Source organism: Lates calcarifer, linkage group LG15, assembly GCF_001640805.2.
Source record: "Lates calcarifer isolate ASB-BC8 linkage group LG15, TLL_Latcal_v3, whole genome shotgun sequence".
In the NCBI taxonomy this organism is placed as follows: Eukaryota; Metazoa; Chordata; class Actinopteri; family Centropomidae; genus Lates; species Lates calcarifer.
Genome location: NC_066847.1, coordinates 18,119,014 through 18,229,298, shown reverse-complemented (window position 1 = coordinate 18,229,298; position 110,285 = coordinate 18,119,014). Strand labels below are relative to the sequence as shown.

At 41.2% G+C, this 110,285-nt stretch overlaps 8 protein-coding genes and 1 long non-coding RNA gene across 12 annotated transcripts; 7 read left to right on the top strand and 2 right to left on the bottom strand.

The window, feature by feature from the left end:
- Nucleotides 1–25,009: 25,009 nt before the first annotated feature.
- On the top strand, nucleotides 25,010–29,294 carry calhm6 (calcium homeostasis modulator family member 6). Its single transcript, XM_018665769.2, has 2 exons — nucleotides 25,010–25,645; nucleotides 26,669–29,294. The coding sequence occupies exons 1-2, from the start codon at nucleotides 25,100–25,102 to the stop codon at nucleotides 27,101–27,103; spliced, it is 981 nt and encodes a 326-aa protein (XP_018521285.1). The 5' UTR covers nucleotides 25,010–25,099; the 3' UTR covers nucleotides 27,104–29,294.
- A 62-nt stretch (nucleotides 29,295–29,356) lies between these two features.
- On the top strand, nucleotides 29,357–33,820 carry LOC108876321 (calcium homeostasis modulator protein 5). The gene is made up of 2 exons (XM_018665770.2): nucleotides 29,357–30,325; nucleotides 31,537–33,820. The coding sequence occupies exons 1-2, from the start codon at nucleotides 29,783–29,785 to the stop codon at nucleotides 31,924–31,926; spliced, it is 933 nt and encodes a 310-aa protein (XP_018521286.1). The 5' UTR covers nucleotides 29,357–29,782; the 3' UTR covers nucleotides 31,927–33,820.
- Nucleotides 33,821–35,424: 1,604 nt separating this feature from the next.
- rwdd1 (RWD domain containing 1) lies at nucleotides 35,425–39,406 on the top strand. Its single transcript, XM_018665755.2, has 7 exons — nucleotides 35,425–35,601; nucleotides 36,161–36,226; nucleotides 36,396–36,526; nucleotides 37,824–37,967; nucleotides 38,415–38,547; nucleotides 38,642–38,704; nucleotides 39,077–39,406. The coding sequence occupies exons 1-7, from the start codon at nucleotides 35,529–35,531 to the stop codon at nucleotides 39,187–39,189; spliced, it is 723 nt and encodes a 240-aa protein (XP_018521271.1). The 5' UTR covers nucleotides 35,425–35,528; the 3' UTR covers nucleotides 39,190–39,406.
- Nucleotides 39,407–40,214: 808 nt separating this feature from the next.
- On the bottom strand, nucleotides 40,215–47,863 carry LOC108876311 (amine sulfotransferase). Its single transcript, XM_018665754.2, has 7 exons — nucleotides 47,544–47,863; nucleotides 47,059–47,220; nucleotides 46,753–46,970; nucleotides 45,956–46,082; nucleotides 45,766–45,860; nucleotides 45,437–45,617; nucleotides 40,215–41,995 (listed from the first exon to the last, which is right to left on the bottom strand). Exons 1-7 carry the CDS (start codon nucleotides 47,845–47,847, stop codon nucleotides 41,871–41,873), a joined length of 1,212 nt encoding a protein of 403 aa, XP_018521270.1. The 5' UTR covers nucleotides 47,848–47,863; the 3' UTR covers nucleotides 40,215–41,870.
- Nucleotides 42,002–48,760, top strand: LOC127143345 (uncharacterized). Its single transcript, XR_007814673.1, has 2 exons — nucleotides 42,002–44,013; nucleotides 48,081–48,760. It is a non-coding gene; the product is annotated as an uncharacterized LOC127143345 (long non-coding RNA).
- A 469-nt stretch (nucleotides 48,761–49,229) lies between these two features.
- On the bottom strand, nucleotides 49,230–65,312 carry zufsp (zinc finger containing ubiquitin peptidase 1). Of its 2 annotated transcripts, XM_018665723.2 has the most exons (13): nucleotides 65,166–65,312; nucleotides 63,078–63,603; nucleotides 62,901–63,002; nucleotides 62,586–62,645; nucleotides 61,279–61,389; nucleotides 61,035–61,144; nucleotides 59,562–59,730; nucleotides 55,394–55,582; nucleotides 54,461–54,626; nucleotides 51,661–51,821; nucleotides 50,109–50,153; nucleotides 49,643–49,863; nucleotides 49,230–49,421 (listed from the first exon to the last, which is right to left on the bottom strand). In XM_018665723.2, exons 2-13 carry the CDS (start codon nucleotides 63,592–63,594, stop codon nucleotides 49,374–49,376), a joined length of 1,899 nt encoding a protein of 632 aa, XP_018521239.1. In that variant the 5' UTR covers nucleotides 63,595–63,603; nucleotides 65,166–65,312; the 3' UTR covers nucleotides 49,230–49,373. The 2 variants fall into 2 exon arrangements, with proteins under 2 accessions (XP_018521239.1, XP_018521240.1); XM_018665724.2 differs by lacking the exon at nucleotides 50,109–50,153 and having other exon boundaries at nucleotides 65,166–65,306.
- A 552-nt stretch (nucleotides 65,313–65,864) lies between these two features.
- kpna5 (karyopherin alpha 5 (importin alpha 6)) lies at nucleotides 65,865–78,618 on the top strand. Of its 2 annotated transcripts, none has more exons than XM_018665725.2 (14): nucleotides 65,865–66,024; nucleotides 67,473–67,606; nucleotides 69,170–69,271; nucleotides 69,414–69,513; nucleotides 71,585–71,679; nucleotides 72,010–72,141; nucleotides 73,212–73,300; nucleotides 73,388–73,487; nucleotides 73,654–73,817; nucleotides 75,014–75,092; nucleotides 75,217–75,342; nucleotides 75,427–75,554; nucleotides 75,910–76,088; nucleotides 76,533–78,618. In XM_018665725.2, exons 2-14 carry the CDS (start codon nucleotides 67,478–67,480, stop codon nucleotides 76,718–76,720), a joined length of 1,611 nt encoding a protein of 536 aa, XP_018521241.1. In that variant the 5' UTR covers nucleotides 65,865–66,024; nucleotides 67,473–67,477; the 3' UTR covers nucleotides 76,721–78,618. The 2 variants fall into 2 exon arrangements, with proteins under 2 accessions (XP_018521241.1, XP_018521242.1); XM_018665726.2 differs by having other exon boundaries at nucleotides 65,887–65,970.
- Nucleotides 78,619–83,214: 4,596 nt separating this feature from the next.
- popdc3 (popeye domain containing 3) lies at nucleotides 83,215–86,715 on the top strand. Its single transcript, XM_018665613.2, has 3 exons — nucleotides 83,215–83,887; nucleotides 85,057–85,165; nucleotides 85,437–86,715. Exons 1-3 carry the CDS (start codon nucleotides 83,382–83,384, stop codon nucleotides 85,716–85,718), a joined length of 897 nt encoding a protein of 298 aa, XP_018521129.1. The 5' UTR covers nucleotides 83,215–83,381; the 3' UTR covers nucleotides 85,719–86,715.
- Nucleotides 86,716–86,914: 199 nt separating this feature from the next.
- Nucleotides 86,915–101,115, top strand: bves (blood vessel epicardial substance). Of its 2 annotated transcripts, XM_018665763.2 has the most exons (9): nucleotides 86,915–87,071; nucleotides 89,331–89,574; nucleotides 91,599–91,723; nucleotides 92,163–92,350; nucleotides 93,394–93,502; nucleotides 95,145–95,312; nucleotides 95,475–95,616; nucleotides 96,782–96,955; nucleotides 97,348–101,115. In XM_018665763.2, the coding sequence occupies exons 2-8, from the start codon at nucleotides 89,355–89,357 to the stop codon at nucleotides 96,907–96,909; spliced, it is 1,080 nt and encodes a 359-aa protein (XP_018521279.1). In that variant the 5' UTR covers nucleotides 86,915–87,071; nucleotides 89,331–89,354; the 3' UTR covers nucleotides 96,910–96,955; nucleotides 97,348–101,115. The 2 variants fall into 2 exon arrangements, with proteins under 2 accessions (XP_018521279.1, XP_018521278.1); XM_018665762.2 differs by having other exon boundaries at nucleotides 96,782–101,115.
- Nucleotides 101,116–110,285: the final 9,170 nt, after the last annotated feature.

The following is a 110,285-nucleotide window of genomic DNA, read 5'->3' as shown; positions in this document are numbered from 1 at the left end:
CCGAGAGTTCATGAAAATTAGAATTGGACCAATATTCATATTAAAGTGGCTGAAATCTCATCTTCTCCTCTCCTTTTGCTGGAGACAGCATTTGTTAATTGTGAGCTTTATCAGCGACAGAAAGAAGTAAAACGCAGATGTTGACTGACTGGCCTCAGACAGCATTTGCTGTCTATTTTGTTTGCTCATGAAATGAAAGTTGATAAACATTAGGAATTGAGCAGCGATACGTGTATTTTCGGGCTTTTTCACACACTGGCCTGAAATGCAGCCTCTAAAGAAGGTCTCTCCTTTCACTTGAGACAGCAGTCGTTAATTGTGATCTTAATGAGAGAGCAGAAGCGGATACACGAAGACTTTCAGATACTATACTCACTGTGAGTCCGCAGAAGGGAAAAGATTCCCCTCGGCGGCTCACAGTTTCCATACATCCGACTGTACATGAACATGAGAATTTGACCAATATTCATATAAAGGTGTTTGAGATTTTACTTTCTCCTCTCCTTTCACTAGACGGGCTTTTTACACACTGGTCTGAAGTGCAGCCTCTAAAAAAAGGTCTCTCCGTTCACATGAGATAGCAGTCGTTAATTGTGATCTTAATGAGAGAGCAGAAGCGGATACACGAAGACTTTCAGATACTATACTCACTGTGAGTCCGCAGAAGGGAAAAGATCCCCTCGGTGGCTCACAGTTTCCATACATCCCGACTGTATATGAACATTAGAATTTCACCAATATTCATATTAAAGTGGTTGAAATCCCATCTTCTCTCTCCTTTCACTGGAGACAGCATTTGATAATTCTGAGCTTAATGAGCGAGCAGAAGCCGAGACAAGAAGACTTGCAGACGCGGGACTCGCTCTGAGTCCACAGAAGGTAATTAGATCCCCTCGGCGGCTCACAGTGTCCATACATCCCGACTGTACATGAACATTAGAATTTCACCAATATTCATATAAAGGTGTTTGACATTTTACTTTCTCCTCTCCTTTCACTAGACAGTAGTTTTTCAATCTGAGCTTAGTGAGCGAGCAGAAGCCGAGAAAGGAGGACTTTCATACGCGGGAATCACTGTGAGCAGAAGCCGAGACAGGAGGACTTTCATACGCGGGAATCACTGTGAGTCCACAGACGGGGAAAATATTTCCCCTCGGTCACAGACTGTTTCCATACATTCCGAGAGTTCATGAAAATTAGAATTGGACCAATATTCATATTAAGTGGCTGAAATCTCATCTTCTCCTCTCCTTTTGCTGGAGACAGCATTTGTTAATTGTGAGCTTTATCAGCGACAGAAAGAAGTAAAACGGAGATGTTGACTGACTGGCCTCAGACAGCATTTGCTGTCTATTTTGTTTGCTCATGAAATGAAAGTTGATAAACATTAGGAATTGAGCAGCGATACGTGTATTTTCGGGCTTTTTCACACACTGGCCTGAAATGCAGCCTCTAAAGAAGGTCTCTCCTTTCACTTGAGACAGCAGTCGTTAATTGTGATCTTAATGAGAGAGCAGAAGCGGATACACGAAGACTTTCAGATACTATACTCACTGTGAGTCCGCAGAAGAGAAAAGATCCCCCTCGGCGGCTCACAGTTTCCATACATCCCGACTGTACATGAACATTAGAATTTGACCAATATTCATATAAAGGTGTTTGACATTTTACTTTCTCCTCTCCTTTCACTAGACGGGCTTTTTACACACTGGTCTGAAGTGCAGCCTCTAAAAAAAGGTCTCTCCGTTCACATGAGATAGCAGTCGTTAATTGTGATCTTAATGAGAGAGCAGAAGCGGATACACGAAGACTTTCAGATACTATACTCACTGTGAGTCCGCAGAAGGGGAAAAGATCCCCCTCGGCTGCTCACAGTTTCCAATACATCCCGACTGTATATGAACACTAGAATTTCACCCAATATTCATATTAAAGTGGTTGAAATCCCATCTTCTCCTCTCCTTTCACTGGAGACAGCATTTGATAATTCTGAGCTTAATGAGCGAGCAGAAGCGAGACAAGAAGACTTGCAAGACGCGAGACTCGCTCTGAGTCCACAGAAGGTAATTAGATCCCCCTCGCGGCTCACAGTGTCCATACATCCCGACTGTACATGAACATTAGAATTTGACCAATATTCATATAAAGGTGTTTGACATTTTACTTTATCCTCTCCTTTCACTAGACAGTAGTTTTTCAAATCTGAGCTTAGTGAGCGGAGCAGAAGCCGAGAAAGGAGGACTTTCATACGCGGGGGAATCACTGTGAGCCAGAAGCCGAGACAGGAGGACTTTCATAAGCGGGAATCACTGTGAGCAGAAGCCGAGACAGGAGGACTTTCATACGAGGGAATGACTGTGAGTCTACAGACGGGAAAATGTTTCCCCTCGGTCACGGACTGTTTCCATACATTCCGACAGTTCATGAAAATTAGAATTGGACCAATATTCATATTAAAGTGGGCTGAAATCTCATCTTCTCCTCTCCTTTTGCTGGAGACAGCATTTGTTAATTCTGAGCTCAATGAGCGAGCAGAAGCCGAGAAAGGAAGACTTGGAGACGCGAGACTCACTGTGAATGCACAGAAGGGAATAAGACCCCCTCGACGGCTCACAATTTCCATACATCCCGAATGTACATGAACATGAGAATTTGAACAATATTCATATAAAGGTGTTTGAGATTTTACTTTCTCCTGTCCTTTCACTAGACAGCAGTTTTCATTCGGCGCTTAGTGAGCGAGCAGAGGCCGAGACAGGAGGACTTTCAGAACCGGGACTCACTGTGAGCAGAAGCCGAGACAGGAGGACTTTCAGACGCGGGACTCACTGTGAGCAGAAGCCGAGACAGGAGGACTTTCAGACGCGGGACTCACTGTGAGCAGAAGCCGAGACAGGAGGACTTTCAGAACCGGGACTCACGGTGAGCAGAAGCCGAGACAGGAGGACTTTCAGATACTATACTCACTGTGAGTCCGCAGAAGGGAAAAGATTCCCCTCGGCGGCTCACAGTTTCCATACATCCCGACTGTACATGAACATGAGAATTTGACCAATATTCATATAAAGGTGTTTGAGATTTTACTTTCTCCTCTCCTTTCACTAGACGGGCTTTTCACACACTGGTCTGAAGTGCAGCCTCTAAAAAAGGTCTCTCCGTTCACATGAGATAGCAGTCGTTAATTGTGATCTTAATGAGAGAGCAGAAGCGGATACACGAAGACTTTCAGATACTATACTCACTGTGAGTCCGCAGAAGGGAAAAGATCCCCCTCGGTGGCTCACAGTTTCCATACATCCCGACTGTATATGAACATTAGAATTTCACCAATATTCATATTAAAGTGGTTGAAATCCCATCTTCTCCTCTCCTTTCACTGGAGACAGCATTTGATAATTCTGAGCTCAATGAGCGAGCAGAAGCCGAGAAAGGAAGACTTGGAGACGCGAGACTCACTGTGAATGCACAGAAGGGAATAAGACCCCCCTCGACGGCTCACAATTTCCATACATCCCGAATGTACATGAACATGAGAATTTGAACAATATTCATATAAAGGTGTTTGAGATTTTACTTTCTCCTGTCCTTTCACTAGACAGCAGTTTTTCATTCGGCGCTTAGTGAGCGAGCAGAGGCCGAGACAGGAGGACTTTCAGAACCGGGACTCACTGTGAGCAGAAGCCGAGACAGGAGGACTTTCAGACGCGGGACTCACTGTGAGTCTACAGACGGGAAAATGTTTCCCCTCGGTCACGGACTGTTTCCATACATTCCGACAGTTCATGAAAATTAGAAATGGACCAATATTCATATTAAAGTGGCTGAAATCTCATCTTCTCCTCTCCTTTTGCTGGAGACAGCATTTGTTAATTGTGAGCTTTATCAGCGACAGAAAGAAGTAAAACGCAGATGTTGACTGACTGGCCTCAGAACACATTTGCTGTCTATTTTGTTTGCCCATGAAATGAAAGTTGATAAACATTAGGAATTGAGCAGAGATACGTGTATTTTCGGGCTTTTTCACACACTGGCCTGAAATGCAGCCTCTAAAGAAGGTCTCTCCTTTCACTTGAGACAGCAGTCGTTAATTGTGATCTTAATGAGAGAGCAGAAGCGGATACACGAAGACTTTCAGATACTATACTCACTGTGAGTCCGCAGAAGGGAAAAGATCCCCCTCGGCGGCTCACAGTTTCCATACATCCCGACTGTACATGACGATGAGAATTTGACCAATATTCATATAAACTTGGTTGAGATTTTACTTTATCCTCTCGTTTCTCTAGATAGCAGTTTTTCATTCTGAGCTTAGTGAGCGAGCAGAGACCGAGACAGGAGGACTTTCAGAACCGGGACTCACGGTGAGCAGAAGCCGAGACAGGAGGACTTTCAGACGCGGGACTCACTGTGAGCAGAAGCCGAGACAGGAGGACTTTCAGACGCGGGACTCACTGTGAGTCTACAGACGGGAAAATGTTTCCCCTCGGTCACGGACTGTTTCCATACATTCCGACAGTTCATGAAAATTAGAAATGGACCAATATTCATATTAAAGTGGCTGAAATCTCATCTTCTCCTCTCCTTTTGCTGGAGACAGCATTTGTTAATTGTGAGCTTTATCAGCGACAGAAAGAAGTAAAACGCAGATGTTGACTGACTGGCCTCAGAACACATTTGCTGTCTATTTTGTTTGCCCATGAAATGAAAGTTGATAAACATTAGGAATTGAGCAGAGATACGTGTATTTTCGGGCTTTTTCACACACTGGCCTGAAATGCAGCCTCTAAAGAAGGTCTCTCCTTTCACTTGAGACAGCAGTCGTTAATTGTGATCTTAATGAGAGAGCAGAAGCGGATACACGAAGACTTTCAGATACTATACTCACTGTGAGTCCGCAGAAGGGAAAAGATCCCCCTCGGCGGCTCACAGTTTCCATACATCCCGACTGTACATGACGATGAGAATTTGACCAATATTCATATAAACTTGGTTGAGATGTTACTTTATCCTCTCGTTTCTCTAGATAGCAGTTTTTCATTCTGAGCTTAGTGAGCGAGCAGAGACCGAGACAGGAGGACTTTCAGAACCGGGACTCACGGTGAGCAGAAGCCGAGACAGCAGGACTTTCTCTCCTTTCACATGAGACAGCAGTCGTTAATTGTGATCTTAATGAGAGAGCAGAAGCGGATACACGAAGACTTTCAGATACTATACTCACTGTGAGTCCGCAGAAGAGAAAAGATCCCCCTCGGCGGCTCACAGTTTCCATACATCCCGACTGTACATGAACATTAGAATTTGACCAATATTCATATAAAGGTGTTTGACATTTTACTTTCTCCTCTCCTTTCACTAGACAGTAGTTTTTCATTCTGAGTTTAGTAAGCGAGCAGAAGCCGAGACAGGAGGACTTTCATACGCGGGAATCACTGTGAGCAGAAGCCGAGACAGGAGGACTTTCATACGCGGGAATCACTGTGAGCAGAAGCCGAGACAGGAGGACTTTCATACGCGGGAATCACTGTGAGTCCACAGACGGGAAAATATTTCCCCTCGGTCACAGACTGTTTCCATACATTCCGAGAGTTCATGAAAATTAGAATTGGACCAATATTCATATTAAAGTGGCTGAAATCTCATCTTCTCCTCTCCTTTTGCTGGAGACAGCATTTGTTAATTGTGAGCTTTATCAGCGACAGAAAGAAGTAAAACGCAGATGTTGACTGACTGGCCTCAGACAGCATTTGCTGTCTATTTTGTTTGCTCATGAAATGAAAGTTGATAAACATTAGGAATTGAGCAGCGATACGTGTATTTTCGGGCTTTTTCACACACTGGCCTGAAATGCAGCCTCTAAAGAAGGTCTCTCCTTTCACTTGAGACAGCAGTCGTTAATTGTGATCTTAATGAGAGAGCAGAAGCGGATACACGAAGACTTTCAGATACTATACTCACTGTGAGTCCGCAGAAGGGAAAAGATTCCCCTCGGCGGCTCACAGTTTCCATACATCCCGACTGTACATGAACATGAGAATTTGACCAATATTCATATAAAGGTGTTTGAGATTTTACTTTCTCCTCTCCTTTCACTAGACGGGCTTTTTACACACTGGTCTGAAGTGCAGCCTCTAAAAAAGGTCTCTCCGTTCACATGAGATAGCAGTCGTTAATTGTGATCTTAATGAGAGAGCAGAAGCGGATACACGAAGATTTTCAGATACTATACTCACTGTGAGTCCGCAGAAGGGAAAAGATCCCCCTCGGTGGCTCACAGTTTCCATACATCCCGACTGTATATGAACACTAGAATTTCACCAATATTCATATTAAAGTGGTTGAAATCCCATCTTCTCCTCTCCTTTCACTGGAGACAGCATTTGATAATTCTGAGCTTAATGAGCGAGCAGAAGCCGAGACAAGAAGACTTGCAGACGCGGGACTCGCTCTGAGTCCACAGAAGGTAATTAGATCCCCCTCGGCGGCTCACAGTGTCCATACATCCCGACTGTACATGAACATTAGAATTTGACCAATATTCATATAAAGGTGTTTGACATTTTACTTTATCCTCTCCTTTCACTAGACAGTAGTTTTTCAATCTGAGCTTAGTGAGCGAGCAGAAGCCGAGAAAGGAGGACTTTCATACGCGGGAATCACTGTGAGCAGAAGCCGAGACAGGAGGACTTTCATAAGCGGGAATCACTGTGAGCAGAAGCCGAGACAGGAGGACTTTCATACGAGGGAATGACTGTGAGTCTACAGACGGGAAAATGTTTCCCCTCGGTCACGGACTGTTTCCATACATTCCGACAGTTCATGAAAATTAGAATTGGACCAATATTCATATTAAAGTGGCTGAAATCTCATCTTCTCCTCTCCTTTTGCTGGAAACAGCATTTGTTAATTCTGAGCTCAATGAGCGAGCAGAAGCCGAGAAAGGAAGACTTGGAGACGCGAGACTCACTGTGAATGCACAGAAGGGAATAAGACCCCCCTCGACGGCTCACAATTTCCATACATCCCGAATGTACATGAACATGAGAATTTGAACAATATTCATATAAAGGTGTTTGAGATTTTACTTTCTCCTGTCCTTTCACTAGACAGCAGTTTTTCATTCGGCGCTTAGTGAGCGAGCAGAGGCCGAGACAGGAGGACTTTCAGAACCGGGACTCACTGTGAGCAGAAGCCGAGACAGGAGGACTTTCAGACGCGGGACTCACTGTGAGCAGAAGCCGAGACAGGAGGACTTTCAGACGCGGGACTCACTGTGAGTCTACAGACGGGAAAATGTTTCCCCTCGGTCACGGACTGTTTCCATACATTCCGACAGTTCATGAAAATTAGAAATGGACCAATATTCATATTAAAGTGGCTGAAATCTCATCTTCTCCTCTCCTTTTGCTGGAGACAGCATTTGTTAATTGTGAGCTTTATCAGCGACAGAAAGAAGTAAAACGCAGATGTTGACTGACTGGCCTCAGAACACATTTGCTGTCTATTTTGTTTGCCCATGAAATGAAAGTTGATAAACATTAGGAATTGAGCAGAGATACGTGTATTTTCGGGCTTTTTCACACACTGGCCTGAAATGCAGCCTCTAAAGAAGGTCTCTCCTTTCACTTGAGACAGCAGTCGTTAATTGTGATCTTAATGAGAGAGCAGAAGCGGATACACGAAGACTTTCAGATACTATACTCACTGTGAGTCCGCAGAAGGGAAAAGATCCCCCTCGGCGGCTCACAGTTTCCATACATCCCGACTGTACATGAACATGAGAATTTGACCAATATTCATATAAACTTGGTTGAGATTTTACTTTATCCTCTCGTTTCTCTAGATAGCAGTTTTTCATTCTGAGCTTAGTGAGCGAGCAGAGACCGAGACAGGAGGACTTTCAGAACCGGGACTCACGGTGAGCAGAAGCCGAGACAGCAGGACTTTCAGACGCGGGACTCACTGTGAGCAGAAGGCGAGACAGCAGGACTTTCTCTCCTTTCACATGAGACAGCAGTCGTTAATTGTGATCTTAATGAGAGAGCAGAAGCGGATACACGAAGACTTTCAGATACTATACTCACTGTGAGTCCGCAGAAGGGAAAAGATCCCCCTCGGCGGCTTACAGTTTCCATACATCCCGACTGTACATGAACATTAGAATTTGACCAATATTCATATAAAGGTGTTTGACATTTTACTTTCTCCTCTCCTTTCACTAGACAGTAGTTTTTCATTCTGAGTTTAGTAAGCGAGCAGAAGCCGAGACAGGAGGACTTTCATACGCGGGAATCACTGTGAGCAGAAGCCGAGACAGGAGGACTTTCATACGCGGAATCACTGTGAGCAGAAGCCGAGACAGGAGGACTTTCATACGCGGGAATCACTGTGAGTCCACAGACGGGAAAATATTTCCCCTCGGTCACAGACTGTTTCCATACATTCCGACAGTTCATGAAAATTAGAATTGGACCAATATTCATATTAAAGTGGCTGAAATCTCATCTTCTCCTCTCCTTTTGCTGGAGACAGCATTTGTTAATTGTGAGCTTTATCAGCGACAGAAAGAAGTAAAACGCAGATGTTGACTGACTGGCCTCAGACAGCATTTGCTGTCTATTTTGTTTGCTCATGAAATGAAAGTTGATAAACATTAGGAATTGAGCAGAGATACGTGTATTTTCGGGCTTTTCACACACTGGCCTGAAATGCAGCCTCTAAAGAAGGTCTCTCCTTTCACTTGAGACAGCAGTCGTTAATTGTGATCTTAATGAGAGAGCAGAAGCGGATACACGAAGACTTTCAGATACTATACTCACTGTGAGTCCGCAGAAGGGAAAAGATTCCCCTCGGCGGCTCACAGTTTCCATACATCCCGACTGTACATGAACATGAGAATTTGACCAATATTCATATAAAGGTGTTTGAGATTTTACTTTCTCCTCTCCTTTCACTAGACGGGCTTTTTCACACACTGGTCTGAAGTGCAGCCTCTAAAAAAGGTCTCTCCGTTCACATGAGATAGCAGTCGTTAATTGTGATCTTAATGAGAGAGCAGAAGCGGATACACGAAGACTTTCAGATACTATACTCACTGTGAGTCCGCAGAAGGGAAAAGATCCCCCTCGGTGGCTCACAGTTTCCATACATCCCGACTGTATATGAACATTAGAATTTCACCAATATTCATATTAAAGTGGTTGAAATCCCATCTTCTCCTCTCCTTTCACTGGAGACAGCATTTGATAATTCTGAGCTTAATGAGCGAGCAGAAGCCGAGACAAGAAGACTTGCAGACGCGGGACTCGCTCTGAGTCCACAGAAGGTAATTAGATCCCCCTCGGCGGCTCACAGTGTCCATACATCCCGACTGTACATGAACATTAGAATTTCACCAATATTCATATAAAGGTGTTTGACATTTTACTTTCTCCTCTCCTTTCACTAGACAGTAGTTTTTCAATCTGAGCTTAGTGAGCGAGCAGAAGCCGAGAAAGGAGGACTTTCATAAGCGGGAATCACTGTGAGCAGAAGCCGAGACAGGAGGACTTTCAGACGCGGGACTCACTGTGAGCAGAAGCCGAGACAGGAGGACTTTCATACGCGGGACTCACTGTGAGCAGAAGCCGAGACAGGAGGACTTTCATACCAGGGAATCACTGTGAGTCTACAGACGGGAAAATGTTTCCCCTCGGTCACGGACTGTTTCCATACATTCCGAGAGTTCATGAAAATTAGAATTGGACCAATATTCATATTAAAGTGGCTGAAATCTCATCTTCTCCTCTCCTTTTGCTGGAGACAGCATTTGGTAATTGTGAGCTTTATCAGCGACAGAAAGAAGTAAAACGCAGATGTTGACTGACTGGCCTCAGAACACATTTGCTGTCTATTTTGTTTGCCCATGAAATGAAAGTTGATAAACATTAGGAATTGAGCAGAGATACGTGTATTTTCGGGCTTTTTCACACACTGGCCTGAAATGCAGCCTCTAAAGAAGGTCTCTCCTTTCACTTGAGACAGCAGTCGTTAATTGTGATCTTAATGAGAGAGCAGAAGCGGATACACGAAGACTTTCAGATACTATACTCACTGTGAGTCCGCAGAAGGGAAAAGATCCCCCTCGGCGGCTCACAGTTTCCATACATCCCGACTGTACATGACGATGAGAATTTGACCAATATTCATATAAACTTGGTTGAGATGTTACTTTATCCTCTCGTTTCTCTAGATAGCAGTTTTTCATTCTGAGCTTAGTGAGCGAGCAGAGACCGAGACAGGAGGACTTTCAGAACCGGGACTCACGGTGAGCAGAAGCCGAGACAGGAGGACTTTCATACGAGGGAATGACTGTGAGTCTACAGACGGGAAAATGTTTCCCCTCGGTCACGGACTGTTTCCATACATTCCGACAGTTCATGAAAATTAGAATTGGACCAATATTCCTATTAAAGTGGCTGAAATCTCATCTTCTCCTCTCCTTTTGCTGGAGACAGCATTTGTTAATTCTGAGCTCAATGAGCGAGCAGAAGCCGAGAAAAGAAGACTTGGAGACGCGAGACTCACTGTGAATGCAGAGAAGGGAATAAGACCCCCCTCGACGGCTCACAATTTCCATACACCCCGAATGTACATGAACATGAGAATTTGACCAATATTCATATAAAGGTGTTTGAGATTTTACTTTCTCCTGTCCTTTCACTAGACAGCAGTTTTTCATTCGGCGCTTAGTGAGCGAGTAGAGGCCGAGACAGGAGGACTTTCAGAACCGGGACTCACTGTGAGCAGAAGCCGAGACAGGAGGACTTTCAGACGCGGGACTCACTGTAAGCAGAAGCCGAGACAGGAGGACTTTCTCTCCTTTCACATATGAGACAGCAGTCGTTAATTGTGATCTTAATGAAAGAGCAGAAGCGGATACACGAAGACTTTCAGATACTATACTCACTGTGAGTCCGCAGAAGGGAAGAGATCCCCCTCGGCGGCTCTCAGTTTCCATACATCCCGACTGTACATGAACATTAGAATGTAACCAATATTCACATTAAAGTGGTTGAAATCCCATCTTCTCCTCTCCGTTCACTGGAGACAGCATTTGATAATACTGAGCTTAATGAGCGAGCAGAAGCCGAGACAAGAAGACTTGCAGACGCGGGACTCGCTCTGAGTCCACAGAAGGTAATTAGATCCCCCTCGGCTGCTCACAGTGTCCATACATCCCGACTGTACATGAACATGAGAATTTGACCAATATTCATATAAAGGTGTTTGAGATTTTACTTTCTCCTCTCCTTTCACTAGACGGGCTTTTCACACACTGGTCTGAAGTGCAGCCTCTAAAAAAGGTCTCTCCATTCACATGAGATAGCAGTCGTTAATTGTGATCTTAATGAGAGAGCCGAAGCGGATACACGAAGACTTTCAGATACTATACTCACTGTGAGTCCGCAGAAGGGAAAAGATCCCCCTCGGTGGCTCACAGTTTCCATACATCCCGACTGTATATGAACATTAGAATTTCACCAATATTCATATTAAAGTGGTTGAAATCCCATCTTCTCCTCTCCTTTCACTGGAGACAGCATTTGAGAATTCTGAGCTTAATGAGCGAGCAGAAGCCGAGACAAGAAGACTTGCAGACGCGGGACTCGCTCTGAGTCCACAGAAGGTAATTAGATCCCCCTCGGCGGCTCACAGTGTCCATACATCCCGACTGTACATGAACATTAGAATTTCACCAATATTCATATAAAGGTGTTTGACATTTTACTTTCTCCTCTCCTTTCACTAGACAGTAGTTTTTCAATCTGAGCTTAGTGAGCGAGCAGAAGCCGAGAAAGGAGGACTTTCATACGCGGGAATCACTGTGAGCAGAAGCCGAGACAGGAGGACTTTCATAAGCGGGAATCACTGTGAGCAGAAGCCGAGACAGGAGGACTTTCATACGAGGGAATGACTGTGAGTCTACAGACGGGAAAATGTTTCCCCTCGGTCACCTACTGTTTCCATACATTCCGACAGTTCATGAAAATTAGAATTGGACCAATATTCCTATTAAAGTGGCTGAAATCTCATCTTCTCCTCTCCTTTTGCTGGAGACAGCATTTGTTAATTCTGAGCTCAATGAGCGAGCAGAAGCCGAGAAAAGAAGACTTGGAGACGCGAGACTCACTGTGAATGCAGAGAAGGGAATAAGACCCCCCTCGACGGCTCACAATTTCCATACACCCCGAATGTACATGAACATGAGAATTTGACCAATATTCATATAAAGGTGTTTGAGATTTTACTTTCTCCTGTCCTTTCACTAGACAGCAGTTTTTCATTCGGCGCTTAGTGAGCGAGCAGAGGCCGAGACAGGAGGACTTTCAGAACCGGGACTCACTGTGAGCAGAAGCCGAGACAGGAGGACTTTCAGACGCGGGACTCACTGTGAGCAGAAGCCGAGACAGGAGGACTTTCAGACGCGGGACTCACTGTGAGCAGAAGCCGAGACAGGAGGACTTTCAGAACCGGGACTCACGGTGAGCAGAAGCCGAGACAGGAGGACTTTCAGATACTATACTCACTGTGAGTCCGCAGAAGGGAAAAGATTCCCCTCGGCGGCTCACAGTTTCCATACATCCCGACTGTACATGAACATGAGAATTTGACCAATATTCATATAAAGGTGTTTGAGATTTTACTTTCTCCTCTCCTTTCACTAGACGGGCTTTTCACACACTGGTCTGAAGTGCAGCCTCTAAAAAAGGTCTCTCCGTTCACATGAGATAGCAGTCGTTAATTGTGATCTTAATGAGAGAGCAGAAGCGGATACACGAAGACTTTCAGATACTATACTCACTGTGAGTCCGCAGAAGGGAAAAGATCCCCCTCGGTGGCTCACAGTTTCCATACATCCCGACTGTATATGAACATTAGAATTTCACCAATATTCATATTAAAGTGGTTGAAATCCCATCTTCTCCTCTCCTTTCACTGGAGACAGCATTTGATAATTCTGAGCTTAATGAGCGAGCAGAAGCCGAGACAAGAAGACTTGCAGACGCGGGACTCGCTCTGAGTCCACAGAAGGTAATTAGATCCCCCTCGGCGGCTCACAGTGTCCATACATCCCGACTGTACATGAACATTAGAATTTCACCAATATTCATATAAAGGTGTTTGACATTTTACTTTCTCCTCTCCTTTCACTAGACAGTAGTTTTTCAATCTGAGCTTAGTAAGCGAGCAGAAGCCGAGAAAGGAGGACTTTCATACGCGGGAATCACTGTGAGCAGAAGCCGAGACAGGAGGACTTTCATACGCGGGAATCACTGTGAGTCTACAGACGGGAAAATGTTTCCCCTCGGTCACGGACTGTTTCCATACATTCCGACAGTTCATGAAAATTAGAATTGGACCAATATTCATATTAAAGTGGCTGAAATCTCATCTTCTCCTCTCCTTTTGCTGGAGACAGCATTTGTTAATTGTGAGCTTTATCAGCGACAGAAAGAAGTAAAACGCAGATGTTGACTGACTGGCCTCAGAACACATTTGCTGTCTATTTTGTTTGCCCATGAAATGAAAGTTGATAAACATTAGGAATTGAGCAGAGATACGTGTATTTTCGGGCTTTTTCACACACTGGCCTGAAATGCAGCCTCTAAAGAAGGTCTCTCCTTTCACTTGAGACAGCAGTCGTTAATTGTGATCTTAATGAGAGAGCAGAAGCCGAGACAAGAAGACTTGCAGACCCGAGACTGACTGTGAATTCACAGAAGGGAATAAGACCCCCCTCGACGGCTCACAGTTTCCATACATCCCGAATGTACATTAACATGAGAATTTGAGAATTATTCATATAAACTTGGTTGAGATTTTACTTTATCCTCTCGTTTCTCTAGATGGCAGTTTTTCATTCTGAGCTTAGTGAGCGAGCAGAGGCCGAGACAGGAGAACTTTCAGCAGCGGGACTCACTGTGAGCAGAAGCCGAGATAGGAGGACTTTCAGACGCGGGACTCACTGTGAGCAGAAGCCGAGACAGCAGGACTTTCTTTCCTTTCACATATGAGACAGCAGTTGTTAATTGTGAGCTTAATGAGAGAGCAGAAGCGGATACACGAAGACTTTCAGATACTATACTCACTGTGAGTCCGCAGAAGGGAAAAGATCCCCCTCGGCGGCTCACAGTTTCCATACATCCCGACTGAACATGAACATTAGAATTTTACCAATATTCATATAAAGGTGTTTGACATTTTACTTTATCCTCTCCTTTCACTAGACAGTAGTTTTTCATTCTGAGTTTAGTAAGCGAGCAGAAGCCGAGACAGGAGGACTTTCATACGCGGGAATCACTGTGAGCAGAAGCCGAGACAGGAGGACTTTCATACCGGGAATCACTGTGAGCAGAAGCCGAGACAGGAGGACTTTCATACGCGGGAATCACTGTGAGTCCACAATGGGAAAATATTTCCCCTCGGTCACAGACTGTTTCCATACATTCCGACAGTTCATGAAAATTAGAATTGGACCAATATTCATATTAAAGTGGTTGAAATCCCATCTTCTCCTCTCCTTTCACTGGAGACAGCATTTGATAATTCTGAGCTCAATGAGCGAGCAGAAGCCGAGACAAGAAGACTTGCAGACCCGAGACTGACTGTGAATTCACAGAAGGGAATAAGACCCCCCTCGACGGCTCACAGTTTCCATACATCCCGAATGTACATGAACATGAGAATTTGAGAATTATTCATATAAACTTGGTTGAGATTTTACTTTATCCTCTCGTTTCTCTAGATGGCAGTTTTTCATTCTGAGCTTAGTGAGCGAGCAGAGGCCGAGACAGGAGAACTTTCAGCAGCGGGACTCACTGTGAGCAGAAGCCGAGATAGGAGGACTTTCAGACGCGGGACTCACTGTGAGCAGAAGCCGAGACAGCAGGACTTTCTTTCCTTTCACATATGAGACAGCAGTTGTTAATTGTGAGCTTAATGAGAGAGCAGAAGCGGATACACGAAGACTTTCAGATACTATACTCACTGTGAGTCCGCAGAAGGGAAAAGATCCCCCTTCGGCGGCTCACAGTTTCCATACATCCCGACTGAACATGAACATTAGAATTTTACCAATATTCATATAAAGGTGTTTGACATTTTACTTTATCCTCTCCTTTCACTAGACAGTAGTTTTTCATTCTGAGTTTAGTAAGCGAGCAGAAGCCGAGACAGGAGGACTTTCATACGCGGGAATCACTGTGAGCAGAAGCCGAGACAGGAGGACTTTCATACGCGGGAATCACTGTGAGTCCACAATGGGAAAATATTTCCCCTCGGTCACAGACTGTTTCCATACATTCCGACAGTTCATGAAAATTAGAATTGGACCAATATTCATATTAAAGTGGCTGAAATCTCATCTTCTCCTCTCCTTTTGCTGGAGACAGCATTTGTTAATTCTGAGCTCAATGAGCGAGCAGAAGCCGAGAAAGGAAGACTTGGAGACGCGAGACTCACTGTGAATGCACAGAAGGGAATAAGACCCCCCTCGACGGCTCACAATTTCCATACATCCCGAATGTACATGAACATGAGAATTTGACCAATATTCATATAAAGGTGTTTGAGATTTTACTTTCTCCTGTCCTTTCACTAGACAGCAGTTTTTCATTCGGCGCTTAGTGAGCGAGCAGAGGCCGAGACAGGAGGACTTTCAGAACCGGGACTCACTGTGAGCAGAAGCCGAGACAGGAGGACTTTCAGACGCGGGACTCACTGTGAGCAGAAGCCGAGACAGGAGGACTTTCAGACGCGGGACTCACTGTGAGTCTACAGACGGGAAAATGTTTCCCCTCGGTCACGGACTGTTTCCATACATTCCGACAGTTCATGAAAATTAGAAATGGACCAATATTCATATTAAAGTGGCTGAAATCTCATCTTCTCCTCTCCTTTTGCTGGAGACAGCATTTGGTAATTGTGAGCTTTATCAGCGACAGAAAGAAGTAAAACGCAGATGTTGACTGACTGGCCTCAGAACACATTTGCTGTCTATTTTGTTTGCCCATGAAATGAAAGTTGATAAACATTAGGAATTGAGCAGAGATACGTGTATTTTCGGGCTTTTTCACACACTGGCCTGAAATGCAGCCTCTAAAGAAGGTCTCTCCTTTCACTTGAGACAGCAGTCGTTAATTGTGATCTTAATGAGAGAGCAGAAGCGGATACACGAAGACTTTCAGATACTATACTCACTGTGAGTCCGCAGAAGGGAAAAGATCCCCCTCGGCGGCTCACAGTTTCCATACATCCCGACTGTACATGACGATGAGAATTTGACCAATATTCATATAAACTTGGTTGAGATTTTACTTTATCCTCTCGTTTCTCTAGATAGCAGTTTTTCATTCTGAGCTTAGTGAGCGAGCAGAGACCGAGACAGGAGGACTTTCAGAACCGGGACTCACGGTGAGCAGAAGCCGAGACAGCAGGACTTTCTCTCCTTTCACATGAGACAGCAGTCGTTAATTGTGATCTTAATGAGAGAGCAGAAGCGGATACACGAAGACTTTCAGATACTATACTCACTGTGAGTCCGCAGAAGAGAAAAGATCCCCCTCGGCGGCTCACAGTTTCCATACATCCCGACTGTACATGAACATTAGAATTTCACCAATATTCATATAAAGGTGTTTGACATTTTACTTTCTCCTCTCCTTTCACTAGACAGTAGTTTTTCATTCTGAGTTTAGTAAGCGAGCAGAAGCCGAGACAGGAGGACTTTCATACGCGGGAATCACTGTGAGCAGAAGCCGAGACAGGAGGACTTTCATACCGGGAATCACTGTGAGCAGAAGCCGAGACAGGAGGACTTTCATACGCGGGAATCACTGTGAGTCCACAATGGGAAAATATTTCCCCTCGGTCACAGACTGTTTCCATACATTCCGACAGTTCATGAAAATTAGAATTGGACCAATATTCATATTAAAGTGGCTGAAATCTCATCTTCTCCTCTCCTTTTGCTGGAGACAGCATTTGTTAATTCTGAGCTCAATGAGCGAGCAGAAGCCGAGAAAGGAAGACTTGGAGACGCGAGACTCACTGTGAATGCACAGAAGGGAATAAGACCCCCCTCGACGGCTCACAATTTCCATACATCCCGAATGTACATGAACATGAGAATTTGACCAATATTCATATAAAGGTGTTTGAGATTTTACTTTCTCCTGTCCTTTCACTAGACAGCAGTTTTTCATTCGGCGCTTAGTGATCGAGCAGAGGCCGAGACAGGAGGACTTTCAGAACCGGGACTCACTGTGAGCAGAAGCCGAGACAGGAGGACTTTCAGACGCGGGACTCACTGTGAGCAGAAGCCGAGACAGGAGGACTTTCATACGCGGGAATCACTGTGAGTCCACAGACGGGAAAATATTTCCCCTCGGTCACAGACTGTTTCCATACATTCCGAGAGTTCATGAAAATTAGAATTGGACCAATATTCATATTAAAGTGGCTGAAATCTCATCTTCTCCTCTCCTTTTGCTGGAGACAGCATCTGTTAATTGTGAGCTTTATCAGCGACAGAAAGAAGTAAAACGGAGATGTTGACTGACTGGCCTCAGACAGCATTTGCTGTCTATTTTGTTTGCTCATGAAATGAAAGTTGATAAACATTAGGAATTGAGCAGCGATACGTGTATTTTCGGGCTTTTTCACACACTGGCCTGAAATGCAGCCTCTAAAGAAGGTCTCTCCTTTCACTTGAGACAGCAGTCGTTAATTGTGATCTTAATGAGAGAGCAGAAGCGGATACACGAAGACTTTCAGATACTATACTCACTGTGAGTCCGCAGAAGGGAAAAGATTCCCCTCGGCGGCTCACAGTTTCCATACATCCCGACTGTACATGAACATGAGAATTTGACCAATATTCATATAAAGGTGTTTGAGATTTTACTTTCTCCTCTCCTTTCACTAGACGGGCTTTTCACACACTGGTCTGAAGTGCAGCCTCTAAAAAAGGTCTCTCCGTTCACATGAGATAGCAGTCGTTAATTGTGATCTTAATGAGAGAGCAGAAGCGGATACACGAAGACTTTCAGATACTATACTCACTGTGAGTCCGCAGAAGGGAAAAGATCCCCCTCGGTGGCTCACAGTTTCCATACATCCCGACTGTATATGAACATTAGAATTTCACCAATATTCATATTAAAGTGGTTGAAATCCCATCTTCTCCTCTCCTTTCACTGGAGACAGCATTTGATAATTCTGAGCTTAATGAGCGAGCAGAAGCCGAGACAAGAAGACTTGCAGACGCGGGACTCGCTCTGAGTCCACAGAAGGTAATTAGATCCCCCTCGGCGGCTCACAGTGTCCATACATCCCGACTGTACATGAACATTAGAATTTCACCAATATTCATATAAAGGTGTTTGACATTTTACTTTCTCCTCTCCTTTCACTAGACAGTAGTTTTTCAATCTGAGCTTAGTGAGCGAGCAGAAGCCGAGAAAGGAGGACTTTCATACGCGGGAATCACTGTGAGCAGAAGCCGAGACAGGAGGACTTTCATAAGCGGGAATCACTGTGAGCAGAAGCCGAGACAGGAGGACTTTCATACGCGGGAATCACTGTGAGTCCACAATGGGAAAATATTTCCCCTCGGTCACCTACTGTTTCCATACATTCCGACAGTTCATGAAAATTAGAATTGGACCAATATTCATATTAAAGTGGCTGAAATCTCATCTTCTCCTCTCCTTTTGCTGGAGACAGCATTTGTTAATTCTGAGCTCAATGAGCGAGCAGAAGCCGAGAAAAGAAGACTTGGAGACGCGAGACTCACTGTGAATGCAGAGAAGGGAATAAGACCCCCCTCGACGGCTCACAATTTCCATACACCCCGAATGTACATGAACATGAGAATTTGACCAATATTCATATAAAGGTGTTTGAGATTTTACTTTCTCCTGTCCTTTCACTAGACAGCAGTTTTTCATTCGGCGCTTAGTGAGCGAGCAGAGGCCGAGACAGGAGGACTTTCAGAACCGGGACTCACTGTGAGCAGAAGCCGAGACAGGAGGACTTTCAGACGCGGGACTCACTGTGAGCAGAAGCCGAGACAGGAGGACTTTCTCTCCTTTCACATATGAGACAGCAGTCGTTAATTGTGATCTTAATGAAAGAGCAGAAGCGGATACACGAAGACTTTCAGATACTATACTCACTGTGAGTCCGCAGAAGGGAAGAGATCCCCCTCGGCGGCTCTCAGTTTCCATACATCCCGACTGTACATGAACATTAGAATTTAACCAATATTCACATTAAAGTGGTTGAAATCCCATCTTCTCCTCTCCGTTCACTGGAGACAGCATTTGATAATACTGAGCTTAATGAGCGAGCAGAAGCCGAGACAAGAAGACTTGCAGACGCGGGACTCGCTCTGAGTCCACAGAAGGTAATTAGATCCCCCTCGGCTGCTCACAGTGTCCATACATCCCGACTGTACATGAACATGAGAATTTGACCAATATTCATATAAACTTGGTTGAGATTTTACTTTATCCTCTCGTTTCTCTAGATAGCAGTTTTTCATTCTGAGCTTAGTGAGCGAGCAGAGACCGAGACAGGAGAACTTTCAGAACCGGGACTCACTGTGAGCAGAAGCCGAGACAGGAGGACTTTCAGAACCGGGACTCACGGTGAGCAGAAGCCGAGACAGGAGGACTTTCACTCCTTTCACATATGAGACAGCAGTCGTTAATTGTGATCTTAATGAGAGAGCAGAAGCGGATACACGACTTTCCAGGACTTTCAGCAGCGGGACTCACTGTGAGCAGAAGCCGAGACAGGAAGACTTTCAGACGCGGGAATCACTGTGAGTCCACAGACGGGAAAATATTTCCCCTCGGTCACAGACTGTTTCCATACATTCCGACAGTTCATGAAAATTAGAATTGGACCAATATTCATAATAAATTGGCTGAAATCTCATCTTCTCCTCTCCGTTCACTGGAGACAGCATTTGATAATTCTGAGCTCAATGAGCGAGCAGAAGCCGAGACAAGAAGACTTGCAGACCCGAGACTGACTGTGAATTCACAGAAGGGAATAAGACCCCCCTCGACGGCTCACAGTTTCCATACATCCCGAATGTACATGAACATGAGAATTTGAGAATTATTCATATAAACTTGGTTGAGATTTTACTTTATCCTCTCGTTTCTCTAGATGGCAGTTTTTCATTCTGAGCTTAGTGAGCGAGCAGAGGCCGAGACAGGAGAACTTTCAGCAGCGGGACTCACTGTGAGCAGAAGCCGAGACAGGAGGACTTTCAGACGCGGGACTCACTGTGAGCAGAAGCCGAGACAGCAGGACTTTCTTTCCTTTCACATATGAGACAGCAGTTGTTAATTGTGAGCTTAATGAGAGAGCAGAAGCGGATACACGAAGACTTTCAGATACTATACTCACTGTGAGTCCGCAGAAGGGAAAAGATCCCCCTCGGCGGCTCACAGTTTCCATACATCCCGACTGAACATGAACATTAGAATTTTACCAATATTCATATAAAGGTGTTTGACATTTTACTTTATCCTCTCCTTTCACTAGACAGTAGTTTTTCATTCTGAGTTTAGTAAGCGAGCAGAAGCCGAGACAGGAGGACTTTCATACCCGGGAATCACTGTGAGCAGAAGCCGAGACAGGAGGACTTTCATACGCGGGAATCACTGTGAGTCCACAATGGGAAAATATTTCCCCTCGGTCACAGACTGTTTCCATACATTCCGACAGTTCATGAAAATTAGAATTGGACCAATATTCATATTAAAGTGGCTGAAATCTCATCTTCTCCTCTCCTTTTGCTGGAGACAGCATTTGTTAATTCTGAGCTCAATGAGCGAGCAGAAGCCGAGAAAGGAAGACTTGGAGACGCGAGACTCACTGTGAATGCACAGAAGGGAATAAGACCCCCCTCGACGGCTCACAATTTCCATACATCCCGAATGTACATGAACATGAGAATTTGACCAATATTCATATAAAGGTGTTTGAGATTTTACTTTCTCCTGTCCTTTCACTAGACAGCAGTTTTTCATTCGGCGCTTAGTGAGCGAGCAGAGGCCGAGACAGGAGGACTTTCAGAACCGGGACTCACTGTGAGCAGAAGCCGAGACAGGAGGACTTTCAGACGCGGGACTCACTGTGAGCAGAAGCCGAGACAGGAGGACTTTCAGACGCGGGACTCACTGTGAGTCTACAGACGGGAAAATGTTTCCCCTCGGTCACGGACTGTTTCCATACATTCCGACAGTTCATGAAAATTAGAAATGGACCAATATTCATATTAAAGTGGCTGAAATCTCATCTTCTCCTCTCCTTTTGCTGGAGACAGCATTTGGTAATTGTGAGCTTTATCAGCGACAGAAAGAAGTAAAACGGAGATGTTGACTGACTGGCCTCAGAACACATTTGCTGTCTATTTTGTTTGCCCATGAAATGAAAGTTGATAAACATTAGGAATTGAGCAGCGATACGTGTATTTTCGGGCTTTTTCACACACTAGCCTGAAATGCAGCCTCTAAAGAAGGTCTCTCCTTCACCTGAGACAGCAGTCGTTAATTGTGAACTTAATGAGAGAGCAGAAGCGGATACACGAAGACTTTCAGATACTATACTCACTGTGAGTCCACAGAACGGTCAGCGGCCGAGCGGGATCTTTTTCCCGTCTGTGGACTCAGAGCGAGTCCCGCGTCTGCAAGTCTTCTTGTCTCGGCCTCTGCTCGCTCACTAAGCTCAGAATGAAAAACTGCTATCTAGAGAAACGAGAGGATAAAGTAAAATCTCAACCAAGTTTATATGAATATTGGTCAAATTCTCATGGTCATGTACAGTCGGGATGTATGGAAACTGTTAGCCGTCGAGGGGGGTCTTATTCCCTTCTGCGGACTCACAGTGAGTATAGTATCTGAAAGTCTTCGTGTATCCGCTTCTGCTCTCTCATTAAGATCACAATTAACGACTGCTGTCTCATGTGAAAGGAGAGAAAGTCCTGCTGTCTCGCCTTCTGCTCACAGTGAGTCCCGGTTCTGAAAGTCCTCCTGTCTCGGCTTCTGCTCACAGTGAGTCCCGGTTCTGAAAGTTCTCCTGTCTCGGTCTCTGCTCGCTCACTAAGCTCAGAATGAAAAACTACTGTCTAGAGAAACGAGAGGAGAAAGTAAAATCTCAACCAAGTTTATATGAATATTGTTCAAATTCTCATGTTCATGTACAGTCGGGATGTATGGACACTGTGAGCCGCCGAGGGGGATCTAATTACCTTCTGTGGACTCAGAGCGAGTCCCGCGTCTGCAAGTCTTCTTGTCTCGGCTTCTGCTCGCTCATTAAGCTCAGAATTATCAAATGCTGTCTCCAGTGAAAGGAGAGGAGAAGATGGGATTTCAACCACTTTAATATGAATATTGGTGAAATTCTAATGTTCATATACAGTCGGGATGTATGGAAACTGTGAGCCACCGAGGGGGATCTTTTCCCTTCTGCGGACTCACAGTGAGTATAGTATCTGAAAGTCCTCCTGTCTCGGCTTCTGCTCACCGTGAGTCCCGGTTCTGAAAGTCCTCCTGTCTCGGCTTCTGCTCACAGTGAGTCCCGCGTCTGAAAGTCCTCCTGTCTCGGCTTCTGCTCACAGTGAGTCCCGCGTCTGAAAGTCCTCCTGTCTCGGCTTCTGCTCACAGTGAGTCCCGGTTCTGAAAGTCCTCCTGTCTCGGCCTCTGCTCGCTCACTAAGCGCCGAATGAAAAACTGCTGTCTAGTGAAAGGACAGGAGAAAGTAAAATCTCAAACACCTTTATATGAATATTGGTCAAATTCTCATGTTCATGTACATTCGGGATGTATGGACACTGTGAGCCGCCGAGGGGGATCTAATTACCTTCTGTGGACTCAGAGCGAGTCCCGCGTCTCCAAGTCTTCTTTTCTCGGCTTCTGCTCGCTCATTGAGCTCAAAATTAACAAATGCTGTCTCCAGCAAAAGGAGAGGAGAAGATGAGATTTCAGCCACTTTAATATGAATATTGGTCCAATTTTAAATTTTCATGAACTGTCGGAATGTATGGAAACAGTCTGTGACCGAGGGGAAATATTTTCCCGTCTGTGGACTCACAGTGATTCCCGCGTATGAAAGTCCTCCTGTCTCGGCTTCTGCTCACAGTGATTCCCGCGTATGAAAGTCCTCCTGTCTCGGCTTCTGCTCGCTTACTAAACTCAGAATGAAAAACTACTGTCTAGTGAAAGGAGAGGAGAAAGTAAAATGTCAAACACCTTTATATGAATATTGGTGAAATTCTAATGTTCATGTACAGTCGGGATGTATGGACACTGTGAGCCGCCGAGGGGGATCTTTTCTCTTCTGCGGACTCACAGTGAGTATAGTATCTGAAAGTCTTCGTGTATCCGCTTCTGCTCTCTCATTAAGATCACAATTAACGACTGCTGTCTCATGTGAAAGGAGAGAAAGTCCTGCTGTCTCGCCTTCTGCTCACAGTGAGTCCCGCGTCTGAAAGTCCTGCTGTCTCGGCTTCTGCTCACAGTGAGTCCCGGTTCTGAAAGTCCTCCTGTCTCGGTCTCTGCTCGCTCACTAAGCTCAGAATGAAAAACTGCTATCTAGAGAAACGAGAGGATAAAGTAACATCTCAACCAAGTTTATATGAATATTGGTCAAATTCTCATCGTCATGTACAGTCGGGATGTATGGAAACTGTGAGCCGCCGAGGGGGATCTTTTCCCTTCTGCGGACTCACAGTGAGTATAGCATCTGAAAGTCTTCGTGTATCCGCTTCTGCTCTCTCATTAAGTTCACAATTAACGACTGCTGTCTCAAGTGAAGGAGAGACCTTCTTTAGAGGCTGCATTTCAGACCAGTGTGTGAAAAAGCCCGAAAATACACGTATCGCTGCTCAATTCCTAATGTTTATCAACTTTCATTTCATGAGCAAACAAAATAGACAGCAAATGCTGTCTGAGGCCAGTCAGTCAACATCTGCGTTTTACTTCTTTCTGTCGCTGATAAAGCTCACAATTAACAAATGCTGTCTCCAGCAAAAGGAGAGGAGAAGATGAGATTTCAGCCACTTTAATATTAATATTTGTTAAATTCGAATGGTCATGAATAATCTGGGTGTGTGGAACCGGTCAGCGGCCGAGGGGGGGTCTTTTTCCCGTCTGTGGACTCACAGTGATTCCCGCGTATGAAAGTACTCCTGTCTCGGCTTCTTCTCGCTCACTAAGCTCAGAATTAAAACTGCTGTCTAGTGAAAGAAGAGGAGAAAGTCAAATCTCAACCACGTTTACATGAATATTGGTCAAATTCTAATGTTCATGTACAGTCGGGATGTATGGAAACTGTGAGCCGCCGAGGGGGGTCTTATTCCCTTCTTTGGACTCTCAGTGAGTCCCGCGTCTGCAAGTCTTCTTGTCTCGGCTTCTGCTCGCTCATTAAGCTCAGAATTATCAAATGTTGTCTCCAGTGAACGGAGAGGACAAGATGAGATTTCAGCCACTTTAATATTGTTTGTTAAATTATTATGTTTATTAGCAATCCGGAGACATTGAAAAAACATTATTTTTTGATATAGCCTAATGATTGTCTTTCTGATGAGGTTTCCTTTCCATGTTTCGACAGTAACACTTTAATCTCTAGTCCATCACACATCGTGTCTGTCAGTGTTTCACTGTGAAGAGCAAAATGTAAATCCACATGCACACCTTACCCACTGTGATTTCCTGTAAAAATATTTTTCATGGAACCTTTTAAAAAATCTAACCTATCTTTGTGTCTGTCCAAATATAACTCTTGACATGAGTGAAATGTGTTCCTCTGTTGTGACTCACAGTCTCTTGCCTGTTCTTTTGCACAGCCTGGGCTGTGCACTAGATGTAACCGTACACCCATAAATACACCATAGTGACCGAGTTACTGACAACTGTGGGTGCTGCGGGTGGTTTAGAGAGGGAGGGTGAGAGACTGAGTGTTGACGACATACCCATGTTAGAAGGTGGAAGTGAAAGTGTAGCCTCTGAGAAACAGTCACTTTTTCATACAGCTGTCAGAGATGGACAAGTTTAAGACAATTCTGAACATTGCCAACAAACAGACCAACCTTGGTTTCGGGCTGGTGGCTCTGCTGACAGCAGGAGGGGAGCAGATCTTCTCCTCAGCTGTGTTCAAGTGTCCCTGCAATGATCTGAACTTCCTGTATGGTATGGTGTTCCTGTTGGTGCCTGCTCTGGCTCTACTGCTGCTGGGTTACATCCTGTGTAAGAGGACGTGGAAGCTATTAACGGGTCTGTGCCAGCACAGGGCCAAGCTGTGCCGCTGGAGAAGGCTGACTGCTGTCGGGATGGTCCTTTTCCAGATCAGCACCACAGCACTGGTGGCACCCTCCAGCTGGATTGCTGTGGCTCTGCTCAACGGGAACTACTACGAGTGTTTGATGACCGGGACCAATATGAGCTTTTACAACAGGAAGCTGTGTGGAGATAAGAGGTCTCTGGCTCAGTGTGAGAAGGAGCTGAGCAGGTTCCCCTGTGGCAGAGATATCAGTGTACCGCAGGCTGACAGAGAGGACGTCCTGCTCACCCTCAGAGCTCAGTCTCAGGTCAGTGCTGACGTCCTCCTGCTCTGCCTCCTCTCATGAAACAACAAGGGCAACTTTCTTTTATGTGATTTAAGTTAACAAAGCAGCTGGTTGAGAATGCTTCAGCCATCATCTCAGCAGAATGATAAGCTTGCTGTGGGTATAATGATGAGAATATTATAGACTACTGTAATATCTGTCAGACACCTGTGTAGACATACATCACAGCTTCAGTGTGAAGAGGCTTCATAGGACAGCATTAGGTGAATGTCCACTCTACCTACCTGGATCAAAGGAAAAAACGTCCTTCCTTGTCTGTGTTGGAGCCAGTGGTTAAATGACAGAGAAGACAAATGTTACAGAATGACAGCACCAATATAAAATTCAGAAGTATGGACAGCATCATCTGTGTAATATCATCCATGAGTTTTTAACATTTGATTATACAGTATAAATCATGTAGTGATTCCACCCAACTACACCTGGAGCAGTAAGTACATTCTGACTGGACATACATTATATGTGAACATGACCACAGAATTTGTATGAGAAATGTGAGACCATGTGAACTTGAGCTAGATGTAAAGTTGCTCTCAACAAAACCATCACAAGTCACAAGAAAAATCTACACTACAACATTATGATGATGTTCAGTGTTGTTTCCTGTGTGCAACTTTCAGTTTACAGATTCATTCATTTTATTTTTTATGACATATGTTTTTAAAAGGTTTCTGAAACTGTAACAATATATTCAACATCTGGCCCCTTTGTGTAAAGGTCACGTTTCAAACATTTATTGTAGTCAGAGAAATTCACCACACTTTGCAGAGACACCTGGCACTGACATGTCCAGTTTTCTGTTACCTCTTGTTCTCAGATGAAGCCATGAAATATGCATAAAACACTGTTCTCTTTATATTTAATCTATTACCTGTTTCATTTTTCTCTCATTTAACCTTTTACTGTGCCAAATATCTGTGTTTGTGATTTAAATCACCAGTACCTGAATTACAAATCCATACTGTATGTTTATGGTGACTACAGATTCTGGGCTGGCTGCTTATCGCCTTTGTCATGTTGTCCAACCTGCTGGTGACTTGTCTGGCCCGGTGCACCTCCCCAATCAGCTACCTGCAGCTCAAGTTCTGGAGGGCATATGCTCAGGAGGAGAGCTGCCAGATTGACTCATACACCACTAAACACGCCAAACAGCTCGCTGAGAGGAACCTTAATAGTTTCTTCAACCAGACACCACTTGAACCCATCAAAACCCCTTCCAACAATGACTGGGAGAAAATCTCCTCCCTCTACAAGTTCAGCACCAAAGACCAGTACTACAGCACCTTGCATCAGTTTGTGGAGAACTGCCATGACACTGATAACAGGATGATGAGGATGGCTTCAGTCAAATCAAGTGAATCTGTTGATGACAACCCTGCTGTTCTTCATTTTGTAGATGAGGGCAGGATGCCACTGTGAGGAGGGTTTTCAGCATCAAAGGACTGTGTCAGGTTTAGACCAGTCTGCTGATATATGGATTATACTGATATTGTCTATGGAGGTCTGTCTCTAAGGAGCTCTGCATCTGTACATGTAAAAAAGAAACACAGTGAAAATAATATTAATTCTACTTTATAATTTGATGAATATCAATTTAATAAATAATCTTTGCTAATATCTGTAGTGTTCAAGAGAGAGAGGAACAGGACACTGACTAAACAGAGAACAGGATTTAATATACTTAGATTTAGACGGACTTTATTGATCCCTTTGGGATGACTCCCTCTGGGAAATTACGTTTCCAGCAGCAAATACAGACAGAACACATCACACAGGGCAGTACAACAACAGTTTGCGAACGAAAGACAGGGCAGCTGCAGGACAGTTAGCAAACGACACAGAATATAAATAGAATAGCAAAAGAATATAAATAGAATAGAATTAAGGGTGAACGGACTCTGTATAGCATTGACATAAATAAATATAAATCTATATAATAAGTGATTCACTGGCAGTGGAGCTTAACAAATCCTGCTACTTTAGCAGCTTGGAACTGGATCCAAGATTAACTGACTAAAGAACCCATTCCCATTTCTGACAAATAAAACTACAGTGTAACGCACTGGTGACATCACATAGCATCTTATCATTGGATTTACAACAGCTGTTGCCCACAGCACACACCAGAGGAAGTAGTGAAGGTATAGAAGCTAGGATGTGTTGGTTTGGAGAGTGAGCATATTAAAACTGCTGCCTCTCCAAACAGCTGTGTGTCAGAGCTAAGAAACAGGATACTGATGTGTCCCCAAGAACTGACACACAATGACCTATGTCAAGATGTCAGCTCACCTTAAACACAATAGATATGGGTGTTTAGACCCACATGACATGTTGCCATGTGCCATTAAAACCCTACAGCCATGCTGACAGCTCTGTGAAGCTGTACCTTTGTTCGGTTTGCTGCTAATTATAACATGTTAGATGGCGAAGATCATATCTGCTAGAAAATCTGCATGTTAACATTGTCATTGTGAGGATGTTAGCATGCTGGCACTCCTGAACCTAAGTCTTTTACAGTTTGCTTTTCATTCACACATTTACACACACTAACACACTGATGGCAGCGAGCTCACCATCTGGAGCAGCCCTTTGGTGCTACATGAAAAACTGAAGAGGTCATCAAAGTTATTATAGTTCATTCTGAGGGGAAGATGAATATCTGAACCAGGTTCTCAGCAATCCATCTGACTGTCATCAAGATATTTTACACAAAACTAGAATTACCAGCCTCATTGTGGCACTAGATGAAAACCCAGAGTATCATCAAAGTCACTGGGAAGCATGAAGGTAGGTCCCCATAACTTTTGATATATTGAGATGTGAGATATTTAAGTGTGGACCAAATATAGCCATATCACTAGCCCTCTCTGAAAACCAAAGAGCTGAAACCTGGTATGAGGCCAGGTTAATAAATGATTTAAGAGTCTGTATTTATACAGGTCTTACAAAAAGGGACAGATCACACCAAACCTTGACAACCCTGACACTAACACACTGAAACAGATCAGTGATATGAATTAAACATGAACAGCTGAGTAGAGAGAGATTCACAGGAACCTTATGTGCACCAAAAGAGCTTGTTTACCATGTCTGTGTTGGCTTAAACAGGAAATGTCTGTGTATGAAACCTTCATGCACTGATTGTGAGAGCTGACCACTTCCTGTGCACTGCTGCTAGACTGCATACATACATGTAAACACTCAGCATATGAGCATCAGTGATGAAAAGAATGTATTCCCTTCAAGCATGCAGCAGCCTGTACACACTCAAGTGCATTCAAAACAAGAAACTGATGACTGTAATGGTGTAATGGTGTTAGTATCAGTAGACAGTGATGTGTTTCATGGTGTTTTGCAGCTTGCTGTATAATGCACTCCATGTTTTAATCTCAGTGTTTTAGCCTCTCTTGTAGGGATGGAATTGAAAAACCACCAAGAGGATGTGATCACTTCCCCATTCATTGCTGCTGACTGCCTCTCTCTGCCTCTCTCTGTCTCTACAACAATGCTCTGTTCTCTATGCAAACATTTCAATAACCATACTTCTTATTTTAATGTAAATGAATGTCTGTTTCTCACAAAAGTGAATAAAAACAGGAGGAAGACTCCATTTCAGTTTCCTCTTTGTCTTTTGTTTCACACTGCATTCCACATTGCACCACTGTCATCGGACCCAGACTGATAATCATGAAAACCAGACCAACAGGATTTTTCCAAATGAGTTCTTCACTGCTGTCAGCGCTGGAGAAGGAAGCATGGAAAGGGGGAAGGGAACTGTGAACAGAAAAAGGGAAGGGGTGTGAAGATGTAACTTTTTATCACCAGGGCTGTTTCTCTCCTTTAGGTGACAGTGCAGCAGGGACATTCCTCTGAGAAGAGAAGATATGGTGAGTAAAGAGGTAGTAGGTGGGAAGGAGTGCCTCACTGACTGAAGGAGGAGCCTGAAGAGAAGAGAGTCAGCCAAAGGGAGGGGCACAGACAGGCTTGGTAGCTGTGTTTTGCCTGTGTTTTGCATAGACACTCAGCTTTTTCACTTTTCACTCCCTTTTGGTGTCTTTCTCGGGTTCATTTCTTGTGGATTGTGTCTGAACTGACACCATGGATAACTTCCAGACTGTCCTACGTTTCTTCATGAATCAGAAAGCCACCATTGGCTACAGCTTCATGGCTTTGCTGACTATAGGCGGGGAGCGAGTCTTCTCCATGGTCTCCTTTCAGTGCCCCTGCAACCACGACCAGAACTTTGCCTATGGGCTGACTTTCTTGTTGGGCCCTGCTGCAGTGCTACTGGTCCTTGGTCTGTTCTTCAGCACCAGGTTGTGGAGGCTCTACACCGGCTGCTGCCTCAATCCCATGAAGCTTTGCCCCCGTGGGAACTGCTTCAGCTGCCTCAGGGTGTTTTTGAGCATCTTCACTGGGGCTTGTGTGGCTCCTATAATGTGGCTTTCTGTGGCCCTGCTCAATGGGACCTTTTATGAGTGTGCTGTCAGTGGTCTCAATGATAACGTAGTGGTGGATCTGTTCTGTAAAAACAAGACCATGACATGTCGGGAGGAGTTGGCCCGAGTGCCGTGTGACAGATCCAAATTGTCCAGTGCTGAGCGCATGGAGCTGCTGCTGATGCTCAGAGCCCAGTCACAGGTAAGAGACACACACCTGAGTCTGTGACTTTGAGGATTTGGAGATTTGTCACATCTGAGGAAATAACTTGAATGATATCATAGTGATGTCATACAGATTATCTCATTTTAGGAGACTATAAATTCACACCACAAAGCCTGTGTTACAAATTGTAGGTATGGAGTTCAAACAATGACGGTGTATGCCAGGTAGGGAGGATCCAATGAAAGATGGCATCCAGTTGGATTATGGGAAGTGTAGGATTCAGTGTTTTTGGAGTCTGACTCATATTAGGACATGTCAGCCTCTGATTCATCATTTCTGACAAATCTTTTTTACTCTGTTTGGGGTAGCCTTTAAAGTCACAGGAGTGATCAGACAAAATCACAGTGAATCTGATTTTCATCTCTAAATCTACTCTATATCTTATGTGATGTGACCTCAGTCTCAGCTGTCATTTAGTCAAATGGAGAACAGTGAATGGACAAAGAGACATTATTATCTGAATGTTGCTTCATTGCATTTTGTTCATTTAAAGTGACTAAACCAGTGCATCCTTGAAAATACGAAAAAGGGACAAAGGGACACTCGAGTGATTTAGTGCATCATTTTTATAAATTAAGGGAACGAGAGACAGAGTGAGCAGCAGAGGTCAAATTATCAAGTGGAGGTGTCTTTTGCACCCTAGTGCTTTCACACCATAATATTCAACACCTATTCAAAAATGATCAAGTCTTGATATAATTACCAGCTTGGGTGTGAAAATATTACCATTAGCCTTTGAGCACTGTTATTAATACAGGGAATATTTAAAGTGGAATTAAATATTAACTGCATTTATTTAAATACATGTATGTAATTCCTAGTGTAAATGGCATGGTGGTGTTTGAGGGGGCTTTCCTGTGAGGAGTTTGCATGTTCTCCCTGTACCTGTGTGGGTTCTCTCTGGGTTCTCCAGCTTCCTCCCACAATCCACAGACATGCAGGTTAATTGGTGTCTGTAGGTGTGAATGTGAGTGTGAGTTGTTGTTTGTCCATGTGTGTTGGCCCTGTGATGGACTGGTGATCTGTACAGGGTGTACCCTGCCTCTCACCCAGTGTCAGCTGGGATAGGCTCCAGCCCCCCACGACCCTTAACAGATAAGCGGTATAAATAATGGATGGATGGATTTCCTAGTGTGTGTCATAGTGTTGAATGAGCATCAGTTCATATGGTTCTTGTGTATCTGCAGATCCTGGGTTGGTGTGTCATCATTATCTCTGCCATCACGGGCCTCCTGGGTACCTGCTACAAAAACTGTCGCTCCAAAGTCAGCTACCTGCAGCTCACATTCTGGAAACGTTATATTGAGAAAGAGAAGGAGCGCTTTGACACCTTCGCTGTGGATTATGCCACCAAGCTGGCTGAGAGAAACCTGCAAAGCTTCTTTGAGAATAAGAACCCTGATCAATTCCCTTTCCCTAACCACAAGGCATGGGAGGAGATCTCTGCACACTACACCTTCTCCAGCAGCGAACAGTATTACAGCACTCTGCAGCGGTATGTGGAGAGGGCAGACAGGGATTCCACACCAGAGAAGAGTCCTGTCCTGGAAATGGACTATGGAATAGAGATGAGCTAGAGGAAGAGAGTGTGGTCTCCTTATCATTTTTGGTGAATAAAATACAGATACTGAAGGCACATGCAAACAGAAGTGAAACTGTTACTCAACACTTTTGGCATGGCCTATTGGATGTGCATGTTTGAGGAAAAGCTGTCTCAGACTGCCTCTTCACTGACAAAGTTACCCTCAGTATGTTACTCCAAAGAATGTGGTAGTTACCAACCTACAATGGTACAACCTCCTTTAAGCATGTGAACCAGTCAAGGGCATAACCACTATTTTATACAGACTAACTCTCTCTCCCTATGTAATACTGGATGCATTTGCAGTCTTCTATTACTAACATGATGCTTGAAATTTTGTCTTACATTAGATTTGCAAACAAATTTAAAGTAACTTTAAGAAACTGCAGTCAGGGTCATAGCTATGACTGGGAACACTGAGGTCATGTCCTCGTTATAATTTCTGAGAACTCAGGACAGTGATGGTTCTAGCTCATTTAAACCACAGAGGCCAGTCTGTTTTAGAGGGTCCACTTAAATCAACTCTGAAATTAAGTTCTGATTTTAACAGTGGACTAGTTCAAATGCCAAGTCAGACAGGTCATCAAAATAAGTACTGTAGTGTACAGCAGGACAGTGTGTCATTCTACTAACAAAGTTAGCTTCTCAATTACTCAGGCTCAGCCAACAGCTTCAGTGTGCAGACAAACAGCCAACAATATATAACACTATCTCTTTGCTGTGTTCTTGTTAAGGAGTTGTGTACACATAGACAGCCACAGACCAACAGGCAGAGAGAGAGAATAAGATAAGAACTTTATTAATCCCAAAGGAAATTGTTGTGCCAGACATAGCTCCAATAAGCAGTAAAAAAAAACAAAAAAAACACAAAGCCTTATGAAACAATAAGAATAGAATAAAATAGGATAAATAAAATATATCCACCAGTATATACACACTATATAACAGCAGATTTAACATTGTCAGTGGAATAGTAATATTGCACGTCATGACAGTAACAGTGGTGTAGTTAGCTAATGTTCTTCCTGCAGAAGGGGGAGGAGTTATAGAGTTTGATGGCCACAGGAAGGAAAGACTTCTGGTGGTGTTCTGTGGTGCTCTTGCAGGTCTCCTTCTATCATCTGGTCAGTCTTTTTTCCATGACTAGTGATTGTTCTCATATCACCACACCTTCCTCAAGTTGTTTTGCTGTAGTTTGCTCTCCAGCTTCCCCCGTAACAGTCCTTGCCCTCGGTGATCATATCCTCAGTTCTCCCTGCACCTTCTTCATCTCTGCCTTGTCTCTGCTCCTGAAGGCAGCTTTCTTTCATGCTCAGTGTTATTTTAACCCAGGGTTTGTTATTGGGAAACAGTGCACAGTCTTGGTGGGGATAGCAGAAGTTAACATAGTCTGTGATGCAGTCTGTGAGTCCAGAATGTGTATCTGACTCATATTATTTCACATCAAACCATTGTCCTTTCTTTCGTGGGGATGAAGTATCCATAATTCCCCACTGCTGTGATTTATGAGTTAATATCATACAGTACAATACTGACAAACACTACCTCTCAGCGACATGACAGGAACCACGTAAAACTGGACTCATTTTAAGCCAAAAAAATTAATAAAATATTCAGTATATCTCCTCCTGAGCTTCTGGCAGCATGCACAAGTCTTTGAAACAGCAGTTAGACCATCATGTTGGGAAAAGACATGCAGAAAAATCAAAGAATAATAAAGTGAACAAATGAAATATGAAAAATCTTCATTTTATTTCTAAATTTACTGTTCTTGGACCTTACTTTTATGAAAAATCCTGGCTGCAACCCTGGTCGCATTTTTGATGAATAATCAATCTAAAAACTGACAAAGTATGAAATGTCAACAATAAAGTGTAATTCTACATCAAGTGTCTCTCATTTCTTTCTCTGTAATATGTGAGAATTAAGGCTGTGTCTTAGTTAAAGCTAACCTCTGTAAATATGCCTGTGTATGATATGGTGATAACCCGGATTGTCATGTTTGACAATGAAGGGAGTGTTTGTTCTTCTGCTAAATCCATATAATTACCTTCCTGACAGAGGAGTAGCAGTCCATCCTGTCTGATCCACAGGCAAAGGCATGTGAGATTGATGCTCAGACTTGTAACTACATAAGCACTGAGTAGTTTTCATCAGTCTTTCATGAAAAGGTTTTATTTGCACCCAGCACTCATATACCCTTAACATTCTAACATTTTATGTAACACTATGTCTTTGCTTTATAAGAGAGAAAGCTTTAAGGATGAGGGCTAATTGGTTGGTTTGACAAATGTAGGCCTATTCAACAGCACTTAGGTAGCACTTAACAGCTAATAACAGCGAGTACACATGCTGACAGAGTGGTACAGACCACAGCTCTTAAACTAATTTTAGCATGACACTGGACTCTAATTCCCCTGAGGGGAGAATTATTTGGAGAGGATTGGCAGGGTGCACAGAGTCTTAAAATAATTTTAGTCCTTTTCACTGGATAGAGCGCTTGAAATGGGGGATTAGTTTGCAGTTGATGATTTTAGAGGCAGAGCAGACAATCCTGTCTATCTGCCATACCACACAGATATAGAAAAGGTAAGAATGCTTTCTATTGTGGCTCTGTAGAACTGCAGCATCCCCTTTCTGGATACCCCAATCCACAACAAAACATCATCTATATTTATAGATCTGCTCTTCTGTTGTTCGTGTGAACAGATACAATCCTGTGCAGTCATCACCTGGAACCAACATGTTGACACTGTATGATTTCTCAGTTATTATTAAATGTGATGGTCTTCTTTACCAGAATTACTATGTAGTTTGTTTTGATGCTGCCCTACCTGGAATGAGTTATGTCACTTTCTGATGATACTCATCACTGCTAAGCAAGATAGATTTTTGGTGCTAAGAAAAATAAATAAAGAATAAAAACGTTGTCCCAGAACAACTCTGTTCCTGTCACCTGTGCACTATTATACTGGAATATTTTTAAAAGCTATGACTTGAAGTGTGATCTTTTTTTCAAATATATTTCCTCTAGATGAGTTCATCATTTTTATCTCTGCATAGACTATAATTGTTCCCCTCAGAATTGTTATAATGTCAACGATGTTTCTCTCCGTGAACTGAGACCTGAAACATTTATTGAACCTCTACATTTACTCTTCGGAAAGACATGAAGACCTTCGGATAGTCTTCTATCTCCTCTATTCCCTCCCATTGCCGCTTGGTGCCACTATTGCCCTCTTGTAAATTGTTCTTGAATTGTTCAATAAAGTTGCTGTGAAAACATCACGCAGACCCAAGTAATAGATATCAGAACACTGGAGCTAGTGCTGAGGTACTGAATAAAGGAGGAATATATACGTATATATACGTATATATGTGTATACCAAAAGCTGTAGACCCCAGCTGTTCAAACCGCAGTACCCCGTCCCCCCAATCAATATGTAGGCACACACAGATAAGGACACCGGTGTCAAACCAAAAAGTCAGAATGACGATCTCATCGATCACCTGTGTAACACGCAGTACCGTGTGTGTTAGCTGGAGCAGAGCGGGGATGGTCTTTCCAACTTCCAGATAACCTGCAGCCACACGAAAATGACAGACTACGCTGAAGAGCAGAGGAATGAACTTGAGGCTATAGAGTCCATCTACCCAGACTCTTTCACAGGTTTGAGTTTCATCAGTGTAGACAGGAAAGTGGCAGGCAGCTAGCTCACAGGGTAGCAGGTTAGCATGTAGACGGCAGTTAGCTGACTGGTGTTTACTGAGAAATGGAGAAAAGTGTTTCCTCTGACAGACACTGCCACAGATTAAATGTCAGACATGTAGTAGTGACTTCTATGGACAGAGAAGTGCACCAAACTCCGTTCAGAGTAGGTCAAATTATTCCTATATTTGAGGAAAACCATGTAACATGAACAGGTTTATAACGCAAATTAAGCGTTACACGTTGAACGTTGAATGTGTGGGATTAATAGGCTTAACTGTAGGCGTCATTCTGCTGCAGCTGCACTGGTCAGAGGGTGGGTTTATCAAACATAAAGAGACATAAAAGGCTGTTATTGTCCTACAGGTTCCTTAATGACAGTCTTTCCAGTATTATGCCTGATGTAACGAGGCAGCTCTAGGCTGTCAGATGTACTAACTGGTGTATGGCGGATTATGACAAACCCATTCATCAAATAATACCGTGTTGAATGATATTACTGACTCCCGTGTGTTTGCAGTGCTTTCAGATGAGCCCACCAGCTTCACCATCACTGTGACATCAGATGCAGGAGAAAACGGTGAAAGTGAGTATACTGACATATGTACATGGCACTAAAACAGACTGCTATGAAATTGCACTTTGTTCATAATGAAATTTGTCAGTGATGGCCATAATGGTAAAGTCTGAGCAGAGTTTGTGAATTGTGTTTGTGAAGTTTGTGATAATGTGAGTGGTCTGTTTTCTTGTTGCAGCTGTGGAAACAACGCTCAAGTTCACATATGTAGAGAAATACCCAGATGAGCCTCCACTGTGGGAGATCCACTCACAGGAGAACCTAGAGGACAGTGACATGGAGGACATCCTCACCTTACTGCAGCAACAGGTCTGTCCATCTGAACTGAGCATCATCATCTATATTGGTTCTTGGTCCATATCCAATATCCAGTATCTGGTACCTGTCTGTGAATCTGTAATATGTCTACAGTTTGTCCAGTTTGATATATTGGATGTTTTTAGCAGATATTGTTATATTGTATCTGCCAAAAAATAAACTTTAAATATCATGTTTCTACAGGACTCATGTCGGCTCTGTAAATTACTCGTCCTGTCTTCTCCTTTGAGTAAAAATCAGAAACCAAAAGGGAGAAATATCAAGTCGTTTTTGCTTCATTAGTTATCTTTACATTAGTTTGGTGGAATACTGTTAGTTTTCCCTTAATGTTGAGAACTTATTTCCATCCATCCAATCAAATCACCTCATCTTAAGCCATATTTGCATAAAGCAGTGAGGTCAGTGTTGTACCATAGGCAGAGCAGACAGTCAGACTGAGCCAGACAGCAGCTGCTATACAACAAGGCACCGATCAACAAACTACATTAGCTTTCATGCTAAAGTCGTACAAACATGAACACCATGTGTCACCCTGCAGATGAATAGCTAATGAGCTGCCCAGCTGCTGTGCATTAAGCAGAAAATGTCACCTCAGTCTGTCAGATGCTGGTGTGGTCCTCAGCACCACTGCTAACAACATACTCTTACTCTTACTTTGTCTCTGCTGGGGCTCAGTCTGCCAGCTGCTGTCAGTCAAACACAGACATGGAGAAACATAACAAATGCAGAAGCTTCCACACTGGAAGGTACACAGGTACACTGTATGGAACAATTAACATTTACATTTTCCTGGCATGGTTTGGGTCCACTTGTCCATTTAGAGTGAAGGGTCACTGTACATCAATACAAAGTAGTTCACCATATGATGAAACATTGTCTCTTCCAAAATGATAGTGCCCCCACCCATAGGGGGGGTCACTGAATGGTTTGAAAATGATGTGAATCATATGCCTTGGCCTTCAGTTAGCTGACCTCAACCCAGTTGAACACCTTATAAGATTTTGGACGAGTGTGTTAGACAGAGCTCTCCACTACCATCCTCAAATAAGGGAATATCTTTCAGAAAAACAGTGTTCATCCCTCCAGTACAGTTCAAAGACTTGGGGATTCGATGGAACACTGAAGCTGTTCTGGAGGCTCATGGTAGAATAACACTTGATGTTGAACAGTAACTAGCTGCTATCTGATGATAACATGGATCCATACATCAGTTTAGAGTATCTGCTGATCTGAGACAATGTACCACTGTAATTGGTATAAACAATGTGTATATGTGGTCACTCTGCAGGCAGAAGAAAACCTGGGCATGGTGATGATTTTCACCCTGGTGACAGCTGTTCAGGAGAAACTCAATGAAATTGTGGATGTGATGAAAAACAGACGAGAAGAGGAGAAGCGGCGGAAAGAGAGAGAGGCAGAGGAAGCAGAGAAGGTAGGAACAGGAAAACTATGCAGTTTACACACACATACCTTATTTCCATACTGTGACATCAGTATCCATACATGCACAGGCAGCTTGGTTTTCTATTACTCTAATACACCTACTAGTAAATTATTTGCTATGTAGAAATATAATTTCTATCAAAAACAGTGATTGACTGTTACACTGTGCTGCACTCTGTTTACCAAATGTTAAACAACCTTCCAACCAATCAGAATCCAGAATTTTCTGTGGCCATGGTATAAAGGTCGATATTTATTAAAGCTGGGTTTCCTGCGAGCCCTGAACTGAATTTTGATTGAACATACTGCTCCACTCTTCTCTCCAGCTTTGTTTAGGTTAAAGGCTGAATTAGAAAGTCAGAGTTAGGTTAAGGAAGGGATGTGGTCAATAAGGCCTCTCATTACTACAGTATGTAATGATGTGTGTGATTGACAGGTAGCGTTCCAGGGCACAGTGGTAACCATTGAGAACTTCCTGGCGTGGAAAGCCAAGTTTGAGCTGGAGGTGGCTGAGCTGAGGAGGAAAAAACAGAAGGAGGAGGAGCAGGCAGGAAAACCTAAACTCACTGGTAAACATGATGCTCTTCCATAAACACTGTTCTATCAAGCTGATCACATAAATATATGAACAAATATAACAAAATATACTCCTCTCCTCACTAGGTAAACAGCTGTTTGAGAGAGACCACAACCTGGACACATCAGACATTCAGTTCCTTGAAGACGGTAATGAGTGTTTCTGAGTGTGACAGTTTAAACCTGTTTAATGTTGTTCTTAAAGCTAGTTTTTGATACTTTTTGTAGAAAATAATATATCCCCCTTTTAATTCAGGACAAAAACATCAACATGTTTAATTCTATAACTGAAATATACTCCAGTCCTGTGGTCTGTACGGTGTGAGCACAGATCTGAGAGAGTTTTCAGATCAAAGTGTCACTGATGTCTGTTGTCATGAGGCACTGTTTTTGAAGAAATTGTAGAAAGTGTTTAGATATCAGTGGGAGAAAACTGGGAGATGTGGGGAGAATATCACAACCAAAGGACTGTTTTTTCGCTCTAGTCTGATTCTAACACACAGCTGCTTTCTTCTTCTGCAGCTGGAAACAATGTTGAAGTGGATGAATCACTGTTCCAGGACATTGAGGATTTGGACTTGGATGACGATGACCCAGACTTTGACCCTTTAGAGATGGGCAGTGATGAGGACTAAAACAGGAGCAGGACGGAGGACTGCTGAGGACTGACAGGATCATACCACTCCTCTCTGGGATATGGTCCTCTGGCCCGACACATTAGCAAGGTCCAACAGCTGCAGTTATTTTGTAAAGACTCTTAGAACAGTTGGAGAGGAAGTTTTCATCATATACTTATAGAAATGGACACTCATGGGTGTATACCTGAACAATTAAATTTACCAGATAATTGTCTGACTTGGCTCTGGTACTGTTTTACTAACAGGACATCCCAGTAACAGTTAACATATAACACATATAAATATCAAATATAGGCAGGGAATGAAAGAAGTGTTCAGATGCTCTGCTCAACTGTAAATATACCCCAGTATATAAATACACTAAGTTGGCATTACCAGTAAGATTACCACGTTGGAACTCGTATTTAGGTAAAAGTAAAGAAGCATTGACATCAAAATGTACATTCATCTGTCAAGATTAAAAGCACTCCTAACGGAGACTGGTTTGTTTCAGAGTTTTATATTGTAGTTTTATTACTGATGTAAACAGCATTTTTAGGGGGAAGTTGTTAAAACAATTTGATATATTGTTAGGTTACTTAAATTAATTATATTTTATAACCATTCACATCACATTTTACAAATGAATCCTATGACTTATATATCAAAATTTAATCTGCAAAGTAGACACTAACTCTGTGCAAGCAGAACCCACACTGAAAAACACAGCATTCACATATAATTACCTGATTAATACTTGGCTACAAATGTCAATGCTCGTATGTGATTTCTAAATTTGTTATTTCAGTAACCTATAATTACATTACATACACAATGTGTCAACAGGCTGTACAGGCCCACAGCAGCAGCTCCTGATCCAGATTGTGTGTTCAAATCACTCCCTATTTGTATGTTTTTCTAAAAATAAACTGGAAAAGCTAGTTATCAGTGTACCAGTCAACAGTAGATGATGCCACTACTGATGTGTCTGAAACAGCTGTACAGGGTTTCTGACAGGGAGCAAGGAGCAAAGTTGGACAAACTTGTCAAGATAAGATAATCCTTTATTAGTCCCACAATGGGGAAATTTACAATGCATCAGTGTTGACTGTCTTAACACAAAGAGTCAAATAAGAAGTGAATACAATACAGTATAATATGAAAAACATGTCATTTAAATCTGCTAATATGTGATTACTGAACAGAACTAAACAGAACAGAACTAAAACTCCAACTCAAAACTCTAAAACTGACCAAGCATCATTGGTTAACTTCAGTGTTCCGCTGTATTGTCTCTCCACAGCCAGCCTTTATCATCACATGGTAACATCAGTTACAGGAAAAACACATCATCATTCTCATTTCATACTGTTACACAACAACATGGTTCAGATGGATTTGTAGAGTTTAATGTATCCTACATAAAAAATATTAAAGCATCATTACTATTGTTCCATACACATAAATATACAGAGGTAATAACTGTGTCCTAGGACTAAATTAACACGCTGTTTGTAGCAGAGGTGGGACAAAGTTCCAAGTCATGGCTGTGAAGTCAAACGTCAGTGATTTCAACAGGTTAACAGTACAGTAAATTGTATTTACAGTATAAAAACTTCATAACATTTAAAATCAACCTGATTGTGTGTGTGTGTTACTGCTGTGACATAGTTACCATCATGTGTTGCAGTCTGTTTTAGTTGATGAGTCTTTACATCTGAATGTCATAATCTGAGGTATCATCTGTCTGCAGCTTTGCACTGTCAAACACTCTTACCTCCTGTTCTGCAACATGGTTGGCTAAAACTAAGCTGATTAAAACTGTACCTGTTGTCAGGAAAACAAAGAGTTTGAATCTTCAGGTACACAGAGGATATCATGTCTTTCCAGGAAAGGCTGAAGTCTAAGTTAAGACACGAGTCACTGGTGTTGAAATCAAAGTTTAGTTGCTGGTCTTTATGATTTTGTCAAGTCTTAAGTCATCAGTTTCCTGACTGGAGTTGGACTGCAGGTTAGTGATCCCTTGTACAGACTTAGATGACATGTTGTCACTCTGATCTATATGACCATCAGCTTAGACCCATACAGTATATTTAGCAGCCACAGAAGTCATCCCATAGAACATACCATGTTTGAACTCAGATGAGGTTTACTAGGCCTCTCTTTTCACCACAGACTTTAAAACTGCTTGATATAATCCAGTACAGTGAACAGACAGCTTGCTTTTAGTACTGTCAAGTAAGGATTGGCGTGAAGAGTCAGCGCTGCATTACCAAGACACAACAATGAAGCGACAACAATTAAACAGACATGTTCCCTGTGAGGGATTACCTGACTCAGCAGGCTGTAGATTCTCTGCAGATGTGTAACAGTGGGTCCATACACCACAAAACAAGGCTTGCTGCACTGAGATCACAACATACATACTGTATGACCGTAACAAAATTAATTCTTCTGATGTCAAAAATACAACATATTCTGATCACAACACAGATTTGCATAGATTTTTAAAGTTCCAAAATGAATGGAAACTGATGGCTGCCTGGAGGGAAGGAAAAAACTGATGTGCTTTAGTGAAATGTTGCCTCATAGGCTAAAGTATATAAAGATACTAGTATGGTAGAAGGTATAGCAAAGAGTTCACCATGCTCCAGCTGTGATTGTCATCTTCTTAATGTTGTCATAAAAGCAACAACTGATCATTCAATGTCTCTGATGTCCCAGATAAAAGACAGAGGAAAGTCCTTCATCTCTCTGTAGAAGACCTCATCAAACCTCTCGTTCTGAGCCACAGTAAAGTGATTCTTCCAGTCACCGATGGTGCCTATGTTCACAGTACATGGAGGGAGAAGGAAAAGGTTGTAGTCATCCACCCTCACTCTGCCATGGGTCATTAGTCTGGATATTCAGTACTTTAGTTTTATGCAGTGTGTTTGAGTTAGTTGACACAGTTCCATACAGTGTACTGTAGTCCCTGTGTTGTCAGTAAGTGCTTGTATACAGTGAGGATACAAACCACTTATGACAGAGCTAACACAATAACAACCATGTCACTGTCCAAACACTAATTAACATGTTATCAAAACACTTGCTGAATGGAGGACGGTACCAAATTTCCCCTCACACAATAACAGCATGCAGGTGGAACATGTCTGTATGCACATGAAGTGAATTTTCAAAACTGGAGGGAAGGGGATCTGCAAAAAGGCTCTGTGGTCGGCATGAAGCTGGACTCTCTGGTGACGGTGGCAGAGATGAGGACACTGGACAAACTGCTGGATATTATGGACAATGCCAGCCACCCTCTGCACACCGTCATCAGCAACCAGAGGAGCCTGTTCAGCGAGAGACTGCTCCTGCCCAAGTGTAGGACCAACAGACTGAAGAACTCCTTTGTCCACCATGCCATCACGCTCTACAACTCCTCACTTGGGAGGAGGAGATAGGGTAGGGTATGGAGCACAGAAGGGAGTGGTAGCCCCCCTTAAAGCGCAATAACCCACCTGGACACTCAAGTAATATACAGTTCGGCATATTTATATTTATTTATGACAATGCCATACAGAGTCCATTCACTTTTAATTCTATTCTATTTATATTCTTTGCTATTCTATTTATATTCTGTGTCGTTTGCTAACTGTCCTGCATGCTGCCCTGTCTTTCGCTCACAAACTGTTGTTGTACTGCCCTGTGTGATGTGTTGTTTTCTGTCTGTATTTGCTGCTGGAAATGTAATTTCCCCGAGGGAGTCATCCCAAAGGGATCAATAAAGTCCGTCTAAGTCTAAGTCTAAGTTGTCAAGAAAGGTTGAGATCTACCCACTCCCGACGCCAAAAGAAAGGATCTAATGCTAGATTCTCCCCATGGTAGTAAGATACACAGTTTTGACTAATCCTTTAAAAATATTAATCAATATAATGTGAAGCGTTGTAATCAATGTATTGAATGAAATGAATGGGAAATCATATGAAATTGTGATTAAGCAATGACAGGATTGTGACATGACTGGAAAGCATCAGATGGCCTGTTTGGTCTTAGCAAAAAGAGAAGTTGGTAAAGCATTGTGAGGAATGGTATGAGGGTATGAAAACCATGATTTGTGATTTAAACAGTGATAATAATGCAAAGAGTGAACGATGAAGAATGATTGTACTAATGGTATTGTTGAATATGATGATTAATTATGATAATGGTAACTAAGAATAAGAATGATTGAAGGAAGTGGTATGTAGGATGGGTGCGATCACTATTGGTAAAGACTTGAAGCCAGAAAGGATTGCGACATAACGGACAGCACCGGATCTGAGAGATTGCGACAGGGTTGCCGGAGCTGGCATTGTCAAAAATGGTTTGGTAAAGGAAGTCAGAGGGGGAGGGTTGGAGAGTTGGCCAAGACCAGATAAAAGGTGAGATACCAGACAATTTATTCAGACTCTTCGTTGACCATCGGTGGATCATCACCTAAGGAAGACCCCTCCTCGGCCGTCGTCAAGAGAGCTGGAATCAGCGAACTTTTCTTCAATTCGAACGAAGGAATCTGGGAGATTATTTGCTGTCAAGAAGACCCAAGGCAAGAGGAGTTTCACAAAGGATTATTAATTTCCCCACTGCAGTGAAGGAATTGTTCTCTGACGATTTAACAAGTTCGCCAGGCCCAGAAAAAGGAACTGTGAGTTGGGCGAGGTCCTCCGGGGCTCTGTACGGAGTCAGGGGACTCACCCCTCTCAGGACCGGCCTGAAAAGAGGAAAGGTCAGCTAAGGCCAAGCTGCCAATCCCTCCAGCTCTCTCACCAAAATATGCACCCATCTCAGTGACCAGCTTCAGCATTAATTCAGGGATCAGTGAGTTAATCATTCCAGAACTAAATTAATTGACATATTAATTATACAATTTTGACTTTTTATATGATTATGCTGTATGCTTTGCCCTTGCCGGAATAATATTCAATAAAATTCATAAACTGTATCTAAGGACAAGTCGTGGACAGTTGTTCTGTTCCTCTCAGAAAGGTAAAATACTAGGTCAGAGTGTGTAATGTATCATAAGGTTCTTAAAGGTTATTTCAGCCTCACTGATTAACAGACCCTTGGGGCTTACAGGGCCACTAAATAATTTCCTAGCACCATACCAAGTGCAAAGATCTTTAAGAGGAGAGCTGTCGTGAACAGGTGTGACTGGTGATCATATCCGACCCACAGGGCTACTCTGTAGGGTAGGCATCTGGAAGTAGACAGTTAGTAGCTAGGCGAATCTCCTCGCCACCAGCTTATCAAGCCGCAGAAACTGTAGGTTGGGTGTAAATACTACAGCTGTGGGTTCGGACCCTTTAAACAGAGAGCTGGTCCAGACCTCCCGTACCGGGGTACATCTGGCGATCTAACAAAGTCTAAGTCTGAAATAAAAACGGACACTGAGACTCCCGCAGGAGTCTGATGGACTGCTTTGGGTTCCCATGTGTACCCAAACCCTCTCTAACCTTGAAGCAGATTAGGACTGTTGTATCAACGATGAATCACTCAACTACTTATATGTGAAAGGTATCGCTTGTAGTGATGAACCCACAGAGAATTCACCAGCTCAGCAGAGCTTTTTAGTGTTTATCAGCTTTTTGTTTCGGCAACTTAACTGTTGTGGTTCACTCTCACAGCTCACATCAACCTGACTTCCAGCAGCAGCTGTTTTCACAGAAAAAACTCTGATAAAGCCTCTGTCTTCTGCCTGCTCAGCAGCAAACAGCAGACACACACAGTCAGAGAGCAGCCGGTGAACATAGTGGAGCATTCACTCTCTGTGAATGATCATGTTGCTCTGTGTCTGCTGGACGTGTGAACAGGCTCCCATTTGCTGACAAATTTGCCATATCTTCACTTAAAAGATGAACAGTTTGTTTCTGCTGCCCTCAAAGTTACTGCAGATTTAAAGCCCATGTGTGTAGCTCTAAGTGGCTGTATTAAAAAGTAGGATCAATATCAAATTTAAAATTAGTGTCCAGTCTGCCCGTAAAACCCTTGGATCCATCTGTTATTTCTACATACTGTATGAGGGTGTTTACCTCTGTCATCAGTTCAAAGGTTTCCAAAGCTGAAGGCTCTTGTTTTTATTGTGTTAGGATTTAATTTTAGTATATGGTTATCATACTAGTGTATATTTATTTAATATAGTTGTATAATTCTTTGGGTTGGCGGTTGAGTGTAATGTGGGGTATAACTGTTACGAGGGAAAGGCTGAGTTCCTGTACACACGCGAAGCAGTAAACACTCTTACCTTTCCTCATGAATCTTCCCTGGTGGTGGTTGAGCAGGTCACCTGGCACCTGCTCGTAGCTGGCCTGAGGGATCTTCCTCATGTTGTTGAAGGTGCTGTGTTTCACCACGTTGGCCAGCTGCTCATCAGTCAGCTCTTTACCCAGGAACAAGGAAATCTTCTTCACTGCAGACTCCAGGTCCTGAACAGAAACACAGCAGCAAAAATGACAACGATCTAAAGATCTATTTTAAAGCCACTTTTTACAGACTGATACGTCCTAACACAGACCTACAACAGATGATTTGACAGTGTATGAACATGCAGTTTGAAATGATTTGAGCTCCTACCTGAATCATTTCTTCATACGTGATGAACAGCATGTTCATGTCATCCTTTCGTGAGTACCAAGTCTTAATGTGATGAAACCAGCTGCATCCAAACACTGCAATGATTCATACACAACATCACCACCACTCTGCAGACACAGATCATGAGAGATGACATGAGATATGAACAACAGGAGAGAACTGCTCTCACCATCTCCTCTCATAAATTTCTCAAAGAAGTCATTGAAGTCCTTTGGCGTCTCCAACATGTTTGCCAGCTTGTGGAAGTGGAAGTAAGACACGAGGACATCTTTGGGATTTCTTGCCACATAGATCACCTAAAGGAGGCAAAGTCTGAGTATCAACAATACAAGACTCTATCCTGTTTATTGTGAACTTATGGACTCCGATTTACCTTGCCGGATTTTAAAGCTGTAACATGAACATTACAAAATACATCAGATAGATTCTACATTATTAGTGTATCAGTCTGTGTCAGTATGTTCATGCCAAGACCCTTCAGGGGCCTGTAACTGTCCTCTCCATGTTAATGAGGAGGACAAAGCAAACTGAACACAGGGTTTTTGTTGTCACTGAAGCAGTGTAGTCTGAGAGTGGCAGTGATAGCCCAACACTGTGATCCACAACAGCAACAACTACTGTGGATATTAACAAAGGATGAATCAGCACCACAATTGAGGCATTTGTGTATGGGAAATGTCTCAAGGCTGATTCAATGCATTCATGTATATGTTTTGGCATCAATACATATTAATTCCAAAGTCTTATTTTGGTAAAAAGACAGTCTCAGAGGTGTTGATGTGGTCAGACAGGTGTGTCTGTTGTTTAGCCTACCCAGATACGTCTTCAGAGTCAAATACTGTAATAAACACATCTCCTTTTATGTTTGTATAGTGTTTATAAATGCTGAATATAAGAACCTATACAGTAAAGTCATACTGATTGTTTTTAAAGTGTAGGTGAAACACACTTGGCTTCAATCCTGACCTTTCCCTTCTTCTGACCCAGAGCAGAGGGCATGAACTGGTGCTGCAGATGTGTGACCCTCAGTCTGGGAGATGGAGCTGTGATGAAAGCTTGTCTGTTACCGTTTAGCTCGATCCAGGGGATGAGATCACCGTTAGAGGAGTTGTTGAGTTTACTGAAGGCTGTCACATCTCCCTTTGACTCGAGGAGCAGCAGAATCTGCTGCATCCAGATGGTCCCTGTCAAACAGAGCAGACAGATAAGGCCTGTGTTCCGCTCCTCTCCTCTCCTCTCCCCTATGCTCTTCCATCTTTATTTCCCTCTCACCTGATTTGGGGTATGTGACGACAAACACATCAGATTCTCGGATCTCCAGGTTGTAAATCTGGTCCACATCATCTGGATCATGAGTCCCGTTGATCAGTTTGAAGCCTTTGTGTGGCACCAGTTCGTGGTTACGTGTCTTGGCATCATTTAAATCCATGACGGCTAAAAGCAAAATGAAAAGACAGGTGTGTTGTCTGAACTCACTCTGTGCTTTACTTCGCTCTTTTCCTGTTTCTTATTACATGAGTCAAACAGCATTAGTATCATTTGAAGTCCAACAGATTCATGAAGAAAACTGAACGTAGATTCCAGTATTTACACTGGTATCCGTCCATCTACCACCATTTACCAACAGAAACTTCCCAACTGTGGAGAAGTGGAAAATGACCAGTTGATCAATTTAAATAAAAAGAATAAATCACACTGTATAATTCACTCATAACGTTCTGAGATCATAGAGGAGTTCTTAAATTAATGTTTCCTACCTGCTGTGTGCGCTCCTCTGTCCGCCGCATAACAGTGTTTAATAATGATCCTCACTCCTGCCACCAAGAACACCTCGTATGAACCCAGATTATTGCTATAAGTACGTATCTGAAGTCCCACCTCTTTCCGCTCGCTGATGACTAGAGATTCGCATCGACCGCGCGTAAATACGCACTGAGAAAAAATAACAGCTCGTAGTACAAACAGAGCTTCCGTCCTCACCGCACCACAACAAAGTAGGTGTTGACAGAGGGAGGAAGGAAGGAAGGAGGGAAGGGAAGGGACTCCCAGGCGGTCACTCATTCAGCGGCTCAGTGTGTCAAGTGATAACAATGAGATAAAGTCAGAGTACAGCTGTCCCTGCTGAAACAACCGCAGGAGACTGAGACAGAAAAAAACTCAAAATGCTTCAGCATCAAAACAAAACCATGTTTCACCAGCAGCACGTTTAATGCTTCATGTGAGCCTGACCACCGAGCGAGGAGATTTGTTTGTACTTCACTTAAACTAATCTTTCACCTCTCACTCCGTTTCAGTGCAGAAAAATGTTCACCCACAACTTCGACATGTTAAGACCACTCCAGTGACACACATCACACTGCCAGAAGACAGGTGAAAAGAGAACAAGACCCTAGAGACGCAGAGACATCGTGACTATTGGTCCAGCTCAAATGACCCAGGATCATATATTTCCCAGAACAGTGATCATAATGAATTCATGGTTTGTTTGTTTGTATGTTTGTTTGTTTGTTTTTATCAGGAAAAGACACCAAACATGCTGTGGTTTCAGTGAGTCCACTGTGATGATGCTGCTGTTCTCAGTGCAGCAGTAAACTGTTTATTCTGGGCTTTTTACTGCAAAGTTAATGAAGTAATCAGAAAAAACAGGCTGGCAAAATTATCTTTACTCAAAGTCCTTACTTGTTTTTTCTGCATATACCAATCTTTAGCAATAATGAAACATGATAAAACAATAAAAAATACAATGAAGACAGTAGATTTTTTTTCTGTTTTCTAGGTTAAGAGTGAAGCTGATATTTATGAGTTAATAAGTAATGAAAATAATCATTGGATGCATCCCTGCTTGTCTTCCTGATGGAGGTTTGAACAGGGAATTGACCAGCAGGGTCTCTCACAGGAAACTGTTTATCCGATGTGTTGTGACACATCTCATGTTCAGCCTGAATAGCACCCTCATTAAACATGTGATATTTTCTGAGTGACTGAGTTCTTCTGTACCTTTCCCCTGAAAGTTAATGTTTTATTCTTAGACAACTGTAATAATTCTTTATGGTGTTAGTGACTTATCTATAAAACAGTGAGGAAACCCTGTCCACCTGCTGGACTTTCATCGATATTTAACTTAAAATCACTCATCGTATCTCAGTCACACGCAGATGACCTTGATTCAACATGTGACCTCTGAAACAGATGACTGCTGGGTAATGATTTAGGCATGACACAGGAAAAGAAGTAAATCACTTATACAATCACATATTCAGTGTTTTCCATTTGTACTTATTTTAGCTCAGACTGTGCCTGGATCCTGTGTTTGTTGACACCCTGTTGTAATATCAGTCACACAGTGTGAGTGTGTATGAGGACATGTTTCTTATTGGACGGGACAGTCTGGGTTGTTCTGCTCCATCAGCATTAACTGCTAACTGGAAATAACAGGACAGCACTACGAACAAAAAGTTTATTTTTAACATTTAAAAAGTGCAATTTATACAAATTAGTAAACAACTACATTAAAGAGCTTGAAGAGAGAGATGAAATGTATATTCACAGTAAAAACAAACAGAGGAGATAAGGAAGTGTGTTTCTGTTCATGGGATCCTTTCAGCACACAATGTCCTTGAGTTCAAGATGCTAATCTGGAAAAACAAACAACAAAGAGCACTGATATACAGATAAAGACTATGTAGTCTGCAAACTTCAACAAATGTCTGATTCAAAGACTGTAAAGATCTTCAAATAACATCTTTGTTTAATTAATAAATTCATTAGGGATGTCTGCATGACTATAAATAAGGACTAACTAAACCTATCGTACTCAGCAGGCTGGAGTGTAAACCCAGCAGGGCTGTCAGCTCACCTGTTTCTCTTCAGCAGACAACACGCCGTGTACTGCCACCACCTGGTACTGTTTGTGCTTCAGGCTGCCGGGGAGTTTCCTGATGTGTCGGACGGCTGCGGAGATGGTGTCCCCACTCAGCAGCTTCCTGATGTCTGATGCTTTGGAACCAGGATCCAGAACCAGGAGGCACAGGCTCCCATTCTTCTTCTGCTCCAAGCCAACTATAGAGCGGCTATGTCCTGCGGGTAGACACAGGGTGAGGAGAGGGGACCAGGCATTGTTGTAATAGTCCCCAAAAAAGTCACTGATTCCTCCTGTTTGTTTGATAAAAACCAGCAGCGGTTTTAGGGAAGTCAGCTTACTTACACAGTGACAATGCTGATTTTAATCTAACATGTACATGTTGTTATTCCTCAAGCCTCAAACAAAACAAAACAACAATAAAACCAAACAAACCAAATTTACTGTATGTATATATACACACCTGCATAGGAACACAATAACACACATGTAGGATCTGGGATAGAGTCTACAACAAAGAAAGATGAGTTACTGGAATCTGTTTTTTCTTCAGATGTGTATTTGGTCAGCTCATAGACATGCAGGGATAATTTACAGAGTCACAGCCCACATGACTTTATTATTAACAGAAGCAAATACAAGTACTATTTTGCAAATGTCACCACACTTTGTTCAGTGTGTGTACAGACTCTACACCCTGACCTTAGACCCCAGCAAGGAGATGAACTCAGTATCGAGCTGGTGATAAAAATATCTGCCTGATTAAAGAATCATTAGTTCCTAAGCTCTCCTCAGAAACGGGAACATCTCTTGACAACACAGATGTGAGAAGTGGAATCAGCATGAGAGTGTAAAATATGAGAACTCCTCCACAGTCAGTGTGTTTACTACTGTGTGTTTTACACTGGAGTAACTGGACACTGCAGCAACTTGATTTCAGAGTATCAGTGTAAACAGGAAACCTGAGCTCTGTGATCAGAAGAAGAGATTAGACATAATCCTGATTACTTGACCATTAAAATGCTTCCCCAAGTTTCTGAAAACTTTAGATGTGCAAGTGTTTGGAGAAGAGCCAGGGCAGAGGGAATGAGCTAACTGGTAGTTTTGCATCATCATGTCCATCATTATTCAGTCTCTTTTTCAAAACCATGTTAATGCAGAAAAAAGACATTAGCTTAGTTGTAGGATTGATGAGAGATAGTTTTAAAAAAGAATGGTCAAAACTGCAGCAAAGTCAAAGATATTCAGCTTTTTGCTCACTGGCATGGCTCATGCTTCAAAAATACTGGATCCTACATTTCCCAAAATGCAACTCAGTGGGATCTTTTCATTAGACCCAGTCACATCTTTCAAACTCTGTACCTTGGCTTTGTAACACTATCTCAGCTCAGGGTCTGCTCACTTGCTCCTACTACTGTGTAAGTAAATGAGTGAAGACTGTTTTGTCAGCTGCTGTCTCTCAGGTCAGTGTTTGACTCACAGAGATGCTCAAAATCATGGAAAGTCTGAACATCTACACCTCTGTAAAACATGAGCAAACTACATTTGCTGCAGACTGTGTGATATGATCAAACATTCCAGGACAAGCAATGAAATGGACCTTGACCCCTCAGGGAAACACAGATCTCCTGAAAGGTAGAACATGGACTGAAGTAAAAACACAGTTGTCCTTACTGTTAACAGACTTATACACTGCCCTCAACTGAACTGACACTTGTAACAGATCAACAGGGTAATAACTGCAAATGTTCTCCTCAGTTTACACCACCTTAGAATACTTTTAATAGTTGTGTAATATTAAGACTGGACAGTTGAAAGCCATCTGAGGTTTGTGTTGGTGTAAGTGGACTGCTGCTACTGGTATATTGACCAACAAGAGGACCAAGGTTGTTTACCTACAGAGGTGTTCCACATATGCTAATGAGTTGGCCAATCAGCTCAGACCTGAGAGCATCTTCCAATTAGAGAAAGGTATACAGTGTGTGAAGAGGGGGCGTGGCAGGTGGTGTTTGTACCTTGGTGCTGCAGGTAAAGTGGGGGCAGGGAGGTCTGAATGAGTCTGGGGGGCAGTCTGTTGTTCCTGCTGGACTGACAGAAGTACTGCTTCACCCAGTCAAACAGCCGAGGGTGGGTGCTACCAGAGCCCGTTGGCTGGTGGAAGTCAATGATGTGGGCACTGAAAGCACACAGAACAAGCATTTTTCAGTGTTTAACTGATCCTTTACCACATCCAGCTTGATAAAGATTTAAAGTCAAATGTGACCAGAATCAGATTCTGATATCTGGGGTTTTTTTGTGTCTTTGTAACAATATTCCTCTTCCTCTCATGTGTGAGAAAATTTCACTCAGCACCTTTATTTCTGAGAAAAGCCATTCTGATCAAATCTGGATAACTCATCGTACAACAAAGCTGTAGTTTATAACCACAATATTCATGCCAGTTATTTAGACCTCTGACTCATTTTAGTGACCACAATACATGGAGCATATGGTGAAATGCTGTGGATAATGAGTGTGTTTGTTCATGTTTTTGCATACAGTTTGGGGTAGACAACAGATTTGTTCTCAACCTGTTTGATCAAGTCGTCTTATCATTTGATGCTGAAGTCCTACTGTTTGCACCCCTGGTCCATACTGTGGAGCTCTGCCCAGTCATGTTGTTGTGTTCCTACAGATCAGTACGTCAACATCTGTGTTATAAAATGGAACACTACTTCAAAACAGCCACAGGAAAGCCCAGTGTGGAGGTTACACACTAAAGCTATCAGCTGGGGATAGCAGTGTCTTCATTATTTCACAGAGTAGGGCTATAGAGCTATTTAACCCTAGAACTGACTGATCTTATTCTGTGAGTCTTTTTATGTCTTTACTGATGTAAGTGGTGGGTGAGGAATGCGACCAATGCAGAGTCCAACGACTGAATATTGTGTACAAGTATACGTATTGTCTTATCAAACATACTTGTTGACCCCAGAAGCAACAAATATCATCCTGCTTCTCTTTCAGGCTCTAAAGAAGATGAGTTCTTGTAGAAACATCAGCTTATGAAATCAAGTCTGTGCTGCATCTGAACCTGTTGGTCTAAAGTGCTGCAGGTCAGTGTGATTATGTAGAAATCTACCTGGTTCATCGGGACAGTGTGAACACAATGACAAACACATGTGAACACAAGCCCACTAACACAGCAGCTACAACTATGGTCTGAAGCAGGACTAACAGTTATTTCCATTACTGATTATTCTCCTTTCTCAGTTAAACCCAGAGATATTCAGGCTATGATGAAAAACAGTATACTCAGATTTCAGAAATGATTGCAAAGATATATCAATTGTCAAAACAGTTGTAGATAAATGTTCTCTCTATGGACTCATGAACTAATGGATCAGCTGACTCAAGTGTTTGAGCTCTGATCTGAAGTATTGCTGCTGGTTGTGTTCTCCTGTGGAGAGGTGTCTTCATCTCTTTTCCATCACACAGCCTTATTCCTGCTTTTTTCCAGGCTTCACACTTGAAGCAGGAGGAAAAAAGGGGGTGAAAGGAAACAGGAAATGACATACTGAAAAGGTAAAGGAAGGAGTCACACCTGGGAGCTGATTAGGGAGGGAAGTTCAAACAAAGGAGTGAGACTGGAAGGAGGTTTTGAGACTGGAGGAGTGAGAGGAAAAAGGAAATGGAGAGAAAACACAAAAAAGAATAGTATCTTGGATAAAAACATGGATTTACATGGTCTTTTCCTGAGGAGTTGAGATGGAATGTTGAACCTGTGGAACTAAGACGGTAGGAAGAGAAAAGGGAACCCTGGAGCTGCCGGACCTGTCCTGCTTGGTTTCCTAAGGCTTTTCTCTCCAGGTCAGAGGACACGTTCATCATCCACACCCCAGATAAGTCCCTTCATTGCCCAAACTCTCCTGGCTTCTCCCATGCTCACCTGACTGCATTTCTGCTCTCCCTCTCCCTCTCTCTACCCAGAAACATTCACACACCTACATACACCCTAAACTGAACTGAACAGAACTGGACTGAGTTGATTCATTTTCCCATATTCTTCCATTCACACCTTCACCCTCCCTAAGTGACTGTATACCCCACATGGACTCACACCCCCTCTTACCTGCATTCATACCCCACTGGCTACAGAACTATAAAATGAGACTGACCCATGAGATTTTGATTTGTGAGATTTGATTTTTTTTTCTTTCTTTTTCTTTCTTTCTGGAGGTGAAAATTGTGATTTTCTTCATTGATGTGAAAGAGTGAAATAATATAAGATACATATCACACCTTTATTGGCTGGCTTTTCTTCTGTTCTCTTGTAGCTAGGATGCAAGCCCTCTCTGATTAAAAATTATTACTAAAAATAAATTTGACAGGTATAGGTGGATAAGTTTATACCTGGCCTGTCTGGCGCCCAACCATCTTATTAATTTCTGTTAAGAGAGGCGCCTATGTTACACACTTTAAATTAATCCAACATTTAAACAAAGCATTTGAAGCAGTTTTTGCAGTTTTTGGCCTCTAATATTTATTTATTTTTTTGTTTGTTTACATAAGGCACATTCCCGCAGATGGTCTTACACTACTCCACCCATCCATAATTAGTGGAAGTAAGGCAGCAAGAAATGGATGGATTTGACAGCAAAAGGCAGAGGACAAGAATGCTTTCTGATGAAGGAAATGCACTCAGCATGTTTGTTTGACCACAGGGGTACAAACAATGAACTAGCAGCTTTACAGATTCATCAATAATTATTCAAAGAATTGCTCTGACAACCAACCCTTCTTATGTTCCTCATGATGCAACCAGAGGTTGCTCACCTGATTCCCAGAGAAGTGAGGAGGGTGTAGATCTCTGTAGCTCCGATCCAGGCTCGTGTTCCCTGCAAGCGCTGGTTGAAGTGGGATGCACCTTGTGGATCCAGTCCCTCTTTCCAAGCCTCCTCAATCATACTCTGCACCTGAGGGATACTAGGCACTTCCTTCTCTGGAGGAGGAGGTTGAAAATGTCAAGTTAATGGAAAGAAATAAATGTGTGCAGGTGCAGACACAGAGGAAACAAAGCACAACAGCCTGAGGAAAGTTGTTACCGTTTAATTCATTCCCAGTCTTTAGTTATCTGCCATCATAGCTCACCTTCTCCTCAGTGATCTGTCACTTTTAAAATAAAATCTAAAATATGCTGACATACTTTGTAAATGGCTGTACAATGCTGCTCTGGTTGTGAATTGCGTGTGGGTGATGTCTGTCAAGCCCTGCTGTCATTTTTCATTTTTCACCCACTGTCAAAAGTCCTATAGGAGGAACACCACTAAATCAGGGAGATACTAATCTCTGCAACAATAGTGTCGCCAGACCAGAACAAAGAACAAGACATGATGCACTGGTTGCCATCACACACCCCAAGCTTCATGAGCTACCAGAGAATTAACCAGCAATGTTTATATTATACACCCACATGTCTGTTTCACTGGCCTTCTCTCTTGTCAAAACTGAAGCTTAAGTTGACAAACTAAAGAGAAAATGGTCAGTGAAAGCTGAGGGGAGGTCATCTGATGCACATTTGTCATATTCTGAAGATAATATCAGCTCTAACTGATGGGATGTGGAGCAAAGTCGATTATTGTGCAGATGAGAACAGTTCAGTGTGTATTATCAGGCTTGTATGTATCAGACATGTATGTTGGCAAGATAGCAGGAAAGAGCAGATAAATGCTGATTTCAGGTCAGGTGTTGTGCAGTATGGTTGTGCACCTTGTAGGAGAGGAGAATATGTGTCTATTCTGTGCAGACAGGAGATGAGCATCTGGAAGTTTCTGTATCCACAGCCCCAGCCTTTATCCCCCACTGAGGAGCAGTAGTGGTCAGTGTCAGCACTCAGCCACACATGAACACAGTCTCTGCATTCAGTCTGGTAGTATTCATACAACGCTCTGATCACACCTAGACAGAGAGGAGAAGAGAGTGCATGTTTCAAAAGTTCAGCTTAGCATCACTGACCAAGCACACCACAGACCAAGACCATCAGATCTGACTGTGGAACTGTTTAAACATCAGTTCATCTTTGTGGAATTCTCTATGCTGTCCAAAACCCCTATCTTAAATACTTTATTTACTCCTTTAATTTTATTTCATTGTTTTATTTAATGACATTCTTATCATAGCCATAATTACAGAGGTAATAATTAGCAGGTGCTTCAGTAGAGAATGTGCACTTAAAGCCCAGTGGAGTTTCGTGTACACACAGAGAGGATAAACTCATTCAAGACTGTGAGGTGAAACATACACATACAAACACACAGACTCAACAGGCACTGTCTGATATTTCTTCAGACTGAGATTAAAACCCTTTTCAACTACATTTTAGCTAAAAGTAATGAAGCAATGCTTTATATGATGACTAAAATAAATGTGAACAAGTAAGAATAAATGTCTAAAATGAAAATCTCTGTTCAGGTTTACAGGTTTCACACACTACAGTTTGAGTTGTTTTTCACAAGTTCCTAAAAACATCAGATTTGGTTATGTGTCGTTCATGTAAGCTGCTCATCGTCCTCAGTCTTCCTCTGAGCTGCAAAGTCCTCAAGATCACCCAAAGTACCAAACCAGTGGATTTAGATGTCTAGTCTATTTAATCTTGGATATGTAACCACTCTGTTCTAAAATCAATCAAATATTTGTTGACTTCCATCTAAACTTGATGCATGTGCATGAATCCTTTCAGATGGTGGAGACTAAATGACTGACCACTCAACAGACCTAATGAACTGTGCTGACAAGATGGACACATGGATGTTGAGAAAAGGGAATATGAATGTTAATATGAATTAAGATAGTTATAAATCATTTACCCATATGACAGTTCATGACTGCACTCCTCAAACAACTGACTCCCTCACAGTATCCTTTAATGCTGTGATTATCATTTCATCATCCTCCAGAAACTTCAGTCTGTACAACTTACAAGTTACAAGTAAAATGACTGCATCAGTGTTATGAGTGTGGATTTTATGACATTTCAGTATAACCACTGGAAACAGGTGAAATGTTTCTCCCTCAACTGGGAAATGTTTTAATGTTTTACAACTAAAGACTAGACTACATGAAGTGCTGAGAAGATGGAGTGGGGGTATGAAGATAACAGGAGTCACACAGGCAGGTTGTTGGACCTTTAAAACATCTTGTGTATCAGTGTTACAGACATAAAGCTCGAAGTGTGTCTTCTGTGGACCTGGCTGTTGATGATGGACCAGTGAACACATCCAGACACAAAAACACCGCACAATGCACAACAGCTACAATCATTGTATCCTCTGTTTGGACAATCACTAGGTAACCAGTAGAAATACTTTGTTCATATCACATCATCTGTCAGGAATGTGCACCTTCCTGTATGTAACTGGTTAGCACAGTGCATTGCCAAATGGTGTCTGGCAGAAATAGCTGAACCTTTTGCCGCACATCTCTGCTCTTGTTAAAGCATCAGGGCACCAGCTGTACCAACTTGACAAAGAAATCTTATCAAGAAGCAAAATGCCTGACATTTACAATAAGTAGCTAATCCCATCTGTGATCTCAAAACTGGGGAATTGTTGAATTTAAATGATGGTTTTGATCCAGGTAAACATTTGATCCCTCAGAGAACATCTGTTAGATCACAGACAGACCTTTGAAGATGCAGCCTACTGCTGGGTAAAGACCATGTTTTTAACACAGGAGCAGAGATGCTCTTGTGGCTGAGAGTTTACACACACACAGTGCCACACTGACCTACGGTACATTTCTCCCTGTGCATGTATCAGTGAGCTGCAACATCATTTCATTTGCAGAGCTAACAGCAGTTTGTATAAGCAGCTATGTGATTAGGTAAATTAATAGGCACACACACCCTTACACACACAATGTATTTCTGCACCCTATCCCCACAACCAAACAATGACAGTAAGTAAAAGAACATTTTGTGAAAGGTGAGGGAATGCTGAAGAACTGGTTCAGGATAAAGAAACAGGGAGTTGACAAATGCAAGGAATCTGAAATATGGGCAGGAACATAAACACAACAGTCCTGATATTTTCTTTTATTGACACCTGATTGGTCCTCCTAATATTCAAGACCTTAACAGTGACTCAACTCAATCGCAGATGTCTTTTATTCCAGTGAACTGAAAACATATTTATTTCTTACAATTCCTTGTGACACAGGAATTCAATAATCATAGAGATACTGAGGCAAAATATGTAATTTGGAAATAAATGTTCTTCTGTCATAGATAAAATAGCTCTCAAATCAGTGTCTAATTTTGTATGAAGGAAAAACAGGAGGACACTGTAACTTTGTACCCTTGATAACCAAACATCAAGCAGCTGACCCACATACTATTCTGGTTCAACAACAATGACCAAAAAATGCCATTAAGGGGTGAAGACCTCAGATATTGGTGCAACATTAATAGCAGATTGTATCTGGAGAGAAAATAATGAGTTATAATTAGACCTTGTAGAAAATCAATAGACTGTTAATAGTTCACAAAATCTGAGACGCTGCTACAACAACCTGATCTGATGTGACGTGACATGGCATGACCACTTTTGTCATGTATACCTGCATGAACAAGAGATCCACTTAATACTGATTCCAGCAAAAAAAAGTTGCTGAACCATCAGACTATACTATCACCACTGCAGGGACAGTTTGTTAACACCAGGAAATATCCACCAGGAACTAAATTTAGCTCCTGCTGCTTCTTCTGATCCAAACTCATAGTGGCATCACAGTTTATTAACAGTACAGCTCTCTTTACGGTCATGCTGAGGACAACGAGAACATTACCCCCTCATGTAAAGCAAAATGCAAACTAACTAGATGATATTCAGTCCAGTACTGAAGTAAGCTGTCAACCCATCTTCATCTACCTTAGAATCTTCTTCAAGATCAGGCCTTTTCTCTCAGTCTCTGACTTGAAGGAAGTCATTAACAGCCTCACATCCTCCCACTGTGACTACTGTGACTGATCATTAGGAGCTAACAGGTGTCTTCATCTCATCTTCAGCTGCAGCAAGGCTTCTGAGCAGATAAAAAAAAACAAGGCAGTCCATTTTAGCCCCAATTCTTATGTCCCTCATACTTTCACAGTCACACACATCATCTTATTGACTGAGAGTCACTCCTGCAAACACTTCTGAACATCTTCATCCCACTCAGGTGGAAACTTGAGGTCTGTGTTATAAAATATGTCAAACCATGTGGACTTTACTGATGCTGATTAAAGGAAAACAGAGGGTTGGGTGATGCAGTCACAATCAGATGTACCATTTCTACTGAGATATTTATCATTTTGATATATTTAGCTGTATGAGTTCATCGTGGCCCATGTTATTGATCAATGAGCAGGACAGACTTGAGAAGTAGCTGACCAGTCCTTTAGTAAAATGTGCAAAAATCTCATGTGACTGTGTCTGCTACTTGGTAAAGGCAAAGTGTAAAGTTACACAAAATATTTAAGTGGACAGCAGCTCATAATAGAGCATTGTATGAATCAGGCACTAACACAGTGAGTGAGAGTGTTACCTTAATGAGTTTTGTTTTGAGTGAGCAGGGACTAGTTTTCTTAGTTCCACTGTTAAGGAGCAATGGGGAAAGTAAAAAAATATAACAGCAGTAGATTTCCATATTCATACATCAGATCAACTACATACAGGATACTGAGTGAAGTGCACTGCATTTTTTTACAGGCTCTGTAACGACATCAGCTGTGTTACTATTATAACATTAGGCTGTGTTAGTATGAAATGTCAATGATAGGGACACAGGTATGACTGTAATGAATGACTGACTTGCCTAAATGTTGATGGATTCCTACAAACCAGCAGTCTGTCTGTGTTGTTTCTGCTGAGTGATGGTTGTGGGACATGCAAAAACATACCCTGAGTTCTAGTTCTGCCATCATCAACCCCTGAAGCCAGGGATTCCATCATCTCAGCCCTCTTACAGTGGAACTCTGCGGGGGCCATGAGACCTCTGGCCACAGCTCTTTCCATGGTCTTCTCAATCTGTCTGCAATAGCCCCCTCTGCCATCCAGACCAAACTGCCTCTGCACAGTCAACATACCACACAGGTCAGCTTAATGGACTGCAGTCTTGTGAAGGCACAAGACTGAGAGTTCACACACACCCACACATGTGCTCCTGCATCACATGCACACAGAGTGGAACCACAGGCTTCAGACAGTGCACACATGACAGTGGAACAATCAGGATAATGTGTGGCTGTTTAGACACAACATCAGGCAACTACTAAACTAGGTTGGAAACAGGACTGAACAAAATACAATTCATCAAAATACTGACATATCAGTACGACCAAGTGCAACATCCAAATCACAGGAGCTGCAGTTTTCTGATAAAAGTAAAATGTGTCACAACATAACATTTCAAATGAAATCACTGAGGTGTTACACAGACACTCCCTATTCTCCAGATGTGAGGGAACATGCTTGTTTGGTATGGACCGCAGAAAAAAAAAAATCACATTTTTATATTTTTTCAGTGAAAATGTGATTCAACGATTCTTCAAGACTCAAATCACAAAATCTCTCAAGATAATCACAATATGATGTTTATGCATATCGTCTGACCACAATCTAAAGTGCAACAGAAAAGAGTCTGAATTTTTTCTAAACAATTTCAGTTTTTGAGTTTTAATAAATTAAAAAAAGAAAAAAACATGTTTTCACTTTGTCATTGTGGGCTATTGAGTGGACTGATGGATGGAACACAAAGTGTGTAGAGTGACTGGGCCTAAATACCGTCTGATCTGTCTACATCCATCTGTGTGGTGGCCTGTGGTGAAACACTGAGAGCAGCACATTTACTGTGCCTGACACACGGACCAGTTGTCTCACTGTATTATTGGATTTGTCATTATTACACATTATCACCTGAGATGTCAATTATACTGTTACAACTTATAAAAGCAACACTCCTGTAGAAACTGCTTTGCTGTGATCTGAATATGTTCAACAATTTAGAAACGAGTTGAGTTGAAGCTCCAGTGTCTTTTTGCTCTGTGTGACTTCTGGGTTGGATGGATAAGTATTCAGACAGTGACACGTGTTCTATTGTTTTGGCTCTTTGCACCACGGCACTGAAACAACTAAAACAATGATAAAGACCTGATTTTTAGATTTTTAGATTTTCCAGCCAGACTGGATAAAAGAAGGAACTGCAGTCCTTATATACACAGTACTTCAAATGTTTGAATGGGGCAGCAAGACAATGACCTCACTACAGTTTTACACTGTTCTCATTAATACTGCAAGTTGCCACTTTACCCTTATAGTTGCTAATGAATTTGAAATCTAAACACAGTAGGTGTTCTGCAGTGTATAATCCAGACCTGCAGTTTCTTGAACTCCTCGCTCTCCTGCTGGGCCTCCTCCTGCCTCCTCCTCTGCTCCTCCTCTCGCTGCAGCTGCATGGCCAGCTTCAGGTCTGAGCCAGGACTCCCTGCAGCAACACAGGCAAACCAAAAGTTTAGGAGCTCATAAGCTGAGTGAGGATCAGATCAAGACTGTAGTGAAGACTTAAAATACAATAGCGAGAACTGAGTGAATGATGTAGAAAGGAGGAGATCCGCCAACCTGCACAGTTCCCAGCTGCTCCGTGGTCTAAATGCAGTTCCACATGTTCCTGTAGAGAGAAGCCATCTCTGCAGACGACAGAGCATATGGGACACTCCATTCTCCTCTCTCCTACAGAACAGATTGTCTCCATGTGAGGCTTTGTATAGCATGAGGGTGGACAACTGAGACAGATTAATAGTCTTTTCTTTGGTCTACTCAGGTTTAATTATGTTAACCCACAGTGTTTGATCACAAAAAGGAAAATTCCACTGGACGTCTCCTGATTAAACTTCTGTGTTAAAACACGTTACAGGAGACAAAGACACAGTATTCACCATTTATGTTCCTGTACTTCTACAGCTGCTGAGGTCACTAAGGCAGGGTGAGGCCAAACTGAAACCTGAACATGAGTTTCCTACAACATTTGTGTCATCCACAGTTAATATGAAAGTAGGCAGCTACTTCTTCTTGAGTTCAACTTAATTTAGTTTTATTTGTACAGCACCAAAACAAATAAAACACTATCTCAAGGCAGTTTACAGAGTGAAGTCAAGACCTTAACTCAACAGATCCCACAGTGAGCAGCACTACAGTGGAGGAAACACTTGCATCTGCCTTAACCAGTTGGGTTGAGAGGAGAGAAATGGGCGAGAGAGAGAGAAAGAGAGGCCAGGAAAAGCTGAATACATGGTGGTATTAAGCACTATCAGACTGGCTGTTATGAAGACAGTAAAAATAGTGATACTTGTAGGTGTAATAATATTATCAATAATAACAGCAGCAATCCTCCCTCTCAGAGTCTGGCTTGAATTATATGGTGACTCTATCATCAATTTCAATCATATGACTCATTTTCTTTTCTATTTAATTCATGTTTCTTCTGTCCAGACAGAGATGATGCAGACAAAGTGTGAAAATGTGAGTGGTAATCTGAGAGATGAAGTCTACCACAGAAGTGTGACTGTGATAAAGGCACAATCTGACCAACAGTTGTCTAGCTATTCACAAAAACAACAACTAAACAACTAAGGCTCATCAGAGGATCTAGGAGCTTTGTGGGTTTGTACAAAGTTTTGAAAATCTGTCCAATAGTTGTTCTGACATTTGAGTTTGGATCGAAATGGTGAACATTACCATTCTGTGGATAAAATGTGTCACAGGTACAAAAAACCATTGCATCATCAGCAAGCCAATAACAATGTCACGTTATGTCTCCTTGTATAAGTGGAGAGATCATTTGGTTGTTCTTGTAACATCCTTACCCAGCTGCCATAACAAAAACACAGTGCCATGTGAGCTTTAAGAAAGCTGAGTGAGAGGCACACCTGAGAGACTGCTGGCTGATGGTGATGTCATGGCTGGTGAAGACGCCTCCAGTGCTGACCCTAAACAAACAGCAGCCATGAATACAGATACATCATGCACATACAGTACATGTGGGTGTCTTAACTTTAAGAAACAGTAAACTCCTCTGTCTCCTCTGATCTCAGCTGACTCGGTTGGTATTTGTGGAACCTGTTCATGTTGGCTGAGAAATCTGACTAGATCCCGCAGATTAGCTGTGTGCTGATTACAACAGGTGAGAGTGGCTGACCTGTACGTTCTGTACACAGCCGCGAAGATGCCAATCTCAACATTACCTGCAACTGAGTGCTGTTCCTGCAGATGCAACTCAACATGCTCCTGCAGGATGAAACAGCTGCTGCAGACCAGTGAACACATGGGGCAGGAGAACAGCTTCTCTGTAACAAATACAGGACAATTCATGTCAGTGCAGACTTTAAATTTTGTAATTAAGTTCAGAAAAGTTGAATCACCTTTTCTTGGTGAAGACAGCTGGGTCGCTTTGGTTTTGCTGTGCTCAGATTTAACTCCATTATCGTGTTTATAACAGTGCCTGACAGACTCCTGTCTGGTTTCAGGGCTCCATGTTTCCCCAGGTGATGAACACCCACTTTCAGGTGTACTATTCTGTTTAGGTTGCACCATGTCTGTGTGGGCGCTAGAGACACTGGGGGGTGTCACTTCACCAGCTCTATCACTGCTAACCCCATCTGAGCACGGGTGAGAGATTTGAAGCTTCTCGCTCTCAGTTACACTAGTGTTTGGTCCAGCTGAGCAGCCTGAAGTGGATGTGAGGTGAGCTGCACCCAGCTCTCTGTGCGGCTTCTCTGGATGTGCAGAGCTGATGTGGAAACAGAGTTCATCATAGGACACTCCAGACAGGGAGCAGAGTGGACAGTGCATGTCATTTTCCAGGTGGCTGAGGAGGAGATGTGTCTGCAGGTCCTCTGCCAGAATCATCTCCTCACCACAGATTTCACAGGTCAGCATGGCTGTAGCCTACAGACACACACAAGTTACAGGTACATGTATCAACACAACTGTGTCTGAAGCTCTGAGTATGGAAAAGTGCATTTTTGTTAGGACAAAGTTACTGTAATGGTGTTTATTTTGGGGTGTAGTAAACTCAGCTGTATGGGCATTCAAGGAGGACTCACAGCAGCACAGAAGAACAGAGGAGGCTGGTGAGCTTTCTTGTCCTGATCAGTAGTGACTCCTACTGGCTATTTGTTGGTCCTACATTGTGTGGTTGGACCTGATGTGAACCTGCAGGAGAGGCTCCTGCTGAAGGCTGGGCACCAAACATATGGCACTGACCTTGTTGCTCAGATGCTGTCAAGTGTTGAAAAGTGCCTGAACATTCAATAGCAAATGACCAGTAACCTAGGACTAAGTCTCAGCTACTGAACATGCAGCATGCTTGTAGTAAGGTCTAATAATGCTGAGGGTTGGCTGTCTGACATTATGTTATACAAATGTGTCGTGGAGGTATGCCATTATGCCCAGAGACAGGGCTCAGGAGTGTGTGTTTCTATTTTGAGACACTTGACAGTATGAGCTGAGGTGAAAAAATGTCTAAGAGATCAAAAGTGTGCATTGTCCTATGTAAAAAGAACACTGCTGCTAAGACCAGCCACCTAGCCCTGCCTCTGCCTGTCAGAAGACAAGATGCAGCTGAGGCCATCGAGAAGCTGACATGTCTGACAAAATGATCCCCCACTACGTGACACTGTCTGTACCAGAGGCCAGTTATCATTAGCCTTACCTAATTACAGAGGGATTTATACCCACACACACAGAGCTGTACCAAACAAAATACTAAATAATGTAAATTATTCCAATTCTGATAGAATATAATTAAGAGGTGACAAACATAAGAAGTGCTTGACCATGTCTTCCATTAGAGTGGCTGTTTGTAGTGCTTTTTGTCTACACTGGTGGCTGACTGAAAACTGAATTGAAAACGTTGTTTCCTTAACTGACAAAGACATTTTAGTCTTCTACCATTCTCTTATTATTATGGGCAGATACAACCTCATATTAAAAAATCTAATTCGTTTACTAAAGCAACTAAATGGTCATGAAGACAAACGAGACCAAATTATTGGAGTGTCAGTTGTTTAGGACCAGGCGTTAACGCTGATTCTGAACAGATATACAGAGTTAACGTAGAGGAAACATGTCTCGTTTAGTGATGATTTTATCATCCAGATTTAAACTGTTTAATGTATCTCTGTGGGAACAAGTTTCTACAACATTAACTACTTTTTCACAAATGTATGCTGTTTGGTGTTCTGTAGATGAGCCGAAATAAAAGACAGGTTTCTACTATGTGGTCAGTACACGTTACAAGGTGTGTAACGTTACCAGAAGTAATATGATCGTAAATAAGCAGGTTGTTTAATGGAGCTTGGTATATGAGGGAGATGATGAGCACGACCAAACAGCCGGGGTATCTAAATGATACATACAACGTTACATGACCATATGTATTTCACATAGTGAGAGCGAGACTAAAGTCAGGCGCTGTCTTTGTCTAATTATGAGAAATATCTACTCACGGTCAGCGCTGTAAGTTCAGGGTTGTTCAGGGTTCACACCGAACACACGACCAGGATTTTACTTTCCTTTCTGCAGCTCCGAAACCTGCACGTTGTGCTTTCCAGAAATTCCGCTTAAGGCGCCACCAGAAAATGATAAAACTTCCGGGCCAAACTTTCATAATAAAATCGTGGACAGTGAGAAACAATAAAGGGATAAAAGGATCAAAGTGTCAATGAGACCGTTTTTGTTTGTTGTTGTTGTTTCCCCTACGTTTTTCGTTTTTAGAAGTAAAACTATATATGCAATATGGCTTACATGACTTGTGAAAGAAAGGTAAAAAGTGCACACTTTAGAGCTCAACCGATACATTTCCAGCTTTAAAGCAAAGGGGATAGTCTAATAATAATAATAACAATAACAATAATAATAACAGTTAAGTAGACTCAGCGGTTGAATCTATTTAATTGTCCTTTAACATATGATAAATATGACCAGTTGTTTGAAGTCGTGCTTTAAATACAGCGACAGATGAAAAGGTTTTTGTTAGAGATTAACCTGAACTGAAAAAATAGATGATAGTGAGATATGAAAGACTCTCAGAAAGAGCACTTCTGTGTTTCGGGTCATCCCATAGCCGGAATATATGGGTCGCCCTCCGCACCGTGTCCGGTCTAACCCATACGTCCCTGGGTCTGGGTCTAACCCCGGGCTGACCTCACACAGCTGACGGAAGTGACGCGAAGTTGTTGACGCGAGGGGCTTGCTGGGAGAGTTTTAGCTAGACGCCATTTTGCTCCTGGAAACAGAGGGAGAACAGCAGAGGTTGTAGCGATTAAACACCCGTACACATTTCCAGTTAAATCAGCTCTTCAGTGGGTAAGACTCAGTGTTATGTTAAGGTGCTGAGGAAGCTGATGTGGTTGTTAGTGCGACCACATACGTCCTAGATATGTGACACAACGCAGCGTTAGCTCAGGAGCTAGCCGTGATGCTAGTTTAGTAACTGGCCAGGAACAGCCCAAACCTATAATGTTGGGCTGCCGGGAGAGATGTTTGTTGAAATTCATTAAACAAAGCGCTGCTGGGTGATTAGCCTCAGCTGTGTTTGTTTAGTCCTCGGCTGAACAGGCTCGATCCAGGTCGGTCTTGACTGTGCAGCTAGCTGTTATTTGTAGGGAGTTGGTCATGACCTCCTTTCCTATGCGGAGAGGCGGCTGGTGTAACGCTGCTAAACACGGCCTACACCGGAGAAGTAACCCAGATGGTTCGTTTAAGACGAGAGCTGAGAGTCTGTCACTGTGGACGAGCCTGACACCTCCTCACATGACATGAGGGCGAGGACAACTGTCAGCGTTAGCTCACATTAACGTGTTGTGGTCTGCGTTTTCACTATCCACGGCGTAAAGTCACACAGTGCTGAGTGATATAAACTTCCACAGTTCTCAGCGCTTTGAAACTCGTGCCCCCCTGTATGATGCAGATGGAGATTACAGCCACTGCAACAAGTGTTGTCTCATCTCCAAGTTGTACTGCTTGTACAGTGGAACGTAATCATCCTCATAAAGTAGTGAAGTCGACATCAGTGTGGACGTCGAGTCAATCATTGTACCACCTCAGCTCTTAAGTGATATAATATGGTGTAGATAGTATTGTATGTAATATTAATTGCATCTCCATACTCCTACATTTATCAAAAGCAAGTTAGTCAATCATTATTTCCTCAGTCAGCTTTCATTGGTTTTGACAGCTGTTGTAAGGGTTGGGCTGGTCCAGTCTCTACGCCTGTCAGGTGTTAAAGGACCGCTGCAGCATGTGTGATGATGATGTGATTTGTTAGTATTTATTTATAATAAGCTTAACATCATTAGTTTGGACTATATATTCATAACATTACTCTCCCACAACACAGTTTCACATACATGCTACTGCATTTTGAATAAGCTCTATTGATGTCCCCTGCAAACTGCTGTGGATTCATCTGCAGAGCTGAAGCTGGAGAGTGGTCATTATATCTGCTGTAACTAATTCATTTTCCACTGCACTCACTAGAAAAGATGGGTTTTATTGGGCTCATTTTGCACAGGTGTTGATTTATGATTGAAATGTAACTGCGTTTTTTAAATCGTATTTTGGAAAGAAGCCAGTTCTTAACTCTGAAACAAACTGTCTCTTATCTCATTTGCATAGAATATTATTTTGTACCTATTACTGACAAATACATATAATAATACTTAACAACAATCTGCAAAGTCACATACAAGAGTATTTTCAATAACTGTCACATACTTGATCATAACTGCCTGTCCTTCACACTGACTCTTCAGACACTATGGCGAGTCCAGGAAAAGACAGCTACAGGATGAAGAGCTATAAGAACAAAGCATTAAATCCTCAGGAGATGCGTCGAAGAAGAGAAGAGGAAGGAATCCAGCTACGCAAACAGAAAAGAGAAGAGCAGGTAAACGCTCTTTCACCTTGAATCACTTGATTAAAACCCATTTTACATTAAGGGGTGTATTTTAATTGTACAGCAACAACAGAAAAGTGGTAGGTCTGTAATGATTTTGCAGCAGCATGAAATGCAAAAAGGTGTGGTGAGTAATAGGGGTGTAAATCACAAGTTGTGCCCACTCAGGTGAAGAAAGACGTGTTTGGATAATTTCAAAATAAGGGCGCGTCTTACAAATTATTATACTGTGACGGATTGTGATAATATACATTATGTTAGTGGTTAGTGAAGAAACGCTGTTCAGACTGTTAAGTTGAAGTCCTGTTATTCCAGGGTTAATGAACATATTTCCAGCTTAGACACGGTGAAGCCTGTCTGTCATGTCAGCTGCCTGTGATGGGCTGGGAGCTGGGTATGGAGGCAGGATTTCCACAGAAAAAGGGGCTGACAGTGACTAGATGTAGGGAGTGGCTATCACAAAGAAAAAGTTCTGGGTTTTGTTATTTTTTTCAGCATTGGCTACACAGGAGCCTGTGCTTAATAAAAGTTGTGATGAAACGAGCTGACGTCTCGGCAATTGCTTGGCAAGGGACATCACAACATATCTGATATATGATTGGTGTTTTCACTTTGGATCGATGCTATTGGATCGTTGATGATTGAATCGATCTATCGATGTAGATCGATGTATCGTTACACCCCATTGAGTAATAAATACATTCTCATCCAGTCACATCACTGGTCTCATTGCTCTGCAAGAGTGGAACCAATCACAGTGAAGCATGAAAAACAACAGCAGATGTGAACAGTACCACAGATGTGCAACAGGTGGTGTGTGTTTTTCACAGAGGTAGTATTTATAAAGCAGCTTCCTAGATCAGGTTCTACAAAGTGCTTCACAGTAAAAGATAGAGGTAAGGCAAAACCAGTAGGGACACTGTAAAGTTAATATGGTTAATTAGTACAACAATTATCAGTTAATATTTAATTATATATTTACAATAAAGAAAGTAAGAAGAATAGAAAAATAGTTTGGTTAACCAGTTTGTATGACCACATCAGTGTGATGCTATTCAAGTCACAATTCTCTGTAACTAGCGTTGTTGTGAATTTCAAGAATAAAACATGAAAACACAATGTCCACACAATGTCACAGCTGCTGCATCATTTCAACAATCATGTGTCCTGCTGCCTTCTCATGCTGCAGAGATTTATTCTTTAAATGCATCTACCAGATGGAGAGTGTTAAAACAAAGTCAGGAAATTACCAAACTGTTGTTGCGCTGTCACGATTTTGTTATAGCAGCGTTAATTGCTCTAATTTTTTTCCAACACACTTGTGGTGTTTAGAAACTAAACATTTAGTATTTGTGTACTCGGTCAATAGTATATGAGAGAGATTGCTGCTGTCTCCAGTTTTCAGACCCTTAACTGGTCTCAGATACAGTTAAACCTCTGGCCCAGTTTTTGCATGCGTGCTTGTGTGTTCAGTGTCACCATCACCTCATTAAGCCAAGGTGGTAAAAATATAAACAGCAGGTTAATCATATGACCATGACTCTCTGCCAACAGCTGTTCAAGAGGAGAAATGTGTGTGTACCTTCGAATGATGAATCAATGCTGGAATGTCCGATCCAGGATCCAGACATCAGCTCCACAGTACCTGTTGCAGGTGTAAGTATTGGTATAGTGTTGTGTTCTGTCTTTAAATGTATTTGTCTATTATTTATTGCTGAATCTACAGTATCATTAGATCATTTGTTTTTCTAACTGTGCTTGAGCATTCTTAGAATTTTGAATGTTGATTTTTGTGCAGGATGGGGTAATAACGTCTGATATGATTCAGATGATCTTCTCTGAAGACCCAGACCAGCAGCTTATTGCTACACAAAAATTCAGGAAATTACTCTCCAAAGGTTTGTGTTGCATCCTGGCAATCCTAACATTTACATAAATTATTTAATCTGAATTTCAAGTAATAATCTCTCACAACTTTATCTGTTGTACCACTCTGTCACTCATACACAACAGTATGAAAACAGCACCAACTTTTGAGATCACTACATCTCTGCAAAAACCACATCAGTGATGACTAAAGACAGCTAAAGTTGCAAGAAAAAGTATGTGAACTCTTTGGAATTTCAGGGTTTTCTGCATTAATTTCTCCTAAAATGTGATCTGATCTTCATCTAAGTCAAGGGTATTGACAAATATAATGTGCCTAAAATAATAACACATTTTTTTTATCTTTCATGTCTTTATTGAACACACTCATTCAACATTCAAAATGGTAGTGGAATTAATAGCTGGTTGACCCCCCCTTGGCAGCAATAACCTCAACCAAGTGCTTCCTGTAGCTGTGGACCATACCTGCACATGGTTCAGGATGAATTTTAGCCCATTCTTCCTGGCAGAGCTGCTTTAGCTCTGTCATATTCTTTGGATGTCTCATGTATATGTCTCTCTTCAAATCATTCCATAGCATCTCTATTGGATTGAGGTCTGGGCTCTGACTTGGCCACTCCAAAAGGTGGATTTTGTTGTTTTGAAGCCATTCTGTTGTGGAATTGCTCCAGTGTTTTGGTTTGTCCTGTTGCATCACCCAACTTCTACAGAGTTTCAGCTGACATACAGACATCCTCACATTATCCTGAAGAATTTTTTGATACACTTGGGAATTCATCTTCCCCTCAGTGATTGCAAGCTGGCCAGGCCCTGATGCAGCAAAGCAGGCCCAAATCATGATGTTTCCTCCACCATACTTTACGGTTGGGGTGATGTTTTCATGATGATATGCAGTGCCCTTTTTATGCCAGATGTAGTGCTGCATGTTCTTTCCAAATAGTTCAATTTTAGTTTCATCAGTCCACAAAACATTTTGCCAGTACCGCTGTGGAGTGTCAGTGTGCTCTTTCACAAACTTCAGGTGTGCAGCAATGTTCTTTTTAGTAAGCAGCGGCTTCCTTCATGGTGTCCTGCCATAGACACCCTGCTTGTTCAATGTTTTGCGTACTGTAGACTCATGAACACAGATGTTAGCCAGCTTCAATGATGCCTTCAAATCTTTGGCTGTCACTCGGGGTTGTTTCTTTACCTCATTGATCAGTCTTCTTGTGCTTTTGACTGGGTGCCCACTTCTTGGTAGAGTAGCCACAGTCCCAAAGTGTCTCCGTTTGTAGATTGTTTGCCTAACTGTAGACTGGTGAATTTCTTTGAAATGACTTTATAACCCTTTCCAGCTTTATGTAAATCAACAATTCTTGATCGTAGATCCTCTGAAAACTTTTTGCCGAGGCATGGCTCACATAAGCGTATTCTTCTTGTGATGAGTAAAGTCAAAAAGTTTGAGTGGTTTTTATCAGTCAAAGTAGCTCTAGTCCATACCTCCAAACTCATTTTTTTAACAAGACTCCAGGTATGCTAACACCTGACTCCAATTAGCTTTTTTGAGGTCATTAATTCAAGGGTTCACATACTTTTTCCACTTGCACTATGAGGTTTTTATGGTTGCTCTCAATACAAACATGAAAGGTCAGATTTTTTTTGTGTTATTATTTTAGGCACATTATATTTGTCAATACCCTTGACTTAGATGATCAGATCACATTTTAGGAGAAATTAATGCAGAAAACCCTGAAATTCCAAAGGGTTCACATACTTTTTCTTGCAACTGTATCTAAATTTAAGTAATTACAAACATGTATAAAAAATAAATGTTGATATTTTTGAGGAATACACAGAGTTTTGGTGATCACTAGACACTGTTTAGTCATCAAGTGGAATCACTTCACTCTGTAATGGACTGTTGCAGTGTCAATATTATGAGTTAGTTTCACTTCCATTCAGAGGAGCACTTTCTACTGAACACAAAGGTAAACTGACCTATAATCTCTTTGTGCACATTAGTTGATCTGAGCCACCACCTTGTTTTAAAGCTCTTCCGTTACATTCAATAAGAGATGAGTTGTGATCTGTTCTTCTGCACAGAGCCCAACCCGCCCATAGATGAGGTCATTTCCACTCCTGGTGTTGTCACTCGTTTTGTGGAGTTCCTGAAGAGGAGCGAAAACTGCACACTGCAGGTGAGAGCTACACAACACTGCACACGGCCTATGTGCATGAAGCTATGATTAGCAAGACATATCAGACATACGTTTAGTGTTTTATCTGATACAGAATCCATTCAGGTTTTGAGCACACATTTTGTGTTCACCATGTAACGTAAGCAGATAGATCTCAAACATTCCCACCTACAATAAATTCTACCTGTCAAAGTAATGAATGTGTATGTTCTATGTTGAAGTAGATGTTTACAGGGGACTGATGGTCATGTTTTTAAATTGCCAGATTCTAATATCAGACTGTGGATTAACTGAAGTGTCGCATGTGTATCTTGTGTGTGTTCCCAACAGTTTGAGGCAGCCTGGGCACTCACCAACATCGCCTCCGGCACCTTCCTGCACACCAAGGTGGTGATTGAAACTGGAGCTGTTCCCATTTTCATTGAGCTGCTGAACTCTGAGTATGAGGATGTCCAGGAACAGGTGAGACATAGATAACATACGAAATATGGGCGTATGTGTTATTATAGACCATAAAACATTAAACATTACATTTGAAATGCATTACTTACAACAGATGCAGTGGTGAGGTTCTGGCCTTACAATGCAAGATTACTGTTATACAGGGACAGATATGACGTAGGCTGTAAAGTAGATGGCTGATATTTCTCTCCTTCACTCAGAAATCAACAGAAAGCCTTTCTCACCTGATTGGACAAAATCGACCACTTAGAGGTGGACAGTACAACAATATATACCATGACAAGATCTACAACCGTTTGAACATCTCCGCTTATATTAAATTATGTTCCAAAACAATGAGCAAATCACACATCAGTGTGATGAAGATGATCTATAATTATTGAATACTTATTGAATTTGCTGATTTGACAAACACAGACAGAAAACAATGTCAGTTTTTTTGTCCTTTTTTTGAACCATACTTTCTTGCTGTTCTTTTCTAAGCACATTTCCTGCATTATTAATTGATGTGTTTGTGGTGTTGCAAACAAACTGTTGCATTTCTTTTCCTGCAAGAAAGAGTATGTAGAACTTGGATTTAATTTCACCTCCTGAGCACTGCTGAAGTCCTGGTTCAGGATCTTTCCCCTAAAGTGGGAAGACTACTAAAATAGAACTAAAATCAGAACCTGTGACAATACATGTACTTTAAGTTCCTGCAGTGGAAAGGCAGATGCATATTGATGTGACAATATGAAATATACCTTGATAGATGATTTAATCCATACAACCCACAAATAGCACCATTTCCCAGGCTGCCATGTGTCTGTTTTAATTCTTGAACTATTGACACAGTGACTGTCCTAGATTATGCACAAAAATCGGTTTCTGATACATCCGAGGTGAGAAATGGTCGCAGAAATGTTTGTAATTTCATATCTGCAGTGTCTGGTTTTAGTAGCCTTCATGTCAGGATCAGGAGTGTTGGAGGTAGCAAGTCACATCCTAAACAGTTCACTGAAAATGTTGAGCGTCTGTCCTGTCAACACTCTGTGGATGTTTTGGACTCTGCTGACTGTGTTGTGTTTCAGGCGGTGTGGGCATTGGGGAACATAGCAGGAGATAATGCTGAGTGCAGAGACTATGTGCTCAACTGTGGCATCCTGCCATCTCTACAGCAGTAAGTGTCTATCCTCTGTCTGTCTGAATGTGTCAAACATTACAGTCTTTATATTACAACAACTGGATCCTGTGTTGTCATGTCAAGGCTGCTCGCTAAATCCAACCGTCTCACAACAACCCGCAATGCAGTGTGGGCGCTGTCCAACCTGTGCAGAGGGAAGAACCCGCCACCGGATTTTGCCAAGGTGAGTTCACTCATCATGACTTTGAAAACTGAATGAAATTGAAATTGGAATACTGGAGTCCATTTGCATTATTTCTGCTGTCAGCATTAATTTTTGTATTGTTCAGTCAGCTCTGGTGTTAAACTGTCCCCGTGTGTTTGTTGCCCTTGTCTCTGGTGTGTGTCAGGTGTCTCCTTGTCTCAGCGTGCTGTCCCGGCTTCTGTTCAGCAGTGACCCAGATGTACTGGCTGATGCTTGCTGGGCTTTGTCCTACCTTTCTGACGGCCCCAATGAAAAGATCCAGACAGTCATTGACTCAGGGGTCTGTCGCAGACTGGTGGAGCTGCTCATGTAAGAAACTGAGACTAGTTAAATCCTGATTCACTAGAGGAAGGACAGGACAAGCTGAACTGTCAAAATATCAAGCTGACATGTACATGGCAATACATGACCAAGTGTTAGAATAAAATAATGGACACAGAGAGGTGAGTCCATTATTTTGTCCTGGGACACTTTAGGGTGCATTATTGTGTAACACATGGTTGTCTTCACCTCAGTGTTGTAGTGTGAAACAGAGCGTTGGTGCCATGGTCACCTGCACTTTGATGTAAATTTTCAAACTAAATTTAAATGGTGATTTGATTATGGCCTGAAACAATGTCGATCAAACATTCATTCACATTCATGTTTTATGAATGTGAATTGTTGTAATTTCGTTACACAGCTGGGATCACACTTGCCCATAGACATATCTAGAAGTCTGGCATCAACAGGTCCCACTCTACAGCAAATCCTTCTCTGCACCAGTTTCCAGTTTCCTCCCTTTCTCTGCCTTCAACATTTGTGTCTTTTTGAATGAGCTCCTCATCTGTGCACTACTGTAAATACAGTCCACCATCAGATGACTGCAGATCATCCTCATAATAGACCACAAGATAATCCACCACTGCATTTAGCAATGTGAGTGTCCTAAGAAGGCAGTGAAAGTCAGCCTCCCTCATCAGGGTTGACTGTTCCAGGCATCTAGTTTCTGTATTAACTTTCAGGCAGACTCTCAGACAAATGTTTGAAATGATTCATGTAAAAAATATTTATTTGTCAAAAGCTGTAGGGATCTTGTTCTGCTTGCCCTGATACACATTGTTTTGCACTGGCCCTTGTTTATACAAATCTGGACAATGGGCCAGGCAAGTACAACAAGATGGCCACATTTATGGGAAATACATCAGGTTGAAATATACTGGGATGTTCTTTAAGGTACTGAAACAAATATTTTTTGTGGCTGCAGTACAGTGGACTTTAATTGAAATTGCTGGTGTCACATAATTTCTGCTGTTGTTGTTGTCAGTAGAAGGTTTTGAGCAGATTCATGCAGAGTACAGATAAAGTTGTTCGTTGTTGGACAAACTGATGATCTTTAATTGATTACTTTCACTCTCTCAATGATTTATCATGAAAACTGTCAAATGAGGAAACTGAATGTCAGCACAACATTCTCTCCGCCAGTGTCTTTCACTCTGTGTGAATGTGTCTTTGTGTTTTTATAGGCACAGTGACTATAAGGTTGTTTCTCCTGCTTTACGTGCGGTGGGTAACATTGTAACAGGAGATGACATCCAGACTCAGGTAGAGGTTCAGTTAGTCACAGTTTACACTCTCTTTATTTCTTCACTCATTTTTAGTCGCACAGGATCAAACACAGTATTTGATATGAATGTTGAACCTGATGTTTGCGTGTTTGTCATCTCAGGTAATCTTGAACTGTTCAGCACTGCCATGTTTACTCCACCTCCTCAGCAGTCCTAAGGAGTCCATCAAGAAGGAGGCGTGCTGGACTGTGTCCAACATCACAGCAGGAAACAGAGCTCAGATTCAGGTAAAGGCTGCCTCACCTGGTGCTCAGTGTTTCTGAAGAAGGGCTACTGTTCAGTACAGCTGACAGCATTTCTTCTCTCATCAGAATGTGATTGATGCCAACATCTTCCCAGTCCTGATTGAGATCCTTCAGAAGGCCGAGTTCCGCACAAGGAAGGAGGCAGCCTGGGCCATTACTAATGCCACCTCCGGGGGCACTCCTGCACAGATAAGGTGTGTTTACCTGTCGCACTGGTTCTCTATGATGCAGACTGACTAGTCCACATTTCTCTCATGGATAACAGGGAACATCACCAGGGATCATAGGAATGCAAAACAGTTTTTCTCATCTCCCAGACAATCAGTGCACTCAATCCTTTTCAGAAAATCAGCACTGACAGTTCCAGATTTGATGGACTGATTTGGTTTGATCTGCCTGTCAGTAATGATCTGAAATTAAAAATAAATAGGCTTCTATTTACAACTTAAAAATAAAGGAATAATAAAATAAAATGAATAATTTCATGAATAACCAATTGCAATTTATTGCAAATAAATTGAACTTTAACATCTGCCCTGGTGTGAACAGGTATCTGGTGTCTCTGAATGCCATCAAACCTATGTGTGACCTGCTGACAGTGATGGACTCTAAGATCGTGCAGGTGTCTCTAAACGGTCTGGAGAACATCCTCAGACTGGGAGAACAGGAGGCCAAGCAGAATGGAACAGGCATCAACCCATACTGTGCTCTCATTGAGGAGGCTTATGGTACAGCTCTGCAGCACATCACACAGTTAACACGACAGCACTGAACAAATACATCACTCACAACAGCACGTTCTGCACAGTCAGCCTGTCTATGATTAATGTTCTTGTTACAACACACTCATCTTGTATTTGTGATGAAGTAGTTTTTACTGTGCAACACATATACATCCATATTTTTGATTGAAACAACTTTGAACAGCTGCATGTTTTGCTTCATCAGCCTTTTAATTCAGTTTTAAACAAGTTGTTAACTCAGACAGCTTCAGCTTTGCCTGAAGAAAATACTACTAAGAACACTAAGAAATACTATTAAGAACAAATGGAAGGCAGTTCAATGCAGGAGACAGCTTTTCAGAGAAATACAGTTGGTGCTATGTAGTAGTGTAGAAGTATGGTAGAGAGACAGAGACTATGAGCTTTGTATGTGTGGGTGCACTCCTGCAGGCCTGGACAAGATTGAGTTCCTGCAGAGCCATGAGAACCAGGAGATCTACCAGAAGGCCTTCGACCTGATTGAACACTACTTTGGCGTGGAGGAGGAGGACGCCAGCCTGGCTCCACAGGTGGACCAGAGTCAAGGCCAGTTTGTCTTCCAGCAACAGGAAGGACCCATGGAGGGTTTCCAGCTTTAACTCCACCTCACCTCCACAGCCCCTTCTTCCTGGTCTCTGAGCCTTGGCCCGCTGGCCTTGAAACTCTCCTGGGACCTCACCTTGTCTCTGCCGGGCCAGCTCCACCAGCTCCTCCCCACACCTCTACCCCTATGCCTTCACAACAACACATACTCTACAGAGACACAGAGGTTTGTGAATATGGAGATGGAAAGTGAGAGCTCATCTGGCTCCATGATGTGGAGACTGTGGGAGCCTGACTGGAGGGCTCAGCTTTGCTGGTTTCCATCCCACTATGAGATGTCTATGCCATGGGAAGCCAATTCTTTTTTTTTTCTTTAGTGCTGCAGTATGACGTTCCTTTGACTTCCTGTGATATTTTTATCATTCTAAATGAAGTTAATAATATTTATGTTACAATTAGAAACTAGTGTCTCCAAATCAGCATCAATATCCCTTTTTGAATGTGAAACTACCTCTTCAGTCTTCAGAAAGAAAGAAACTGAAAGAGAGGAAGGAGGGAAATAAAAAGCCCGAAATGAACAGATAAAGCATCAGACTGATTTTTTTTTTCTTCCTTTATTGTGGCTGAAATCCAATCTTGAATAAAATCCTTGGTGTTGAAATTCAGGGTGCAGTGGCTGACCTGTCAGCAGTCTGTAGGCAGGTAGTGGATGTAAATACAGTACTACTGTACGCCCTGGTGTTGCCATACTTTAAAGTCTGAAGCAGCTGCATGTCTCTCTGGGTTCTTTCTCCTCTCCTGTCCTTTTAACAGGACTTGAAGAGCACCTGGAGACTTGAGGTCTTTTATTTATTTGTTTTGTGGAAGCTGTGGAGGAGCTTCTCCTTCTCTTCTGAAGGCACCTGCTTCCTGGATTATGTAACTGGCCCTCTGGCCAGAGTTAGTTTGAAATCTGTAAGTCCGTGTTGGCTGTTCAGTAGTGTTTTTGCTGCTTATTTTAAATGGCCTATTTCGGAAAGCAGTATGAGAGCAGGACAGGCGCTGTCTGAGTTACATGATGCAGTGTGTGCAGCCATCTTGTTAGTTAAATGAAATCCTTGCTCTGTTCTCTAGTTTGTCGCTCTGAACTAGCAACATGATAAATGATAAATTATTTTTCTGCCTGCAGTCATTTCCTGGATATGATGGCATTAGTCGACTGACTCGGAAGGTTTTGTATATTATATATACATGTAGGAAAGTGTAAAGAAAGTATTTAAGTGGCTGCAGGAAGGTGTGATATGCAATTATGTTTTCTGGCTGATATGCAGTTGTAGTATTTCCAGTCCATCACTGCTTCTCCCTTATGCACCCTCAACAGTTTGTTTTATTTGAAGGAGGTTTGTCTCCTCTGAACCTTTATGCTTTGATTTTTATTCATGTTCTCATTTTGTGGTTGAAGTCTTAAGATGGAAGCACAGTGTTTTTTTTATTTCTTCTTCTACTTTCGGCTCTAGCCCTGAAATATGATTGACAGTTTTTTGATGTGTGCACATTTGAGTACAGCTACATTAATTGGTGGAGAACAGAACATGAAATTAATCTATATTTATGTGAAATGGAAAATATTTGTAATGCAGAAATTACATCAAACACATTCAATTGTGTATAGTTTTCTAATATTTCTGGTTTGTATGATTGTATATCATTTTTTAGGTTTTGGTAGTGTTTTTGTTTTCTCCTGTTTGGGATTCATTTGCTGTGTTGTTGTGGCTCTCAGTAGAAATGCCTGTTAGAAGTACAGCAGCCCGTGTACAGGAGTGATTTACTGTATGCAGCCACAGTCTGTCTGTGGTTCCTAACACTGACTGGATCACAGCTGGCTCAGGCTGTCTGCCTGACTCTTTTGTATGGGGATGCACACTTATGTTGTGTAACAAGAATTAATAAATTGATCTGTTGGCTACAAACCACACACACACTTGCTTCACTTCTTGTTGTGTTGTTGTTGTTGGATGTTTGTCATACTGACTTACTGTGATGTTCACTGGTGAATTGAGCTGACTGATGATGGTCTGTCTTTCATTCCTCCACCAGGAGCTATAACACATGGTAAATTGTTAAACATGTAAGAGCCCAGGCTGTTCAGTTGATCAGCACTGAAGTCACAGTCAAACTTTTACTACTTTTACTGACATCTGAATACACCACTAGTTGCCAGGAAATGAGATGCAATAAAAGAATGTGCTGTCTTGTTTTTTGTTTTTTTTTCAATAAATCTGTCACAGGGAGAATGAATGAATCATTTTGCACAATCACTGAGGCAGAATTGTAAACATTGTATTATTAGTAACTGGAGAAAAAACTAACAGCAACATGATTGCTGTTCAGCACTAAATTCAGCACAGTCCAAGAAACAGGAGGGAAAGTCCTAGTCAGCTGTAAAGTCAGCGACAAAAGATCCAGTCAGACTGGGTCAGCCACCTCAAGGTGAACTAAACCATCTCCAGTGCAGTGCTGCAGCTGTGAGCAAGTCAAACACCTCTGCTCTCTATTGTCACACTCACATGGAAAAATAGTTTTGTGTGGAAACAATGCAACTTGTCTTTTTCATACTTCAGACTCAGACAGCCTCAGGTTTTATCATTAAAGGGGAAACTGCACAACACACACTAATAAAAGCAACTGTCTCCTTTCAGCCACACTTACAGAACATTTATGTTGATTTTAATAATGTCTCTGTTTGTCATCCTTGTCTCCTCTTAATGTTTGATGAAACACACATAGGACAAAATGCAGACTACATGCTGTGGATGAGTGGGTTCCATCAAATGTCTCTGGCTGTGTTCCTCATCCATCCAATAAACAGCTGTAAGGCTCTTTATTCCTTCTCAGATATTACCAAAATGACTCTTTCCTCCAGCTCAGGCTTTTTCAGGTATTTATATAAAGATAAATGTGCATTAATTCTAGCACCACTGGATTCAAATAGCAGCTCTGTTTTTTGTCAATCTGTTGCCATGGTAAACTGTAGTATCAGAGCTCCATTGATGTTGGCTCTTTTTCATTCACAACACACACACTTAACTCAGACACACATTGATCTCAGTCACTTTTGTGGACATTACATTACATTATTCATTTCCTGTAGACCAACCCCAGCTACTTGTGTAACCCTAACCTTTATACTAATCTTTCCACTGACCCAGAAATCAGCTTTGTCCCAGTTGGAGACATGGCTTTTGTCCCCAATTTACTGGATACAGACACTGTCTTTTTTAAATCAGGTGTTTATGTCATGTAGTGCCAAAGTGTCCCTGAACAGTAAAGACTAGTAAGAACTACTTATTGCATAGTCACTGCTTCAGGAGCTGCAGACGTTTTAAATTGTGTGGCTCCAGGAGAGATGAAGTGAGGCCTAGACACTCAAAAGTGCTTTGATTACTTTTTGGAGTTCACCCTGTGTGTGTGTGTGTGTGTGTGTGTGTGTGACACATACGTCATGAATCATTCATGGTGGCTGAGATTTTAAGAAATCAAGACATACCTGCAGTCACATGATCAGAGACCTGGATACTATAATAATCATGTATCCTGCGCAATGAGAACCAGATTTCTCATGTCCCATTTAAATGTCACCTGAATAAGAGCAACACCTGGAGAAGACTCATGTCTGGGATAATGATGTGAACACACTCAGTGTAATGACTTTAATTCTTTATTAGAAACTTCTTATTCATTAACCTTTTAAAATGACTTTAAAATTCCAGACGTATTTTTTATTATTAAGACTTAACCAACATTTATCACGGGTGCTTCTGTGTTTCTTTCTTTCCTCTTTGAGTCGAGCACCGTAAAAAGTGAGGAGCAACACACAAGAGAAACAATACAATACCTTACTGTAGTTTCACAAGTCACGTATAAATCATGTGAAAGACCATAATTCAATACACAAGAGCAAGCTCATGGAATATGCCTGTGTGAAAAGTGTGAAATACAGCAACAACAGCGTAGTGCACCACATGGCTACACTCGAATAAAACGATGACATTTATGTTTACAATTAGAAAGAACCGTAAACATTTAAGCCTAGCAATACATACAATTTAACTCATATGAATAAATAATGAAATTCTCTCTTTTTTCTCCACGAACACAAGTTATTTCTCTAATAATAATGCATACATTCAGTGTTTCCACACCTTGTTCCGCTAACCAAAACTGCGGTCAAACCAGCCGACGTTCGTTTCTTCGTGGTCAAACCAGCCGACACTAAAATTGGAGTATTCTAGCCTTTATGGTAAATGCATTGAAACCAAATGAAACGATTCGGGTCGAGCAGACAGACATGATTATGAACTTCCGGTTTTCAAAATAAGATGTTGGAAAACAGTAAATGAATGAAAAACACAGTGTTCCATAATTTCTGGAAGCGGCTGATATATCTGACTTCAGGACATAGAGAAATTCCAAATTAAAAGTCCTCGATATGGTTACATTTCTCAACTTCGAGACTCTGTAAAAACATATTGCTCGATAATTTCTGGCAATGGCTGACATATCTGAGCACAAGAAAGAACCATTTTTTGATGGTTCTTTGAGGCACCTCTGGGGGTTCTTTAAAGAACCACTTGCTGAAAGGTTCTTTCTGGATCTAAAAATGGTTCTTCTATTTTTGTTGCAGTACCCAAGTGCTACAAAACTCCAAAAAATGTCCTCACATCTAGTTGTTATTTTGAAACTGAACACAGTCCTCAGTTAAGTTTATACATTTTGTTATAGTGATTAGGTAAGATCAGATCTGGGGGTCTCAATGCACTGTTTAGTACTACAATAAAATCAAAGAATATACTATTAATTTGTGACTTAATGTCAATTGAATTTCATTTGAATTTTTTTGTATTTAAATAAAATATATTACATCTTGATTAAATATCTCAGTGCTGGAATTAATGGAGTGCTGGTATTGACCAAGTCAGATTAGTTTGGACAGTTCAGCAAACACTGAACACGAGACTTACTCACACCAGAGACAATCTCTGCAACTGCCACCATTCCAATGGAGTTACATGCTTTATCCAGGGACAGCTAAAAATAAAAGAGCACTAGCAGATAACTCCAAAGTTTATCTTTTGATGGAGATTAATTATTGTTATTTGTTTCTCAGGGGTGTGTTTTGGGGGAGGTGGTGTGTGATTGGACACATCTGCTTTTTAACAGCTGTTATTGCTCAGCTTTATTACCTGCCTACACACTAACATAAGTGCTAACTGGCGCTTTGCCATCATTTGATATCTGACCACAGATTATTTATCCAGACTTACAAGCAGGTAAGCAGCTCTCCTGCACATAATCATAAACACACACACACACATAGAGAGAGAGAGAGAGAGAGATTGTCTAGGCTGGAAATGCTCTAAAAATAGATGGTGCTTGCTGACCGGTCATATTACTGCGTGGAGATAAATCTCATTATGTGAGGTTTATGCATATTGTCAGGTCAATCATATCATCTCATCCTTAACAAAAATAGTTCCAAAACTGTCTGTCCCGTTGCTTTCCTTCATCATTAACCTCTCATCTGAAAAAATAGGGCCAGACTGGTGACAATGTTTCTGTACCAGATCCTTATATCTGACATGCTGTGGAATACACCCAGGGGTCCTCTGACCTTCTCTGCTGCCCCAGATATGACAAGTAAACTGACTTTCCCCCATCCAGCAAACAGTCAGTGTCACCTTGGCCAGGTACACAGAGGGAGGACTGCTATTCTAGTCTACAAAGATCACCCACTCTCATAACCTCCCATGGATTTGATTAATGAGGACATTTGAGGAAATCAGTTCACTCGCTCTCTATCTTTTATTCAGATACACTCATACAAGCTGCTATTTAGTCACTTTCCCCCTCACTACTTACTATTTTGTACTGAATTAGCTTACATTTGTATTTATTTGTTAACACACTATGTAACATTCAGCGTTTCTTATCTAGAATCGGGGGGCACCAGGGCTGACACCGCTACAGACTTTTTTCTAGGTCATGTTTTGCTGCACGTCGTGTCAAGTCAGAGACAGACACATCAAAAACAGCTGATTTTCAAAATAAAAGCTTTGTCGTTTTGATAAGTATTGATAGACACCACAATCTATCTGACTTGACTTTCATTTGAAGTCAGTTATACAGTCGGTATGAAACAGGTCCATCCATCCACTATCTATACCGCGTATCCGTTAAGGGTCAAAAGCAGGTCTGTTTTTCATGAATCTGAATATATACAGACAGCTAGGCTGCATGCATTTAAATGGAATCTGAATTCATGGTCCTCTGAGGCGCAGGTCTGTTAATTTGATTCATTCACTTATTTCTTTAATCCCGCTAATAAATCATGTTTGATTTTCCACATATGTCATCTAAGCGGTCGTTAATACAATTGTTATCTCCATATATTTTTGTCCGTAGCAAAGGAAGGTGCGCTACTTTGCTCGACCTGAATATGAGTGCTTTTGTTCAGTTATATTAACGAATAAACTTCGTGTTATTTTATTTTATTTTATTTTTTACCGACAACATTTCCGGTCATATCACGGCTAACTTGGCTCTCTTCATACAGTCGCTGTCATTATGGCCATGTGTTTCCATGTCTTTGCGGCGTTTCTCTGAGCGCTTCCGAAGTTCCGAGGTACCCTGGATGGCTTTGTGTTAACTCTGCTGGTAGTTTTGTTCACTTTCGTTGACATGGAACCTCCGGACTTTGAAGCCATGAACTTCACGGTGGAGCAGGTGGTGTCGGTGTACCCGTTATGTGAGGAATGGAGAGACGGCGCGGAGGGCTCCGTGTTCCACCTCGCCAACATCTTCCTCTTCCTCGGCTTCATGGGGGGCAGCGGATTTTATGGACTCCTCTACCTGTTCACCTTTTTGACTCTTGGCTTCTTCTGCTCCACTCTCTGGGCATGGTCGGACTCCTGCACCACAGACTCTTTCCTGTGGAGTTTCGCCCTCTTCGGCGTGTGTTTGGGACAAGTCCTGCATGTTGCCTACCGGCTGAGGAACGTCTCCTTCGAGAGGGAGTTCATGGAGCTGTACCACTGCATGTTTAAAAAATTAGGGGTGTCGCTCACACATTTCGGGAAGATAGTGGCCTGTTGTGACGGAGACATTCTCGCCATAGAGAAGGACCACTGCTTCGCCATAGAGGGAAAAACAGCTATTGACAAGCTGTCTGTTCTCCTGTCTGGCAGGTGACCATACCGCCCCTGATATACATACATATATATATACACACATATATTATAATGGACATGAATCTGATTGACATACACCTCACTGAAACAATGCTCTGTTCTCCTGAAATGTTCAGTTTAAAAGCTTTTTTGTCATGCATAACTGCATGCTTTTAGGTTGCCATAGAATTAAACAAGGAAGCAGTGAAAAAAGCTGAGTTCATGCTTATTCTCCAAAAGATCTTCAGAAATGGCCTGGATAAAATTATTTATACACCCTAGAGGTGATGAACAGGTGGGTTGTAGTGCTATTACAAGCAGACTGTATTCTTGAATTAGTACCACAGTTCAGTCTTATAATCCATCATATAAATGGAGAAAAGTAGTCATTGTGCTGTATGGTGTATATATATGTGCACCACACTGACACTGACAAGAGAAAGAAAAGAAGAGAGTCTGAAGCAAAACATACGGCCCAGAGAAGAGAGAGAGAGAGTCAGGTCATTATTCTATTTCTTTAATAGAATAATGACCTGTAACATACACCTAAAAACCATTCCTAAGAGGCCTGCTATGAGTCCTGATCTTAATCCAGTTGAAGATCCATGGAGAGACCTCAGAGGACTGGAGCAGTTTGCTCAAGAAGAGTTTGCCAAACTACCAGTGGAGAAGTGCAGTGTCATTAAGAGCTACAAAAAGCACTTGATTGCAGTGATTGCCTCAAAACAGTGTTATTCATTATTTAAAATAATGTTACAAAAATATAAATCAGTGTGTCTTTTAAAATTAAACATGCAATAGAGGTTACAGTGGTTACAGTTACTTCAACTTTATTACTATATGAGAATGGTGAGTTTTCTTTTTTAAGAGGAAGTAGGAGTAGTAATAGTTTTAGCTTCATCTCTACCTGTTAACTTCCCTCTAATAAATCTCTATTAACAGCAGAAGCAGAGATATCAACTGGCATAAGGCATACAGTGTGTGTGCATTGGAGAGGTGGATTTTGGAAGAAAATCACTCAGCACATTGAACACAATGAAATGGTGTCCTGTTCACCTGGGACATCTGTTTTGATACAGTATCACATCATCAGTTTAGCAGCAGTTTTTGTGTCCTGCATGATTTAATGTTGACATAATGTTTCCCACTATAAAGTTAGAATCAATTTTCTATCCATTCTCTTACAGAGTCCGTGTGACAGTCAATGGAGAGTTTCTGCATTATATTTACCCTTTCCAGTTTCTGGATTCACCTGAGTGGGATTCTCTCAGACCATCAGAGGAGGGAGTCTTTCAGGTTCTTTTTAAATCATACATGTGTAAAAATATGTCGTTACAATAGATGTAAACAAATATATTGGCATTAATACCTCAGAAATGTCAATTTACTAAATGTGTCAGAATCACTCAAGCAATTCTTAGGTCCACAAATCTTCATTACTCTGACAAACATGTCCTATACTATATCAGTTACCTGTTTTATATCCTAACTAATTAACGTGCGCACATGAATAGCAGCTTGTATCCTTTCAGCCTCGTCACTCTGTTAAATGCTTTATCCTCCACAGGTGACCCTACATGCTGATAGCCCCTGCCGATACGTGGCATGGAGGAGGAAGAAACTCTATCTGCTTTTTGCTAAGCATCGCTACATAGCCAAGATCTTTGCCCTGGTTGTGCGCAATGATATTGCAGAGAAGCTGTACTCCCTTAATGACAAGGCTTTCAATAGGTCCGGGCACCGCTATGATCTTCGCTTACCAAGTTACTGCCACATGCCAGGGACAGAATTAGAAAAGGCAGATGTCCTCCTTCAAGTGGGCAGGGTGCAGGGTGGAAGGACTGCCTGAAAACACGCACAAACACACACACATACACACACACACACACACACACACACACTGCTCCAGGCCCCAAACACTTAGAAGAAACTCACCGTGTGTAGGCACGTAATGTAAAAATAGTGTCATTCAGGAAGGGCAAAGCGTGCCTGTTCCATGTAGGGTAAGTGAGTTTCAAGTTAAATTATCTCAGATCTGCCCATATCACCAGATCTCAATATGCAGATTAGGTAGATGGAGCTGCTAACAAGACCAATGTGACATGAAATACACCATCCCACTGCTGTGTTCTGTGCAAGACTCAGTTTTCACATAACCACAACAAATAATACATTATTTGAAAGCTCTAAGTCCGATTTCACTGTCACTTCAACAGCTGTTGACCAAAGAAGGCCCAAAACATAGGCAAGGCAAAAAAAACAACAACAAAAAAAAAAAACAAGCCAATATCCAATACCAAAATCCAATGTGTGCTTGGGAACCTTGAATGCAGTAGCATTTTTTTTGTAGGCTTTGTAGCCTTATACTTATTAACTTTTTTTTTTAGAGAAACATTAATGCATGGTTTAATTCAAAGTAGCTACTTTGTTGAATGTGTATGTATGTTATGAATGTATAAAGTGAAATAAATAGGCAGCTGCATATACTACTATGAATGTAACATTGTGCAAATGAAGATGTGAATAGGCTAATGATGTATGTATTTTCCTGTAAAAATTTTCCTCTGTTATAACTTGTTTTGATACTTTAAACTACATCTATCGGTGGTTAGAGTTTCTCGGTTGTCATGGACATGGCTCAGTAGGTGTGTCTTGAGTTACATTTATATTTGTTATTATATCATTATATCATCAGCTGTTATAATAGTTAAAATGTGTGAATACATATTACATATATATATTACGAGCAGTTAGAATAACATTTTCCTATTTTAGTGTGGATTTTATATGCAAAATCATTGTGTATGCTTCTGAATAAAATATTGCAGAGAATATGAAAAGATCAAGAGGGTTAATTCACTTTCTTTCTTTTATACAAATATGAGTAAATTATATATATATATATGTGTGTGTATGTATGTATAGCATATACAGTATATATAAACAACCGTATTGTAAATAACGGGTGTAATCTGCGCTCCGTCTCCTCCTGTCGGAGATCTCAGACACTGCAGGAGCACGGCCCTCGTCTCCTTGCCTATTTTAGTCTCCCACTGTCAGCTCTGTGGAATGTGGGACGCACATTGTGCAGCCACTGATTTAAGGGTCCAGCCTGTAGTCACCAGCAGTGTCCCAAGTGTTCCATCGAAATCATTCCTCCTCTGCTGTACAGACTCGCATTTCAGTGGCAGCTGCCGAATTGGTAAGTAACGAGGCGTTTGTCTTTTGGTACTTAGACTTCCAATTAGAAAGTTGTGACCCAGTTATAATCGGTAGGTTGAACGTTCGACCACAGCAATTTTTACACGAGACGGAAAAACTATAGCAGCAGATACTGTTTTTTTTTTATTTAATTTATGTTCGGGAGGTTTCAAAAAAGAAAAAAAAAACTTGTTTCTCAACAAAAGGTTAATATTATTTTGCGCTTTTACGTGTAAATCTGTTGAGTAGAACAGATACAGTCGAATGTTTATAAAGAAGCGTCCACCAGGGGCGATCCTAGGATTTGGACCTTCGGGGGGGGGCTCAAGTCCCGTAATTATATATATTATATATATATATATATATATATATATATATATATATATATATATATATATATATGTATATATATGTGTGTGTGTGTGTGTGTGTGTGTGTGTGTGTGTGTGTGTGTGTGAATATGTTGTTTGCCAAATTATTCAACCCCATTCACTTTAGCTAACCTCAGTTCAGTTGATAAAGAAACCAGTGACATCGGAAAAATACTGACATTGTAAAAAAAAAAAAAGTCACTGAAAGCAGACAAATTGGACAAAAAAATCTGCAGGTTGTCACTGAAAAAGACACCGTTATACAAAAGATATTATCATAACGTAATTTCACATCTTAATGTCACTGGTCTAGCTCCATGCTTGGTCAATATCTAGTCTATCTAGTCGCTGGCATTCGCAAGCTGAAGAAATACTGACATAAGTGAAATATTTGCATGCCATAAAACATTGCATTTCTGTTATTTATCCTAATCCAGCCCTGGCATAAAAGTACAAAACACTGTATTTGACGCAGTAGTTCACCTGCATTCTAGCAGAGTAGCATGGGGGCACAGGTAGCAAGGGTAGCAGGTGCTTTCCCTGTCCCTTAGTGCATCAAATTACACACTGGTGACATACCTTTTTGCCGACCAAAAACAATGTACAAACTTAGAAACACATTAGCTATCATATTACATTACATTTCCATGCCATTTGACTAGAAATACACAACTGCTGGTGAACGTTGTAGACCTATTTATTGCTGAACAGCCAGATATATCTTGGTGAAGACCAAACCAGAGCTAAAAGTAGAATGAATATTGGACTTAAATCATCAGGTTGACACCACAATTCCAAATTAAGCAATATTAACCAAGAAGGTGTGCTTTAACGTCATTTGAGCACGACAGCATCACTGAAGTGCTCAAATGACGTTAAAGCACACCCTCGAGTTTAATATTGTGATTATACAACTATTACCAACAAAGTAAAATGTATAATCAAAATCTGTTCATGTTGAGGAGCTATTTGCTTTCAAAATGAAAAGGTTTTGGCGAGTGTTTTTCCCGTTTCCATGGAAATACATGGGGTCTGACTATTATCTGGAACACAATCAGTCACGTCAGTGGACTCCTATATGTAATGGAACCAGTACCACTACGGCAAATAATCAGACCCTTAGTAACGACCGAGCAACAGAAAGAAATGATTTTCTAGTCCCAGATGAGTGAACTCTGAGCTGACGTTAATGCTTTATTGAGGTCTTGGAATTGACTAAATCAACAGCCTACTGCACAAATAAATGTTACTTTTATCAACCACGTTATAACAAAGATGCTGCATTTATTTACTCACACAGATGTAGCTTCTGCAACCGTAAACTTTTACATGAATTTTAAGTTATAGCGCCATGTCACCGGCGAATTGCTCCTCAACGTGAACAGATTTTGATTAGACATTTTGCTTTGTTGGTAATAGTTGTATAATCGCAATATTAAACTCGAGGGTGTGCTTTAACGTTATTTGAGCACAACAGTGATGCGGTCAGGACCGAGGCAGTTAATATTGCTTAAATCAGATTGCTTGGTCGGAACTACTTGTTGTATAAAGAATGATAATGTTGCTCCAGCTGCTGAATATGTGAAGATACAATTGCTTACTAACATGGTTGCTGTAACACCTTCAAAGGTGATAAAATGTCTGATGTGGTGTTTTGTCTTGTTTTGCTGCCCCCAAGCTGCCAAAAACTATAAACCCAAACCAACAAACAATGAATGCTGCATTATGTCATGTAAAACAGGAAACATATCAAGTTGAAAGAACTTGATATGTTGCAGGATAAGCACATACCACTGCCTTTCAAACATCTTAACATCTTTGCTAACAGCATGTTACCTATAAGCTCTGGACATCTCAGTCAATTGCCTTTTCCTCTCTCCTTGCCCTAGTTTTGAAGGTGAACCTGCTGCAGGATGTCCTCTACCTCAGAGCTCCCCCTCTACACCACACTCCCCTCCCTCATCTCATCCACTCCAGGAATTCCAGCTGTGCCCAATGCTACCTCGTGCCAGGAGTGGGAGCAGGCCCACCACCTCCTCTTCCATCTGGGGAACCTGTCCCTGCTGCTTGGTCTGGTTATTCCAACCACCCTGGGTCTGCACATGATCCTCCTGCGCCTTCTTCTGATGACAGGTCAGTCCACAGTGCCCTCTGCTGATGGCACTCCTCCGGTTGCATTCCTGTAGCTGGGAGTATTGGAGAATACTAATGACATCCTCAGTGGATGTTTTTGCAGTTATCAGAACTGCCTTGTGCATTAAAGAATCACTAAATTATTACCACAAGCTTGTTGAGGATTTTGTTTTGTTACCACTTGAAAAATTAGGATTTTTAAAAAGCTGTTCTGCACAAACAGGGATCTCTTCAACAGAGCTGGGGCCTTAAAAGGCTCTGATAAATGCAGATAAAGGAAGGAGAGAATGGCAGATGGAAAAAGCACTTTCAACATGTTTACCTTTTACTGGGAGAGAGAGTGGAGACAGGAAGCAGCAGGATTTATGGGAAATGTGGCAGTAATTTTGACAGTTCATTTATTTGTATTGCCCTTGGCACAAGCTAGTCTCAGACGGTTTTACAGAGAAATACAAACAGATAAAATAAATTAAGAGCTGCAGTTTTCAGTCTTGTAAGGTAACTTTAAAATATCTCGGGTATCTTTTATTATTAAAGACCAGATGAAATTTACAATTAGATAAATCAGTGAATTCATCTGTTAAGTAAGTAACTGTTTATATTAATTAAATCAAAAAATAAATACTTTTTAAGCTGCAGTTGAATGAAATATTTTTAGACCTAGTATGTCTAACTATTGCAACGTTTAAACCAATCTTCAGCTTCAAAATATCCACATAATTTTCCCTCCTCATGATGCTATGTATGTTGTGAAGTGCAGTCCCTGCAGCAAAACATCCCCATAACATGATACTGCCATCCCCTTGCTTCATTGTTCGGATGGGGTTCCTCAGCTTGCTAGCCTCATCCTTTTCCTCCAAACATAGATCTGTTTCAAGCCATCAGCAATTCTCTGTACAAAAAATAGGGTCCAAGGCCACTATGGAGGTAAGGTATGTTACATTTTTGTGTTATTTGGCACAGATTGCCTATGTGTTATGCTATTTTTGAAATTCTGACATATGTTTTAAATAGCCATGGTGAGGGGGCTGGAATCTGTTGTCTTTTATGATCCAGCAGTCTGCTGGTTTTTGGGAAATTCACATTAACTCCCTGCTGCTACGATCTGCTGCACTTGTGTGAATTCTTTTGTTGCCTAACTGTCAGTTGCCCTGACACTATTTTTACCACTATTAAAACCTACAGCCATATAATGGCCTACATTTAAACAATGAAAAACACGATATACACAAATGTTAAGATCCAACAGATGTATTTAATTAAAAATAGTAAACACAACTAAACTTCTTGATGGATGTCTGCTTTGACATGTTGGAGTCATGGTAACTGCTAACATGCTTAATCAAGCCTAGTCACATCACCAAACAGTCACATGACACTGGTACTTTTACTTATGATAAGGATTGAAATACTTCCTTCACCACTGAAAGTTATACAATAATAGAAACAAAAGCAACACATAAACAAAACCAGTCTAGGCAGCAGTATCCCAGCAACTCCTGTGTTCTGCTCAGTACAATGTAGTCTGGTAACAATATTTGCCAATGGCAAAATAATCCTTCTCTTTGATAAAAAGGTATATGTCTGTCTGACAACATTATGAACAGGATTCCTACTACACATATATTAAAAATCTGAATCAGTGTCAAAAATAAGCACTTTAGTGGATGTACTTTGACGTGGATGTTTGTACCTGTTGTGTGTGGTTGCTGGTTACACTGTTCTTCACAGATTCCTAAAAGCCCTTTGCACCCAAAACATGGGAAAATAAGGCCTAGGTTAAAAAACACTGGAGTTATCTTGAGTTGTCTTAGCAACATATTTTAAGCAGTCATGGCCAACTGGCAAACTAACATGCTGGCTAACTTAAACTCTGATGATGATGTCTTTATGAATGAATATTAAACCAGACAGAAGTATTGAACTGTGAATTTAGAGTTAAAATTTTTGAATCAAGTCTGAACACTCTATAGGTTCTCCTAAATCCACTAATCTCTCAGCATCTGTGTCTTTCACCCTGACAGGATGTAGTCTCCTCATCACATGGGCAACTCTGTACAGGTGTAACCTTGATGTGATGGTTTGGAACGTGGTTTTTCTGGTGGTCAACTTCATGCACTTCTTCTTCCTCCTGTACAAGCGAAGGCCAGTGAGTTCTACATCACCATCCTCTCATTCACATTCTAACAGTAACTTTACATTCAGGCCATTCAAACATTTTACCAGATTGAAATACAGACCCAAGCACTGGGGAAACAGTGTGTTTATTTATGCTGAGGCTTTTTTCCTTCACTCTCAGCAGCATACCCTCCTGGGTTCAGTCCTGCTTTATTTTAATAAGATGCAGGTTTTATCAACTCCAGGTGCCACTGGGGGATTCTGTTAAGTTTGGGGCCTCTAGCCAACTGGCAGAATCAGACCAGGACTCTTCATAATGAGACAGGAGACCTGTCCTCTGTTGCTGCTCTTTTACTAATGACCAACTCTTTGAATGTTATTTCACAAAAAACACAGCAGCATTACTGAAGTTTGCTTTTGTGTTAGATTTTCGTTGTTTTCATGTTAAGGTTGTATTTCTGCTGTGTCAGATTAAGATTGACAGGGAGCTGCGGTCAGTCTACAAGCGGATGTTTGAGCCCCTCCATGTGCAGGAGGCTCTGTTTCAGAGGCTCACAGGACAATTCTGCACCATCCAGACACTGAAGAAAGGCCAGGCCTATGCTGCTGAGGATAAGACCTCTGTGGATGAACGCCTCAGCATTCTCCTCAAAGGAAAGTATGTGCTATTTGTTTGACTCCAGGTATAGCTGTTGTTGTGAGTGTTGTAGTGATTGATACAAATTGTAGAAATGACAAATACTGCACTGGCTGTATTGAGACAAGTTTAACCTGAATGGATTTTAAGTGGAGGTTTTCACTGGAATGAAGTGCACGTGGAATATCTTCTTTTCTTTTTTTTTATTACTGTTATTAGCATTGTGGTTTGGTGCTGAAATTAATAGAAGTTGAATCAATAAGACAACCTACAGATTAATAATTTTGTTGACCCAGCTGCTCCAGTGCAGAGAATTACTTATTTAATACTTATTTCCTTTTGTGTATTGTATGTAATTTTAAATTAAATATCTGTAAGGTTTTTTTTTTTTGTTTTTTTTTGTATTTCATAAGCTTCTCTAATAACATTACAAATATACTCTTATAGTTTGTTATGGTTCCCAGTGAGTATGCCTCTAAAACAATCTTTCTGTAATTTGCTAGCATAATAGCAGAAATATTGAAAATAAGAGCAAAAACAATAACTACTTACTAATTTGATCTATCATTCTGACTAGCTCTATGTATAATGTATCCTAATATCTAAGAGCAACCAAAAATCATCTCAGCAGAAAAAAAAAATACATGAATTTTGGATTTTGAATAATTTAGAGAGAAATGTTGGGAGTTTTTGAACAATTTCCAGAATAACTTTAGGACTTTTTGAGTAATTTTGATGATGCATTTGTGACTTTTAGATTAATTCTGAAAGTGCATTTGGAACTATTTGAATAATAGTAGGAATTAGTGGTAGGAAATAGGAAATAGTAATATTAAATCTGAGTGTGAATTGGGAAATTTTTGTATCATCTTGACAGTTTGAGTCATTCTGAGAGTCTAGTGGACATTAGAAGAACTGGAATTTCAAGGAATTTAGTCATTTGGCTTCACCAGTCAGCGCAAGTGGCTGCCTCCTTTTTTTAACACAATGATGATTTATGGCTTAAAAACAATTTGCATTTTTGTTTTTAAGATAGTTTTGACTTTGAAGTTTCTCTGTGACAGGATGAAGGTATCATACAGAGGCCATTTCCTCCACAACATCTATACCAATTCATTCATTGATTCCCCAGAGTTCAGATCCACTGAGATGCACAGAGGAGAAAAGTTCCAGGTAATGCAAAAATCAAATACATAAACAAATTGAACAAACCACATTAGTGCCATCATCACTTGGTTGAGTAAAAAAAAGACAAAAAAAAAACAAAAAAAAAAAACATATGAATTCCCAACTGCCTCTCCATCTACACTTAGCTTTGATGACTGCAAAAAAGTTTCAAGAAAGTAAAAATGCCTTGTTTCTGGGAAGTAAGTCTAACATAGTCATGTTAAAATAAACCATTCATAGCCGAATGGTTAGGGTGCATACCATGTGGGCCCTAGTGGTCTGAGCAGGCGCACCCTGGTTTGACTCCTGATCTGGCCGGACCTTTACTGCCTGTCATTCCCCCACTGTCTCCCGGTTTCCTCTCTCTCTCTCACTGTCCTGTAAATAAAGGCAAAAAATACTTAAAAGAAAAATGTCAAGCATGTAGTATTCTAATTTTATGAAACTATGTGTAACTAATTTCTTAGTAAGACTCCAGCAAATATTAAGGTAGATTTAATCTATAACAAGCTACAACAATGGTTTTAAGTTGAATGGTTTTTAGTTTTAATTGTTGAGAAAGTCCATTTGCATAACGTCTCAATTTAAAAATCTTTTGAAATGACACCGAGTAAAGTTTGTCAATTTTTATTCATTGCCAGTGAGTGTGAGTGCTGTCAGACTCCACAGTCATTATAGTGGAGAATACAGCCTGTTGGTTCACATTTCATATTACTACTATTGTGGACAAGAGAATGACAGTCTCGTCTGCACGCACAGCAAAATACAAATGACCATGGTAAGCAAAACTGTATGGCTCACATACATGACAAAAATTGAAAAACAGTTTTACGTGAGCCTTGAGTGACTTTGGAGAAAGAGGTTTTCCTTATCCCTAACAGTGGAGTCAGTGATATCAAATACTTTTCAATGAAGCTGCTATGTTTCTATGTTGTGTTTTTCCTTGTTTTAAGAGAAAATGCTACAAAGTCACTTTTATTATGATGTTTTTTATGAAGAAATTGTGTCTTATTGTTTTTTTTGTTGTTGTTGTTTGTTTGTTTTGTTTTTTGCTTATTATTAATCTTAGATTGGTGCACTGGTATGCTGCAAAAACAGCCCTACTAGGAAGATACAGAATATTCTTAAATGATTTCAAATGATCTTAGGGTAAGCCGGATTTGCTTGGCTAGAATTCTTAAAACTAGCATAAAAGTCTAGTTACCGAGAGACTGTAATGAGACTTAAAACTAAACAAAAGTGGCATTAATGTCTTCACTGCAGCAGCTCCGGCTCTTTGCAGCATGTCATCCCCAATCTCTGGCTAAACTTTTATGCTAGTTGAATGAATTCTAAGCTAAGCTTACCCCATTGGCAGATTTTTTTCGCTCAATATGCAGTTCAATTCAGTTTTATTTATATAGCACCAAATGACAACAAAAGTCATCTCGAGGCACTTTCTTTTAGAGCACGTCTAGACCATACTCTTTAGATTATTATAATTAAATAGAGAGACCCAACAGATCCCACTGTTTGGATCTGTACAACTGATTATATTTAATAATATTTTGCTTCTCTCTAGTAGGGGTGTTTTTGCAGTGCAGAGCCCCTCTGTTTCACAGATCTTAATTTCTTGAAAAACAAATTTGTTATTATGTTTGATTGACAGGTGACCATTGTGGCAGAGGAGAACTGTAAGTTCTTGTGTTGGTCTCGAGAGAGGCTCACCTACTTCCTGGAGTCAGACTCTTTCCTCAATGAGGTGTTTAGATACCTCATTGGCAAAGATATCACCAATAAACTGTACTCTCTGAATGACCCCACACTCAGTGACAAGGTGGGTCTGTTGTCAGATTATAATTTTATTTTATTTCATTTTTATTTTAGTGGCACAAATGCTGGAGGTATTAACACTTGAGTATCATACTGTACCATAGCTACTACAATTGTTTTTGTATGGATGGTGTTGATGATGATGTTGGTGGTTAATGCGTCCCAGGCGGTGAAGAAGATGGATCGTCAACCCAGTCTGTGCTCTCAGCTGTCTATGATGCAGATGAGGAACAGCATGGCAAGCACCAACGACACCGATGATGTTCTTAACCAGATCCTACGAGGAGGATCTGCTGGATCATCGCTCCGTAAGTCACATTTTTTTTCCAATTTTCGATTTTTGATTTCAGTTTTTTCTGGTGGTATATCATAAATATAGTGTATTATTATAGGTTCAATTCATTCATCCATAAAAACAAAATGAAACCATGGCTGTATTTCAATAGTCAAAATAATCTTTTTTCCTTGACCGCAATGGAAATGTCTTAAGGTTAAGAATAGATGTAAAGGAGAGTTGATAAGGACCTAGAAAGACAAAAGCGGGATTTAGAGAATCATTAGGTGTTTTTTAAACCAACTTTATTTATAAAACACAGAAGTTAATGTCAGTGACAAACTCAGTGCTGCAGGCTACAGTTCAATAAGGTTTTCTCTCCAACACAGAATCACAGCTCCCAAAGAAAGGAGCTTGCCATTTATACACAGGGAACATTTAACCATCAATTACTCACGGGAAGTAACAGCAAAATAGATATTGTTGAAAATAAAAATCAAAACAAATAATGTTTGTTGCATATTTTAACACCACAAAACTGAATAAACGCAAAATAGTCCAAAAAGAAAAGTTTTCCAACATGATCACCACCATGATTTACTGTATACTTGTGACTGCCATCACCATAAAAGTGTATGTTTGCATCAAGCAAAATAATGTAAAAATTTAAAAGAAAAAAACTTCTGTGTCTAATAGTGATAAATGTAACTTAAAAACAAAAATGATTAAATACAACTAAGTGGTCTTTGAAAAATGACACTGTGCTTACACCTCACAGAATCCTTTTAATCTTAATCTTTTAATATTTTAAAGATCTCTTCTTGGAATTTTATAGAGTTACCAAGCTTCACCGTTAGCTAAATACCTGTGGCAGGGTGCTTCTCTAACTAACAGTGTCACTAATAGAAATATATTCATCACCAGTAATTATAATATATGAATCTCCATCCATTAACTATACTGGTTGTCCTTTGAGGGTTGCAGGGGTAGAGGCCGGAGCCTCAGTTACTCTTTAAAGTGAATTGATTTTGGTATATGGATCGAGGCTGTTATAACTGTTGTGTCCTTTGAAACGTGTGACCACTGCTTTTGGCTGCCGAGCCAAGATCATGCATTTTTCATCCCTGAGTGAATATATGCTATTTATACATTAAACACCTAGCTGTATTATCCATATTATCCTATGATATTATCTTTAGAAAAATCACCTGGCACCAAGACTTCAATGATGAAGCCCATAGAAGAAGGCATGGAGGATGACGTTTTCAAAGAATCTGCCCCCTCCAAGTCTCACCATAAGCCCAACACTTCCACTGAGGAAGTGTAGCCAGCAGGGGAAGAATACACATCATCAATCACTGCATATTATATAGGTGTGTTTAGCATGGCATGGTTGAAATGTCAAATATATATTTGCGGTTATTTAGAAATAGTGTCTCCATTGCATTGTTTGTCCACCATAGAGCACTGGTATGTTCATTTTAATACTGTAAAATGTCAGTACATGTCACAGTCCTTTAAAAAACAACCTTGTCAAAAGTAAATGTGTTTATGTAAACTAACAATATTAGTCAATATATCATTAAAAGATTTATTTAAGCTGAATTAGTTGATTTGAACTGATATACTACACTACTCCATGTTGCATATTTGTAAACTACTGCCCATCCAACAGACAAAAAGCAACATTATCAATTATCATCATGAAGTGGTGTTCCTTTTAATCAGATGCATAATAATATTCTTATATTCACTCTCCTTTTAGCTTTGGTTCAAGTCCGACACCTGGAAAAAAGTATCTGGCTTTTCAGAATTATGGAACTGAACCAAAACAGTAAGGCTGCATTCACAACAAAAGAAAAACCCTGGTGCAGCAAATCAAACAGCACCCTTTTGAAGGAACCTGCCCATGGTGCCACCCCCTACTGCATTAACACACATTTCCTATTAAAGTGAATGAGAGGAGCTACAGTTCTTCTGGCAGAGTAAATGCTGGTATGAATGTGGCGATAAACTGAGGCCTAGAAAATCAAAACACTGAACACTAACAAATGAATTTTGATGTGATGTGCAACTTTATTGATTCTCTCACATCTAAAAAGGCCAATGTTACAGAAGTTATGGGTATGTTCTTGAATGATCACAGTACAGCACAGTACATGTCATAATCATCAATGAGACCATGAATGCATGAGGGCTGTCACATACATTGGGTCTCAAGTAATCTGGTACATATATGGACCAGACTCATGTAACCTTTTCAGTTTTCAGTATATTATTAAAAACAACAAACAAAATATGTTTTTGTCATTTCTGAAATGTATTTTTATTTATGGATTTATAGACAGATAAAACATGTCTTTCAAAATTCATTCATATTTCTCAGTGTAGACTGTTATATTACGTCTTTATACTGTCTTATTTTACACACGGTCTGCTGCTTCTCATAGACTGGCACATACCAAACTGAAGTCAGTCAGTACAGTAATGTCATCACAGTTACTCACTGGTGGTTATTGCACCATGGTTATTTTGCAAATGTGCACTGTTCCTGTTTTGTAGTCAATTGCAGATGGACTCTGTGTCTGTATTTTATCATAGCGAGATAAGGGCCATAATGAGGCCTAAAGGAAATAACAGCAGTACCCTAAGACCAGCACACCATGGAATAAAGAACTTAAGAGTCCTGCACACCCTCAGTCACCAGTGACCTGATCTTTAACATTAGAGAGGAAGAAAGATTTATTTTTTTTTACCAGAATATTGTAGTTTTAGGAATACCAGGGAGTTTAAGTCCATTTAAAAAAATGAATGAATTAGACAGGGTGGAATGTAGTCCCTAGTAGAGTTGCCAAATAAAATAGATTCTCAGATACTAATCGATACTAAAAATAGTATCAGATTAGATATTTATTTGCAACAGTATTGATACCAACAGTGTCGTCTTCGCCTCCTCCAGTTGACACACAATTTCACACAGCACTGCTGCAGACAGGCAGGCATTTATGTGGACGTTAACGTTACCAGTCCTGTCCGTCTGTAACGTCAATAAACTGTGCTAATTAAACAGAAATATATGTGTCTGAAAAGTGTTTTGTCCCAGGCTGAAGGTGAGAAAAGTCGACCAGCAAATAAACAGCCTTTCTTAATAATTCTATTTGATCAGCAATGAAAATATAGTGCCAAGTTCCCAGAGGCACAGAAACTAAACAGAGTACATCTGTATGGACAACCTAACCTCTCAGACAACTTAAAAAATATTGTTGTCATTGGTACTGGTTTGTATTTAAATGTTTTGCACTACCTCAGACAGCCTAAAATAATTGTTGTCATTGTTCCTGGTTAGGGCCAGAGCACGAAGCGTGCAGAGGCCCTGTTGGAATCGCTCCAACTATTATTATTCCCATAGCCCAACAGTTGCCTTTTTGAGGGCCTAAACATGCTCAAAAACTCACAAAACTTTGCACGTCAGTTTACGTATTTTATGGGTCTCGTGCACAGGCACTGCAAAATGGTGCCCCCCAGAAATTTTCAAAACCCCCTTGCCATTGGGCTTACTTGGTCGTAGGTGGACAAAAATGCAACACATATGTAATATACCAAAATGTACAAAAAAGACTGTTGATGGCCTCATGGCCTCAGACTCATAGGAAGTCAGCCATTTTGATTTTATTTTGAAAATTTTGCTCATTTTTGCCATTTGGGGATGTTGTATTTGATCAAACTCCTCCTACAGATTTTTTTATATCAACCTCAAACTTGGTCAGGATACTCTCAAGGCCTTTGTGATTAAAAGTTATTGAAAGATTGTTTTGACGTCAAAGGGTGTGGCCGTGGCGGTACCTCAAATGTATCACCATGAAACACGAAGTTGCATTTAACTTGCTATACTTTGTCCAATCTGCCTCAAATTTCACAGATGTGATAATGGTTCCGGCCTGAACACACGCATATGTCAACATTCATATAAAACGAAAAGGCATGTTTTGTACTTGATCTGCTGTTACTAGCAGGTTGACTTGATCCAGGCCTTCATGATGCCTGATGAGTGATAAGACATAGGGTAAACATAGGCTCCTCTGATTTCTCAGTGGTCTGAATTTTGGCACTTTATCAGTGCCATACTGGGATAATTTGTGAATTCATCAAAAAGAGTGACAACATTCATGTGATATTATTTATTTGATCTAATGTTTATAAAACTATTGATTAGTGCTGATTTAAATTCTCAAATTTCAATATCAGAATTGGTCTTAAAGATTCTGTATCAGTCCGGTATGGGCAGAAATATGTGACACTAGAAACTGGAACCTTACAAAAATCCACATTTCACAAACATATTTCACTGATCATATTGTACAGTCCTGTGATCCTGGACTGATAACTCCCAAAAGAGAATGATATCAAGTCTTTAATTTGTTTCTGGAAAACATAACTGGTCACTTTCTGCTTTTGTATGATATGAGCATTGATGCAAATCAGTTTGTATTTTTGATTACACAGACACAAGCATTTTTCTGTTTTAACTGTAAGCTCAAGTGTCACACCTTCAAACAGAATTTTTGTTAGTGATGTTTTTCTTTATTTCTCTATTTTTGTTATTTTTTTTTTTTAAACAGTGTAGTCCTTTTAGAATGTTTGAAACAAAACCAGTGCACTATGTGAGTTTATTAAACATTTGGTGTGAATTGTATTGTACTAATACTGTTTATTGTTTAATTATGTTACAGCTTTGGATTCGGTTGTACACAAGCCTTGAAACCGATTCAATTCTTTTGTCATGGGTAAAACAACATCATCATCTTGGAGGATATTTCTATTTACTTTTTAAAACAAATTACTAAGGATTCCACCAATGAATCAGTAATATATTAAATAACTAATGAGATTGTTGGTGTTGGTAGCATAATAATGGTCAAATCAGACAGCATATTTTCTCTGCAATAGAAGTCAGTCTTCTGTTACATCTGACATTTCCATTTTAACAACAACAACCGAATAAAAAAGTGTGATAGATTCTCGAATTGAGGAAGTGTTAAAGATGTATCATTAAAACCTACCATTGGCTGTAGACACTTAAGTACAGGGTCTGTGTGATCTCTAAACAAAATACTGGTAATTAAGTAGCAGCAATAAGATTTCTGTAAAGATCATTTCTTCATGTAAATTACATCAGCTTTATAGATGAAAAGGAAGCTTTTGCATTAATTTATAGTCATAGTAGTTTGTATACTAAGCACAATAATCAGAATACTTTTTATATTTTGTCCATTACATGTGTTCATATCTATTTTAAATGTTGTTGGGAAATTCACAGACTTTACTAATCATATAAGGCTGCAACAAATGAGTTCAGCTGAAACTTCACCTTTTGAATTATAAAATTTACACAAATTGTATTACATGATTGTCACTATTATTTATTTTTTAATCTGAGAGCATCTTTTTATTTGTTTGTTCTTTTTTAGTCACCATTTGTTGTTTTAAAATGCACCCTATAAATAAATGGCCTGGGCTGTGGGTGTTGATTGATTATTGATTTATCTATGCCTTTTTTTAAATTCATCAGTTGGTGAGTTTGTCTATGGAGTGACCAAAATAAGGACAAATGCAGACCTCAGTTAAAAGCATTTCTTCTAGCCATCATATCAGATGTCCCTTCTGAACATGCTTCCATTGTAAAACATAGGAGACTAAATCTACTACATTTGAAGTACTTCAGCATTCACCTCCTTTGTATTGGCTTCAGCACTCTGGGTGAGAAAAATCCAGTTGGGATTTTCCAAAGTTGTGTTGATCACCTGGAAAACACATATATATACACATATGTAGAAGATAAATCTAAAAAACTCTTATCAAATGCTTCACAGGCATTTCTTTATGAGCCAAGATTCCAGGTTCAAATATTATGGTTATATTGTGGAGTCTGCACTTTAGGATAAAGGAAGTGGTGAAAAAGGGGTGGGAAATTATCTCAAGAGGTTGAACTTTCAACAGATAATGACATACTGAAGACAGGCAAGGTAAGAAGAGGAATAATCTAATAGTGCAGTCTAGACCTGCTCTATATGAAAAGTGCCTTGAGATGACTTGTTGTGATTCGGTGCTATATAAATAAAATTGAATTGAACTGAATTGAAAATGGAGAGGCATTGGGGAGAAGAGGAGTTTAAGGTTCTGCACAACAACTATATTTATTATGTAAAGGAAAAGCTTTGGAAACAGTCAAACTTGTGGCTACTCATGACAAAATCAAAAGTTTTGAGTTCACCTATTTGAAAATCACAAAAATAACATTCTTTTGACATGTTAAATTACACTGGTTTACACTGGATCAAAGTATGTCATTGAAATTTAAGTTTTTTTTAATCCAGTGGTACTAAACATTTAAACTCCTTGTAGTTTTTGAGATGCAGCTATTTCTGTATTATACTAAATTTAGTCTTTAGTCACATAGCAGACATTTTATTTATATTGAAAATCACACAGGCATACATACCTAGACTGTGTGTGTATCAAAAAAACACAAAGATCTGAAATTCCTAGCCTCTTGTTTGATTGTGTTTTTGTGGAGAAAAACCATCAACCCCTTTTGACTAACAACAACCAAAAAAAAAAAAAGAAAAAGCAGAATTTGTGCTGTGGCCTCATGTCTGAGGTGAAGCATTTCTGTGAAGAATAATACCTTCTTCACAACAATCTAAATGTCGAATCTATATTTAAATGTTAAAATTATATATATTATTAATATATAATTAATATTATATATTAATCTAAATCTAAGTACTAAATCTAAATGGGTCACCGAGTGTAAAACTAATTATTTAGAAAATATGCAAATGATCCGTACCCAGAAGCACGATCCGTTCTGCACAGGCTCTAAAATCAGCCCATGTGCAGAATTGAACCTGTTTTTCAACACTGCCTGATACGTTACACACGTGCAAGATTTTACATTGCTTTAATTCTCACATGGGCATTTTAAAAGTTGTATGTATGGATAGTTATATGAGTTATTGGAGTGTTTTGAGTGACTGAAGTGAGTTGAGTGACTGGAGTGTTGTGAGTGAATGAAAGTGTGCTTTGAATGACAAGAGTGTGTGAGTCCTACAATAATGTCTACAGAGAGAATGTTTGAGTTTTATGCAGCATCAGAGCTATATAACATCAGAGTTATATAAGTCTGAGTGGAAGAAAGTTGCCCGGGTGGCTAAAAACTACATCATAAAAGGTAAGTAATGTTAGCCTGTTATAATCACTGGGGAGAGTGATCCAGGGCTTGACATTAGCACCTGAATTTGGCATTGGTGGGTAGCACAGTCACTCTTACTCATCACCGTGGCAGGTAGCATATTCTTTATGTTATATATATTATTTATTATAAAGGAGCTTTACCTTATCAGAGGGGAGTATTTACTTACTGATAAGTAAATACAGTCATTTAGTCTTTAATGAAATAAAATATAACTTCCCAACTGCATAAACATATAATGCTAGACATACATGTAAGTCCTGCTATGCCATGAATGACAAATATATTTCAATTTTTCAAAGGTCTTGTGGTATGCTGATAATATTCATATGTAATACCCACTGCAGATTTAACAGCAGTGGGTTTGCTGAGGACTCTTGGTCTGTGTCTTTCATGTTTGTCCTCATACATTCAAATGGTTAGATATGAATATCCAAAGCACAACTAACTTCAGCAAAGTAAATCTACCCACTGACAAAATTCACCCTTTTGTGGAGCTGGTTAGTATTAATGTAAATCCATGGAAGCAAGTCAGTGAAGCAGGACTTTACTTTCTCTCCACACAGTCTGCAAGTTATTCTATACTGGCCCCAGCAAAGTTGTGCTTGTCTAATGATCAAATACAAGCAGTACTGGAGGAGTGCTACAATAATTCAGGCACCAAAAACCACAATGGTGTGAGGAGCACCAGAGACGGGGTGGTCGCTGCATACCACCTGCATATCACTATTAAGAAAGATGTTACAGATTGGGTAAAGAGTGTTTCATAGAATTGAGTTGAACTTTCACACAGTGCTCTTGCTGTGAGAATTTGTGCATAGCAAATTGTTGTACACTTTACCCATTATTCGACCTCAGATTTCACATCTTATCAGTCTTGTATTTTCAGTAGTCATGTCATTTCATTTCTGTTTAAAATAATGACTCCCTCTGTCAGATCAAATGTTGTCACCGCTATGCTTACTGAATGACCCAATAAAGAACCAACAACCAGTGGTGCATCCAATCTACTGCCTTATGCACATTTGCTATGAAGAGACTCATGCAAGATAATACACTAATAGCACATATCTCCACAGGCTTATGAGGCAAGGGAAGTGGTGGGGATGGATCTCATTGGCCCTCTAAGGCAGACAGCCAGAAAAACCAATATGTTCTCACCATAACAGACCTGTATACAAAATGGGTTGTGGCTGAGGCTTTGCAGACCAAGTCTGCAAATGAAGTCTCCGCTGCATTAGTGTCCAAAATGTATTCATTTGGTTCTCGGCATAAGCCTTGTTCCACAATTTCAGGTTTTAGTTGGAGCCATGTTTCTACTGGTGTTGTAATTTATCATCTGCAACACAAATGTAAACAATGTGTATTGTGTTTTTCAGATTATTCCTGGTCCCCGGACCGAGAAGTAACTTTTTTAATATTATACTTGCACATGCATTTTAATGCACAGCCTCATAGATTGGTGCATCTATCATCACATTGTTCTTGGTGTGACATTCAGTTGTCACCACCATATTTGAATAACTGTGACTTTCTCTCCAGTCCTCAACAGGCCTCTGATGGCAATTGCTGCAGGATCTTCATGCTTATGGTATGCAATTTACATACTGTGTTCTTCTGTTTCCCTTTGTTTCTGTTTGTGTAAAGCCACTATAATCATTACCTTTACCTATTACCTATTTCACAGTATGCCGTCTGCATCTGCACTGGCACAGTATTTGACTTCTTGGAAGTAAGTTGTAATTCATTTAATTAATGTAAACACAAAAAATGCTCTGCAATTCAGTAACTTTTTATGTGTATTACAGAGTGACATGCCATCCATTCGCAAGTGGTGGTGTGTTAAGCTCATGGAAAGGTTCTCCATTGAAGGGTAAGACAATTTTTAAACAGGAAAACATTGCTCTGTTTCTTGATACTATATTGAAAGTACCATAATTTGATCCTTAAAAGGGCATGGACAACACTTTGCCTATTGAACAGAGGAAGCAAAGCCACTGGTGGCTGGAGGAGTAGAGCCTCTTCTTAGGTTGCCCTGCAGACATACCCACAGCAACCTACCAAAGGTATGGCTAACACTCATGTGACATCCATCTTCAGTCTTCCATTTAGCGGTTTTTCACTGCATGTATTGACTAGCTTGTCCGTTTGTTATTGTTATGTATGATAATAGCATACCAATAGCTGATTGTTATAGGGTAATCCCAACCTCAAGTGTTTTACCCTGTCAAACCTTGTAAAGGACCTACATCTGGCTGTGCAGTGGGTCTGCAACAACCCAGGGTGTTCACAGGCAAGGTGAAAGAGCCAACTGTCCTGAAAATGAATGAAGAGGACCAGAACATGGAGGACATGGAGGTTTTCTTCACAGCATGCTTGGATAGCCAGAGTCTAAAGTAAATGCTGCTTGTGAAGCATAGTCTGGATCCTGGTTTGTGGTTTTTATTGATGTTTTTTAATGATAAGTACAATTCATTCAGGGACTATAATTATATAACATTTCAAGGTTTTAAAAAATGTAGTTTATACACATAAATACAGCAGAAATAAACTGTTTTACAGGCCATTTAGATGTTGTTGTTGTTGGAAGGACAGCTATACTGTTGGAAAAGGTATAACACGTAGGAATTCCCCTTAACTTTATATGAAATAGAAATTTTATTTCCTACTTTTGTTTATATTTTCTTTAAACATTTTAAGAAATGTACACATTCCCTTTATTTCTGAAATAAAAATTAAAAAGTAAATATCTGTGGCTGTAGGCTGTAAGGAAATTTCCTGGAATAATGTAGTTCCAGATAGTATTGAACTCATCTAATAAGAGTGGTGTTTCTTTTGCCTTTTTCTGCCCATAATATGACACATTTCTGACCTTCTTTAAACATCAGTCATGGTTTAGATCATTGGAGACAGCTGCACCCTTGAAGCAACAATGGAGGACCTGCGCCACCTCCACCTGCAGTATCCAGACATGGAGATCATCCACTGTCACCACCCAGAGCTGCAGGTGAAGGGTGGTGACAATCCAGGGAACACTGACAAGACCTGCAGGTTTGTGAACAGTGTTATGGTCACACACATTTATATTTATTGTTTATGTGGCAGTCTTGTACGTCACACTGTAAGCTATGTATTATTTTTCATTTCCTCTGTAAATTGTTACTGGGATTCACCTATCTCTTCTTATCATGCAAACCTGTCTTGTGATAGTTAAGTTCATCTGTATCTTGATCCACAGCTGTATTTTTATAAAGATTTTTCATTTTTTAATAGTTACAGTTAACTGTAAATTGTGCACTACATTGTTTAATTCATCCATTTATGACATTCATTAGACATCTGTCTGGTGTTGCTGAATTAATGTATTTCTTAACATGTAATAACGGTATTAATGAATCTCTTGCACTAAGTTTGTTGATGGTTTTTATGGTGCATATCTGGTATGAATTTTAACAAAAGCAACATGGAACAGTATTATAATCAATACAAACACACTGATGGAGGTTTTACCAGAATTCATAGTTAATTACAAGATTATTTCTATGTTAATTTTAATGAACAACATAAATAATAGAAATGTTTATTAAATGTTGCTGTTCTTGAACAATGACAGTAAAGATCAAATGATAGATATTAGAGTTTGTCCTATCCCCATAAGTACAATTGTTATGTACTTAGGGTTAGGGTCCATTTTAATGACACTGAAAACACAAATTCACCAACGTGTTCTGTTAGAAACAGGTAACAGTGAAATGTAATCAGTGAAAAATGCACTTGGTACCATTATCTCGGTAAGTTTATTTAAAATTCAATATAACAAACTGACTTATAAGTAAACAAGATGGCGCCGTGGATGGCTGCCTCAGTGTGTTGGTGCGCGTTGTGTTTTGTGGTGGTGCGCGTTGTGTTTTGTTGGTGTGCTTTGTGTTTTGTTACTTTGTTTGTTAATTCAGAGTTGTGTGGAAGTACCAGTTGCTCTTTCACTAGAGAAGAGCTCATGGACATCAGGGCTACTACCCCTGTGGATTTAATACCCACTTTCATCGCTATATCTGTGGAATTACAGGACATTCTGGTCAAAGGTGCCCTCACCTTTGCACACACAGTGAACCACCAGAGGAGAGGGAAACACTCTGGTACGCTTGTGCGGCTCCGCCAACGCAGACTTCACACACCATTACCTGGAATATTTCTCTCCAACATGCGGTCACTCAGCAACAAAGAATGAACTCCAGCTGCTGGTGGGGAAAAACAGAGATTTTTCTTCAGGCCACACACCTGTACTCTGAGAAACTATAACACCAGTTCTCAGCAGGTGACTCTGCTTCTGTTTGGAGAGGGCTCAGGCAGATCACTAACTGCAAGCCCAAAGCCCTCCACTCCACGAATGACTCATGCCTGGCCAACAGCCTGAATGAGTTCTACTGCCGCTTCGAAAGACAACACGACAGTCCTGACACCATCCCCTGTGACACCATCTCCCAGCCCCACCACACCAGCCTCTCACCCTCCCTCAGCACATCAGGGGTCGTGGCCTCTCCAAAGCTTCACACCTTAGAGGCCCCCTCCTCCCCCTCCTGGAGAGATTCGCCATAATGGTGGGGGTGCTGATCAGCTGTCTCCAGTGTTCACGGACATCTTTAACACCTCACTGGAGACATGCCATGTGCCAGCCTGCTTCAAGGCCTCCACCATCATCCCTGTCCCCAAAAAATCAAGGATCACAGGACTTAATGACTACAGACCCGTCGCCCTGACCTCTGTGGTAATGAAGTGCGCCTTGTGCTGTCTCACCTCAAAGCCATCACCGACCCACTCCTGGACCCCCTGCAGTTTGCCTACAGAACCAACAGGTCTGTGGACGATGCAGTCAATATGGCCCTCCACTTCATCCTGCAGCACCTGGACTCCCCAGGAACCTACGCCAAGATCCTGTTTGTGGACTTCAGCTCCGCCTTTAACACCATGATTCCAGCACTGCTACAGGACAAGCTCTCCCAGCTGAGTGTGCCTGACTCCATCTGCAGGTGGATCACAGACTTCCTGTCGGACAGGAGGCAGCATGGGAAAACACATCTCCAACTCTTGGACGATCAGCACCGGCTCCCCTCAAGGCTGTGTTCTCTCCCCTCTACTCTTCTACCTGTATACCAACAGCTGCACCTCGAGTCACCAGTCTGTCAAACTCCTGAAGTTTGCTGACGACACCACCTTCATTGGGCTCATCTCTGGGGGGGATGAGTATGCCTACAGGAGGGAGATTGACCTGCTGGTTACGTGGTGCAATGAGAACAACCTGGAGCTCAACGCTGTGACAGTGGAGATAGTTGTAGACTTCAGGAAGAACACAGCTCCATCATCCTGTGTGACTCCCCAGTCAGTACTGTGGAGTCCTTCTGTTTCCTGGGGACCATCATCACCCAGGACCTCAAGTGGGAGCTAAACATCAGCTCCCTGATCAAGAAAGCCCAGCAGAGGATGTACTTCCTGCGGCAGCTGAAGAAGTTCAACCTGCCAAGGACAATGATGATGCACTTCTGCACCTCCATTATTAAGTCCATCCTCACCTCCTCCATCACCATCTGGTACACTGCTGCTACTGCCAGGGACAGAGGCAGACTGCAGCGTGTCATCCGGTCTGCTGAGAAGGTGATCGACTGTAACCTGCCTTCTCTCCAGGACCTGTACACCTCCAGGACCCTGAGGTGTGCAGGAAAGATCATGGCTGATCCCTCTCACCCTGGACACAAACTCTTCAGGACACTGCCTTCTGGCAGGAGGTTGCGGTTCCCCAAAACCAAGACCTCATGTCACAAGAACAGCTTCTTCCCGTCTGCAACTGGGCTTCTCAACAAGATCTAGCCCTCCCCAACACACACACACAGACTGTCACAGACTATAATCCCCCCACCCCCCACTACACGTTACATTAACGTACATCTATGTGTTACATTAACGCACATCTGGACAATCACTGCCACCTTCTAACATTTTTGCACTCTACTTTACACTTTACTTCTTAATTATGTATATTTATGTTCCTTGTAAATATAGTTCTTGCTCTTCACTCTTTTTTCACTCTATTTTACTATAACTGTCCTTTAGCACCAATATACCAAGACAAATTCCTTGTATGTGCAAACTTACTTGGCAAGTCTGATTCTGATTCTGATTCTGATCACAAATTACAATGATGGGTCCTGATTGCACTTCTACTGATGTCTGACTGTGCTTCAGTGGACCCATCATTTAATTCCCATTTTACATTTTATAAATTCTGGTTTTAAAAATGTTGCTTTATCACCTAATAAAAGTCAAGGACAAGAAATTCAACCTGTGATGACAGACAGAAAATAATAAACTTCTAAAAAGTTGGTCAGAGGAAGCTGAACTGGATGTGGTTTTCAGGCATCCTCATAACAACCGATGTGAGAATAAGAATATTGTTATAATGCCATCTCCCTTTTCCAAGGCCAGATGAATGGCATCAAATACACTGCTCCATGAGGTTGCTCCTTCTGTTGGTACGAGTCATTCAGTTTTCACAGTGTGGATACCTTTGAATTACAGTAAAAGACTCAGCATGAAGGATCACAATGAATCACATACATGAGCCAGCTGTCAGGGGTCTAAATGTCTGCTTCATTTGAGAACTATCATTTCAGCATTAACTTATCAAACTCCTACAGAAGAAATGTTTTCCTACACATTGTGTAAAAAAAATACACTTTTAACTTTGGTGTGATATGATCATTTTATGTGTGAATAGCATTTATAAACAGAGATCCTAATGTGTTTATGACTCATGACTCTACTCATCATATCATGAAAAGTTGATGACACCGTTTTAACCACATGTAAATTATCTAAACATCATGTTAACCTGAGCATGTGATGGGCAGTTTTATTAACTTGATAAGACAGACATATGTTTTTGATGCTCGCTATTAAGTAGGCAGCGACTGTTTATGTTCAGTTGTGACTACTACACCAGTTGACATGGATGTGTTTCATGAATCAATAACAGGTGTTTAAATGGCTGACAGAGTGACCAAGACGAGAAGGTACATCCTACACTCAGTCAGCAAGCAAAAGGCCTACTTTCTCATGAGCACATGGGAATTTTTAGTGTGCACCAGAAAAAAATGATTTTTTTTCTTCTCTGAGTTTTATTTTTTCCCCCATGTCCTCTTAGGGGCTCTGTAAATAGTAAATGGACTGTACTTATATAGCGCTTTTCTAGTCTTTTCGACCACTCAAAGCGCTTCACACTACAGATGACATTCACCCCCCATTCACACACACATTCATACAGCACCTCTATACAATAAACACATCGCACACCGATGACAAACATCAGAGGCAACTTGGGGTTCAGTATCTTGCCCAACGATACTTCGGCATGTGGACTGGGGGAGCCAGGAATCAAACCACCGACCTTCCGATTGGTG

Excerpts from the sequence above, each read along its gene's own strand:
- bves (XM_018665763.2), top strand. The coding sequence starts at position 89,355 with ATGTCCTCTACCTCAGAGCTCCCCCTCTACACCACACTCCCCTCCCTC. Across the intron at positions 92,351-93,393 it reads AGCATTCTCCTCAAAGGAAA|GATGAAGGTATCATACAGAG; the intron begins GTATGTGCTATT and ends TCTCTGTGACAG. Across the intron at positions 95,617-96,781 it reads ATCTGCTGGATCATCGCTCC|AAAAATCACCTGGCACCAAG; the intron begins GTAAGTCACATT and ends TATTATCTTTAG.
- LOC108876311 (XM_018665754.2), bottom strand. The coding sequence starts at position 47,847 with ATGAGTGACCGCCTGGGAGTCCCTTCCCTTCCCTCCTTCCTTCCTTCC. Across the intron at positions 45,618-45,765 it reads CGTATGAAGAAATGATTCAG|GACCTGGAGTCTGCAGTGAA; the intron begins GTAGGAGCTCAA and ends GTTTCTGTTCAG. Across the intron at positions 41,996-45,436 it reads GGGAAGATTCATGAGGAAAG|GCACCATCGGTGACTGGAAG; the intron begins GTAAGAGTGTTT and ends CTGTGAACATAG.
- calhm6 (XM_018665769.2), top strand. The coding sequence starts at position 25,100 with ATGGACAAGTTTAAGACAATTCTGAACATTGCCAACAAACAGACCAAC. Across the intron at positions 25,646-26,668 it reads CCCTCAGAGCTCAGTCTCAG|ATTCTGGGCTGGCTGCTTAT; the intron begins GTCAGTGCTGAC and ends TGGTGACTACAG.
- popdc3 (XM_018665613.2), top strand. The coding sequence starts at position 83,382 with ATGGAACCTCCGGACTTTGAAGCCATGAACTTCACGGTGGAGCAGGTG. Across the intron at positions 83,888-85,056 it reads TCTGTTCTCCTGTCTGGCAG|AGTCCGTGTGACAGTCAATG; the intron begins GTGACCATACCG and ends ATTCTCTTACAG. Across the intron at positions 85,166-85,436 it reads CAGAGGAGGGAGTCTTTCAG|GTGACCCTACATGCTGATAG; the intron begins GTTCTTTTTAAA and ends TATCCTCCACAG.
- rwdd1 (XM_018665755.2), top strand. The coding sequence starts at position 35,529 with ATGACAGACTACGCTGAAGAGCAGAGGAATGAACTTGAGGCTATAGAG. Across the intron at positions 35,602-36,160 it reads CTACCCAGACTCTTTCACAG|TGCTTTCAGATGAGCCCACC; the intron begins GTTTGAGTTTCA and ends GTGTGTTTGCAG. Across the intron at positions 38,548-38,641 it reads AGGAAAACCTAAACTCACTG|GTAAACAGCTGTTTGAGAGA; the intron begins GTAAACATGATG and ends TCTCCTCACTAG.
- zufsp (XM_018665723.2), bottom strand. The coding sequence starts at position 63,594 with ATGCTGACCTGTGAAATCTGTGGTGAGGAGATGATTCTGGCAGAGGAC. Across the intron at positions 61,145-61,278 it reads AGCAGCTGGGAACTGTGCAG|GGAGTCCTGGCTCAGACCTG; the intron begins GTTGGCGGATCT and ends GTGTTGCTGCAG. Across the intron at positions 55,583-59,561 it reads TGGCAGAACTAGAACTCAGG|GTGTGATCAGAGCGTTGTAT; the intron begins GTATGTTTTTGC and ends CTCTCTGTCTAG.
- LOC108876321 (XM_018665770.2), top strand. The coding sequence starts at position 29,783 with ATGGATAACTTCCAGACTGTCCTACGTTTCTTCATGAATCAGAAAGCC. Across the intron at positions 30,326-31,536 it reads TGCTCAGAGCCCAGTCACAG|ATCCTGGGTTGGTGTGTCAT; the intron begins GTAAGAGACACA and ends GTGTATCTGCAG.
- kpna5 (XM_018665725.2), top strand. The coding sequence starts at position 67,478 with ATGGCGAGTCCAGGAAAAGACAGCTACAGGATGAAGAGCTATAAGAAC. Across the intron at positions 73,301-73,387 it reads ATCCTGCCATCTCTACAGCA|GCTGCTCGCTAAATCCAACC; the intron begins GTAAGTGTCTAT and ends TGTCATGTCAAG. Across the intron at positions 75,343-75,426 it reads GAAACAGAGCTCAGATTCAG|AATGTGATTGATGCCAACAT; the intron begins GTAAAGGCTGCC and ends TTCTCTCATCAG.